Below are 123,400 nucleotides of genomic sequence, written 5' to 3' on the forward strand. Positions count from 1 at the left end.
ACAACACAATCTACACATTAAAATGAATCTAGCATTAATAGGAAAGATCACACAAAAACAAGAATTTTCACAACCATATAATGCTACTATAGTATCATGTCAGCAAGCATCATGGTCAGTATCATGTCATTATGTGGCCATATGAAATCTATGAAAACATTGATGTATAAGACAATTTGATACAGTATACAATGCACGTCCTTGCTTCATCTGTCTCTCCTAAAGGGTCCTTGGCCTGAAAACGCTGACGACACCTGGACAAAAGTGTGTGGGGTTCTTAGTTACCAGAGTAAGGCTCCACTGAGGAATCCTCTTCTATGGCTGCTGTGGATTACCAACATCCATCAGTGGTCTGTGATGAATAGGTTCATCATGTCTTCTTCTTTTCCTCTCAAATCTGTTGAGAAGAGAGCTAACACTTATGTTTCTCATCTACATAATCCAAAAATGAAAAGTTAAAATTGCTCTGCTGTAGCTTAATCCATTGAGATAATTTAAGGAGTGCAAGAAAACCAAGCTCAAATAATGGTAAATGAACATGTAAATTACATAATGGTCTGTTTACCTCTCAAGTTTGGCTTTTCATTTGTTAGGGTCTTTCCTTGAGTGAGGGAAGATTGAAGGCACCAAGTCCATAGATACTGCTCCTATAAAATAAAAACGTTTGCTTTACAGACTGACTGTATGGTTTGTACAAAACATTAAGTAGAACAGTTACATTTGTTTATAACTATAAATATATCCGTGACAGACAATTAAATATAGACCAATGATTAGACTAAAGTATTCTAATCTAACAACATTTCTCACATTTCCGGGGACCCCCAGCCATTCAGCCAAACAATAGTTAGGATCCAAATGGACGTTTATGGGTATGGTACTGTAATTTTGAGAGGGTACAAACGAGGGGACCAAATAGGTTTGGTACCATTTATCCATTCTCATGAGTTAAATTAACATTGATTTTACAATATAGGCTACATTGGGGTCTGAGAGCTAGAAACATCATTAAATGGAGGTCCGATAATGAAAGTCAAATTGGGAGTCCTTGAAATTATAATGGTTGGGATTGTATTCGCAAAAATCTTCTCATAGTTATGGGGGTCCCTGCCTGGCATATCTTTTCAAATGGAGGTCTGTGGGCTAATAAGTGGCAATTTGGGGGTCCTTGACATGAACAAGTTTTAGAACCACTGGCTTAATTCATTTACCTGATATGAAATGGGCACTGCTTAGTCGTGCATTGTTGATGAGATCTTTCCATTTGGTTCTTCAGATGGCTTGCAGCCAAAGCCCTCTGAGTTTCCTATTGAATGCAGTGTTATTCATTGGTATCCGGTAAAAGGCATGATTTTGATTATGACTGTGTCAGTTCTGACAACCAACGTACTGCGCGACACAACTGATATCTCCCAAACACAGTCCAAACATGAGTCTATTGTTGTGAGCTGAGCTGCATGATTGTTGTGAGTCCCTCACTTCCGCACGGTTTACTGCTGCCGGAAACACCGGGGTGGGCGCCTATGGTGCGCACCCAGCAGATATGGGATTTATGGGTCTTTGAAGTGAGCCGGATTTCTGGGATCCGTTCCTTTCAAAAAGCCGTTCAAAAGACTAGCTGATTGTAGTTATACTAGTTACTTTGTAGATTTTGATTATAATTACAAATTCACTTCAACCCTATACATTTCAGCCATAGGCTATATAGGCTACATATCCGCCATTTGAAAATAGCCGATCTACAAGCTCACAATGTGTTGCATTTGAGATGCATTGTGAGCTTGTAGATTTGCTATTTTCAAATCATTTTTCTACATTAACAACTGTAAAATGGGACATTTTGCATAATTTGTATTTTAAGTGTATTTTGATACCAATACTTTACTTTTGCACTTTACTCAAGTACATTTTAATTCCAAACTTCTACTTGTGGCAGAGTATTTCCACGTTGCAGTACCAGTATTGAGTTGACACGTTTACATAAGTAAGGAATGTTTTGTACAGTACTTATTCCACAATTGTTAATTTACTAAATGAACGGCTCCCTACTGTGAACCGGATCCCATCGTTCATTTCAAAGAGGCGTTCAAAAGAATCGATTCGTTCGCGAACGTCCCACCTCCAGCGCGCATCCACACTGTTTTTATACAGATAATTCCTCAAAACAACAATAAACCATGGTTTTAGTATTATAACATAGGAACATTGGTATGTTAAAACACAATGGGTGGCGAGGATTATAGTTGCCATGGAAACCCGTAATTTTAGGTTGTTTGGTAAAGTAATCCAAGTAAATGTAATCCGAGTATGTCATGTTATTTCCACGATATAATTTTCTTTCATAGAATTTAGACAATTGCGTGCCTTATAGCTTTTGTACGGCAGGTAGAGAAGGCCGCGTTTTAAACATGAAGGTGATTTAAAGGTTAGATTATACTATAATTTTGCGAATGTCTGTCTGTCTGTCTGTCTGTCTGTCTGTCTGTCTGTCTGTCTGTCCCAGCGTTTCTCCTCAGTGGCTGGAGCAATTGATCTGAAATCGCATCACCATTAGCATATGATCACACCTGACATATCTGTGAAGCCCGTTTGTCACTTTCACAAATCATATGCTGTATATTAGCATTTTTATGGTGTAACTACTATCTATTCTGCATCTAGCATGAGGCATATCTATTCTGCATCTAGCATGGGGCAACATGGGGTTTAAATAGCTCTGTGTGTGTGTGTGTGTGTGTGTGTGTGTGTGTGTGTGTGTGTGCGTGCGTGCGTGCGTGCGTGCGTGTGGGTGGGGGGGGGGTGTTGGCTGGCCCTCTTTCAGATGTTGTCATGTAGATCGGTACACAGTATCTCTGTAGCCTTTAAACGAAACGGGTATTTCTTACATTGATGCTCCTACATATTATCATGCAAGCACCAAGTTACTTTCCATCCCTCATATACTGTGTGCACAGTGCACACCCCATAACCCACACACTGCACATCATTTCGGAGCTCATATCTTTGAACGGGTTTAACTTAAGGACTAGTATATATAAACTGTAACATCATGACTCTGTACTTTTTTCAATGCAAACTTCTATTAAAGTCTTTAATCAATCAATCATTCAATCAATCATGTATCAAATAAAAATTACCTTATGACCACAAATCCGCGAAATATAAAGATTTTCAAAAACATCCTTTTAGTTTTCCCCATGTTTTATTTTAGGCTTTGTTGATATCAATAAAACCTACATACCTACATTTCAAATTATTAATCCGTCCATCCCACAGACAGACATCATATTTATTCAAGTTTGTGCATCTGTTTGATATAAACGATCATAGTGTATCATAATCACATATTATGTATTAAGCATTAATCAGATGTTTCATTGGTTACAATAGTCTTCTTTTATATTGTCTAATTGTCTGAATAACTCCGAGATGGAAATTATTTAACATGCTGAAGTACACATCTGCATTCAAAAATCAAAATGTTAACCTGTTAATCAAAATGTTCAACCAGATGTTTCCTTACCATTGTGGTCCATTGAACACATTATCCTTCCTGTTCAGTAGCCTAGTTGACCCAGTCCGCTCCACAAGGGAACAGAATGTTATAGATCTCAAAGGACATTCTATAAAGTTTGTTCTGAACTTAGAGTAATTGTCTTATCTGTAATTTGCAAGTTATATAAGCAAATGTATATTAAGAAAAGACACAGGGTTATGTTTCCCCCAATAATGTGTATACTATTTTACTCCTCTGCACCTTTTTTGCACTACCTGCTAATATATTAAACTCTATGTATTTTTCTCGGCAATATCTCACATTATAACACAGTAAAGGTGGTGGTGTCCTAACCTGACATTGCCAGATGGTGGAAGCATTGCGTGTGCAATGCATACGCAATGCTGCAACCATGTGGTGGAGTCATGTTAGTCAATATCCCAATGAAAAATGATTGTTCAGCAGACATTGTGACAGCTAATATTGTGACAGATTTTACATCACCAGACAGGAGTGATGTAATTATGTTGTTTGCTTCACCATCTTCCACAAAGTACAGGGATTGAAGTCCATTCCATCCGGCAGGCAGTGATTGGTCACAAAGAACAATGTCAAATACAAGCTTTGATTGTTGCAAGGATCAAACTGATGTGTGGATAAATAAATTAAACACACATTGTTGATAGTCAATAAATACAGGCAGATAAACAACTTTATTGTGTTATTGCGACCGTAAGGTCGCAGTTTAGTATCAAAACCTCCACCGTCCGTCCGTCCGTCTGTCCGTCCGTCGGTCACACGTCACACGTCACACCTTTGCCCTGCTCATATCTCCGCATCAGTATGACATCACACTGCTGACATCAGTATGACATCGGCAGCCATAGTTACACCTGGAATGTTGAATCTCCATATATGGAGATAACCTACGCATCACACATTGTCTGACCTCACCAGCCCATACTTGGGCATGGACGACTTATATCTCCATATACGGAGATGGCCATATATGGAGATATGATGACATCACAGAGTCCACAGCTGATGATGTGGCGTGATGTCATACAATACACAAACAAGCCCTATATAAAGGGGCAATTCTCACCGAAGAAGAGAGCATTCCCCACTAGCTGAGTATCTTAAGATGGTTGGATGTGATGATAAGCTATAAGCTTAGTTGATCCTGGCGATAAGGTCTGAGTCGAGGAATGCTCTCTTCCCTGGTGAGAATTGCCCCTTTATATAGGGCTTGTTTGTGTATTGTATGACATCACGCCACATCATCAGCTGTGGACTCTGTGATATCTCCATATATGGCCATCTCCGTATATGGAGATATAAGTCGTCCATGCCCAAGTATGGGCTGGTGAGGTCAGACTTTGTGTGATGCGTAGGTTATCTCCATATATGGAGATTCAACATTCCAGGTGTAACTATGGCTGCCCATATGACGTGAGAGGTGGACGTTGTGATATTTGTGAGCTTATCTCCAGATTAGGGAGTCTTACTGGTATTAATATAGGGTATGTGTATGGGCTTGTCCATAAGCAGTTACATTTATTCCAAAGTTTAAGTTTAACTGGTTAAGCATAAGTGGTGAAGAACCATTCTGATTGTCGATAGTAAGTACCAAAACATAAGTGTTTTTCTTGTAAATGTTTGAGTACCAATTTTACTACCAGACATTCTTTTCAGGAAAATGCTTTATCGTGTGCAGTAGCTCAGAGTGGAACAGATGTTTCTAGATATCAAAATACATTTTTCTTAAAGCAACTATGTGAGTCTTATTCTTGTGACTTGATATTGTGTGAAGTTGTAAATATTTTGCATAGAGCAGAAGTCAGCATGTTTTTGAAATTAAGTACCTTGTTTCTATTTTGTAGATCAGGGGTACATAATTTGCATATAACTCAACATTTATTCAATTCAACTCAAAATATTTCGAAATGTTTGATGGCAACATAAAAATATCTAGACATGGCACATTGACTGACCATTTTCATAAGGTTGCTGAACCTTGTCAATATAGGGATATGCTTTCCCCACACTTGTATTCATTTCTGTCCAATTATGAGATTCAGCACCTTTTATTTTCCTGGGCTGAGAATAGATATAAAATACCCTGTATTGCACTTGGGAACGTTTCACCTTATAATACAAGTGGAGCCAAGGTTGAAACATGTCAAAGAGTTTAGTGGCTGTGTTGAAGCCATACCATTTGTATGCTGTATGATCGATACTGCTCAGCATGTCAGGCACATTATTGAATGGTGTCAAAATGACAATGCAAAACTATTGTTCAGGCTACTTTGTGACAAACTTTATCAGAGAGGTTGGATCCTTGTTGATTGCTTCACCATCTTGCACACAGTACATGGATTGAAGTCCATCCAGCAGGGATCCAGAGAGCATGGATTAGTCAGGACACCATCAATACAAGTTTTGACTCTTGCAAGGATCAAACAGTTATGTGGAACCATGTAAAAAACATTATAACACCAGATTGTAGAGGCAAGAATAATTGGATGTTAACAAACCTTTAAACTGAATGTTCATGGGCTTGTGTATGGAGGTGTATAATGGATTTATTCAAAAGAATCACTTTTTGTTCAAGTGGTGAATAACAATTCTGTTTGTCGATAGTAATTCAAAAACATAAAACACATCTGTATTCATAGTAAATGTCAGACTAAATAGATTACCAAACATATAAATTAACTTTCAAAACAGATTCACCTTTCAAACACATGGTAAAAAGAATAAGAGACACAAACACAGTAGCAGATATAGTTTAAAATGTTTATTAACAAACTGTTATTAATACCGTTACTTTATGCAACACCATAAATATCTGTGCTATTATAATCAATGGTTAGTGGTTATGATTTTACTTTATGCAACACCATAAATATCTGTGCTATTATAGTCAATGGTTAGTGGTTATGATTATATTTAACAATGTTATGGTTCAATTGTAAGATTTGTATGTTATGCTCAAGTTAACAGTTTTACTATTGACAGATATTTTACTATGGTTTATATTGATGTCAGATTGTTATTATTCGTACTATTATTGTCAAAACTAAAGTGGTGGAAAGTCTTACAAAATATGTAAGTGCTTGGCTTTAAACCTCAGCTATACTGGATATGTTCAAAAGTTTTTCTTTTTTATTTTATTTTACTTTTACTCCACTACATCTTATCAAACATTATATTTTACTTTACAAATGTTGATTACTGACATAATACATTAACCACTACATTTACAATTACATTTTGACTATTTGCTATTTACAAATTGTGATTATTAACATAATACATTAACCACTACATTTTAATTACATTTTGACTATTTGCTATTTGAAAATGGCTGATCGACAATACTTTTAACAGTTTTTCTACACATTTATGCAAGCTAAACATTTGTAGTAGTTACCAAAACTGCAAAAAATATATATTTTAACCCTTCATTACCTATTTTAGATTTTCCAGGGTGAAGCGAAAAACCCCTGCCTCCTAATTTCAGAGTGCAGGGGGAAAAATGGTTCACCGACCCCTCAACGGCGATCAAGCAAGCTCCTGAAAAATGTATTTAAATAATAACTAACATTCTGCAACTGATGAACAAATTTAGGTATTGTTTAGTTACTATTTTCTTTTCAAATATTAACACAAAACATTACTTCATTCCTAATTAAATGTTGACTATTTGAAATTAGCTGTTCTACAATCTCAGGAAACATTGCAAAGCTATGTGTTGTGAGCTGGTAGATCTGCCATTTAGCTGTTTGCATTTGAAACCTGTGAAGTGTTATATTTTGCATGTATATTTTAGACGTTTGCTATTTTCTGTACATTATGATGCCAATACTTTTGTATGTTTAATCAAATAAATTTGGAATACTGAACATTTACTTGTAGAAGACTATATCTATCTATCTACTTTTAAGGCAAACATTTGAGTACTTTTACCACCACTGTAAATATTTATTTCTAACTTTTGAGTAAATTTAAGATATTGAACTAGTAACTAACATTCTGTTATTGATTAACTAATTTAGTCTAAATAGGTGTTGCAGGCCTAAAAACAAACAGTGGGTTAAGAAATGATCAATATGCACATGCAAATATAAGATGGGTCATGAACAGGCAGTATAAAATCCAAAGTGGCATTTGGTTAGAGATAGTTAGTCCATGTTTTTGTTATCCAATTTAGGGATTAGCTCAATTCTATGTGAGCTTATATAAATTCAGTACCACATGTCCATGAGCCAGAGCAAAAATGTAATTAACAAAGAAATATTATTTTCAAAGAACATTCCTGAAAAGTAGAAAAGGGTTAAAGGCAGAACAATTCAAACATCTGTTAGCACTGTAGAATCACTCAACGGCATCTGAAAAACAGGGAAAAAAGTGTTAGTATTTTGTAAATATGCAGACGGTTCACAATCAACATGAAAGACAGAAATTGAAGAAACAACAAATGAAGAAACAGAAATTACCCCTGTAGAGCAGAAAAGTGTTAAAGACATAAGTGTATAACAAGTCCACAATAAGAAATGTACGCGCAACTCAAACATTTATTGATAAAGCACATGTAACGTTACAATGGTCAAAGTTGTACATTGATTAAACAAACATTACATAATGTAGATTAGTACACAACATTACAATGTCAAAGATGTACATTGATTAAACAAACATTACATAATGTAGATTAGTACACAACATTACAATGTCAAAGATGTACATTGATTAAACAAATATTACATAATGTAGATTAGTACACAACAATCACAGAAAGCAATGGGTTGGTTGGTTATTTGGTTGGTGTTTAGGTGAGTAGGTCAAATCAGATTTGAGTTTTGGGGAATCGATTTCCATTATTTGAGGGCTATGTGTCCCAGTAAGTGCTGCATCTTGTGCAGAAATGTATTACAGGGCTGATTTGACCTATGTGGCGCCACAGCCTGTTATGGCGTGATTATGAACAGAGCTCATTCTTTCTCATTAACATCTGTGACGTCCACTGTTGGGCAGCTTTATGTGTTATCGTTTGATGTCAAGTGTATTTAGTGGAGTGTATTTATATTGTGCACATTTAAAACCAACTCAAAGCGTTTCCATGAAACAAAATTCGCAATGAAGTAACTCTAACCCTAGCTATGAACATTTTACTGACATCAGAGGCCCGACACGATGCTTTTATTGTGAAGCCAAGCGTTCCTGAACTTCGTTACTCCTGGAGGTTTCTGCATCAGGAATATAGCCGATCTGCAAGCCCGCGACGCGTTGAGCTTGTAGAAAAGTAGGTCTGCGTGCTGCCAGTGTTTGCAAGCACGTCCTGCAGTCTATGCACTAGTCATCTTCGGTGGACAATACGCAATACACAGGATTGTGATAGCTGTAGTATGTACGTAGCACTCCAGACTGTAGACATTGCTGTGGTCTTGAGATGTACATGTGATCCAACAGCGTGTTCTTTTCTGTGGTGGCCTCCTTGATGAGTTGTGCATATCCTCTGGACTCTAGAAGCCTTGTTATGGGCCCAGGAAAACCGTTCAGTAGGTCTTCGTTGAAGTCTCCACAGACTACGATGGGCTGGTGATCCATAACTTCCAAGGAGTCCAGAAGCGCCTTCAGGTTCTCCATAAATGGGTTACCATAATGTGGTGGTCTGTACACCGCAGCGATCAGAAGCTTGACAGGGGACTCGATCTTTACTGCCACAAACTCAAGGTTTGTCACATTGTGAAGGTAACGCTTTTCACTAGCCTGGAAATGGTCCCTCACATACACAGCGACGCCACCGCCGTTCTGTTCTGCACGTTCAGGTAGCTTTGCATATGACACGTGTCTGTTGCGGCTGAACATGGTGTAGCCGTCCAATTGCAGACTGTCAGCCACAAAGGAGCCAGTGAGATGAGTTTCTGTCAAGCACAGGACATCTGAAAGTGTCAGCTCGTGGTGTCGTTTGAGGTCCTGAATGTGAGCCGGTAAACTCTGAGTGTTGTGGTGGACAATCGTCAAAGTTTGGGCTTGGGCTGTCGTCTCTCGAAACTTCAACAGCGGCATGACACCGTCCAGAGACGCAGTCTTCATGGATTCCAGGGCAGCTGTGATTTTAGGATCAGCCCAGATTTTCTTCTCATCAAAGTCAATGATGTGCAATCCTTGCAGTGTCGTTGTCCTACTGAGGGCAACGTAGGACATGCCTTCTAAGAAGACCCCTTTCAAGGAAACCACTGCAGATTGTGTAGTCATCCCTTGGACTTTGTGAGCCGTGCAAGCATATGCCAGCTTGATGGGAAATTGCCTGCGAATCACTTTGTGGTTACTCAGGTTTTCCTCCATCCTCTCGACGTACACCTGTGTGGCGCCAGGCGTAGTTCTCCGGTACTTCAGTCCTGCTTCAGGCTTGTCTAGCACCAGCCAAAGCTTGGTTACTGTAGTTCCGTCCCTGTCGACCCGCATGTCAACACCATCAATCTTGCCAAATGTGCCGTTTACAAGGCCATCCTCCACGTCTATGTTCCTGGTGATCATGACAGGGGCGCCTTCTGCAATTTGCAAGTTGTCCTCAAGATCCTTGTACGGTTTACCTTTCTGGGGTTCTGAGCGGCGAGCCATGCGGTGACTAATTTCGTCTCTCTCGTAGTCTTCTGCGGGTATGTCAACGATGTCAGAGTGGAGCCGAGTCAAAGCGACCTTGTTGTGTTTGTCAACCTGATCGTTGGTTGCAAAGATGTGCAAAACATCCTTAGGACAATGTTGACTGTCAGTCAGTCTCTCACCAAGGAGTGCTCTGTCTGCATCGCTCAGTCGTTCTCTCTTGTTCTTGACTCTCAACCTATTCAGAAGTTGTGCATAGGGCACGTCATCCTTCTGTCGCATGATTTCTGTCAACGTGACCATCTCAAAGTGTTCACACAGAAGATCCGGTTTGCCTTCTTCTGACACGCAAAGTGGTTTCCCGCTTGCCGTTGGAGGGAGCTGGTAAAAGTCACCTACTGCAAGTACCGACATGCCACCGAATGGTTTCTTACTGCCTTTGATCTCTTGCAGTCTCCAGTGAACGTAGGTAAACAATTGCTTTGAAACCATCGAGATCTCATCGATGATGATGATTTCCGCATTTCCCAGCTTTGCTCTCACATCATCCAAACTGTTTCCCAGCCCTTTGTAGGGTGGGTTCAGGCTTCTGGGCAACTTTAACAGGGAGTGCAGTGTGTTCCCCCCGATGTTGTACGCTGCAGTTCCTGTGAATGCCGACAGCAGCACCATGGGCATGGATGCGTCTCTGTCTTCATAAAGTCTGGGGAGTCGACGGAGAATCCTTGTTGCCTCATGGAAGATGCACTTTATCAGGTGTGATTTGCCCGTGCCAGCACCTCCAGTGACAAAGAAAAGGAACGGTTCGGGGTTCTGCTCAAGTACGCTCTGTAAGCACCAGTCCCGTACAGAGTGAAACACTGAGGCTTGTTTCTGGTTTAGGTTTCGACACATTGCACGCAGAAAATCTAGGCTCAATTGTGGGGCCACTACACTATGTGCAGGAATTGTACCCACCTCACGAGTGCTGAACTCTGGCGCATTGTCTCGTTCTTCCTCTTCCAGCAGATCCTCGTCTTGTTCGGCAAGACATTCCATGCGATCTAGCTCGTTTTCTGGGGCAATGTTGGCCCACGCGTTTTCAGCGGGGCCATTTTTCCAGAACTCCTCCACGGCTTCTTCCACCGCTTGACTGTACTTTTCGAACCTCTTCCTGTTCTCAGCAACAATCATTTTCGCGGGATAAATCATGCCTGTTCCAGGCAATTCCACGCACGCAGACTCGTAGAATTCCTTGTACGTGGGGAACGCTTCTGTTTTGAGGGTCGATTGATAGCGATGAGGCAGGTAGACTTTAAGCAAGTTGCCATAGAATTTCTCTGGCTCCTTCTGTTCCGAGAATTTTGCATATCTGACAACTGCATCTTTGCCCTCGCGCTTCTTAATGGTTCCCATGTTGTCAGACAACTTCAAGCGACCTTCGCCTTTTGCTTGTTGGCCGTACACAACCCTGTACTTGGACGCAAAGTCTGCCAAACACATGTTGTCAAACTCGGGTGTTTTGGGCCTGGCGTTGTACTTGTCCAGATATCCCTTCATCCACACTTGGTCTGAGTCGTCTGGTTTGTTCCGCAGCGCGCTGAGGGGGAGACTCATCTTCATTGCATTGTCATCTGTCGGGAGGAAGATAACATCACGGGAGCATTTCTTCAACGGCATGCTGCAAGTCCTGGCCACTGCCTCCTGAGCGCTAACCTGCCTGTTTTTCACATAGGTGTGAACAAGTTGGTTCATCGCATCCCTCTCGGTGACCTGCGTCGGATCGATGCCAACCACTACCTGTTTGAGAAGTTCGCCCATCTCATGTTCTGCCTTTGAAATGTAGGAGAGCATGTATGTGATCGCAATATGGTGATCCAGAACAAACTGGATATCCATGTTAGCATTCCAGGCCTTCAGGAAAACTGGGTTGTAGTTGTTCACAAGGCAGTCCTTCACTCCGCGCTTCATGAGGAGGACGCGGTTCTTCCTCATGTCTTCAAGACAGCTGTCGTACTCTTCGCTGGTCATATTGCACTTTGCCAGCAAGTCCGACAGGTCTGTCACTCCTGACGCAGAGTCCATCAGCATGTCGAAAATTGGTTTGAGTTTCTCCATAGCAGCTTGTGCTCTTGCTGTCTGTTTTTTGCCAAGGCCTTCGGCACGCTTTGCCTTTGTTTTGGTTGCGCTTTGGTTTGCGCCTTCATCCATGTCTTTGTTTGCTTCACTTTCATCTTCTGTGCCACTGTCATTTGCAGTTGGATCAACCGCCTTTGGGTTTAGTATGCACGTTTTGTCCACTGGTGGCTTTGGAAATCCAAACCTGCATGTCTTCCTACCTTTCCTACAGGACTTTGTATGGTTTCGGCTGTGCATCTGAACCTGTAGGACAATTTGGTAAAGCACAGGATCTTCGTCTGGATCAGGCAGCTGGCACGAAATGTAGCGGTCTGCAAACTCGCAGATCTTCTCATCCGAGTCAACGCCAAGGACGGGGGCGCCGTCGATCCACATCAACGCGTGAAAATGTGGGCTTCCCCTGGCTTGGAACTCGATACGATGGAACCAGTCGATGACGCGTCCGAAAGGTAGAGCTTCTGAATGTACCAGTTTTTTGTAAGCGGATTTAACTCGCTTGTCAAACATTCGCATGGTTGTGACTGCGTTGCTTCTGAGAATGTCGCATTTCCCATTCCAGTCCAACTTTTCCCAATCCACAATCTGGCCTTGCTGTGCTTTTATTGCGATGATGACTTCTGGCCATCTGAACTCAGCAGCACTTGCGGTCACAAAGAAGGTTGGTGGTCCTAACTGACGGACCATGGCAAACAAGTCCAACATCGTCTTGTGCCAGTAAGCTGGAGTCCCTCTAATTGGTGACATGAATCGTGTTGCGTCTTTGCTTCTGACCAGTCTCTCGACTTCACGCTTGTCTTTCAACATCTTGTTGGTGATCCTGCGACCATCATTGGTTAAAGGTTTTCCCTTCTTTAACTGAAAGGAGATGCTGTTTTTTGCAATATGTGTCTCTGAGACAAAGTGTGCAAAGAAGCAAAAGCTTTGGTCTCTAGCGAAACGACCGTCAACATTGAAAAGTCTTGCGTTGAAGTAACGGCTCGGGGACAGACGGACCCTTCTCTTCACATCCAACGTGTTTGCTCCAGTTGGAAACAAAGTAGGGAAGGCCTGCGCTTCGAGGTTAGGGACAGTGCTGTAGCTGACAGGCCTGTTGCCTTCGGCGGGGGCAATGCTAAATATGCCATCACCATAGGTCATCATTTCTTGTGCTATGTCATCTGCCTCCAAGCAACTGTCTAGGCCATGTCCAGGTCTCAGCGCATCTTGCTCATCTTCAACACTGGGGGGATCTTGATCCACTGCCTGCGATGCGTCGAGAGCTTCAGCAGAATCCGCTACTTCCATCATTTCAGCCTCATCACAACTGTCCATGATTTCGTCGGCGGGCAGATTTTCAACCTGGCCCTCCACATTGTCGTCATCATCGATTGTGACCGCTGTGTAGCCTGGGTGAGTCACTTTGAGTGTCCTCGCGCCCCGTACAACCTTCCTCATATTAACAATGTGAGACAAATGATGGCCTTTGAACCGCAGACGTCGTTTTAGCTTCATTCGGTACAGTCCGGATGAGCCGAGCCTTCTCGGTAAGGCGTTTATTGTGGTTTGCACCCGTGATGGCACACACACCACAGCACCAAGTACAGCTCCCTGTTTGCCTTTAGGAAGTGTGAGAATCTTGGCAAACGGTATGGCCAAAGCTAAGAGTTGCCTTTCCAGCACATTCAGATCACTGAGTTCTGGGGGAATGGGTGCTAGCTCTAAATTGTTTGCGACAGCCAAGGCTGGCATTCTTCCAGCCCGTAGGGTGTCGTGACAATTCTTGCATATCCACTCGTGACGCCTTTCTTCGGGTACAGTGCAGGCTTGCGGGCCTCCACATTGATCGTCACACGAATGGACGTATTTGCCTGTCAAGCAGGCAGCAACCAGCTTTCGCTTCTGTGTGAACTTGGAACGACGGCAACGGTACACAGATTCCGAGAAAAGTGCCCGATGGCACGTTGTGCACACATAAGTAGGGCCATATTTGATGTCTTCCTGGAAATCTGCTATAGCGATTTCTTCCAGGCTACGCTGTTTCGCAGCTTCAGCTTTCATTGCTTCTTCAGAAGTAGCTTCAGCCTCCCTAGACGCTTTTTCAGCTTCCCTCTTCTTCTCATCATGTCTCAGTCTGAGCAGGACTTGACATAACGCCTTGTACCTGCGTTTTATTTTATACGCAGCACGGATGTCACGGCGCAACTTAAAGTATTTGTCCGTTTCGCATTTGTGGGACATGTACAACCTCATATGTTGGGTGTGTTTTGCCCTGAACTCCGGGTCGTCTTGGAACCTCTTGTTGACATATGTCCTGGCATACGTCTTGTGCTTCTCTCTGAACACCAGGTCTTCATGGAACCTCTTGTTGACATACGTCTTGTGCTTCTCTCTGAACACCAGGTCTTCATGGAACCTCTTGTTGACATACGTCTTGTGCTTCTCTCTGAACACCAGGTCTTCATGGAACCTCTTGTTGACATACGTCTTGTGCTTCTCTCTGAACACCAGGTCTTCATGGAACCTCTTGTTGACATATGTCCTGGTATATGTATTGTGCTTCTCTCTGAACTCCTGGTCTTCACATTTCCGCTTGTTGACATATGTCTTGCACATCTCTCTGAAAGAAACATCTTCGATATATCTTCTTCGGAAGTATGTACTCTTTTGTAGTTTTTGCTTAGCCTTGAATGCTACATCGTAACTGCATCTCCTAGCCCTATACTTCTTCATGTATTCATTTTTCCTGGCCCTAAAATCTGTATTAATTTTGCTTTGTTTTGCCTCAGGAGTTTGCTGTGAAGCTTCCTTCCTCTTCTGTTTTCTTCGTCTCTCTTTATTCAATTTGGATGATACAATGCCTGACTGCAAAGGAGACTTGGAGCTTGAATGTTTAGAGCTCGATGGTCCAGTGTCACTTTCATCCTCGCTATTCAATTTGGATGATACAATGCCTGACTGCAAAGGAGACTTGGAGCTTGAATGTTTAGAGCTCGATGGTCCAGTGTCACTTTCATCCTCGCTAGTCAGATGGGGTGACGGAGAATTTGTCGGTTCAAATGTTACCGGCATGAAATCGAACTGCATTCTGTCAATCGCTATGGAATGCAAGGATTGATTTAGCTGTTCAATCTTAGCAATCAGATCATCCAAGTGAGTGAAAGTCATCATGACACATTTTCCTCCTCTCCATCGAGGCAAAGGTAGGCCATCAGCACTTCTGGCATGGGAGTCAAACAGTCCATATCTTCCAGACCTGTCTCTAAAGACAGCAATGGTGTATGGTGATACAGTCAGCAGTGCATAATTGACATCTACAGACAGGCACTGAAGTCTATTCTGTAGATTCAGCCACCAATTGCGTCGGTGAGTTTCTCCGTCATCTCTCATGTAGCCCATCTCTACATTATATTTAGTCACGGAGTACTTCTTGCGTTGTGTTTGAACAGTCAGGGGTATTTCTTCCATACTCAAAAAGTTGGAGTTGAACCGTTTGTCTTTCTTTAGTTTTGTTATGGTCCTTTTGTACAGCTTGTCTCCCTTGTCCAATATCTTGTCGAGATCATTACGCTTAATGTCACGACCTTCATGTTGGTGTGCCAAAAATGTCAGGGCCATGCATGTGCACTGCTTATTCCTTGACATATAGGAAAAGGAAAGATCATTCTGGCTTTTGGATGCCCGCACAGATATCACAGAGGGTGCTGGGATGTCACTCTGTTGTACAGGGTCATCGTTGGAAAGGTCCATGGCTTCTACAACAGATATCAGCGAGGGTCCTGGGATGTCGGTCTGTTGTACAGGGTCATCTTTGGAAAGGTCCATGGCTTCCACAACAGATATCACCGAGGGTGCTGGGATGTCGGTCTGTTGTACAGGGTCATTGTTGGAAAGGTCCATGGCTTCCAAACTGCTGTGCGGTTCCTCAACTTCACACTGTGCATGTTGTTGAGACGTTTGTGCCAAATTGTCCATGACCGGGCTAAATATTTGTTTCCCTTCATCAACTTCCATGCAGTTGTATTCTGGGGATTTTGAATGTTTGGTGGCCCATCTATTCTTTGCAGCAATAGATCTCTTCTTCCGCTGAGGCATGATGTCGCAATGCAATGTGATATCTAGCTATGAACTTGTTTATGATTTATTCCAAACCTATCCACGCGATTCCACGCGAATGTGCTGTAGAATTATGTATGGGACACTTCCGGAGAACACGTTGCGTCGCAGATGCAACCGTTGTGAGCTTGTAGATGTGGCAGTGGAACTGCCGCACACCTTCTGCGCAATGGGACGTTGGATATATAAACAATATAACTGACTTCACTCTAAACAAATCAACTTACCGTTAAATATGAAGACACTAATGGAGCTCTTCAGATCTGATGAACACTAGTACAAAATAAAGAAATAAATAAACATACCTTGGCTTGCAGTAGTCGCAGACTGGGTAGTCGGTCAGTCAACCACCGCCGTGTCGACGAATAGAGCAGGATAAGTCCGCGCCAGTGCACCCACAGCTGAAAATAATTTTTAAAATACAGTATTTTAGACACATAAGTTAAACTGAAGACACATTATTGCTGCACATCAGGGTTTTCCAATGGCCAAATTATGTGAAGAATACCAAGCCTCAACATTGCACAACCTGTGAACAGATTGGGGCTTGGGGGCAACGTTCCTGCTACTGCAATGACAGATGTGCAGATACTAGTGTTGTTACTTCTTAGTTAGAACAAAATCTGTTGGGTAATACAAGCAAAAATGTTTTGCAGAGATCCGTCTTAGGGATGGCCAACCAGTAACCACCATCAGCTAATGATATATATTTATGGGTCAATTTAGAACCCCTAAAAACTTAGGTGAGGATTTTGCAAGGTATTTTTAGAATCTACGTCAGTCCTAAATGGGTGAAGCAACATACGATATACTGTTATGTTTTTGTAATTGCTCCTTAAACACTGAGAATAGATGGACCTCAAGACAATGTCCATTTGACAACATTAATACAGGGATTGACGCCAACAATTGCCCGACTGCCCAGGGTAGGTAAATAAAATGGTTGGCCAGTTGAAGTTTGCTACCAGGTTGTCCGACCGGGTAGGTGCCCATTTTAAGTAACATAATGTGAGATTGTTTCTTTCGCCTACTTATTCTTATTCTGTATATTTTTAATCTAATAAATCATTAAAACCGCTGTGTTGCAAGCCTTGAGGTTTGAGAAATAATAGTCACCTATTGGCTGTGAGAGTGTTTTACTGTGCATTCCGATTAGACTAGACACTCAGTAGTATATCCGGGAGGAAATGTATGAGCAGACTTAAACATTCGTAATGCGTCATGGATAGACGTGTTGTGAGCTTGTAGATCTGCTATTTTTGAGGCAACACCACACTCAGTAGTATATCCGGGAGGAAATGTATGAGCAGACTTAAACATTCGTAATGCGTCATGGATAGACGTGTTGTGAGCTTGTAGATCTGCTATTTTTGAGGCAACACCGTTTTATGGCTGAACTGAGCATATCATTATGTTGGTTGAAGTAGAGTCCGAGTGAACCTTGTATCTTTCCATAAGCGAGTCAACTCAATATTTTAGTTCATTTAACTTCCTTGCATCCTTTATTCGTTAAAAAGCAGTGTTGTATTGGTGATTGTTTGGGGGTCGTTGTGTTAATGTTTGACACGCATCTCGCTAAAACTGGAGTTAGCAGACCATTATGCACTGAGACTCATTCCAATGTTAACTCATTTAGTGCCACCCCTTTCACCACTAGAGGGCGCCCAGTGGCCAGAGAAAATCCCATAGAGATATGCTGGTATATGCAGAAGCCCTGCAGCCATGACTTGCCTGAACACTTTCCTTTGTGCATGACTGCATGTACAGGAAGAGGATGAAGTTAGCTTGAAGTTAGCTATTGGCTACCAAGCATTTTAGAAGCCTTATTTTCGTCAACTTAGCCATGATTAAACCTTGCACACCTCATGCATGGGAAAAAAACAGAGAAGAATGAGCTCTGAAAAATCCAATGCAATCCAGAGTGGATTTGTGCAGTTTGTTCACAGCTTTCAAACAAAAAAATCCGATTGGAAATCTGTTCAGGCATTCTTGAGATAATCGCCCTTATGTTTTACATGTAATGTAAACAAAAATGGCTGCCCTGTATGTTAGATGGGGTTGTATGGGGGTGGAACATGCAAAATCGCGATTGAAATCATGTTCACCAGATTTGATGGGGTTTTTTTTTTTTTTTTTTTTTTTATATCCCGAACTTGTTCGGGATAGGCACCCTGTGATACGATCATATATCTCGAACTAATTCGGGATAGGCACTCAATGAGTTAATGCAGGCTGGTGTGAAGTGACTCGACCCCAATACAACTACAGGCTAAGATGCGTTATGACCAGTAAGACTCCCTAATCGGGAGATAAGCGACCGTAGGTGGCTTATCTCCACAAATAGGGCAAAAATGTGTTTTTCCCAAATCTTCTTGATCCATGTTGATGACATGAGTGTAGACATGCTGTGTAGTGATATTCGTGATTTTAGGGCAAAAACTGTAGGAGCAGTGTCCAAAAATGTGTTTGAAAAATCGGTCTGAAGGTGGCGCTAGAATAGGGCCATGTGAGAAATGAGGGATGGGGTCTCCGCGTTGCCTTGGCGGACGAATAGGTACCGGCCCTGGCTCTCCCGGACGCTCCTAGCCCGAGTTACGGTATTTTATGTGCGCTGCAGTGGCAGGGGGTCCTCCACTGGGGGCGCCACCACTTTTGCATCCGTTCTGGAGCAGCAGGAGTCGGTGGTCCCCGGGAATTCCCCGTGAGCAGCCCCGTTGGGGTGGTCATTTGGTCATTTTTGCACATTTGGTAATTTTTTACATCTGGGGGTCCCCCAGGGACCTGGGGGTCCCTGGGGCTCCGGGGGTCCTTGGAGGTTGTAGTTTGGCAGTCAAGGAGTGTGTGTGCAAAATGTGGCATGGATGGGGGCAACGGTTGTGGAGATATGAGCAGGGCAAAAGTGTGACGGACTGACTGACGGACAGACAGCCCGTGGAGGTTTTGGTAGTAAATGCGACCTACGGTCGCAATTACATGTTATAATGTAAAGGCTTCATCAGATTATCTCTAAACATGTGGCATAGCTTGCGACCATATAATGCTGAATGCTTGTACATTTATTGGATAAGCATATTAAAGACAAAGTTGAATTGTGAAGCATGACATCACCGCAAGAGCTTCTGTCCAGAATGTCCTTCTAAACTGTGGATGTAAAACTGTTGTAAAACCCGCGGCTGCTACCCTGGACCCAATCTAAGTTGTTAAACTACAGTAATAAACCCAGCAATAGTAAGTAAAGTACTTACACACTGTTGTGACTGACTGACTGACTGACTGACTGACTGACTGATGACACACACACACACACACACACACACACACACACACACACACACACACACACACACACACACACACACACACACACACACACACACACACACACACACACACACACACACACACACACACACACACACACACACACACACCTCAGTGTGAAGGAATGGTGCCCTCTGCTGGACAAAATATGTCATTGCCACTTCCATTCACCAGTCCACAGAGGCCAGGTTTTTATTTATTTATTTTTATATTGGCGGGAAATTTCACCGATACCGATATAAACCGATATGCCCAAATAAGGCCATATCGGTCGCTCACTAATTCATACTGCAGGTCAAATGTCGGAAATAACAGATCTACAAGCTCAAAAAGCATTGCATTAGCCCAGAATTGTCAGACAACATTTCCATGATAAATTAAAGGGAAACCATGCTCTACATAGTAAAACACAGGCCACATGTACAAAATAGCAGATCTACAAGCTCAAAAAGCATTGCATTAGCCCATAGTTGTCAGCCAACCTTTCCATGGTAAATTATACGCCCATACAGTATATAGGCATATATGGAGATCAGGTTATAAACAGAGCATATGGGACTAATCGACATCAAAATCAGCAGTGGCCAATAGATATGGACATGCCAAAAGATGGATGGGTACAACAGGTAATTTAACAAAGCCCCTGACATTATGACTCAGACATATGGGTTGGATCGGCTGTGAGACGTGTGAAACAAACCTCTAGTACATGAAGTTAGTCCTCTGCATCTACATATCCTAGCTGGCGGATTGCACTCTGGGAGCAGTTCAAGTTGGCCAACCGGTAACCACTATCAGCTTATGGTGATATACATGTATGATTCAATTTAGATCCCCTGAAAACTCAAGTCGGGATTTACAAGGCGATTTTAGAATCAACCTTAAGCCTAAATGGGTGAAGTGACATAGAATATACTGTATGTATTGGTAATGGCTGCTTAAACATTGACACCGAAATGGACCACGAGACAATTTCCATTTGCCACATTTACATAGTTACTGTACATCTGAAATTGGTTATTTTGAACCAGAATATTCTGGGCCATGGCTTTTGGCCTGGCAGAGACAACCATTTGCTAGTGTGTGTGTGTGTGTGTGTGTGTGTGTGTGTGTGTGTGTGTGTGTGTGTGTGTGTGTGTGTGTGTGTGTGTGTGTGTGTGTGTGTGTGTGTGTGTACAGTAATAGTGCAACTCATAATAATTCAAGAATCAATGATTTACCATTTCATTATAAAGTCCATTATAAAGTCTGTTTGAATGCAATGCTGACTTATGACAGCAGCCAGTTGTTGTCTACATACAAGCTCAATTCATACTACAGGTCACATGTCCAAAATAGCAGATCTACAAGCTCAAAAAGCGTTCCATTAGGCCAGAGTTGTCAGCCAACTTTTCCATGGTAAATTAAAGGGAAACCATGTTCTACATCTGTGCTACTCAACCCGCAGGCCGCATGTGTCCCTTTCCGCATACTACAGGTCACATGTCCAAAATAGCAGATCTACAAGCTCAAAAAGCGTTCCATTAGGCCGGAGTTGTCAGCCAACTTTTCCATGGTAAATCTTCTACATCTGTGCTACTCAACCCGCGGGCCGCATGCGTCCCTTTCCGCATGTCTGTGCGGCCCGTCATGATCATCAAAATATGATTTTTCTAAGCCTGTCAAAGTTAAGGCGCGATTAATGCGGTGATGTTTGAGCCTCGGTGCACTCTGTAGGTTAAGGATACAAATCAGGAAGTGAATGCAGTCAATGCACAAAGCACAGCAGTGACAGCAGGGCGAGATGCGGCTACACTTGACTAGAGCTAAGCTAAACACGACAGTCAGACAGACAAATCTGCAGAGATTTTGCAGCAGACAACCACAGTCGGGCTCACTGGAGACTGGACGCATCGTGCGATAATGAACGGTCGCGTCCGTCATGTTTCAGGCTAATGAAGACGTAGCCCTTGTCTGTGCTTGTCTCTGCCTCCATGGCTCCGCCGTTATTGAAAAAATAAAGTCTACAGATTGCAGCAGCCAGGGAACTATGTTTATTGTACCACAATCTCCTACAACAAGGTGTTGTGTTTTACAAAGCTCAAAGCATCAAACTGTTTACAAGTGTACAGTACAACAGAGGCTGACTTGAGTTATTTTTCCATACAACTCTCTTCACTCAAAATAGCCGATCCACAAGTTATTTTTCCATACAACTACTCTCTTCATCAAAAATAGCCGATCTACAAGCTCACAACACAGACAATAGTACCATTACTGACATTGCTGAATATAAAAATGTTTTATATTGCTAATAAGCAAAGTAAAAGGGAATCTTTTGGAAACTTTATGGGTTTGTAACTCAGTAAATAAATGGAACCAAATGGACCTGTTCCATTTGTACTCTAGTATATTACCATTTAACATAAATTGGGGTCCCAGTGATATAAATATAATTAAATGGGTGTCTGTAGCCTAGTGTATTTAGAAATCATGGCTCACATTAGCCAAATTGCAAAATAAATATAAGATAAGGCTAACATTTTGAAAATAGCCGATCTACAAGCTCACAGCGCGCAAACAAATTTTATTGAGGACTCAAACCTTTTCTGGGACCCATTTGAATGACCACCTGTGGGTCCCGGGACCCATTACATTGAAAACCTAGTAACATCACTGGACCCTCCAGAAAAACTTGATTTTGTGATCACAGAGACTTGGGTGTCAAACAACGACCTCTAGATTAAATGTGCATCTCTGCATCTGCACATCCTAGCTAACGGAGTGCACTTAATAGTTTGGGATTGTGTATGTTGTTCAGCAACCCCTCAACACCTAAGACCACAGGCAGGGTATAAACTGGGGACCTAAAACTCACATCAGTCTATATAATGCTTTTAAAATTGAACTAATAATTGTGATGGAAGGTCGCAGTATGACCATGAGAATTGTTGCACCTTGTGTCAGTCAGTCAGTACGTTTTTTTTTTTCACAATCTATGGTTCTATGGGTTTGTGTGTGGTTCTATGTGTTTGTTGCTCTGACATCACGCTCTGGCTTGATATCCCTTTTATGCCCATATAGTTGACAATGTGCTGTCATGCCCATATATGGGCATTCACACTTGCAATTAGACCACTTGTTAGACCAGCTGTCCACAAACACATGGATGGAGATGGTGAAAACATATTCTGGGCCATGGCTTTTGGCCTGGCGGAGCCAACCATTTGCTCAAATGTCTGCTTGAACAGTAAGTAGGCTAATGCAGATGTATTTGCCAGCGGTACAAATTCAAAATAAGTCCGGAATCAACCATTTACTTTCAAAATGTGTTTGTAATCGACTGCCTGAACAGTAATGCTTTGTCTGCTTGAATATTTACATTTACAAGCTCGATTCATGTGCGATTTGCATGTCCAAAATGGCAGATCTACAAGCTCAAAAAGTGCCGCATTAGCCCAGAGTTGTCAGCCAATAAAATAGCCGATCTACAAGCGTATAACGCCTCGCGCTGCGAGGCTTTGTAAGCTTGTAGATCGGCTATTTTTGGCTAATGTTGTACTTGAATAGGGATGCTAGGGGGTTCAAGTGGTTAACGCAAAACACATGATCCTATCACACAAAGATTTGGTGGCCCCCTGTAGTAACTCTGAGGACCCCTAGGGGTCCCAGGCCTCCTGTTGAAGACTCCTGCTCTAGTACATGAAATCAGTTCTCTGCTTTACGGTTAATAGTGTGGGGGTCAGCAGCAATGACTGCCTGTCTACAATTCTTGCTGCCTAAGCTGAGCATTTTTTTATTAAGAACAACTTAATGACTCGCTGTCGAAAAAAGAAAACCAAGGCAAATAGGCAGATCTGCAAGCTCACAACAAGGCTTTCAAATTTCCATCTGCTTTAACCCCATGACAGTATGACAGCGCTAGTACAGGGTCTTCAACGTTTTCAGGCCAGGGACCCCTTAGCTGAGAGAGAGATGAAGCAAGTACCACAACTACATATTGTATAAAATTGTGTTGCAGAATAAAACTGTTCACAGATTTCTTAGACAGCTCAGACTTGTTTGACAGCACTGTCATCCTATTGTATATTTTCAGGCATTTAACCACTTGAACCGTCAAATACTTTAATCTGCTCTTTTTTCCCACTACAAACCTTGCCAAAAATAGCCGATCTACAAGCGTATAACGCCTCGCGCTGCGAGGCTTTGTAAGCTTGTAGATCGGCTATTTTTGGCTAATGTTGTACTTGAATAGGGATGCTAGGGGGTTCAAGTGGTTAACGCAAAACACATGATCCTATCACACAAAGATTTGGTGGCCCCCTGTAGTAACTCTGAGGACCCCTAGGGGTCCCAGGCCTCCTGTTGAAGACTCCTGCTCTAGTACATGAAATCAGTTCTCTGCTTTACGGTTAATAGTGTGGGGGTCAGCAGCAATGACTGCCTGTCTACAATTCTTGCTGCCTAAGCTGAGCATTTTTTTTATTAAGAACAACTTAATGACTCGCTGTCGAAAAAAGAAATACGTCTATGTTCAGTTTTGTGTCTGTCTAACTGTTGTTCTAACAACAGCCGTTTCTCATTCTAGTGTTGTATTGAACATAAGACTATACTCAATACTCACTCTTGTGCCTCAATAGATGGACCCCAAGATAATTTCCATTTGCCATATGACATAGTTAAGATTTGAAATGGTCAAGTTTGAACATGTGTGAAATTGGTTATTTTATCATACCTTGCAGAAGTCAGGTAACCCTCTGGTCAGGAGTCAACCAATGGAACAGGATCGGTCACCCACAGCTGAAAAATGATTTAGAAAACACTGTATTTTAGACACATCAAATTGAAACCAAAGACACTTTGATGTACATACTAACATACACTGTTAGTACCATTAACCAAGAGGTTGTTCTTCTGCCTCGTGGGATTGTGCATGTTTGCACAAGATCAGTAGGAGTTATGTCAAAAGAAGTGATATGAAGAAACCAGCCTTCTGGTGGTGCTCTAAGGCGGTGGTTCTCAACCTTTTCAGGCCGTGACCCCCAAAATAATCATAATTAACTGGGGACCCCCCACCCTGACAAGCACTTTGTATATTGTGAAAATAGCCAATCTACATGCTGTGAGCATGTAGATCAGCTATTTTCACAATTTCTGTCTCTAATATTTGACAATTTGGCCAACGTTTAATTTGACATTTTAGGAGTATTAAAAAGTCATTAAATTGTCACTTTAGAAATGTGCAGATACCCTCTATTCCCTTAAACTTTGGTTTGTTTACTGTTGAGTGAGAAAACAATGCTGCACATTCAGTTAATCAGCTAGAGACCCCCCAAAATAATTTGGGGATCCCCCTGGGGGTCCCGGCACACAGGTTGAGAACCACGGGCCTATGTGAAACATTTGGGGCAGTGGGAAACAGTCATGTATCATGTTGTGGTTCTGTTATGGCATCTATGGAGTGTGTGCACGGTTTCATGTTGATCGGTACCAGAGATTAGCAGTCCACAGACACATGGATGGACAGGGTGCAAAAAATATTCTCTGCCATGCCTTTGGCCTGGCAGAGACAACATTTGCTCAAATATTTGATTGTGACAGTCAGTTAAAACAGTAAGCTAATGCAAATGGATTTGCCAGTGGTACAACTGAAAGTCAAAAGAGGTCAATAATTTACAAAATTTGTTTGTAAGGGCCTTTGCACACAGGAGCATAGCATTTGTTTCCGTTAGCCAATGAGTTTTTACCGCAATGCAGATTTATGACAGCAGCCAGTTGTTGTCTACATAAAAGCTCAATTCGTACAGTGGTTCGCATTTTCAAAATAGCAGATCTACAAGCTCAAAATGCCTTGTATGAACCTGGAGTTGTCAGCGCGGCGTTGTGTGCTTGTAGATCGGCTGTTTTCACTAGTTTTGTGCGACAGAGGTTACTGCCTGCAGTAATGATATTGTAGTGATTATGTGGTGAGGAAAACGTTGAGATAATAGCCATTTTGGTTAGAAATGACTGAAAATAACTTTGTACTAAATATTTTAAGTGTCCAAATATTATCAAATGATCTTGCGGCACCCCTGGACTGCCGTTGCGGTGCCTCGTCACCCACTTTGAAAACCCCTGCTCTACACACTAAAATCCACTGTTGTGCATGCTGGGATGCTGACAGAACCCTCGCTAAAAGCCCCCGGACAAAAATCCACTCGTCCTAGACAGTTTGCCCTCCTGGCCCCCAAACTGTGGAATAAACTCCCTGTCGCACTTAGAACTACAGACTCACTCCCTAGCTTCCGCTGTGGACTGAAGACTCACCTCTTCAGGCTCCACCTAAATCCCATAGCACTACTGTAACACTCCCCTTCCCTCAATGACCAATGACCATACATGAAGCTAGATAGCATTTATTTTAGGTTTTACAAGTTTTTAATTTAATTAGGTGCGTGGTCTAACTATGTTATTGTTTTTTAGCATGTATTATATTGCTGTATTGTTGTTAATGTACTGACATATTATCTTGTACTTATTATAGTGATGTGTATTACCTGCGTATTGTAAGTCGCTTTGGATTAAAAGGGTCTGCTAAATGCCTAAACTGTAAAGCGTAAACTAAACTGTGCATGCACATTTCTCATGGATGAGTTGATCTGCAGAGACAGGGAGATCGCGGTTACATCTGAACAGTTTGATTTGCATCAGGTTGGTCCAGTTAAACACACCTTGCAGTGTCCGTCTGGGATGGTCCACCCGTCAACAACAGCTGTGTCCAGTAGTCCACCAAAAGAACAGAACACCGGTCACAGCTGAAAATAATTTCAAACATACTGATTGTTAGAAACAAAGTTAAACTATAGATACTTATGTTATTGATTTACATACTGACATTTATTGTTATGCACATGTGTCAGATATGATGATAGAAATGTACAATTAACAAGGTAATGACATACTGTTTATAGAATGCTGAGACAGCCTAGTGCATGATCACAGGCAAACTACCTAGCAAAACCTAGCATCAATCTAAACCAGGGGTCTTCAACGTTGTCAGGCCAAGGACCCCTTAGTTGAGAGAGAGATGAAACAGGGACCCCCACAACCTTATCATAGATTCCATATAGTGTCATTGTTTGACAACACGATTGTCAGTGTATTTTGGATTCATGTCAAGTTGTGTTTACAGATATTTAACCACTTGATCCGTCAATACTTAATAAACTTGACCTTTCTCTCTGCACTTAGCCTGCTCTTTTTCCCCTCTACACCAAACCTCTTTGCTAAAAAATAGCTGATCTACAAGCTCACAACGCCTCGCAGCGCGAGGCATTGTGGAGCTTGTATATCTGCTATTTTTTGGGTAAAGTTCTCAGAATATGGACATTAGGGTTCAAGTGGTTAAGATTCTATCACACAAAGATTTGGAGGACCCCCTGTTGTAACTCTGAGGAACCCCTAGGGGTCCCGGACCCCCTGTTGAAGACCCCTGATCTAAACAATATAATATAGTTTCATACTGGAGTAATGTTTGCATGCTTTAAAAAGGCATTGTGGAGCTTGTATATCTGCTATTTTTTGGGTAAAGTTCTCAGAATATGGACATTAGGGTTCAAGTGGTTAAGATTCTATCACACAAAGATTTGGAGGACCCCCTGTAGTAACTCTGAGGAACCCCTAGGGGTCCTGGACCCCCTGTTGAAGACCCCTGATCTAAACCATATAATATAGTTTCATACTGGAGTAATGTTTGCATGCTTTAAAAATAACAAAGCATTATAATATGCATGCCATTTTAAAATGTGTATAATGCATTGTGCTGTAGTGTGCCCTTAGACATTAAGTGGTTAAATGACGCACGCACGCACACGCACACACACACACACACACACACACACACACACACACACACACAACGTGCATACACAGGGATACGCACGTGGTTTTTGTTTGCATTGTCAAATTATTTTAATTTGAAAATTGAACGGGATGTTCAATGTTTTTGTGAGTTAAGCCAACTAACCAACAATGGTCGTGTTAAGTTACACAGGTTTGTTCTGGGCGGAAACGGTGCTGTCTTTCACAATAAAACACCACCAGCCTTCAGTTAGCTCGTTAGCTCGTAGCCTTCAAATTATAAAAGTAGCCTACTTTTTCAGCCAATTTCAATGGCAAACGCGGGTACTAGAAAGCTAACCTAACGTTAGCATCGATCATACGACAACAAAGCCATTTTGCTTTCAACATGGCCGGTAGCTAACGATAGCTTAAACACGACGTCGTAGAAAACAAAGGATCGTGTTACGTAAAGTTAATTACCTGAGTGTTGCGAGGTCCTGCAGGGGGGAAAAAGATGAGATAAAAAGTGTAACAATGTCAAAATAAATCAATGGAATCGCTGGAAAATAGCAGCTACAGCTCTCGAGTAACAACCAGTCACCAGCGTGTCGTAAAGCAGACTGAGGGGGCGTACACAGGCGTGCTATTGGACATGCCCAGGACATGCCCTGACAAGCCCCCTAAAGCCAGAGCTGTAATTGGACAGAACACCAGAAGCCGCTTCCTGGAAAACACACACACACACACATGTGCACTGTTTAAAACATGAAAAAGTATTTGTATTTTACTTGTCCAATTTCCAATACTTTTACTTCTAATAACTCCACTACTTCTCGGATCCAAATATTGTACTTTTACTCCACTACACTTATTTGAAAACTTTAGTTACTAGTTACTTTGCTGCATAAAATAAACCATAATATTATAAAACATACATGAACCACTTAAGCCCTATTTGAGCTTGTACTTTTACTTTTGGTACTTTGTACTTTTAATTTTTATGCCAACACTTTCATACTTTTACTCAAGTACATTTTGAATTCTGGACTTTTACTTGTAACGGAGTGCTTCTACATTGCTAAAGTGGGCGGAGTTAAGGCCCGATTTTACTGCGTTGTCATAACCGACAAGATCAATTGATACTTTTACTCAAGTAAAAAGATTTGAGTACGTTTTCAACCATCAACGTTTATCTATCAACAAAAACAACAACAACAACAACAACAACAACAACAACATTAGTATTCACGCAATTTGTGTGCACCCCAAAGAAACTATTAACCACGTTATCGTTTGTAATGACTTGATTTTATAGGTGGGACGTTCGCGAACGAATCGAATCTTTTGAACGGCTCTTTGAAGTGAACGATGGGATCCGGTTGGCGCAATAGGTGGGACGTTCGCGAACGAATCGAATCTTTTGAACGGCTCTTTGAAGTGAACGATGGGATCCGGTTGGCGCAATCGGTGGGACGTTCGCGAACGAATCGAATCTTTTGAACGGCTCTTTGAAGTGAACGATGGGATCCGGTTGGCGCAATCGGTGGGACGTTCGCGAACGAATCGAATCTTTTGAACGGCTCTTTGAAGTGAACGATGGGATCCGGTTGGCGCAATAGGTGGGACGTTCGCGAACGAATCGAATCTTTTGAACGGCTCTTTGAAGTGAACGATGGATCCGGTTGGCGCAGTAGAGAGCCGTTCATTTGGGGAAGAGACGCCCCCCCCCCCCCCCCCCCCCCCCCCCAAATTCAACATCTCCTTGTACTCCACTGAGTAGCCTACTGACTGAGTAGGCCTACAGTGATTGAGTGAGAGAGGAGCCAAATGAGCCAGTCTTTTGAACGTCTGAGCCATAAATCCCACCTCTACTTGATTTGATCTGGAAGGGATTTAATCATAGAGTTATTTAATAGATAGGCTACAACTGAGCCCGTGGACTTCGGGTCTGTGATTGGCTAACCAATAAATAGCCATTGAATTATAAAAAAAAAAAAAGAAAAAAAAAAGCTTTTTTTATTTATGATTAAACAGACTTTTTATTTTATTTTGTCACTTTCACAAATCGTATGCTGTATATTAGCATTTTTATGGTGTATCTATTCTGCATGTAGCATGAAGGCATATCTATTCTGCATCTAGCATGAGGCCACATTTGTAACCAAAATCTTCGCTGGCCCGGGGGTCCCCAGAAGAAAAAAATCAGATTGAGATGGGGTCTGCGGCCAAACACATATCTTTTTGGGGGTCCTTGACATGACACAGTTGGAACCACTGATTTATAGCATATGTTTTTCAGAAAACTGTGAGTGAGTGTGTGTGTGTGTGTGTGTGTGTGTGTGTGTGTGTGTGTGTGTGTGTGTGTGTGTGTGTGTGTGTGTGTGCGTGCGCGTGTGTGTGTGTGTGCGTGCGTGTGTGTGTGTACTTTCAACACATTTTCATATTGTTTTTATTATATTACAAATTGATGCTTTTTACATTTTGCTGGATTCTCCAACATTTCTTCTGTTATTCTTACATTTCCACATGCAAGCACCACTAATCCCTCACATAGCCTATTGTACACACCACATCACCTATACTCTGCACATAATTTGAAGCACATATCTTTGAACGGGGTAGGACTATTTACATATATTCATGAATTGAATCCATAGGATCACAATGGAAACAAGCCACAGCTGGCTTTTTTGTGTTTTCCTAATAATGTACAGGGGGCACAGTGGTGCAGTCAGTAGCGCTGTCCCTCACAGCTATAAATGGTTCTGGGTTTGATTCCCGCTGTGTTCTCCCTGTGCCCCCTACGGAAGGTACCCTCACAAAAATATGCAGAAATCCTGTTCTCTATAATGCCTGCCCCTGGCCATATGGAGGGGAAAGGAACTTATTGGAATAACGTGTTCCATCCATGCGCTCAGTCCAACTGTTCAAGGGCAATATATGCGCTCCGTCCAACTGTTTGGGGGCGGTGGGATGTGCGATTTAAAACGGTGCTCATTGAATGGGGCCGTGCGACGCGCGATTAGAAAAGGTGCCGTTGGGATCCTGCGTTCGTGATGTAAGGATATGGTTTCTTGTTTTTAAGAAATGGGCTCCTCCCACAGTTTTTAAGAAATGGGCTCCTCCCACAAATTTTGCAAGGCGATTTTACGTTGTCACGTCGCTCCCGAGATCATTTGTGTTTCGTTTTGAGAGGGTTGTTCCCCCTGAAAAACGCGTTTTGGCCTGAAACGGTTACGTTTTGTGCGTTTGTGGCGCCCCCTAAGGGTCGAAGTGGAAATGCTTTTGGGGATTTGTTGAATATCCCACCCGCAACTTGTGATTAAAATAATTTGGTGTTGACTGGATGTTTCGTTTTTGATTTATGGCTATTTTTGGCAAAACGGGCCCCTCTCGCTAACTTCGGAAGCGTGTTCCGGACGAACGGCATGGACTATCGAAATATCGCTTGAATATGTTTATCGCGTGGGTTCAGAGATCTTGTGTACCGATTTTTGTGACATTTGGAGAAAATATGTGGGAAAAGGAGCAAAAAGTGTGTTTTGAAGAAAATTCAAAATGGCGGAAAATCTATCCTGACGCAAATGGGCGTGGCCTATATAGGGAGATGCGTCATGACCCAAGGAATCCAGGGAAAAAATAATTTTAATTTTCCGACCTACGGTTCAAGAGTTACAGGCCGAAACGTAAAGTGGGCTGTTATAGCGCCACCATGAGGCTGACTGACAATATTATTTTTTATTTATTCCTTGAACTCATTATGCATCTCCTCACCAAGTGTTGAAACTGTAGCCCCTATGGTTTGCAAGAGAAAAAATAATTGAATGTGAGTTTTTGCTATTCCCATTATAAGTCAATGGGTTTGGCCTGAAACGGTTACGTTTTGCGCATTTGTGGCGCCCCCTAAGGGTTGAAGTGGAAATGCTTCTGGGGATTTGTTGAATATCCCACCCGCAACTTGTGGTTAAAATTTGGTGTTGACTGGATGTTTCGTTTCTGATTTATGACTATTTTTGGCGAAACGGGCCCCTCTTGCTAACTTCGTAAGCCTGTTCCGGACGAACGGTATGGACTATCGAAATATCGCTTGAATATGTTTATTGCATGGGTCCAGAGATCCTGTGTACCAATTTTTGTGACATTTGGAGAAAATATGTAGGAAAAGGAGCAAAAAGTGTGTTTTGAAGAAAATTCAAAATGGCGGAAAATCTATCCTGACGCAAATGGGCGTGGCCTATATGGGGAGATGCGTCATGACCCAAGGAATCCAGGGAAAAAATAATTTAAATTTTCCGACCTACGGTTCAAGAGTTACAGGCCAAAACGTAAAGTGGGCTGTTATAGCGCCACCATGTGGCCGACTGATGTAATTTTTTTTAAATTAATTCTTACAATTATTATGAATCTCCTCTCCAAGTTTTGAAACTGTAGACCCTATGGTTTGCGAGGGAAAAATAATTGAATGTGAGTTTTTTCGATTCCCATTATAAGTCAATGGGGAAAATTAATTCACTAATAAATTAATATCAATTAAACTATAAAACTTTTCTCTTAGAAAAGTAATAGCACACTATTCCCGATCAAGCCGGTCGATTTGACATATGGCTCGAGTGTGTGGCGCAAAAACTGTGGGAGGAGATTCGCGCCGAAAAAAAGGTTACACTAGAAGTCAAGAATAATAATAAATAAAGTTTCCCTAGAACTATAGTGTGTTGCCCTGTTGGGCAACCACACTAACTAGAAAATGTGCAATTTGGGAAATTGCGAGTGTGGTTGCCTGCCCTGCCGCCCCCTATGGGTCGAAGTGGAAATGCTTTTGGGGATTTGTTGAGTATACCACCCCCGACTAGTGGTTAAAATTTGGTGTTGACTGGATGTTTCGTTTCTGATTTATGGCTACTTCTTACAAAACGGGCTCCTCCCGCTAACTTTGGAACCCTGTTACGGAAGAACGGTATGGACTATCGAAATATCCTTTGAATATGGTTATCGCATGAGTCCATAGATCATGTGTACCGATTTTTGTGACAATTGGAGAAAATATGTAGGAAAAGGAGCAAAAAGTGTGTTTTGAAGAAAATTCAAAATGGCGGAAAATCTATCCTGACGCAAATGGGCGTGGCCTATATGAGGAGATGCGTCATGACCCAAGGAATCCAGGGAAAAAGGAATTTTAATTTTCCGACCTACGGTTCAAGAGTTACAGGCCGAAACGTAAAGTGGGGTGTTATAGCGCCACCATGTGGCCGACTGATGTAATTTTTTTTAAATTAATTCTTACAATTATTATGAATCTCCTCTCCAAGTTTTGAAACTGTAGACCCTATGGTTTGCGAGGGAAAAATAATTGAATGTGAGTTTTTTCGATTCCCATTATAAGTGAATGGGGAAAATTAATTCACTAATAAATTAATATCAATTAAACGATACAACTTTTCTCTTAGAAAAGTAATAGCACACTATTCCCGATCAAGCCGGTCGATTTGACATATGGCGCGAGTGTGTGGCGCAAAAACTGTGGGAGGAGATTCGCGCCGAAAAAAAGGTTACTCCAGTAAGTAAAGAATAATAATAATAATAAAGTTTCCCTAGAACTATAGTGTGGTTGCCCTGTAAGGGCAACCACACTAACTAGAAAATGTGCAATTTGGGAAATTGCGAGTGTGGTTGCCTTCCCTGCCCCGGCGCGAGTCGCTGGGATGCGCCGCCGGGACCCTGAACAAAACGCAGGGGTCCGAGGGAGACGACGTCGGGACGGATAGCGTCGGGGCCGTGCGACGCGCGATTGGAAAAGGTGCCGGTCGGATCCTGCGTTCCTGAAGTAAGGATGTGGTTTCTTGTTTTTAAGAAATAGGCTCCTCCCACGAGTTCCGCAAGGCGATTACGTTGTCGCGTCTCTCCCGAGATCGTTTGTTTCGTTTTGAGAGGGTCGTTCCCCCTGAAAAACACGTTTTGGCATGAAACGGTTACGTTTTGCGCGTTTGTGGCGCCCCCTAAGGGTCGAAGTGGAAATGCTTTTGGGGATTTGTTGAATATCCCACCCGCGACTTGTGGTTAAAATTTGGTGTTGACTGGATGTTTCGTTTGTGATTTATGGCTATTTTTGGCGAAACGGGCCCCTCTCGCTAACTTCGTAAGCCTGTTCCGGACGAACGGTATGGACTATCGAAATATCGCTTGAATATGTTTATCGCATGGGTCCATAGATCATGTGTACCGATTTTTATGACATTTGGAGAAAATATGTGGGAAAAGGAGCAAAAAGTGTGTTTTGAAGAAAATTCAAAATGGCGGAAAATCTATCCTGACGCAAATGGGCGTGGCCTATATGGGGAGATGCGTCATGACCCAAGGAATCCAGGGAAAAAATAATTTTAATTTTCCGACCTACGGTTCAAGAGTTATAAGCCAAAACGTAAAGTGAGCTGGTATAGCGCCACCATGAGGCCGACTGATGTAATTATTTTTTAATAAATCCTTGTAGTTATTATGAACCTTCCCTCCAAGTGTTGTAACTGTAGGCCTTACCATTTCTGAGAGAAAAATACTGGAATGGGAGAATATTAGAGAATAATTTTTTCCCATTGACTTATAATGGGATACTAATAAATTAATATCAATTAAACTATACAACCTATCTCTTAGAAAAGTAATAGCACACTATTCCCGATGAAGCCGGTCGATTTGACATATGGTGCGAGTGTGTGGTGCAAAAACTGTGGGCGGTGAAGCGCGCCGAATGTGTTTAATCGCCTGGAGCGATTAAACACTAGAAAATGTGCAATTTGGGAAATTGCGAGTGTGGTTGCCTGCCCTGCCGCCCCCTATGGGTCGAACTGGAAATGCTTTTGGGGATTTGTTGAATATCCCACCCGCGACTTGTGGTTAAAATTTGGTGTTGACTGGATGTTTCGTTTGTGATTTAAGGCTATTTTTGGCGAAACTGGCCCCTCTCGCTAACTTCGTAAGCCTGTTACGGACGAACGGTATGGACTATCGAAATATCGCTTGAATATGTTTATCGCATGGGTCCAGAGATCATGTGTACCGATTTTTGTGTCATTTGGAGAAAATATGTAGGAAAAGGAGCAAAAAGTGTGTTTTGAAGAAAATTCAAAATGGCGGAAAATCTATCCTGACGCAAATGGGCGTGGCCTATATAGGGAGATGCGTCATGACCCAAGGAATCCAGGGAAAAAATAATTTTAATTTTCCAACCTACGGTTCAAGAGTTACAGGCCAAAACGTAAAGTGGGCTGTTATAGCGCCACCATGTGGCCGACTGATGTAATTTTTTTTAAATTAATTCTTACAATTATTATGAATCTCCTCTCCAAGTTTTGAAACTGTAGACCCTATGGTTTGCGAGGGAAAAATAATTGAATGTGAGTTTTTTCGATTCCCATTATAAGTGAATGGGGAAAATTAATTCACTAATAAATTAATATCAATTAAACGATACAACTTTTCTCTTAGAAAAGTAATAGCACACTATTCCCGATCAAGCCGGTCGATTTGACATATGGCGCGAGTGTGTGGCGCAAAAACTGTGGGAGGAGATTCGCGCCGAAAAAAAGGTTACACTAGAAGCAAGAATAATAATAATAAAGTTTCCCTAGAACTATAGTGTGTTGCCCTGTAAGGGCAACCACACTAACTAGAAAATGTGCAATTTGGGAAATTGCGAGTGTGGTTGCCTTCCCTGCCCCGGCGCGAGTCGTGGGGATGCGCCGCCGGGACCCTGAGCAAAACGCAGGGGTCCGAGGGAGACGACGTTGGGACGGATAGCGGCGGGCCCGTGCGACGCGCGATTCGAAAAGGCGCCGTTGGGATCCTGCGTTCTTGATGTAAGGATATGGTTTTTTGTTTTTAAGAAATAGGCTCCTCCCACGAGTTTGGCCAGGCGATTGCGTTGTCACGTCGCATCCGAGATCGCTTGTGTTTCGTTTTGAGAGGGTCGTTCCCCCTGAAAAACGCGTTTTGGCACGAAACGATTACGTTTTGCGCGTCTGTGGCGCCCCCTAAGGGTCGAAGTGGAAATGCTTTTGGGGATTTGTTGAATATCCCACCCGCAATTTGTGGTTAAAATTTGGTGTTGACTGGATGTTTCGTTTGTGATTTATGGCTATTTTTGGCGAAACGGGCCCCTCTCGCTAACTTCGTAAGCCTGTTCCGGACGAACGGTATGGACTATCGAAATATCGCTTGAATATGTTCATCGCATGGGTCCAGAGATCGTGTGTACTGATTTTTGTGACATTTGGAGAAAATATGTGGGAAAAGGAGCAAAAAGTGTGTTTTGAAGAAAATTCAAAATGGCGGAAAATCTATCCTGACGCAAATGGGCGTGGCCTATATGGGGAGATGCGTCATGACCCAAGGAATCCAGGGAAAAAATAATTTAAATTTTCCGACCTACGGTTCAAGAGTTACAGGCCGAAACGTAAAGTGGGCTGTTATAGCGCCACCATGAGGCCGAGTAATGTATTTATAATTTGATTAATTCTTGCAATAATTATGAATCTCCTCTCCAAGTTTTGAAACTGTAGCTCCTATTGTTTGCGAGAGAAAAATAATCTAATGTGAGTTTTTGCAATTCCCATTATAAGTCAATGGGGAAAATTAATTCACTAATAAATTAATATCAATTAAACGATACAACTTTTCTCTTAGAAAAGTAATAGCACACGATTCCCGATTAAGCCGGTCGATTTGACATATGGCGCGAGTGTGTGGCGCAAAAACTGTGGGAGGAGATTCGCGCCAAACTTTTGGTTACACTAGTCAAGAATAATAATAAAGTTACCCTAGAACTATAGTGTGGTTGCCCTTAGGCAACCACACTAACTAGAAAATGTGCAATTTGGGAAATTGCGAGTGTGGTTGCCCGTCCCGCCCCAGTTTCACAAGGCGATTATGTTGTCACGTCGCTCCCGAGATCATTTGTGTTTCGTTTTGAGAGGGTTGTTCCCCCTGAAAAACGCGTTTTGGCCTGAAACGGTTATGTTTTGCGCATTTGTGGCGCCCCCTAAGGGTCGAAGTGGAAATGCTTCTGGGGATTTGTTGAATATCCCACCTGCGACTTGTGTTTAAAATTTGGTGTTGACTGGATGTTTCGTTTGTTATTTATGGCTATTTTTGGCGAAACTGGCCCCTCCCGCTAACTTTGGAACCCTGTTACGGACGAACGGTATGGACTATCGAAATATCGCTTGAATATGTTCATCGCATGGGTCCAGAGATCATGTGTACTGATTTTTGTGATATTTGGAGTAAATATGTAGGAAAAGGAGCAAAAAGTGTGTTTTGAAGAAAATTCAAAATGGCGGAAAATCTATCCTGACGCAAATGGGCGTGGCCTATATGAGGAGATGCGTCATGACCCAAGGAATCCAGGGAAAAAGGAATTTTAATTTTCCGACCTACGGTTCAAGAGTTATAGGGCAAAAGGTAAAGTGGGGTGTTATAGCGCCACCATGTGGCCGACTGATGTAATTATTTTTTTATTAATTCTTACCCTTATTATGAATCTCCTCTCCAAGTTTTGAAACTGTAGCCCCTATGGTTTGCGAGAGAAAAATTATTGAATTTGAGTTTTTGCGATTCCCATTATAAGTCAATGGGGAAAATTAATTCACTAATAAATTCATATCAATTAAGCGATACAACCTTTCTCTTAGAAAAGTAATAGCACACGATTCCCGATTAAGCCGGTCGATTTGACATATGGCGCGAGTGTGTGGCGCAAAAACTGTGGGAGGAGATTCGCGCCAAACTTTTGGTTACACTATAAATAAAGAAAAAATAAAGTTTCCCTAGAACTATAGTGTGTTGCCCTGTAAGGGCAACCACACTAACTAGAAAATGTGCAATTTGGGAAATTGCGAGTGTGGTTGCCAGCCCCGCCCCGGCGCGAGCGGCGGGGATGCGCCTCCGGGACCCCGAGGAAAACGCCGGGGCCCGAGGGAGAGGACGTCGGGACGGATACCGTCAGGGCCTATTCTAAAAGGTGCTGTTCGGATCCTGCGTTTGTGATGTAAGGATACGGCGTCTTGTTTTTAAGAAATAGGCTCCTCCCACATGTTTCGCCAAGCAATTACGTTGTCCTGTCGCTCCCGAGATCCTTTGTGTTTCGTTTTGAGAGGGACGTTCCCCCTGAAAAACGCGTTTTGGACCGAAACGGTTACGTTTTGCATGGTTGTGGCGCCCCCTATGGGTCGAAGTGGAAATGTTTTTGGGGATTCGTTCAGTATACCACCCGGCACTTGTGGTTAAAATTTGGCGTTGACTGTATGTTTCGTTTGTGATTTATGGCTATTTATTGCAAAACGGGCCCCTCCCGCTAAATTTGGAACCCTGTTACGGACAAACGGTACGGACTATCAACATATCGCTTGGTTTTGTTTATCGCATGGGTCCAGAGATCATGTGTACCGATTTTTGTGACATTTGGAGAAAATATGTAGGAAAAGGAGCAAAAAGTGTGTTTTGAAGAAAATTCAAAATTGCGGAAAAATCAATCCTGGCGCAAATGGGCGGGGCCTATATGAGGAGATGCGTCATGACCCAAGGAATCCAGGGAAAAAGGAATTTTAATTTTTTGACCTACGGTTCAAGAGTTATAAGCCAAAACGTAAAGTGAGCTGGTATAGCGCCACCATGAGGCCGAATGATGTAATTATTTTTTAATAAATCCTTGTAGTTATTATGAACCTTCCCTCCAAGTGTTGTAACTGTAGGCCTTACCATTTCTGAGAGAAAAATACTGGAATGGGAGAATATTAGAGAATTAATTTTTCCCATTGACTTATAATGGGATACTAATAAATTAATATCAATTAAACTATACAACCTATCTCTTAGAAAAGTAATAGCACACTATTCCCGATGAAGCCGGTCGATTTGACATATGGTGCGAGTGTGTGGTGCAAAAAGTGTGGGTGGTGAAGCGCGCCGAATGTGTTTAATCGCCTGGAGCGATTAAACACTAGAAAATGTGCAATTTGGGAAATTGCGAGTGTGGTTGCCTGCCCTGCCCCGGCGCGAGTCGTGGGGATGCGCCGCCGGGACCCCGAGCAAAACGCAGGGGTCAGAGGGAGACGACGTCGGGACGGATAGCGTCGGGGCCGTGCGACGCGCGATTAGAAAAGGTGCCGGTCGGATCCTGCGTTCCTGAAGTAAGGATATGGTTTCTTGTTTTTAAGAAATAGGCTCCTCCCACGAGTTCCGCAAGGCGATTACGTTGTCACGTCGCTCCCGAGATCGTTCGTGTTTCGTTTTGAGAGGGTCGTTCCCCCTGAAAAACACGTTTTGGCATGAAACGGTTACGTTTTGCGCGTTTGTGACGCCCCCTATGAGTCGAAGTGGAAATGCTTTTGGGTATATGTTCAGTATAGCGCCCGCCACCTGTGGTTAAAATGTGGTGTTGACTGGATGTTTCGTTTGTGATTTATGGCTACTTCTTACAAAACGGTCTCCTCCCGCTAACTTTGGAACCCTGTTACGGAAGAACGGTATGGACTATCGAAATATCGTTTGAATATGTTTATCGCATGAGTCCCTAGATCATGTGTATCGATTTTTGTGACATTTGGAGAAAATATGTAGGAAAAGGAGCAAAAAGTGTGTTTGGAAGAAAATTCAAAATTGCGGAAAAATCAATCCTGGCGCAAATGGGCGTGGCCTATACAGGGAGATGCGTCATGACCCAAGGAATCCAGGGAAAGAGGAATTTTAATTTTTTGACCTACGGTTCAAGAGTTATAAGCCAAAACGTAAAGTGAGCTGGTATAGCGCCACCATGAGGCCGACTGATGTAATTATTTTTTAATAAATCCCTGTAGTTATTATGAACCTTCCCTCCAAGTGTTGTAACTGTAGGCCTTACCATTTCTGAGAGAAAAATACTGGAATGGGAGAATATTAGTGAATTAATTTTCCCCATCGACTTATAATGGGATACTAATAAATTAATATCAATTAAACTATACAACCTATCTCTTAGAAAAGTAATAGCACACTAATCCCGATGAAGCCGGTCGATTTGACATATGGTGCGATTGTGTGGTGCAAAAACTGTGGGCGGTGAAGCGTGCCGAATGTGTTTAATCGCCTGGAGCGATTAAACACTAGAAAATGTGCAATTTGGGAAATTGCGAGTGTGGTTGCCGCCCCGCCCCGGCGCGAGCGGCGGGTGACGCGCCTCCCTGAGAACGTTTGTGTTTCGTTTTGAGAGGGCCGTCCACCCTGAAAAACGTGTTTTGGACCGAAACGGTTACGTTTTGCATGGTTGTGGCGCCCTCTATGGGTCGAAGTGGAAATGTTTTTGGGTATTCGTTCAGTATACCACCCGGCACTTGTGGTTAAAATTTGGCGTTGACTGTATGTTTCGTTTGTGATTTATCGCTATTTATTGCAAAACGGGCCCCTCCCGCTAACTTTGGAACCCTGTTACGGGCAAACGGTACGGACTATCAACATATCGCTTGACTTTGTTTATCGCATGGGTCCAGAGATCATGTGTACCGATTTTTGTGACATTTGGAGAAAATATGTAGGAAAAGGAGCAAAAAGTGTGTTTTGAAGAAAATTCAAAATGGCGGAAAATCTATCCTGACGCAAATGGGCGGGGCCTATATGGGGAGATGCGTCATGACCCAAGGAATCCAGGGAAAAGGGAATTTTAATTTTTTGACCTACGGTTCAAGAGTTATAAGCCAAAACGTAAAGTGAGCTGGTATAGCGCCACCATGAGGCCGACTGATGTAATTATTTTTTAATAAATCCTTGTAGTTATTATGAACCTTCCCTCCAAGTGTTGTAACTGTAGGCCTTACCATTTCTGAGAGAAAAATACTGGAATGGGAGAATATTAGTGAATTAATTTTCCCCATTGACTTATAATGGGATACTAATAAATTAATATCAATTAAACTATACAACCTATCTCTTAGAAAAGTAATAGCACACTATTCCCGATGAAGCCGGTCGATTTGACATATGGTGCGAGTGTGTGGTGCAAAAACTGTGGGCGGTGAAGCGCGCCGAATGTGTTTAATCGCCTGTAGCGATTAAACACTAGAAAATGTGCAATTTGGGAAATTGCGAGTGTGGTTGCCCGCTCCACCCCGGCGCGAGCGGCGGGGATGCGCTCCCGAGATCGATGTAAGGATATGGTTTCTTGTTTTTTAAGAAATGGGCTCCTCCCACAAATTTTGCAAGGCGATTTTACGTTGTCACGTCGCTCCCGAGATCATTTGTGTTTCGTTTTGAGAGGGTTGTTCCCCCTGAAAAACGCGTTTTGGCCTGAAACGGTTACGTTTTGTGCGTTTGTGGCGCCCCCTAAGGGTCGAAGTGGAAATGCTTTTGGGAATTTGTTGAATATCCCACCCGCAACTTGTGGTTAAAATTTGGTGTTGACTGGATGTTTCGTTTTTGATTTATGGCTATTTTTGGCAAAACGGGCCCCTCTCGCTAACTTCGGAAGCGTGTTCCGGACGAACGGTATGGACTATCGAAATATCGCTTGAATATGTTTATCGCGTGGGTTCAGAGATCTTGTGTACCGATTTTTGTGACATTTGGAGAAAATATGTGGGAAAAGGAGCAAAAAGTGTGTTTTGAAGAAAATTCAAAATGGCGGAAAATCTATCCTGACGCAAATGGGCGTGGCCTATATAGGGAGATGCGTCATGACCCAAGGAATCCAGGGAAAAAATAATTTTAATTTTCCGACCTACGGTTCAAGAGTTACAGGCCGAAACGTAAAGTGGGCTGTTATAGCGCCACCATGAGGCTGACTGACAATATTATTTTTTATTTATTCCTTGAACTCATTATGCATCTCCTCACCAAGTGTTGAAACTGTAGCCCCTATGGTTTGCAAGAGAAAAAATAATTGAATGTGAGTTTTTGCTATTCCCATTATAAGTCAATGGGTTTGGCCTGAAACGGTTACGTTTTGCGCATTTGTGGCGCCCCCTAAGGGTTGAAGTGGAAATGCTTCTGGGGATTTGTTGAATATCCCACCCGCAACTTGTGGTTAAAATTTGGTGTTGACTGGATGTTTCGTTTCTGATTTATGACTATTTTTGGCGAAACGGGCCCCTCTTGCTAACTTCGTAAGCCTGTTCCGGACGAACGGTATGGACTATCGAAATATCGCTTGAATATGTTTATTGCATGGGTCCAGAGATCCTGTGTACCAATTTTTGTGACATTTGGAGAAAATATGTAGGAAAAAGAGCAAAAAGTGTGTTTTGAAGAAAATTCAAAATGGCGGAAAATCTATCCTGACGCAAATGAGCGTGGCCTATATGGGGAGATGCGTCATGACCCAAGGAATCCAGGGAAAAAATAATTTTAATTTTCCGACCTACGGTTCAAGAGTTACAGGCCAAAACGTAAAGTGGGCTGTTATAGCGCCACCATGTGGCCGACTGATGTAATTTTTTTTAAATTAATTCTTACAATTATTATGAATCTCCTCTCCAAGTTTTGAAACTGTAGACCCTATGGTTTGCGAGGGAAAAATAATTGAATGTGAGTTTTTTCGATTCCCATTATAAGTCAATGGGGAAAATTAATTCACTAATAAATTAATATCAATTAAACTATACAACTTTTCTCTTAGAAAAGTAATAGCACACTATTCCCGATCAAGCCGGTCGATTTGACATATGGCGCGAGTGTGTGGCGCAAAAACTGTGGGAGGAGATTCGCGCCGAAAAAAAGGTTACACTAGAAGTCAAGAATAATAATAAATAAAGTTTCCCTAGAACTATAGTGTGTTGCCCTGTAAGGGCAACCACACTAACTAGAAAATTTGCAATTTGTGAAATTGCGAGTGTGGTTGCCTGACTCACCTGGACGCGAGTTGTGGGGTGTGCTGGCGGGACCCCAGGAAAATGGTTTATCTTGTGCAGTATTTCAGTGGAACAGTTGGTTTAATAGATATCAAAATTCATACAAAGCAACCTTTCTGAACCTTAATCTTTTGAGATTAGCACAATATGATTTGATATTGTGTGATGTTGAAAATACTTTGTATAGAGTACATAATCTGCATAAAATTCTACATGCATTAAAACTCTGAACTCTGATTGGGGGGCTTTGGTAAAGAGGTGGATTAATGTAGTCTAATCATCGTCCTAACAATGTCCTGCAAATCAAAATATGAATGTTTGATGGCATGTCATTAAAATCTATCTTGACATGGCACACTGACTGACCATTACAAAAAGGTGGCGGTAGCCTGTCAATATAGGGCTATGCTTTCCCCACACTTGTATTATATTATGTCTAATTATGACTAAGATTCAGCACCTTTTATTTTCCTGGGCTGAGAATAGATATAAAATACCCTGTATTGCACTTGGGAACGTCTCACCTTATAATACAAGTGGAGCCAATGTTGAAACATGTCAAAGAGTTTAGTGGCTGTGTTGAAGCCATACCATTTGTATGCTGTATGATCGATACTGCTCAGCATGTCAGGCACATTATTGAATGGTGTCAAAATGACAATGCAAAACTATTGTTCAGGCTACTTTGTGACAAACTTTATCAGAGAGGTTGGATCCTTGTTGATCGCTTCACCATCTTGCACACAGTACACGGATTGAAGTCCATCCAGCAGGGATTGAAGTCCATCCAGAGAGCATGGATTAGTCAGGACACCATCAATACAAGTTTTGACTCTTGCAAGGATCAAACAGTTATGTGGAACCATGTGAAATACATTATAACACCAGATTGTAGAGGCAAGAATAATTGGAAGTTAACAAATCTTTAAACTGAATGTTCATGGGCTTGTGTATAATGGATTTATTCAAAAGAATCACTTTTTGTTCAAGTGGTGAATAACAATTCTGATTGTGGATAGTAATTCAAAAACCCCAAACACATCTGTATTCATAGTAAATGTCAGACTAAATAGATTACCAAACATATAAATTAACTTTCAAAACAGATTCACTTTTCAAACACATGGTAAAAAGAATAAGAGACACAAACACAGTAGCAGATATAGTTTAAAATGTTTATTAACAAACTGTTATTAGTACCTTTACTTTATGCAACACCATAAATATCTGTGCTATTATAATCAATGGTTAGTGGTTATTATTTTACCTTATGCAACATCATAAATATCTGTGCTATTATAATCAATGGTTAGTGGCTATGATTATATTTAACAATGTTATGGTTCAATTGTAAGATTTGTATGTTATGCTAAAGTTAACAGTTTTATTATTGACAGATATTTTACTATGGCTTATATTGATGTCAGATTGTTATTATTAGTACTATTATTGTCAAAACTAAAGTGGTGGAAAGTCTTACAAAATATGTAAGTGCTTGGCTTTAAACCTCAGCTATACTGGATATGTGCAAATGTTTTTATTTTATTTTTTTATTTTTTTACTTTTACTCCACTACATCTTATCAAACATTATATTTTACTTTACAAATGTTGATTACTAACATAATACATTAACCACTACATTTACAATTACTTCATTACCTATTTTAGATTTTCCAGGGTGAAGCGAAAAACCCCTGCCTCTTAATTTGAGAGTGCAGGGGGAAAAATGGTTCACCGACCCCTCAACGGCGATCAAGCAAGCTCCTGGAAAATGTATTTAAATAATAACTAACATTATGCAACTGATGAACAAATGTAGATATTGTTTAGTTACTATTTTTGTAAATATTAACACAATACATTACTTCATTGCTAATTAAATGTTGACTATTGAAACCTGTGAAGTGTTACATTTTGCATGCATATTTTTAGACGTGTGCTATTTTCTGTACATTTTGATGCCAATACTTTTGTATGTTTAATCAAATAAATTTGGAATACTGAACATTACATTTACTTACTAGAAGACTATTTCTATCTACTTTTAAGTCAAACATTTGAGTACTTTTACCACCACTGTAAATATTTATTTCTAACTTTTGAGTCAATTAAAGATGTTGAACTGTTAACTAACATTCTGTAATTGATTAACTAATTTAGTCTAACCAGGTGTTGCAGGCCTAAAAACAAACAGTGGGTTAAGAAATGATCAATATGCACATGCAAATATAAGATGGGTCATGAACAGGCAGTATAAAATCAAAGTGGCATTTGGTTAAAGATGGTTAGTCCATGTTTTTGTAATCCAATTTAGGGATGGCCAATAATGTCATTCTATGTGAGCTTATATAAATTCAGTACCACATGTCCATGAGCCAGAGCAAAAATTAAATGAACAAAGACATATTATTTTCAAAGAACATTCCTGAAAAGTAGAAAAAGGTTAAAGGCAGAACAATTCAAACATCTGTTAGCACTGTAGAATCACTCAACGGCATCTGAAAAACAGGGAAAAAAGTGTTAGTATATTTAACCAATGCAGACGGTTCACAATCAACATGACATGACTGAAATAAAGTATTCAAATGAAGAAACAGAAATTAGAATTTACCCCTGTAAAGCAGAAAAGTGTTAAAGACATAACAAGTGTATAACAAGGCCACAATAAGAAATGTACTCGCAACTCAACCTTTTATTGATATAGTACATGTAACATTACAATGGTCAAGGTTGTACATTGATTAAACAAACATTACATAATGTAGATCAACATGACATGACTGAAATAAAGTTATCAAATGAAGAAACAGAAATTAGAATTGACCCCTGTAAAGCAGAAAAGTGTTAAAGACATAACACGTGTATAACAAGGCCACAATAAGAAATGTACTCGCAACTCAAGATTTTATTGATATAGCACATGCAACATTACAATGGTCAAAGTTGTACATTGATTAAACAAACAATACATAATGTAGATTAGTACACAACAATCACATAATGTAGATTAGTACACAATCACAGAAAGCAATGGGTTGGTTGGTTGGTGTTTAGGTGAGTAGGTCAAATCAGATTTGAGTTTTGGGAAATCGATTTCCATTATTTGAGGGCTATGTGTACCAGTAAGTGCTGCATCTTGTGCATTGTAATGTATTACTGGTCTGATTTGACCTTTGTGGGACTAGAGCCTGCCAGAGTGTGTTGATGAACAAAGTTCATCCATATCCCCCATAGCATCTCTGGTGTCCACCTTTGGGCAGATATCACCGTAAGTTCAAGTGTCATTGTGCGATTTTAAGTGGAGTTATATATATTTTACATTTAAAATGTAGTTATATATATTTTACATTTAAAACCAACCCAAAGCGTTTCCATGAGAAGAAAACCTATAGAACAGTCTATTCACAAAGGATTGGCCCTAACCCTAGTTATGAACATTTTAGTGACATCAGAGGCCCGACACGATGCTTTTATTGTGAAGCCAAGCGTTCCTGAACTTCTTTACTCCTGGAGGTTTCTGCATCAGGAATATAGCCGATCTGCAAGCCCGCGACGCGTTGAGCTTGTAGAAAAGTAGGTCTGCGTGCTGCCAGTGTTTGCAAGCACGTCCTGCAGTCTATGCACTAGTCATCTTCGGTGGACAATACGCAATACACAGGATTGTGATAGCTGTAGTATGTACGTAGCACTCCAGACTGTAGACATTGCTGTGGTCTTGAGATGTACATGTGATCCAACAGCGTGTTCTTTTCTGTGGTGGCCTCCTTGATGAGTTGTGCATATCCTCTGGACTCTAGAAGCCTTGTTATGGGCCCAGGAAAACCGTTCAGTAGGTCTTCGTTGAAGTCTCCACAGACTACGATGGGCTGGTGATCCATAACTTCCAAGGAGTCCAGAAGCGCCTTCAGGTTCTCCATAAATGGGTTACCATAATGTGGTGGTCTGTACACCGCAGCGATCAGAAGCTTGACAGGGGACTCGATCTTTACTGCCACAAACTCAAGGTTTGTCACATTGTGAAGGTAACGCTTTTCACTAGCCTGGAAATGGTCCCTCACATACACAGCGACGCCACCGCCGTTCTGTTCTGCACGTTCAGGTAGCTTTGCATATGACACGTGTCTGTTGCGGCTGAACATGGTGTAGCCGTCCAATTGCAGACTGTCAGCCACAAAGGAGCCAGTGAGATGAGTTTCTGTCAAGCACAGGACATCTGAAAGTGTCAGCTCGTGGTGTCGTTTGAGGTCCTGAATGTGAGCCGGTAAACTCTGAGTGTTGTGGTGGACAATCGTCAAAGTTTGGGCTTGGGCTGTCGTCTCTCGAAACTTCAACAGCGGCATGACACCGTCCAGAGACGCAGTCTTCATGGATTCCAGGGCAGCTGTGATTTTAGGATCAGCCCAGATTTTCTTCTCATCAAAGTCAATGATGTGCAATCCTTGCAGTGTCGTTGTCCTACTGAGGGCAACGTAGGACATGCCTTCTAAGAAGACCCCTTTCAAGGAAACCACTGCAGATTGTGTAGTCATCCCTTGGACTTTGTGAGCCGTGCAAGCATATGCCAGCTTGATGGGAAATTGCCTGCGAATCACTTTGTGGTTACTCAGGTTTTCCTCCATCCTCTCGACGTACACCTGTGTGGCGCCAGGCGTAGTTCTCCGGTACTTCAGTCCTGCTTCAGGCTTGTCTAGCACCAGCCAAAGCTTGGTTACTGTAGTTCCGTCCCTGTCGACCCGCATGTCAACACCATCAATCTTGCCAAATGTGCCGTTTACAAGGCCATCCTCCACGTCTATGTTCCTGGTGATCATGACAGGGGCGCCTTCTGCAATTTGCAAGTTGTCCTCAAGATCCTTGTACGGTTTACCTTTCTGGGGTTCTGAGCGGCGAGCCATGCGGTGACTAATTTCGTCTCTCTCGTAGTCTTCTGCGGGTATGTCAACGATGTCAGAGTGGAGCCGAGTCAAAGCGACCTTGTTGTGTTTGTCAACCTGATCGTTGGTTGCAAAGATGTGCAAAACATCCTTAGGACAATGTTGACTGTCAGTCAGTCTCTCACCAAGGAGTGCTCTGTCTGCATCGCTCAGTCGTTCTCTCTTGTTCTTGACTCTCAACCTATTCAGAAGTTGTGCATAGGGCACGTCATCCTTCTGTCGCATGATTTCTGTCAACGTGACCATCTCAAAGTGTTCACACAGAAGATCCGGTTTGCCTTCTTCTGACACGCAAAGTGGTTTCCCGCTTGCCGTTGGAGGGAGCTGGTAAAAGTCACCTACTGCAAGTACCGACATGCCACCGAATGGTTTCTTACTGCCTTTGATCTCTTGCAGTCTCCAGTGAACGTAGGTAAACAATTGCTTTGAAACCATCGAGATCTCATCGATGATGATGATTTCCGCATTTCCCAGCTTTGCTCTCACATCATCCAAACTGTTTCCCAGCCCTTTGTAGGGTGGGTTCAGGCTTCTGGGCAACTTTAACAGGGAGTGCAGTGTGTTCCCCCCGATGTTGTACGCTGCAGTTCCTGTGAATGCCGACAGCAGCACCATGGGCATGGATGCGTCTCTGTCTTCATAAAGTCTGGGGAGTCGACGGAGAATCCTTGTTGCCTCATGGAAGATGCACTTTATCAGGTGTGATTTGCCCGTGCCAGCACCTCCAGTGACAAAGAAAAGGAACGGTTCGGGGTTCTGCTCAAGTACGCTCTGTAAGCACCAGTCCCGTACAGAGTGAAACACTGAGGCTTGTGTCTGGTTTAGGTTTCGACACATTGCACGCAGAAAATCTAGGCTCAATTGTGGGGCCACTACACTATGTGCAGGAATTGTACCCACCTCACGAGTGCTGAACTCTGGCGCATTGTCTCGTTCTTCCTCTTCCAGCAGATCCTCGTCTTGTTCGGCAAGACATTCCATGCGATCTAGCTCGTTTTCTGGGGCAATGTTGGCCCACGCGTTTTCAGCGGGGCCATTTTTCCAGAACTCCTCCACGGCCTCTTCCACCGCTTGACTGTACTTTTCGAACCTCTTCCTGTTCTCAGCAACAATCATTTTCGCGGGATAAATCATGCCTGTTCCAGGCAATTCCACACACGCAGACTCGTAGAATTCCTTGTACGTGGGGAACGCTTCTGTTTTGAGGGTCGATTGATAGCGATGAGGCAGGTAGACTTTAAGCAAGTTGCCATAGAATTTCTCTGGCTCCTTCTGTTCCGAGAATTTCGCATATCTGACAACTGCATCTCTGCCCTCGCGCTTCTTAATGGTTCCCATGTTGTCAGACAACTTCAAGCGACCTTCGCCTTTTGCTTGTTGGCCGTACACAACCCTGTACTTGGACGCAAAGTCTGCCAAACACATGTTGTCAAACTCGGGTGTTTTGGGCCTGGCGTTGTACTTGTCCAGATATCCCTTCATCCACACTTGGTCTGAGTCGTCTGGTTTGTTCCGCAGTGCGCTGAGGGGGAGACTCATCTTCATTGCATTGTCATCTGTCGGGAGGAAGATAACATCACGGGAGCATTTCTTCAACGGCATGCTGCAAGTCCTGGCCACTGCCTCCTGAGCGCTAACCTGCCTGTTTTTCACATAGGTGTGAACAAGTTGGTTCATCGCATCCCTCTCGGTGACCTGCGTCGGATCGATGCCAACCACTACCTGTTTGAGAAGTTCGCCCATCTCATGTTCTGCCTTTGAAATGTAGGAGAGCATGTATGTGATCGCAATATGGTGATCCAGAACAAACTGGATATCCATGTTAGCATTCCAGGCCTTCAGGAAAACTGGGTTGTAGTTGTTCACAAGGCAGTCCTTCACTCCGCGCTTCATGAGGAGGACGCGGTTCTTCCTCATGTCTTCAAGACAGCTGTCGTACTCTTCGCTGGTCATATTGCACTTTGCCAGCAAGTCCGACAGGTCTGTCACTCCTGACGCAGAGTCCATCAGCATGTCGAAAATTGGTTTGAGTTTCTCCATAGCAGCTTGTGCTCTTGCTGTCTGTTTTTTGCCAAGGCCTTCGGCACGCTTTGCCTTTGTTTTGGTTGCGCTTTGGTTTGCGCCTTCATCCATGTCTTTGTTTGCTTCACTTTCATCTTCTGTGCCACTGTCATTTGCAGTTGGATCAACCGCCTTTGGGTTTAGTATGCACGTTTTGTCCACTGGTGGCTTTGGAAATCCAAACCTGCATGTCTTCCTACCTTTCCTACAGGACTTTGTATGGTTTCGGCTGTGCATCTGAACCTGTAGGACAATTTGGTAAAGCACAGGATCTTCGTCTGGATCAGGCAGCTGGCACGAAATGTAGCGGTCTGCAAACTCGCAGATCTTCTCATCCGAGTCAACGCCAAGGACGGGGGCGCCGTCGATCCACATCAATGCGTGAAAATGTGGGCTTCCCCTGGCTTGGAACTCGATACGATGGAACCAGTCGATGACGCGTCCGAAAGGTAGAGCTTCTGAATGTACCAGTTTTTTGTAAGCGGATTTAACTCGCTTGTCAAACATTCGCATGGTTGTGACTGCGTTGCTTCTGAGAATGTCGCATTTCCCATTCCAGTCCAACTTTTCCCAATCCACAATCTGGCCTTGCTGTGCTTTTATTGCGATGATGACTTCTGGCCATCTGAACTCAGCAGCACTTGCGGTCACAAAGAAGGTTGGTGGTCCTAACTGACGGACCATGGCAAACAAGTCCAACATCGTCTTGTGCCAGTAAGCTGGAGTCCCTCTAATTGGTGACATGAATCGTGTTGCGTCTTTGCTTCTGACCAGTCTCTCGACTTCACGCTTGTCTTTCAACATCTTGTTGGTGATCCTGCGACCATCATTGGTTAAAGGTTTTCCCTTCTTTAACTGAAAGGAGATGCTGTTTTTTGCAATATGTGTCTCTGAGACAAAGTGTGCAAAGAAGCAAAAGCTTTGGTCTCTAGCGAAACGACCGTCAACATTGAAAAGTCTTGCGTTGAAGTAACGGCTCGGGGACAGACGGACCCTTCTCTTCACATCCAACGTGTTTGCTCCAGTTGGAAACAAAGTAGGGAAGGCCTGCGCTTCGAGGTTAGGGACAGTGCTGTAGCTGACAGGCCTGTTGCCTTCGGCGGGGGCAATGCTAAATATGCCATCACCATAGGTCATCATTTCTTGTGCTATGTCATCTGCCTCCAAGCAACTGTCTAGGCCATGTCCAGGTCTCAGCGCATCTTGCTCATCTTCAACACTGGGGGGATCTTGATCCACTGCCTGCGATGCGTCGAGAGCTTCAGCAGAATCCGCTACTTCCATCATTTCAGCCTCATCACAACTGTCCATGACTTCGTCGGCGGGCAGATTTTCAACCTGGCCCTCCACATCGTCGTCATCATCGATTGTGACCGCTGTGTAGCCTGGGTGAGTCACTTTGAGTGTCCTCGCGCCCCGTACAACCTTCCTCATATTAACAATGTGAGACAAATGATGGCCTTTGAACCGCAGACGTCGCTTTAGCTTCATTCGGTACAGTCCGGATGAGCCGAGCCTTCTCGGTAAGGCGTTTATTGTGGTTTGCACCCGTGATGGCACACACACCACAGCACCAAGTACAGCTCCCTGTTTGCCTTTAGGAAGTGTGAGAATCTTGGCAAACGGTATGGCCAAAGCTAAGAGTTGCCTTTCCAGCACATTCAGATCGCTGAGTTCTGGGGGAATGGGTGCTAGCTCTAAATTGTTTGCGACAGCCAAGGCTGGCATTCTTCCAGCCTGTAGGGTGTCGTGACAATTCTTGCATATCCACTCGAGACGCCTTTCTTCGGGTACAGTGCAGGCTTGCGGGCCTCCACATTGATCGTCACACAAATGGACGTATTTGCCTGTCAAGCAGGCATCAACCAGCTTTCGCTTCCGTGTGAACTTGGAACGACGGCAACGGTACACAGATTCCGAGAAAAGTGCCCGATGGCACGTTGTGCACACATAAGTAGGGCCATATTTGATGTCTTCCTGGAAATCTGCTATAGCGATTTCTTCCAGGCTACGCTGTTTCGCAGCTTCAGCTTTCATTGCTTCTTCAGAAGTAGCTTCAGCCTCCCTAGACGCTTTTTCAGCTTCCCTCTTCTTCTCATCATGTCTCAGTCTGAGCAGGACTTGACATAACGCCTTGTACCTGCGTTTTATTTTATATGCAGCACGGATGTCACGGCGCAACTTAAAGTATTTGTCCGTTTCGCATTTGTGGGACATGTACAACCTCATATGTTGGGTGTGTTTTGCCCTGAACTCCGGGTCGTCTTGGAACCTCTTGTTGACATATGTCCTGGCATACGTCTTGTGCTTCTCTTTGAACACCAGGTCTTCTTGGAACCTCTTGTTGACATATGTCTTGTGCTTCTCTTTGAACACCACGTCTTCTTGGAACCTCTTGTTGACATACGTCATGTGCTTCTCTCTGAACACCGGGTCTTCTTGGAACCTCTTGTTGACATATGTCTTGTGCTTCTCTCTGAACACCAGGTCTTCACAGAACCTCTTGTTGACATATGTCTTTACATGTGTCTTGACCTTCTCTCTGAAAGAAACATCTTCGATATATCTTCTTCGGAAGTATGTGCTGTTATGTAGTTTTTGCTTAGCCTTGAATGCTACATCGAAACTGCATCTCCTAGCCCTATACTTCTTCATGTATTCATTTTTCCTGGCCCTAAAATCTGTATTAATTTTGCTTTGTTTTGCCTCAGGAGTTTGCTGTGAAGCTTCCTTCCTCTTCTGTTTTCTTCGTCTCTCTTTATTCAATTTGGATGATACAATGCCTGACTGCAAAGGAGACTTGGAACTTGAATGTTTGGAGCTCGATGGTCCAGTGTCACTTTCATCCTCGCTATTCAATTTGGATGATACAATGCCTGACTGCAAAGGAGACTTGGAGCTTGAATGTTTAGAGCTCGATGGTCCAGTGTCACTTTCATCCTCGCTAGTCAGATGGGGTGACGGAGAATTTGTCTGTTCAAATGTTACAGGCATGAAATCGAACTGGATTCTGTCAATCGCTATGGAATGCAAGGATTGATTTAGCTGTTCAATCTTAGCAATCAAATCATCCAAGTGAGTGAAAGTCATCATGACACATTTTCCTCCTCTCCATCGAGGCAAAGGTAGGCCATCAGCACTTCTGGCATGGGAGTCAAACAGTCCATATCTTCCAGACCTGTCTCTAAAGACAGCAATGGTGTATGGTGATACTGTCAGCAGTGCATAATTGACATCTACCGACAGGCACTGAAGTCTATTCTGTAGATTCAGCCACCAATTGCGTCGGTGAGTTTCTCCGTCATCTCTCATGTAGCCCATCTCTACATTATATTTAGTCACGGAGTACTTCTTGCGTTGTGTTTGAACAGTCAGGGGTATTTCTTCCATACTCAAAAAGTTGGAGTTGAACAGTTTGTCTTTCTTTAGTTTTGTTATGGTCCTTTTGTACAGCCGGTCTCCCTTGTCCAATATCTTGTCGAGATCATTACGCTTAATGTCACGACCTTCATGTTGGTGTGCCAAAAATGTCAGGGCCATGCATGTGCACTGCTTATTCCTTGACATATTGGAAAAGGAAAGATCATTCTGGCTTTTGGATGCCCGCACAGATATCACAGAGGGTGCTGGGATGTCACTCTGTTGTACAGGGTCATCGTTGGAAAGGTCCATGGCTTCTACAACAGATATCAGCAAGGGTGCTGGGATGTCGGTCTGTTGTACAAGGTCATCTTTGGAAAGGTCCATGGCTTCCACAACAGATATCACCGAGGGTGCTGGGATGTCGGTCTGTTGTACAGGGTCATTGTTGGAAAGGTCCATGGCTTCCACACTGCTGTGCGGTTCCTCAACTTCACACTGTGCATGTTGTTGAGACGTTTGTGCCAAATTGTCCATGACCGGGCTAAATATTTTTTTCCCTTCATCAACTTCCATGCAGTTGTATTCTGGGGATTTTGAATGTTTGGTGGCCCATCTATTCTTTGCAGCAATAGATCTCTTCTTCCGCTGAGGCATGATGTCGCAATGCAATGTGATATCTAGCTATGAACTTGTTTACGATTTATTCCAAACCTATCCACGCGAATGTGCTGTAGAATTATGTATGGGACACTTCCGGAGAACACGTTGCGTCGCAGATGCAACCGTTGTGAGCTTGTAGATGTGGCAGTGGAACTGCCGCACACCTTCTGCGCAATGGGACGTTGGATATATAAACAATATAACTGACTTCACTCTAAACAAATCAACTTACCGTTAAATATGAAGACACTAATGGAGCTCTTCAGATCTGATGAACACTAGTACAAAATAAAGAAATAAATAAACATACCTTGGCTTGCAGTAGTCGCAGACTGGGTAGTCGGTCAGTCAACCACCGCCGTGTCGACGAATAGAGCAGGATAGGTCCGCGCCAGTGCACCCACAGCTGAAAATAATTTTTAAAATACAGTATTTTAGACACATAAGTTAAACTGAAGACACATTATTGCTGCACATCAGGGTTTTCCAATGGCCAAATTATGTGAAGAATACCAAGCCTCAACATTGCACAACCTGTGAACAGATTGGGGCTTGGGGGCAACGTTCCTGCTACTGCAATGACAGATGTGCAGATACTAGTGTTGTTACTCCTTAGTTAGAACAAAATCTGTTGGGTAATACAAGCAAAAATGTTTTGCAGAGATCCGTCTTAGGGATGGCCAACCAGTAACCACCATCAGCTAATGATATATATTTATGGGTCAATTTAGAACCCCTAAAAACTTAGGTTAGGATTTTGCAAGGTATTTTTAGAATCTACGTCAGTCCTAAATGGGTGAAGCAACATACGATATACTGTTATGTTTTTGTAATTGCTCCTTAAACACTGAGAATAGATGAACCCCAAGACAATGTCCATTTGACAACATTAATACAGGGATTGACGCCAACAATTGCCCGGCCAACAATTGCCCGACTGCCCAGGGTAGGTAAATAAAATGGTCGGGCAGTTGAAGTTTGCTACCAGGTTGTCCGACCGGGTAGGTGCCCATTTTGAGTAACATAATGTGAGATTGTTTCTTTCGCCTACTTGTTATTCTTATTCTGTATATTTTTAATCTAATAAATCATTAAAACCGCTGTGTTGCAAGCCTTGAGGTTTGAGAAATAATAGTCACCTATTGGCTGTGAGAGTGTTTTACTGTGCATTCTGATTGGACTAGACACTCAGTAGTATATCCGGGAGGAAATGTATGAGCAGACTTAAACATTCGTAATGCGTCATGGATAGACGTGTTGTGAGCTTGTAGATCTGCTATTTTTGAGGCAACACCACACTCAGTAGTATATCCGGGAGGAAATGTATGAGCAGACTTAAACATTCGTAATGCGTCATGGATAGACGTGTTGTGAGCTTGTAGATCTGCTATTTTTGAGGCAACACCGTTTTATGGCTGAACTGAGCATATCATTATGTTGGTTGAAGTAGAGTCCGAGTGAACCTTGTATCTTTCCATAAGCGAGTCAACTCAATAATTTAGTTCATTTAACTTCCTTGCATCCTTTATTCGTTAAAAAGCAGTGTTGTATTGGTGATTGTTTGGGGGTCGTTATGTTAATGTTTGACACGCATCTCGCTAAAACTGGAGTTAGCAGACCATTATGCACTGAGACTCATTCCAATGTTAATGCAGGCTGGTGTGAAGTGACTCGACCCCAATACAACTACAGGCTAAGATGCATTATGATTACATGTTATAATGTAAAAGGCTTCATCAGATTATCTCTAAACATGTGGCATAACTTGCGACCATATAATGCTGAATGCTTGTACATTTATTGGATAAGTATATTAAAGACAAAGTTGAATTGTGAAGCATGACATCACCGCAAGAGCTTCTGTCCAGAATGTCCTTCTAAACTGGATGTAAAACTGTTGTAAAACCCGCGGCTGCTACCCTGGACCCAATCTAAGTTGTTAAACTACAGTAATAAACCCAGCAATAGTAAGTAAAGTATTTACACACTGTTGTGACTGACACACACACACACACACACACACACACACACACACACACACACACACACACACACACACACACACACACACACACACACACACACACACACACACACACACACACACACACACCTCAGTGTGAAGGAATGGTGCCATCTGCTGGACAAAATATGTCATTGCCACTTCCATTCACCAGTCCACAGAGGCCAGGTTTTTATTTATTTATTTTTATATTGGCGGGAAATTTCACCGATACCGATATAAACCGATATGCCCAAATAAGGCCATATCGGTCGCTCACTAATTCATACTACAGGTCAAATGTCGGAAATAACAGATCTACAAGCTCAAAAAGCATTGCATTAGCCCAGAATTGTCAGACAACATTTCCATGATAAATTAAAGGGAAACCATGCTCTACATAGTAAAACACAGGCCACATGTACAAAATAGCAGATCTACAAGCTCAAAAAGCATTGCATTAGCCCAGAGTTGGCAGCCAACCTTTCCATGGTAAATTATACGCCCATACAGTATATAGGCATATATGGAGATCAGGTTATAAACAGAGCATATGGGACTAATCGACATCAAAATCAGCAGTGGCCAATAGATATGGACATGCCAAAAGATGGCCATATAATAAAAGGAACATGGATGGGTACAACAGGTAATTTAACAAAGCCCCTGACATTATGACTCAGACATATGGGTTGGATTGGCTGTGAGACGTGTGAAACAAACCTCTAGTACATGAAGTTAGTCCTCTGCATCTACATATCCTAGCTGGTGGACTGCACTCTGGGAGCAGTTCAAGTTGGCCAACCGGTAACCACTATCAGCTTATGGTGATATACATGTATGATTCAATTTAGATCCCCTGAAAACTCAAGTCGGGATTTACAAGGCAATTTTAGAATCAACCTTAAGCCTAAATGGGTGAAGTGACATAGAATATACTGTATGTATTGGTAATGGCTGCTTAAACATTGACACCGAAATGGACCACGAGACAATTTCCATTTGCCACATTTACATAGTTACTGTACATCTGAAATTGGTTATTTTGAACCAGAATATTCTGGGCCATGGCTTTTGGCCTGGCAGAGACAACCATTTGCTAGTGTGTGTGTGTGTGTGTGTGTGTGTGTGTGTGTGTGTGTGTGTGTGTGTGTGTGTGTGTGTGTGTGTGTGTGTGTGTACAGTAATAGTGCAATCATAATAATTCAAGAACCAATGAAGTCACTTCGCATACACAAACTTTAGAAGGCAGTCGTATCCAATCAGGAGGGAATATGGGGATTTGGGACAGATCCATGTTGATGACCTGACTTTAGAAATACTGACTGACATCCGGTGGAGGTTTTGATAGTAACTGCTACCTAACGGCAATTAATGGTTTACATACTAAAATCCATTATGCACTTGTCATGGATATGAGATGGGGAAAAGTGTGACGTGCCGGACAGACTGACTGACAGGCGGTGGAGGTTTTGATAGTTAACTGCACCTGACGTCGCAATTAATGGTTTACATACTAAAATCCATTATGCGCATGGAAAGTTTTTCCGTCACATTTGGGCTTAATTACAATTGTGTCATTTTACAACAACTATAGAAATCAAAAGTTCAATAATTTCCGAAACAAATATTTTCATCATATGGCAAGAGATATCACGTAGCAATTTTTTTTGTATCTTGTAGAAAGCTGTTTTTGCTACTTGACATGAAGCAGGTCATTCATTTACATTCAGGTTAAAAAATAAGTTTCTGGCCGACAGCATGCAATGTGGCCGTCTGGAGTGAGTGGAGAAATATTGCCATCATTGAAGTTGGCCACTACTGATATAGAGGTACCGTGTAACGATATGCGTGATGTTTGGAAAGGATAGCACTATGCCAGGCATATGTGAAAAATGTGGGGGAGAGGTTCTGCCCTGTCATCCAGGGAGTGTGTGTGTGGTCAGTTTCGCTGCTCACAGACAGAATCAGACAGAAACAAGGTGCAAATCATATTCTCAGACATGCCTTTGGCCTGGGGGAGACAATAAAGTGTGCGCTAAAATAATATAGAAAATGTGTCTTCAGAATTGTAATGGCATCGAGGACATACATTCTGGTGTCAACCCCAATTATTATTCATTTAGTAGACCCTCCAGAAAAACTTCTGTAATCACTTAGGTGTCAAACAACAAACCTCAACAAACCAAATGTGTATCTCTGCATCTACACATCCTAGCTAACGGAGTGCACTCAGCAGTTTGGGAATGTGTTCGTTCAGCGACCCCTCAACACCTAAGACCACAGGCAGGGTATAGACTGGGGACCTAAAACTATGACATCAGTCTATATAAAGGTATTACAATTGAACTGTAGCTTTCAACTTTTTCAAGCCACGTCCCCCCAGACTAATCATATTTGAAATGGGGACCCCACAAGCTGACAAGCCTAAGTGCTAGTCAATTTAGTTTGACCCTGCACCACAGATAAATATGGTGAAATAGCTGATTTGAAAAATCACTACACCTCTCATTGAACTGGGGAGACCCCACCCCTAAAAGCATTTGGAATTACAGACATGACATTTCGTTTTGACTCTTAGGGATGAGCACCATGAGAACCACTATCAGCTAATAGTGATATACAGTACTGTATATATGTATGGGTCAATTTAGATCCCCTGAAAACTTGGGTCAGGATTTACACAGTATTTTTAGAATCAACCTCAGTCCTAAATGGGTGAAGTATACTACTAAGTAGGCTAATGCAGATGTATTTGCCAGTGGTACAAACTCAAAATAAGTATGGAATCATCTTTCAAAATGTGTTTGTAAATGTCTGCTTGAACAGTACTGCTGAGTCTGCTTAGCTAGTAGATCTGCTATTTTTGGCTAATGTTCTACTATGATAGGGATGCTAGGGTTTAAGTGGTTAATCCTATCACACAAAGATTTGGCGGCCCCCCTGTAGTAACTCTGAGGACCCCCTAGGGGTCCCGGCCGGACCCCCTGTTGAAGACTCCTGCTCTAGTACATTAAATTAGTCCTCTGCATCTACTTGGGATGTCATTAATGGTTAATTTACCAGCTGGTTAGCCATCAAGTGTGGGGGTCAGCAGCAATGACTGCATGTTTACAGTTCTAGCTTTTTTTATTCATACAGCGTGTCCCATGTCCAAAATAGCAGATCTACAAGGTCAAAATGTGTTGCATGAGCCTGCAGTTGTCAGCAAATACAAAAATCCACTGCCATGCACATTTCTCATGGATGTTATAGTTGATCTTCAGAGACATGAATGGAGATCACTGTTACATCTGAAACTATTTGATTTGCGTGTGTCAGTTAAAACAAACCTTGCAGTGTCAGTCAGTCTGGGAAGGTCGGTCCGTCAACAACAGCCGTGTCCACCAAAAGAACAGAAGAATCTGTCGTCGGGTCACAGCTGAAAATAATTCCAAAAATACTGTATTTTAGACCCAACTGAAGATACATGCATTATTGATTTACACACTGAAATCCATTGTGCACATGTGTACTTAAATATTTTAAATAGTTATTAACAATTCACCCTTTGTTAGCCTTCTGGTTGGTCCCGACTGACCAACCAGCAGGCTCTATGTGCCTTGTTCTGCCTTTTTAAAAATAAAATAAAAAATAACCGATTTACAAGCTCACAACGCCTCGCAGTGCGAGACGTTGTGAGGTCTGCTATTTTTGGTTAAAGTTGAATATGGACGCTAGGGTTAAAGTGGTTAATATAGAAATGGGGGAAAAAAGCAGGCTCTATGTGCCTTGTCCCACCCTGGTTCTGCCTTTTTATGTTGAATTTGCTAAAACATAATTTTTGAAGAAAAATAAAAACATAAAAACATGCTGAGTCACTATACTGCCACTGAGCAGCTCCATTTTACTGAAACTAAGTTTGAAATTAGAATTGAACACACATAATAACAATACGAGCAACTGAATTAAAATGTCCACTACCAGTGGATGGAGTGTCCCACCAAGACACAGCAACAAATGGGTGTGAGCGGACTTACAAATTAGGCCAGGGGTCTTCAACAGGGTGTCTGGGACCCCTAGGGGGTCCTCAGAGTTACAACAGGGGGTCCTCCAAATCTTTGTGTGAGATCTAACAATTTTTTTTTAACCCTAACGTCCATATTCTGAGAACTTTAGCCAAAAATAGCTCACAACGCCTCGCAGCGCGAGGCGTCCCAGGTTTTTGGCAACAACACAGATGCAGATAATTGGTGCACTGTGGAACACTGGAAAGAAATAATGCAACTGGGTTTGATATAAACTGATTCAAGGTGTGGATTATAGTCTCATACCACAGCAATTTAAGCATTTAAAGGGAAACCTTGAAACTATCCATTTTAGAATGGTTATTTTATCATACCTTGCAGTAGGGTGTCTGGTCAGTGAGTCAACCACAGCTGTGTCCAATGGATCAGGATCGTCTACACCCACAGCTGCAAAATGATTTAGAAAACAATATTTTAGACAAATCAATTTAAACCAAAGGCACATTTATTTTTCTACATACCAACATACACTGTTAGTAACATTAACCAAGAGGTTTTTCTTCTGCCTCATGGGAGTACGTATGCAAGGTCACCTTGAGGCTGATTTGAAGGGGGAAATAATGTGTGTCATTCCTTTGTTTACCTAGTGGGAATGTGCGTGCAAGATTTCACAGAAATGACATGACATGCTGTGTCCATAATTTGAGGCATTTTCTTCAAAACCGAGAACTTCTTTAAACTTTGGAAGACAATCTTTGCCAATCAGGGTGGAATAAGACAAATCTGAAATAGGCCTACACATTGGTTTAATGACTATAGAAAAACAAACAATTTTTGCACAAGATCAGTAGGAGTTATGTAAAACAACATGATATTCTGGTGGTGCTCTAAGGCAGTGGTTCTCAACCTGTGGGCCGGGACCCCCAGGGGGTCCCCAAATGATTTTGGGGGGTCCCCAGATGATATGAGGCAGACACCTCTAATATGTACTGTCATGAAACTGTACCTTTTCCTATGCAAACTTCTAATAAAGTCTTCAATCAATCAATCAGACATTGTGAAAATAGCCGATCTACATGCTCACATTATCAAATATTATCTAATATTAAGGCAGAAATTGTGAAAATAGCCGATCTACATGCTCACATTATCAAATATTATCTAATATTAAGGCAGAAATTGTGAAAATAGCAGATCTACAAGCTCACAAAACGCGAAGCGTAGCCGATCTACATGCTCACATTATCAAATATTATCTAATATTAAGGCAGAAATTGTGAAAATAGCAGATCTACATGCTCACAAAACGCGAAACGTTGTGAGCATGTAGATCTGCTAGATCTGCTATTTTCACATACATGTGTTATACAAAATGCCTCAACTCTTAGTTCTCGTCATGGTGGGGGGGTCCCCAGTTAAAATATGAATATTTTGGGGGTCACAGCCTGAAAAGGTTGAGAACCAATGCTCTAAGGGGCCCATGTGAAACAGTTGGGGCAGTGGTTCTACTGTAGCATCCATGGAGTGTGTGTGCACTGTTTCATCATTGATCAGTGACAGAGATTATCTGTCCACACACACTGATGGACAGGGTGCCAAACATATTCTCGACCATGCCTTTTGGCCTGGCAGAGACAGCCATTTGCTCAAATATTTGGTTATGACAGTTAGCTACAGTACAACAGTAGGGTATAGACCTAAATACAATTTAGGCATTTAGCAGATAGGCTTAATAGAAATGTACAATTAGCAAGGTAAACACTTGCTGTTTAAAGAATGCTGAGTGACAGAGTAGTGCATCAAGAAACTGATCCCAGGCAAACAAAGCAAAACATATTGTTGAGTACTGGAGTAATTTTTCCAAGTGTATGCTTTAAAATTACACAAGTATGATATAGGCTACATAGAAATATTTTCCAAATATTTGTAGCTGCCATAAAATGTGTACAATGCATTTTTATCACATGGCTGCAGTGTGCCAGATATTTTGGAAATAGCAGATCTACAAGCTCACATTAAGTGGTTAAACTTAAACGTTGAACCAGGGTTCTTGATGCCAAATACCAGCAAATAATAATACATTTTATTTATATCACACTTTACATTTGAAGCAAATCTCAAAGTGCTACATTAAAAGGCAAAATGGAAGAATATTAAGAAAATAGACTAAAGGCCCATTCCCACTGGTCCAGATAAAAAAAAACTCTTTCTCCAGATATTTTTCCATTCAAAGTGGATGGTAGATACAGATACAAAAAATATGTACCACAGATATTTGTCACAGATACTTTGATCTTTTGTCACAGATACTTTGATATTTTTTTAATCTGTATCTACCATCCACTTTGAATGGAAAAATATCTGGAGATAGAGATTTTTTTTATCTGTTATCTGGCCCAGTGGGAATGGGCCTTAAGAAATAAAAACAAGAAACAGAGAAATGAATAAGTTCAGAACGTTGTTCACCTATACAAAGCTAAGAAAAGGTTTAAAACACATGGGGCATCTAACAGACTTTCTAGGCAAACGCCTTGTTAAATTAAAATGTCTTTAATCCCCGCAACAAACACACACGCGCGATGAGAACACGCATAGATAGCGATATATACCAACTCTGACATACGCACGTGTTTTTGTTTGCATGGTCAGATCATTTTAATTTGAAAGTTGAACGGGATGTTCAATGTGTTTTTGTGTGTTAAGAAAACTGTATAGCACGCCGTGTCCTATGGCTGTGTTAAGTTACACAGGTTTGTTTGGGCGGAAACGGTGCTGTCTTCCACAATAAAGGCACACCAGCGTTTAATTCAGTTAACCCGTAGCCGTCAAAAAGTACCTTTTCAGCCGTTTTCAACGCTAAACGCGGGTATGCAGCCCGGTGCATGACTCAACTTCGTAACAAACAAGAAAACTAAGCTAACGTTAGCATCGATCATACGACAACAAAGCCATTTTGACAACAAAGCCATTTTGCTTTCAACCGGTAGCTATGGCCGGTAGCTAACGATAGCTTAAACACGACAGCGTCGTAGAAAACAAAGGATCGTGTTACGTAAAGTTAATTACCTGAGTGTTGCGAGGTCCTGCAGGGGGGAAAAAGATGAGATAAAAAGTGTAACAATGTCTAAATAAATCAATGGAATCGCTGGAAAATAGCAGCTACAGCTCTCGAGTTCTGTTGTCTCAGCTCACAAGGCAAGCGTAAACAACCAGTCACCAGCGTGCCATAAAGCAGACTGAGGGGGCGTACACAGGCGTGCTATTGGACATGCCCAGGACATGCCCCCTAAAGCCAGAGCTGTAATTGGACAGAACACCAGAAGCCGCCTACTGTTTCCGAAAACACACACACACGTGCACTGTTTAAAACTTGAAAAAGTATTTGTACTTTACTTGTCCAATTTCCAATACTTTTACTTCTACTAACTCCACTACTTCTCGGATCCAAATATTGTACTTTTACTCCACTACAATTATTTGAAAACTTTAGTTACTAGTTACTTTGCTGCATAAAATAAACCATAATATTATAAAACATACATGAACCACTTAAGCCCTATTTGAGCTTGTACTTTTACTTTTGGCACTTTGTACTTTTAATTTTTATGCCAACACTTTCATACTTTTACTCAAGTACATTTTGAATTCTGGACTTTTACTTGTAACGGAGTGCTTCTACATTGCTAAAGTGGGCGGAGTTAAGCCCCGATTTTACTGTGTTGTCATAACCGACAAGATCAATTGATACTTTTACTCAAGTAAAAAGATTTGAGTACGTTTTCAACCAATGCAAACAATTACAACATCAACGTTTATCTATCAACAAAAACAACAACAACAACAACAACAACAACATTAGTATTCACGCAATTTGTGTGCACCCCAAAGAAACTATTAACCACGTTATCGTTTGTAATGACTTGATTTTATAGGTGGGACGTTCGCGAACGAATCGAATCCTTTGAACGGCTCTTTGAAGTGAACGATGGGATCCGGTTGGCGCAATAGGTGGGACGTTCGCGAACGAATCGAATCTTTTGAACGGCTCTTTGAAGTGAACGATGGATCCGGTTGGCGCAGTAGAGAGCCGTTCATTTGGGGAAGAGACGCCCCCCCCCCCAAATTCAACATCTCCTTGTACTCCACTGAGTAGCCTACTGACTGAGTAGGCCTACAGTGATTGAGTGAGAGAGGAGCCAAATGAGCCAGTATTTTGAACGTCTGAGCCATAAATCCCACCTCTACTTGATTTGATCTGGAAGGGATTTAATCATAGAGTTATTTAATAGATAGGCTACAGCTGAGCCCGTGGACTTCGGGTCTGTGATTGGCTAACCAATAAATAGCCATTGAATTATAAAAAAAAAAAAAACGTTTTTTTTATTTATGATTTAAACAGACTTTTTATTTTATTTTGTCACTTTCACAAATCGTATGCTGTATATTAGCATTTTTATGGTGTATCTATTCTGCATCTAGCATGAAGGCATATCTATTCTGCATCTAGCATGAGGCCACATTTGTAACCAAAATCTTCGCTGGCCCGGGGGTCCCCAGAAGAAAAAAATCAGATAGAGATTATGATTAAACAGACTTTTTATTTTATTTTGTAACTTTCACAAATCGTATGCTGTATATTAGCATTTTTATGGTGTATCTATTGTGCATCTAGCATGAAGGCATATCTATTCTGCATCTAGCATGAGGCCACATTTGTAACCAAAATCTTCGCTGGCCCGGGGGTCCCCAGAAGAAAAAAATCAGATTGAGATGGGGTCTGCGGCCAAACACATATCTTTTTGGGGGTCCTTGACATGACACAGTTGGAACCACTGATTTATAGCATATGTTTTTCAGAAAACTGTGAGTGTGTGTGTGTGTGTGTGTGTGTGTGTGTGTGTGTGTGTGTGTGTGTGTGTGTGTGTGTGTGTGTGAAATTGTGAGTGTGTGTGTGTGTGTGTGTGACGCGCGATTAGAAAAGGTGTCGTTGGGATCCTGCGTTCGTGATGTAAGGATATGGTTTCTTGTTTTTAAGAAATGGGCTCCTCCCACAGTTTTAAAGAAATGGGCTCCTCCCACAAATTTGGCTGATTTATAGCATATGTTTTTCAGAAAACTGTGAGTGTGTGTGTGTGTGTGTGTGTGTGTGTGTGTGTGTGTGTGTGTGTGTGTGTGTGTGTGTGTGTGTGAAATTGTGAGTGTGTGTGTGTGACGCGCGATTAGAAAAGGTGTCGTTGGGATCCTGCGTTCGTGATGTAAGGATATGGTTTCTTGTTTTTAAGAAATGGGCTCCTCCCACAGTTTTTAAGAAATGGGCTCCTCCCACAAATTTGGCAAGGCGATTTTACGTTGTCGCGTCGCTCCCGAGATCGTTTGTGTTTCGTTTTGAGAGGGTCGTTCCCCCTGAAAAACACGTTTTGGCATGAAACGGTTACGTTTTGCGCGTTTGTGGCGCCCCCTATGAGTCGAAATGGAAATGCTTTTGGGGATTTGTTGAGTATACCACCCCCGACTAGTGGTTAAAATGTGGTGTTGACTGGATGTTTCGTTCCGGATTTATGGCTATTTTTTGCGAAACGGGCCCCTCCCGCTAAATTTGGAAGCTTGTTACGGACGAACGGTATGGACTATCGAAATATCGCTTGAATATGTTCATCGCATGGGTCCAGAGATCATGTGTACTGATTTTTGTGACATTTGGAGAAAATATGTAGGAAAAAGAGCAAAAAGTGTGTTTTGAAGAAAATTCAAAATGGCGGAAAATCTATCCTGACGCAAATGGGCGGGGGCTATATGGGGAGATGCGTCATGCCCCAAGGAATCCAGGGAAAAAGGAATTTTAAATTTCCGACCTACGGTTCAAGAGTTACAGGCCGAAACGTAAAGTGGGCTGTTATAGCGCCACCATGAGGCCAACTGACGAAATTATTTTTTCTTTAATTCTTGATATCATTATAAATCTCCTCTCCAAGTTTTGAAACTGTAGCCCCTATGGTTTGCGAGAAAGAAAATATTGAATGTGAGTTTTTGCGATTCCCATTATAAGTCAATGGGGAAAATTAATTCACTAATAAATTAATATCAATTAAACGATACAACTTTTTTCTTAGAAAAGTAATAGCACACTATTCCCGATCAAGCCGGTCGATTTGACATATGGCGCGAGTGTGTGGCGCAAAAACTGTGGGCTGTGAAGCGCGCCAAACTTTTGGTTACATTGAAAGAATAATAATAAATAAAGTTTCCCTAGAACTATAGTGTGTTGCCCTGTAAGGGCAACCACACTAACTAGAAAATTTGCAATTTGTGAAATTGCGAGTGTGGTTGCCTGACTCACCTGGACGCGAGTTGTGGGGTGTGCTGGCGGGACCCCAGGAAAATGGTTTATCTTGTGCAGTATTTCAGTGGAACAGTTGGTTTAATAGATATCAAAATTCATACAAAGCAACCTTTCTGAACCTTAATCTTTTGAGATTAGCACAATATGATTTGATATTGTGTGATGTTGAAAATACTTTGTATAGAGTACATAATCTGCATAAAATTCTACATGCATTAAAACTCTGAACTCTGATTGGGGGGCTTTGGTAAAGAGGTGGATTAATGTAGTCTAATCATCGTCCTAACAATGTCCTGCAAATCAAAATATGAATGTTTGATGGCATGTCATTAAAATCTATCTTGACATGGCACACTGACTGACCATTACAAAAAGGTGGCGGTAGCCTGTCAATATAGGGCTATGCTTTCCCCACACTTGTATTATATTATGTCTAATTATGACTAAGATTCAGCACCTTTTATTTTCCTGGGCTGAGAATAGATATAAAATACCCTGTATTGCACTTGGGAACGTCTCACCTTATAATACAAGTGGAGCCAATGTTGAAACATGTCAAAGAGTTTAGTGGCTGTGTTGAAGCCATACCATTTGTATGCTGTATGATCGATACTGCTCAGCATGTCAGGCACATTATTGAATGGCGTCAAAATGACAATGCAAAACTATTGTTCAGGCTACTTTGTGACAAACTTTATCAGAGAGGTTGGATCCTTGTTGATCGCTTCACCATCTTGCACACAGTACACGGATTGAAGTCCATCCAGCAGGGATTGAAGTCCATCCAGAGAGCATGGATTAGTCAGGACACCATCAATACAAGTTTTGACTCTTGCAAGGATCAAACAGTTATGTGGAACCATGTGAAATACATTATAACACCAGATTGTAGAGGCAAGAATAATTGGAAGTTAACAAACCTTTAAACTGAATGTTCATGGGCTTGTGTATAATGGATTTATTCAAAAGAATCACTTTTTGTTCAAGTGGTGAATAACAATTCTGATTGTGGATAGTAATTCAAAAACCCCAAACACATCTGTATTCATAGTAAATGTCAGACTAAATAGATTACCAAACATATAAATTAACTTTCAAAACAGATTCACTTTTCAAACACATGGTAAAAAGAATAAGAGACACAAACACAGTAGCAGATATAGTTTAAAATGTTTATTAACAAACTGTTATTAGTACCTTTACTTTATGCAACACCATAAATATCTGTGCTATTATAATCAATGGTTAGTGGTTATTATTTTACCTTATGCAACATCATAAATATCTGTGCTATTATAATCAATGGTTAGTGGCTATGATTATATTTAACAATGTTATGGTTCAATTGTAAGATTTGTATGTTATGCTAAAGTTAACAGTTTTATTATTGACAGATATTTTACTATGGTTTATATTGATGTCAGATTGTTATTATTAGTACTATTATTGTCAAAACTAAAGTGGTGGAAAGTCTTACAAAATATGTAAGTGCTTGGCTTTAAACCTCAGCTATACTGGATATGTGCAAATGTTTTTATTTTATTTTTTTATTTTTTTACTTTTACTCCACTACATCTTATCAAACATTATATTTTACTTTACAAATGTTGATTACTAACATAATACATTAACCACTACATTTACAATTACTTCATTACCTATTTTAGATTTTCCAGGGTGAAGCGAAAAACCCCTGCCTCTTAATTTGAGAGTGCAGGGGGAAAAATGGTTCACCGACCCCTCAACGGCGATCAAGCAAGCTCCTGGAAAATGTATTTAAATAATAACTAACATTATGCAACTGATGAACAAATGTAGATATTGTTTAGTTACTATTTTTGTAAATATTAACACAATACATTACTTCATTGCTAATTAAATGTTGACTATTGAAACCTGTGAAGTGTTACATTTTGCATGCATATTTTTAGACGTGTGCTATTTTCTGTACATTTTGATGCCAATACTTTTGTATGTTTAATCAAATAAATTTGGAATACTGAACATTACATTTACTTACTAGAAGACTATTTCTATCTACTTTTAAGTCAAACATTTGAGTACTTTTACCACCACTGTAAATATTTATTTCTAACTTTTGAGTCAATTAAAGATGTTGAACTGTTAACTAACATTCTGTAATTGATTAACTAATTTAGTCTAACCAGGTGTTGCAGGCCTAAAAACAAACAGTGGGTTAAGAAATGATCAATATGCACATGCAAATATAAGATGGGTCATGAACAGGCAGTATAAAATCAAAGTGGCATTTGGTTAAAGATGGTTAGTCCATGTTTTTGTAATCCAATTTAGGGATGGCCAATAATGTCATTCTATGTGAGCTTATATAAATTCAGTACCACATGTCCATGAGCCAGAGCAAAAATTAAATGAACAAAGACATATTATTTTCAAAGAACATTCCTGAAAAGTAGAAAAAGGTTAAAGGCAGAACAATTCAAACATCTGTTAGCACTGTAGAATCACTCAACGGCATCTGAAAAACAGGGAAAAAAGTGTTAGTATATTTAACCAATGCAGACGGTTCACAATCAACATGACATGACTGAAATAAAGTATTCAAATGAAGAAACAGAAATTAGAATTTACCCCTGTAAAGCAGAAAAGTGTTAAAGACATAACAAGTGTATAACAAGGCCACAATAAGAAATGTACTCGCAACTCAACCTTTTATTGATATAGTACATGTAACATTACAATGGTCAAGGTTGTACATTGATTAAACAAACATTACATAATGTAGATCAACATGACATGACTGAAATAAAGTTATCAAATGAAGAAACAGAAATTAGAATTGACCCCTGTAAAGCAGAAAAGTGTTAAAGACATAACACGTGTATAACAAGGCCACAATAAGAAATGTACTCGCAACTCAAGATTTTATTGATATAGCACATGCAACATTACAATGGTCAAAGTTGTACATTGATTAAACAAACAATACATAATGTAGATTAGTACACAACAATCACATAATGTAGATTAGTACACAATCACAGAAAGCAATGGGTTGGTTGGTTGGTGTTTAGGTGAGTAGGTCAAATCAGATTTGAGTTTTGGGAAATCGATTTCCATTATTTGAGGGCTATGTGTACCAGTAAGTGCTGCATCTTGTGCATTGTAATGTATTACTGGTCTGATTTGACCTTTGTGGGACTAGAGCCTGCCAGAGTGTGTTGATGAACAAAGTTCATCCATATCCCCCATAGCATCTCTGGTGTCCACCTTTGGGCAGATATCACCGTAAGTTCAAGTGTCATTGTGCGATTTTAAGTGGAGTTATATATATTTTACATTTAAAATGTAGTTATATATATTTTACATTTAAAACCAACCCAAAGCGTTTCCATGAGAAGAAAACCTATAGAACAGTCTATTCACAAAGGATTGGCCCTAACCCTAGTTATGAACATTTTAGTGACATCAGAGGCCCGACACGATGCTTTTATTGTGAAGCCAAGCGTTCCTGAACTTCTTTACTCCTGGAGGTTTCTGCATCAGGAATATAGCCGATCTGCAAGCCCGCGACGCGTTGAGCTTGTAGAAAAGTAGGTCTGCGTGCTGCCAGTGTTTGCAAGCACGTCCTGCAGTCTATGCACTAGTCATCTTCGGTGGACAATACGCAATACACAGGATTGTGATAGCTGTAGTATGTACGTAGCACTCCAGACTGTAGACATTGCTGTGGTCTTGAGATGTACATGTGATCCAACAGCGTGTTCTTTTCTGTGGTGGCCTCCTTGATGAGTTGTGCATATCCTCTGGACTCTAGAAGCCTTGTTATGGGCCCAGGAAAACCGTTCAGTAGGTCTTCGTTGAAGTCTCCACAGACTACGATGGGCTGGTGATCCATAACTTCCAAGGAGTCCAGAAGCGCCTTCAGGTTCTCCATAAATGGGTTACCATAATGTGGTGGTCTGTACACCGCAGCGATCAGAAGCTTGACAGGGGACTCGATCTTTACTGCCACAAACTCAAGGTTTGTCACATTGTGAAGGTAACGCTTTTCACTAGCCTGGAAATGGTCCCTCACATACACAGCGACGCCACCGCCGTTCTGTTCTGCACGTTCAGGTAGCTTTGCATATGACACGTGTCTGTTGCGGCTGAACATGGTGTAGCCGTCCAATTGCAGACTGTCAGCCACAAAGGAGCCAGTGAGATGCGTTTCTGTCAAGCACAGGACATCTGAAAGTGTCAGTTCGTGGTGTCGTTTGAGGTCCTGAATGTGAGCCGGTAGACTTTGAGTGTTGTGGTGGACAATCGTCAAAGTTTGGGCTTGGGCCGTCGTCTCTCGAAACTTCAACAGTGGCATGACACTGTCCAGAGACGCAGTCTTCATGGACTCCAGGGCAGCTGTGATTTCAGGATCAGCCCAGATTTTCTTCTCATCAAAGTCAATGATGTGCAATCCTTGCAGTGTCGTTGTCCTACTGAGGGCAACGTAGGCCATGCCTGGTAGGAAGACCGCTTTCAAGGAAACCACTGCGGATTGTGTAGTCTTCCCTTGGACTTTGTGAGACGTGCAAGCATATGCCAGCTTGATGGGAAATTGCCTGCAAATCACTTTGTGGTTACTCAGGTTTTCCTCCATCCTCTCGACGTACACCTGTGTGGCGCCAGGCGTAGTTCTCCGGTACTTCAGTCCTGCTTCAGGCTTGTCTAGCACCAGCCAAAGCTTGGTTACTGTAGTTCCGTCCCTGTCGACCCGCATGTCAACACCATCAATCTTGCCAAATGTGCCGTTTACAAGGCCATCCTCCACGTCTATGTTCCTAGTGATCATGACAGGGGCGCCTTCTGCAATTTGCAAGTTGTCCTCAAGATCCTTGTACTCTTTACCTTTCTTGGGTTTTGAGCGTCGAGTCATGCGGTGACTAATGTCGTCTCTCTCGTAGTCTTCTGCGGGTATGTCAACGATGTGAGTGTGTAGCAGAGACAAAGTGTCCGTGTTGTGTTTTTCAACCTGAGGGTTGGTTGCGAAGATGTGCAAAACATCCTTAGGACAATGTTGATCGTCAGTCAGTCTCTCACCAAGGAGTGCTCTGTCTGCATCGCTCAGCCGTTCCCTCTTGTCCTTGACTCTCAACCTATTCAGAAGTTGTGCATAGGGCACGTCATCCTTCTGTCGCATGATTTCTGTCAACGTGACCATCTCAAAGTGTTCACGCAGAAGATCCGGTTTGCCTTCTTCTGGCACGCATAGCGGTTTTCCGCTTGCCGTTGGAGGGAGCTGGTAAAAGTCACCTACTGCAAGTACCGACATGCCACCGAAGGGTTTCTTACTGCCTTTGATCTCTTGCAGTCTCCAGTGAACGTAGGTAAACAATTGCTTTGAAACCATCGAGATCTCATCGATGACGATGATCTCCGCATTTCCCAGCTTTGCCCTCACATCATCCAAACTGTTTCCCAGCCCTTTGTAGGGTGGGTTGAGGCTTCTGGGCAACTTCAACAGGGAGTGCAGTGTGTTACCCCCGATGTTGTACGCTGCAGTTCCTGTAAACGCAGACAGCAACACCATGGGCATGGATGCATCTGCGTCTTCATACAGTCTGGGGAGTCGACGGAGAATCCTTGTTGCCTCACCGAAGATGCACCTTATCAGGTGTGATTTGCCAGTTCCAGCACCCCCAGTGACAAAGAAGAGGAACGGTTCGGGGTTCTGCTCAAGTATGCTCTGAAAGCACCAGTCACGTACAGAGTGAAACACGGAAGCTTGTGTCTGGTTGAGGTTTTGACACATTGTACGCAGATAATCCAGGCTCATTTGCGGGGCTACTACTCTATGTGCAGGAATTGTACCCACCTCACGATTGCTGAACTCTGGCACATCATCTCGTTCTTCCACGTCCAGCGGATCCTCGTCTTGTTCGGCAAGACATTCCATGCGATCCAGCTCGTTTTCTGGAGCAATGTTGGCCCAGGCATTTTCAACTGGGCCATTTTTCCAGAACTCCTCCACGGCCTCTTCCACCGCTTGACTGTACTTTTCGAACCTCTTCTTGTTCTCAGCAACAATCGTTTTCGCGGGCCAAATCTCGTCTGTTCCGGGCAATCTCACACACGCGGACTCGTAGAATTCCTGGTATGTGGGGAACGTTTCGGTTTTGAGGGTCGATTGATAGCGATGAGGCAGGTAGACTTTAAGCAAGTTGCCATAGAATTTCTCTGGCTCCTTCTTTTCCGAGAATTTTGCATATCTGACAACTGCATCCTTGCCCTGGCGCTTCTTAATGGTTCCCATGTTGTCAGACAACTTCACGCAACTTTCGGGTTTTGCTTGTTGGCCGTACACCACCCTGTACTTGGATGCAAAGTCTGCTAGACACATGTTGTCAAACTCTGGTGTTTTGGGCCTGGCGTTGTACTTGTCCAGATATCCCTTCATCCACACTTGGTCCGAGTCGTCTGGTCTTTTCTTCAGCGCAGCGAGGGGGAGACTCATTTTCATTGCATCGTCATCCGTCGGGAGGAAGATGACATCACGGGAGCATTTCTTCAACGGCATGCTGCAAGTCCTGGCCACTGCCTCCTGAGAGCTAACCTGCCTGTTTTTCACATAGGTTTGAACGAGTTGGTTCATGGCATCCCTCTCGGTGACTTTCGTCGGATCGATGCCAACTACTACCTGTTTCAGAAGTTCCCCCATCTCATGTTCTGCCTTGGATATGTAGGAGAGCATGTATGTGATTGCGATATGGTGATCCAGAACAAACTGGATATCCATGTTAGCATTCCAGGCCTTCAGGAAAACTGGGTTGTAGTTGTTCACAAAGCAGTCCTTCACCCCGCGCTTCATGAGGAGCACGCGGTTCTTCCTCATGTCTTCAAGACAGCTGTCGTACTCTTCGCTGGTCATATTGCACTTTGCCAGCAAGTCCGGCAGATCTGTCACTCCTGACGCAGAGTCCAGCAGCAGGTCGAAAATTGGTTTGAGTTTCGCCATAGCAGCTTCTGCTCTTGCCGTCTGTTTTTTGCCAATGCCTTCGGCACGCTTTGCCTTTGGTGCGCTTTGGTTTGCGCCTTCATCCATGTCTTTGTTTGCTTCGCTTTCATCTTCTGTGCCACAGTCATTTCCAGTTGGATCAACCGCCTTTGGGTTTATTATGCAGGTTTTGTCCACTGGTGGCTTTGGAAATCCAAACCTGCATGTCCTCCTACCTTTCCTACAGGACTTTGTATGGTTTCGGCTGTGCATCTGAACCTGTAGGACAATTTGGTAAAGCACAGGATCTTCGTCCGGATCAGGCAGCTGGCACGAAATGTAGCGGTCTGCAAACTCGCAGATCTTCTCCTCTGAGTCAACGCCAAGGACGGGGGCGCCGTCGACCCACATTAATCCATGGAGGTGCGGGGACCCTCTGGCCTGAAACTCTATACGATGGAAGCAGTCGATGACGCGTCCTAATGGTAGAGCTTCTGAACGCACCAAGTTTGTGTAAGCGGAACGAACTCGCTTGTCAAACATTCGCATAGTTGTGACTGCGTTGCTTCTGAGAATGTCGCATTTCTCATTCCAGTCCAACTTTTCAAAATCCACGATCTGACCTTGCTGTGCTTTTATTGCCCTGATGACCTCTGGCCATCTGAACTCAGCCGCACTTATGGTCAAAAAGAAGGTGGGTGGGCCTAACTGACGGACCATGGCAAACAAGTCCAACAATGTCTTGTGCCAGTAAGCTGGAGTCCCTCTAATTGGTGACATGAATCGTGTTGCGTCTTTGTTTCTGACCAGTCTCTCGACTTCAGCCTTGTCTTGCAACATCTTGTTGGTGATCCTGCGACCATCCTTGGTTAAAGGTTTTCCTTTCTTTAACTGAAATGAGATGGTGTTTTTCGCAATGTGTGTCTCTGAGACACAATGTGCAAAGAAGAGAAAGCTTTGGTCTTTAGCGAACCGACCGTCAACACTGAAAAGTCTTGTGTTAAAGTAACGGCTTGGGGACAGTGGGATCCTTCTCTTCACGTCCAACGTGTTTGCTCCAGTTGGAAACAAAGTAGGGAAGGCCTTTGCTTCGAGGTTAGGGACAGTGCTGTAGCTGACAGGCCTGTTGCCTTCGGCGGGGGCAATGCTAAATATGCCATCTCCATAGGTCATCAATTCTTGTCCTATGTCATCTGCCTCCAAGCAACTGTCTAGGCCATGTCCAGGTCTCAGCGCATCTTGCTCATCTTCAGCACTGGGGGGATCTTGATCCACTGCCCGCGATGCGTCGAGAGCTTCAGTAGACTCCGCTACTTCCATCATTTCGGCCTCATCACAACTGTCCATGACTTCGTCTGTGGGCAGGTTTTCAACCTGGCCCTCCACATCGTCATCATCGTCTCTGATTGGGATGTCTCTGTAGTTTGGGTTAATCTGGTTGAGTGTCCTCGCGCCCAGTATAACATTCCTCATATTGACAGTGTGAAACAAATAATGGCCTTTGTGCCGCAAACTCCGCTTTAGCTTCATTCGGTACAATCCGGATGAGCCGAGCCTTCTCGGTAAGGCGTTTATGGTGGTTTGCATCTGTGATGGCACACACACCACAGCACCATGTACAGCCCCCTGTTTGCCTTTAGGGAGTGTGAGAATCTTGGCAAACGGTATGTGCAAAGCTAGGATTTGCCTTTCCAGAACATTCAGGTTGCTGAGCTCTGGGGGAATGGGTGCTAGCTCTAAATTGTTTGCGACAGCCAAAGCTGGCATTCTTCCAGCTTTCAGGGTGTCCCGACAGCACTTGCATATCCACTCGTGACGCCTTTCTTCGGGGACAGTGCAGTCTTGCGGGCCTCCACATTGATCGTCACACGAATGGACGTATTTGCCTGTCAAGCAGGCAGCAACCAGGTCTCGGTTTTGTGTGAAGTCGGACCGATGGCAACGATAAACTTGTTCCGAGAAAAGCGCCCGATGGCACGTTGTGCACACATAAGTCGGGCCATCTTCTATGTCTTTCTGGAAAGTGGCTATGGCGATTTCTTCTAACCTTTTCTGTTTTGCAGCAGCTCTAGCAGCAGCTCTAGCAGCAGCTTCAGCTTCCCTTTCCTTTTCGTCATGTCTCAGTCTGAGCTGGACTTGACACAACACATTGTACCTACGTTTAACTTTCAATGCAGCGCGGACACGGCGGCGCAACTTGAAATACATGTCCGTTTTGCATTTGTGGTCCATGTAAAACTTCATGTGTTTCCTGACCTTTTCCCTGTACTCAACATCTTCATTGAACCTTCTGTTGCGATCTGCCTTCTTCTTCCCTCTAAACACCTCATCTTCCCTGTACTTCTTGTTGCAATATCCCTTCATCTTGACCTGATGCTGCTCTCTGAATTCCTCATCTTCCCTGTACCTCTTGTTGCCATATGCTTTCTTGAATTTTTTTTGCTGTTCCCTGAATGTTCTCTCTCTTATGCTTCTCATGGCCATGTATTTCTGCATATAGGCCTTCCTCTGAGACCTAGGTTTTGGCTGAGCCTCTCTTTCCCTTCTCATCATTCTCCGTCTACGTTCTTTATTCACTTTTCTGGCCCTATCAGGTGTTGTGTTTGACATCACTATTGGGGATGGTTCATAGCCTACCTGCAAAGAATGTTTGGTGGTTGGATGACCAGTGTCAGATTCATCCTTGATAGTCAGATCAACAGGCTCTTTTTGATGCAGGTTGACAGGATGCATGTGCATAGTTGACGGACGTGGTGACAGAGCACTTGTGTGTTCAAATGTCACTGGCATGAAGTCAAACTGCATGTGGTCAATGCGTGACGAATGCAAGAAGTCATTTAGCGTGTCAATCTGAGCAATGAGATCTTCTAAGCGAGTGAAGGTCAACATTACAGCTTTTCCTCCCTTCCATTGAGGCAAAGGTAGGCCATCAACACTTCTGTCATGAGAGTCAAACAGTCCATATCTTCCAGAACCGTCTCTAAACACAGCAATGGTGTACGGTGATACTGTAAGGAGAGCAAATTTGACATTTTGTGACAGACACTGAAGTCTTTCCTTAAGATTCAACCACCAATGTTGTCGGTGAGGCTCTCCCTGATCTCTCATATAGCCCATTTCGATGTTCTGTCTTTGGACAGAGTACCTATTGTGTTGGGTTTCCACAGTGAGTGGCGTTTCCTCCATAGATAAATGTTCGCTCCTAAATTGTCCTTGCCGTTTTATTTTTTCTATTGTTCTTTTATACAGACCGTCACCCTTGTCCAATATCTTGTCAAGATCATCCGTCTTCAGGTCCAGACCTTCATTTAGGTGAGCCATAAATGTCAGAGCCATGCATGTACACTGACGATTCTGTGACATTAAGGAAAATGAACGATGATTCTGGCTTTTGGATGCTTGCACAGATATCACAGAGGGTGGCGCGATGCATGGTTGTTGTACAGGGTAATTGTCGGGGTCATTGTCGGAGAGTTCCATGTCCTCGCATGGTTGTTGTACAGGGTCATCATGAGAAAGTTCCATGTCCTCGTCAATGTTGCCTTTTTCTTCAACATCAGACTGTGCCTGTAGCTGAGGCTCCAAGGCTGGACTAATCGTTTCTCGCTTATCTTCATCCTCCTCAGCGCAACCATTTGGTGATGTTTTACATTTCCTATCAGCCCACACTTTACTCATATGGATCGATCTTTGTTTTTTTCTCGGCATGATGTCAACGTTCTAGGTCTTGACTTGAATGTAAAATGTTCACTCTTTAGCAAAAGAAAAACCTTCAAATATGTAGACTAATCACAATATACTAAGCATCACTAATCAACTTACTGTGTGTGTGTGTGTGTGTGTGTGTGTGTGTGTGTGTGTGTGTGTGTGTGTGTGTGTTAAACTAACCTTGTAGTAGTGTCACTCTGGGAAGGTCGGTTGGTCAATTGCAGCCGTGTCCAGATGTCCAGCCGCAGAATGGAAGAGCCCACAAGCCACAGCTGTAAATAATTTAAAAATACAATATTTTAGATACAGAGTTAAACTGAACATACATGTACCAACAAGTCTCCCTAATCGGGAGAAAAGCGACCGTAACGTAGCATACACAAACTTGATAATGAAAGCTGCAAGCAGCAGTGACCGGGCCTTTACAGGTCTATTACATCACAAGGGGCAGCAGTTACACTATTATAGTTATTACACTATTACCCTATTAAACCATTACACTTATTGAGCTATTTCACTATTACCATTATTACACATATTACACATATTGCACTACAATACTTATTGCGCTATTACACATATTACACTATTACACTTATTATGCTATTACACTATTACACTTATTACACTTATTGTGCTATTACGCTATTTCACTTATTACACTATTAGGCAGGTCTAAGCCTACAATCTTTCGATAAAAGGGTTTACCAAACTTTACTCAGTCGATTCCTATGTATTTTCTCCTGTAGAATCCATTTCTGCCATGTACATTTTTGTATTGTGCATAATTAATGAGATAATTAGCATATTTGACACAAGGGCGGAAATAACAGGGCAAACCCGATAACAATTTGATAAAAGGGTTTAACAAACTTTTCTCAGTTGATCCTTATGTATTTTTCCCTGTAGAATCCATTTCTGCCATGTACATTTTTGTAGTGTGCATATTTAATGAGCTAATTAGCATATTTGACACATCGGTGGAAATATTTGTATAATAATCTTATCCTGTGTTTCTTAAACTGGCAATAGGCAGACATAATTATGTATTTAGGCCACAGAATATTTACATTTGATCAAAATAAACCTATTTTTAAATAAAAATGATATAAAGGTTATCTTAGCAAATGATAACAAATGCTAATGCTAACAAATGCTAATGCTAACACATGCTAATACTAACATATGCTAATACTAACATATGCTAATGTTAACAAATGTTAATGCTAATAAATGCTAATGCTAACAAATGCTAACAAATGCTAATGCTTACAAATGCGAATGCTATCAAATGTTAACAAATGTTAACTCAGTTACTGCCAATTTAATATTCATTCCTTCGGTTCTCCCTGCCAGCCCTCTCCATAGACTTCCATGTAATTTATAGTGCACAGATCATGCACGCCCATGCACAGATCATGCACAGATCATGCACCATGTTTGTGCAGGCTGTTCACAGCTTTCAAACAAAAAAAAGATTTGAAATCCGTTCAGGCATTCTTGAGATAATAGCCATTATGTTTTACATGTTATGTAAACAAAGATTGCTGCCCTGTATAAAGATGGGGTTGTATGGGGGTGGAACATGCAAAATCGTGATTGAAATCATGTTTACTAGATTTAATGGGGTCCAAAAAATATATATATTTTCTAAGTCAAAGTCGATTTAAGTCGTCTGGCAGGGAGGTCCAGAGTGAGAAAGTTGATCTAAAAGTCGTTTGGCACTGTATGAGTTAATGCTAATGCTAACAAATGGTAATGCTAACAAATGCTAATGCCAATACATGCTAATGCTAGTACATGCTAATGCTAACAAAAGTTAATGCAAAAAAAATGTTTGCACACATTTAGCGAGCTGCAGGAACACTTAAAACTTCTTAGAAAATGTATTTTCTAGTTATACAAATATTTCCACCGATGTGTCAAATATGCTAATTATCTTATTAAATATGCACAATACAAAAATATACATGGCAGAAATGGATTCTACAAGAAAAAATACCTAAGGATCAACTGAGAAAAGTTTGGTAAACCGTTTAATTAAATTGTTATAGGGTTTGCCGTGTTATTTCCGCCCATGTGTCAAATATGCTAATTATCTCATTAATTATGCACAATACAAAAATGTACATGACAGAAATGGATTCTACAGGAAAGAATACATAAGAATCAATTGAGAAGAGTTTGGTAAACTCTTATCATTTTTTAAATAGGGTTTGTCCTGTCATTGCCACCCATGTTACAAATAATTTGACACATGGGCAGAAAGAACTGGGAAAAAAAAATCATAGAAAATTAAATAAAAGGGTTTACCAAACTTTTCTCAGTTGATTCTAATGTTTTTTTCCTGTCGAATCCATTTCTGCCATGTACATTTTTGTATCATGCATAGTTAATGAGATAATTAGCATATTTGAGTCAAAATGCTAATTATCTCGTTAATTATGCACAATACAAAATGTACATGGCAGAAATGGATTCTACAGGGGAAAATACATTAGTATCAACTGAGAAAAGTTTGGTACACCCTTTTATCGAAAGATTGTAGGCTTAGACCTGCCTATATTACACTATTTCACTTATTACACTATTACACTTATTGCGCTATTACACTTATCACAAACCATTGAAATATATAGCAAATAGGAACTATCAACTGTCGACCAATCAGAAGAGGGGGCGGGGCTAAGTTACCCTAAATAAGGACAATTAAGTCAAATGGCATCACCCATAAGTTTGTACGACAAACCCTTGACAATCAAGTTTCAACCTATCAGAAGAGGGGACGGGGCCAAGTTAAACCACTTAAAGGTGAAGAATTCTGAAACTAGTCAAATGACACGACCCACAAGTTAGTACGACAAATGGTTGATGAGTTATAGCCAAATGGAAAAATCAAGTTTCAACCAATCAGAAGAAGTGGTGTGGCAAGTTAAACCAATTAAGAACAGGGACTTTTTATCATGTGACACCACCCACAGGTTTGTAAGACAAAAAAGGAATAATCAAGTATCGACCAATCAGAAGAGGGGGCGGAGCTAAATGACACCAATTAAGGACAAGGACATTGAAACAAGTCAAATGACACCACAAGTTTGTACGACGAACGGTTGATGAGATATAGAGGCACTTCCTGTTTGGTGAGGGGCACTTCCTGTTTGGCGAAAAAAGAACCAGTTAAGGTTAAGGACTCTTAATCATGTGATATGACGCCACCCACGCGTCTGTACGACAAACGGTTCATGAGATATAGAGGCACTTCCTGTTTGGCGGGGGGCCCTTCCTGTTTGGCGAAGGAAGCACCAATTAAGGTTAAGGACTCTTAATCATGTCATATAACGCCACCCACGCCTCTGTACGACAAACGGTTCATGAGATATAGAGGCACTTCCTGTTTGGTGAGGGGCACTTCCTGTTTGGCGAAGAAAGAACCAGTTAAGGTTAAGGACTCTTAATCATGTGATATGACGCCACCCACGCGTCTGTACGACAAACTGTTCATAAGATATAGAGGTATTTCCTGTTTGGTGAAGGGCACTTCCTGTTTGGGGAAGGAAGCACCAATTAAGGTTAAGGACTCTTAATCAAGTCATATGATGCCATCCACGCGTCTGTATGACAAACGGTTCATGAGATATAGAGGCACTTCCTGTTTGGCAAAGGGCACTTCCTGTTTGGCGAAGGAAGCACCAATTAATGTTATTAAGGACTCTTAATCAAGTCATATGACGCTACACGCGTGTCTATACGACAAACGATTCATGATATATAGAGGCACTTCCTGTTTGGCGAGGGGCACTTCCTGTTTGGCAAAGGAAGCACCAATTAAGGTTAAGGACTCTTAATCAAGTCATATGACACCAGCCACACGTCTGTACGACAAACGGTTCATAAGATAGAGGCACTTCCTGTTTGGCGAAGGGCACTTCCTGTTTGGCGAAGGAAGTTTGATCCTTCGCCACGGGCACGCTGTTTTACGAAAACTCACGATTCGAGCAACTTTTCATCGTTAAGGTGTCTTGAGTATGCCGAGCGAATGTGAAGTTGATCCGATTAACCCCATAGGAGGAGTTCGTTAAAGTGCGACCCGTGAAAACGGCCAAAAATGCGCCAAAACGCCACTAATTAGTCAAAATGGCTTACTTCCTGTTTGGTTTCGGACATGGCGCCAAGAGACTTTTTTGTGAGTCCAGACATGACACAGGTGTGTACCGATTTTTGTAGTTGTGGGTGAAACCGTATAGTAGGGCTGTTGCGTTGACATTTTGTACTTTTAGTATTGTTTTGTGATTTTAGGGCAAAATTTGTGGGAGCAGTGTCCAAAAATGTTTTTTTTTTTTTTTTTAATTGGCCAGATGGTGGCGCTAGATGGAACAGATGTATTTTAATGACATGATTGTAGAGATACTGTGTACCGCTTTGCGTGATTTTAGGGCAAAATCTTTAGGAGCAGTGTCCAAAAATGTGTCTTACAAGTCGGCCTCATGGTGGCGCTAGAAGAGGGGCATGTGAGAAATGAGGGGTTGTGGTTTGGCAGCCAAGGAGTGTGTGTGCAAAGTTTGGCATGGATGGGGGCAATGGTGGTGGAGATATGAGTAGGGCAAAAGTGTGACATCACGTGACGTGACTGCCTGACAGCCGGTGGAGGTTTTGATGGTAACTGCTAACTGACAGTCGCAATTAATGGTTAAATTTAGTCCCCGTCACCATGGAACGGTGGCAGAGAAATGAGTAGGGGAAAAGTGTAACAGGACGGACAGACTGACTGACAGGCAGTGGTGGTTTTCATACTAACTGCGACCTGACGGTGCAATTAATGGTTTACATACTAAAATCCATTATGCACATGTGGAAAGTTTGTCCGTCACATTTGGGATTAATTAAAATGTTCAACTATAGAAATCAAAAGTTCAATAATTTCCCAAATATTTTCATCATAAGGCAAGAGATATCACGTGTGGCATTTTTTTTTTTTTTTTTGGAAAATAGCAAGGCAGGCAGGGAGACATGTTTAGAGCTTGTAGATCGTCTGTTTTTGCTTCTTGACATGAAGCAGGTTCATTTACAAAGTTAAAATCCAGAGATAAGAGGTTTCATGCCGACAGTATATGCAATGTGGCCTTCAGGAGTGAGTGGTGAAAAATTGCGGCCTTCTCCAATAACAAAGTTGGCCTCTCCTACTATAGAGGTACTGTGTAACGATATGCGTGATGTTTGGACAACATCTGTAGGAGTACTGTAAAAAGCACCTCCTGGTAGCACTATGCCAGATAAGCAACTGTCACTTCGCATACACAAACTTTAGAAGGCAGTCGTAGCCAATCAGGAGGGAATACGGGGATTTGGGACAGATCCATGTTGATGACATGACTTTAGAAATACTGACTGACAGCCGGTGGAGGTTTTGATAGTAACTGCGACCTAACGGCAATTAATGGTTTACATACTAAAATCCATTATGCGCATGGAAAGTTTTTACGTCACATTTGGGGTTAATTACAATTTTGTCATTTTACAACAACTATAGAAATCAAAAGTTCAATAATTTCCCAAACAAATATTTTCATCATATGGCAAGAGATCACGTAACAATTCTTTTTTTAGCTTTTAGATAGCTATTTTTGCTACTTGACGTGAAGCAGGTCATTCATTTACATTCAAGTTAAAAAATACGTTTCTGGCCGACAGCATATGCAATGTGGCCGTCTGGAGTGAGTGGAGAAATATTGCCATCATCGAAGTTGGCCACTAGTGATATAGAGGTACTGTGTAACGATATGCGTGATGTTTGGACATGGTAGCACTATACCAGGCATATGTGAAAGATGTGGGGGAGAGGTTCTGCCCTGTCATCCAGGGAGTGTGTGTGTGGTCAGTTTCGCTGCTCACAGACAGAAACAGACAGAAACAAGGTGCAAATCATATTCTCAGACATGCCTTTGGCCTGGTGGAGACAATAAAGTGTGTGCTAAAATAATATAGAAAATGTATCTTCAGAATTGTAATGGCATCGAGGACATACATTCTGGTGTCAACCCCAATTGTTATTCATTTAGTAGACCCTCCAGAAAAACTTGATTCTGTAATCACTTAGGTGTCAAACAACAAACCTCAACAAACCAAATGTGTATCTCTGCATCTACACATCCTAGCTAACGGAGTGCACTCAGCAGTTTGGGAATGTGTTCGTTCAGCGACCCCTCAACACAGCGACCACAGGCAGGGTATAGACTGGGGACCTAAAACTATGACATCAGTCTATATAAAGGTATTACAATTGAACTGTAGCTTTCAAATTTTTCAAGCCACGTCCCCCCAGACTAATCATATTTGAAATGGGGACCCCACATGCTGACAAGCCTAAGTGCTAGTCAATTCAGTTTGACCCTGCACCACAGATAAATATGGTGAAATAGCTGTTTTGAAAAATCACTACACCTCTCATTGAACTGGGGAGACCCCACCCCTAAAAGCATTTGGAATTACAGACATGACATTTCGTTTTGACTCTTAGGGATGAGCACCATGAGAACCACTATCAGCCAATAGTGATATACAGTACTGTATATATGTATGGGTCAATTTAGATCCCCTGAAAACTTGGGTCAGGATTTACACAGTATTTTTAGAATCAACCTCAGTCCTAAATGGGTGAAGTATACTACTAAGTAGGCTAATGTAGATGTATTTGCCAGTGGTACAAACTCAAAATAAGTATGGAATCATCCATTTACTTTCAAAATGTGTTTGTAAATGTCTGCTTGAACAGTACTGTTGAGTCTGCTTAGCTAGTAGATCTGCTATTTTTGGCTAATGTTCTACTATAATAGGGATGCTAGGGTTTAAGTGGTTAATCCTATCACACAAAGATTTGGCGGCCCCCCTGTAGTAACTCTGAGGACCCCCTAGGGGTCCCGGCCGGACCCCCTGTTGAAGACTCCTGCTCTAGTACATTAAATTAGTCCTCTGCATCTACTTGGGATGTCATTAACGGTTAATTTACCAGCTGGTTAGCCATCAAGTGTGGGGGTCAGCAGCAATGACTGCATGTTTACAGTTCTAGCTTTTTTTATTCATACAGCGGGTCCCATGTCCAAAATAGCAGATCTACAAGATCAAAATGTGTTGCATGAGCCTGCAGTTGTCAGCAAATACAAAAATCCACTGCCATGCACATTTCTCATGGATGTTATAGTTGATCTTCAGAGACATGAATGGAGATCACTGTTACATCTGAAACTATTTGATTTGCGTGTGTCAGTTAAAACAAACCTTGCAGTGTCAGTCAGTCTGGGAAGGTCGGTCCGTCAACAACAGCCGTGTCCACCAAAAGAACAGAAGAATCTGTCGTCGGGTTACAGCTGAAAATAATTCAAAAAAGACTGTATTTTAGACCCAACTGAAGATACATGCATTATTGATTTACACACTGAAATCCATTGTGCACATGTGTACTTAAATATTTTAAATAGTTATTAACAATTCACCCTTTGTTAGCCTTCTGGTTGGTCCCGACTGACCAACCAGCAGGCTCTATGTATCTTGTTCTGCCTTTTTAAAAATAAAATAAAAAATAACCAATCTACAAGCTCACAACGCCTCGCAGTGCGAGACGTTGTGAGGTCTGCTATTTTTGGCTAAAGTTCTCAGAATATGGACGCTAGGGTTAAAGTGGTTTATATAGAAAAGGAGAAAAAAAGCAGGCTCTATGTGCCTTGTCCCACCCTGGTTCTGCCTTTTTATGTTGAATTTGCTAAAACATAATTTTTGAAGAAGAATAAAAACATAAAAACATGCCGAGTCACTATACTGCCACTGAGCAGCTCCATTTTACTGAAACTAAGTTTGAAATTAGAATTGAACACACATAATAACAATACGAGCAACTGAATTAAAATGTCCACTACCAGTGGATGGAGTGTCCCACCAAGACACAGCAACAAATGGGTGTGAGGAGGGGCGGACTCGGAGAGACTTGAGGTACGGTTGAATTACAAATTAGGCCAGGGGTCTTCAACAGGGGGTCCGGGACCCCTAGGGGGTCCTCAGAGTTACAACAGGGGGTCCTCCAAATCTTTGTGTGAGATCTAACACTTTTTTTTTAACCCTAGAGTCCATATTCTGAGAACTTTAGCCAAAAATAGCTCAGAATGCCTCGCAGCGCGAGGCGTTGTGAGGTTGTAGATCGGCTATTTCCAGCAAAGAGGTTTGGTGTAGAGGGGACAAAGAGCAGACGTACAGACTAGTAAAAAGTCATCAAGTATTGACAGTTCAAGTGGTTAAATATTTGAAAACAAATTGACATGAATCCAAAATACACTTTGTTTCATTGTGCTGTCAAACAATGAAACTATATGGAATCTATGAACAGGTTGTGGGGGGTTCCTGCTTCATCACTCTTTCAACTAGGAGGACCTTGGCCTGAAAACGTTGAAGACCCCTGATTTAGGCATTAAGCAGATTCATGTACAATTAGCAAGGTAAACACATGCTGTTTAAAGAATGCTGAGTGACAGTAGTGCTTCTAAAAACTATGATCCCAGGCAAACAACAAATAAAAAATATAGACTTTAAAAATTACACTAGTATTATATAATATACAAATATTGACCAAATATCTGTACCTGCCATTTTAAAATGAGTAGGTATAATGCGTTTTTATCACATGGCTGCAGTCTGCCAGATATTTGGGAAATAGCAGATCTACAAGCTCACATTAAGTGGTTACACTTAAACCTTGAACCAGTGTTCCTCATGCCAAATACCAGCATCTCTCTCTCTCACTCACACAATCACATGGCTGCAGTCTGCCAGATATTTGGGAAATAGCAGATCTACAAGCTCACATTAAGTGGTTACACACACACACACACACACACACACACACACACACACACACACACACACACACACACACACACACACACACACACACACACACACACACACACACACACACACACACACACACACACACACACACACACACACACACACACACACACACACACACACACACACACACACACACACGTGAAGGAATGGTGCCCTCTGCTGGACAAAATATGTCATTGCCACTTCCATTCACCAGTCCACAGAGGCCAGGTTTTTATTTATTTATTTTTATATTGGCGGGAAATTTCACAGATACCGATATAAACCGATATGCCCAAATAAGGCCACATCGGTCGCTCACTAATTCATACTACAGGTCAAATGTCGGAAATAACAGATCTACAAGCTCAAAAAGCCTTGCATTAGCCCAGAATTGTCAGACAACATTTCCATGATCAATTAAAGGGAAACCATGCTCTACATACTATCAGCTTATGGTGATATACATGTATGATTCAATTTAGATCCCCTGAAAACTCAAGTCGGGATTTACAAGGCGATTTTAGAATCAACCTTAAGCCTAAATGGGTGAAGTGACATAGAATATACTGTATGTATTGGTAATGGCTGCTTAAACATTGACACCGAAATGGACCACGAGACAATTTCCATTTGCCACATTTACATAGTTACTGTACATCTGAAATTGGTTATTTTGAACCAGAATATTCTGGGCCATGGCTTTTGGCCTGGCAGAGACAACCATTTGCTAGTGTGTGTGTGTGTGTGTGTGTGTGTGTGTGTGTGTGTGTGTGTGTGTGTGTGTGTGTGTGTGTGTGTGTGTGTGTACAGTAATAGTGCAACTCATAATAATGCAAGAACCAATGATTTACCATTTCATTATAAAGTCCATTATAAAGTCTGTTTGAATTGCAATGCTGACTTATGACAGCAGCCAGTTGTTGTCTACATACAAGCTCAATTCATACTACAGGTCACATGTCCAAAATAGCAGATCTACAAGCTCAAAAAGCGTTCCATTAGGCCGGAGTTGGGAAACCATGTTCTACATCTGTGCTACTCAACCCGCGGGCCGCATGCGTCCCTTTCCGCATGTCTGTGCGGCCCGTCATGATCATCAAAATATGATTTTTCTAAGCCTGTCAAAGTTAAGGTGCGATTAATGCGGTGATGTTTGAGCCTCGGTGCACTCTGTAGGTTAAGGATACAAATCAGGAAGCGAATGCAGTCAATGCACAAAGCACAGCAGTGACAGCAGGGCGAGATGCGGCTACACTTGACTAGAGCTAAGCTAGTACAACACGACAGCCAGACAAATCTGCAGAGATTTTGCAGCAGACAACCACAGTCGGGATCACTGGAGACTGGACGCATCGTGCGATATGAACGGTCGCGTCCGTCATGTTTCAGGCTAATGAAGACGTAGCCCTTGTCTGTGCTTGTCTCTGCCTCCTAGGCTCCGCCGTTATTGAAAAATAAAGTCTACAGATTGCAGCAACCAGGGAACTATGCTTATTGTACCACAATCTCCTCCAACAAGGTGTTGTGTTTTACAAAGCTCAAAGCATCAAACTGTTTACAAGTGTACAGTGCAACAGAGGCTGACTTGAGTTATCTTTCCATACAACAACTCTCTTCACCCAAAATAGCCGATCCACAAGTTATTTTTCCATACAACTACTCTCTTCACCAAAAATAGCCGATCTACAAGCTCGCAACGCAGACAATATTACCATTACTGACATTGCTGAATATAAAAATGTTTTATATTGCTAATAGGCAAAGTAAAAGGGAATCTTTTGGAAACGTTATGGGTTTGTAACTCAGTAAATGAAGGGAACCAAATGAACCTGTTCCATTTGTACTCTAGTATATTAACATTTAACATAAATTGGGGTCCCAGTGATATAAATATAATTAAATGGGTGTCTGTAGCCTAGTGTATTTAGAAATCCTAGTTCTAAGTTCAAACATTAGCCATTGCAAAATAAATATGAGATAAGATAAACATTTTGAAAATAGCTGATCTACAAGCTCACAGCGCTCAAACACATTTTTTTGAGGACTCAAACCTTTTCTGGGACCCATTTGAATGACCACCTGTGGCTCCCGGGACACATTACATTGAATACCTAGTAACATCACTGGACCCTCCAGAAAAACTTGATTCTGTGATCACAGAGACTTGGGTGTCAAACAACAACCTCTACACTTAACAGTTTGGGATTGTGTATGTTGTTCAACAACCCCTCAACACTTAAGACCACAGGCAGGGTATAAACTGGGGACCTAAAACTATGATCACATCAGTCTATATAATGAGTTTAAAATTGAACTAATAATTGCGATCGAAGGTCGCAGTATGACCATGAGAATTGTTGCACCTTGTGTCAGTCAGTAATTTTTTTTTTTACAATCTATGGTTCTATGGGTTTGTGTGTGGTTCTATGTGTTTGTTGCTCTGACATCACGCTCTGGCGTGATATCCCTTTTATGCCCATAGATAGTCGACAATGTGCTGTCGTGCCCATATATGGGCTCGATCACGCTTGCAATTTACAAACTTACAAACACATGGATGGAGATGGTGAAAACATATTCTGGGCCATGGCTTTAGGCCTGGCGGAGACCACCATTTGCTCAAATGTCTGCTTGAACAGTAAGTAGGCTAATGCAGATGTATTTGCCAGCGGTACAAATTCAAAATAATTCCGGAATCAACCATTTACTTTCAAAATGTGTTTTTAAGCGACTGCTTGAACAGTAATGCTTTGTCTGCTTGAATATTTACAAGCTCGATTCATGTGCAATTTGCATGTCCAAAATAGCAGATCTACAAGCTCAAAAAGTGCCGCATGAGGCCAACCCTTCCATGGTAAAGTTAAGGGAAACCATACTCTTAGTCTAAATACTAAAACACACAGTTATGCACATTTGTCATGGATGTTATAGTTCATCTGCAGAGACAGGGAGATTGCTGTTACTGTGATTTGCGTGTGTCAGGTTGGTCAAGTTACAAACCTCGCAGTGTCAGTCTGGGATGGTCCGGCCGTCAACAACAGCTGTGTCCAGGCCACCAAAGGAATGGAACACCAGGCACAGCTGAAAATAATTAAAAAGTATGAAAAAAAACTGAATTTCAGAAACAAAGTTAAACTATAATACATATATTATTGATTTACATATGGACACATCCATTCTTATGCACATGTGTCATAGTGTCAAGTTCCTCAGTTACATTTGAAGTAGTTATTTAGAATAACAATTTGGGCATTTAGCAGATATGCTTGATAGAAATGTACAATTAAAAAGGTAATGACATACTGTTTATAGAATGCTGAGACAGCCTAGTGCATCAAGAAACTCATGATCCCACTGCCAGGCAAACTACCTAGCATCAATCTAAACCAGGGGTCTTCAACGTTTTCAGGCCAAGGACCCCTTAGTTGAGAGAGAGATGAAGCAGGGACCCCCACAACCTTATCATAGATTCCATATATTATAGTGTCATCGTTTGACAGCACGGATGTCAGTGTATTTTGGATTCATGTCAATTTGTGTTTTCAGATATTCAACCACTTGATCCGTCAATACTTAATAAACTTGACCTTTCTCTCTGTACTTAGCCTGCTCTTTTTCCCCTCTAAACCAAACCTCTTTGCTAAAATAGCTGATCTACAAGCTCACAATTGTGGAGCTTGTAGATCTGCTATTTATTTGCTAAAGTTCTCAGAATATGGACATTAGGGTTCAAGTGGTTAATATAAAAAAGGAGAAAAAAAGATTCTATCACACAAAGATTTGGAGGTCCCCCTGTAGTAACTCTGAGGACCCCCTAGGGGTCCCGGACCCCCTGTTGAAGACCCCTGATCTAAACAATATAATGTAGTTGCATACTGGAGTAATGTTTGCATGCTTTAAAAATATCAAAGCATTATGCAACAAATATGGGGACTGCCCATAAGTCAGAAATGTCATTAGTCAGAATTGAGTTAGGGTTAGGTTTTAGGGTTAGGTTTAGGCCTAGTTACTGAGGTTAGGGTTAGAGTTTGGGTTAGATTTAGGCATAGTTTTACTGAGGTTTGGGTTCGGTTTAGGCATAGTTTTACTGAGGTTATGGTTTGGGTTAGGTTTATGCATGGTTTTACTGAGGTTAGGTTTAGGCATAGTATTTTCCACCAGGTTAACATCACCAGATTCTGACTAATGAGCTTTCTGACTAATGAGCCTTCTGACCAATGCCATGGCACCACAAATATTCTTCAAATATTTGTAAATGCCATTTTAAAATGTGTATAATGCATTGTGCTGCAGTGTGCCCGTTTTTTAGACTTAGACATTAGGTGGTTAAATCACACACACACACACACACACACACACACACACACACACACACACACTTGATTCGTCAATACTTAATAAACTTGACCTTTCTGTCTGTACTTAGCCTGCTCTTTTTCCCCTCTACAAGTTAACAACTTTCCATACAGCCATGGGCGAGAACGCGCATATACAGCGATATAGTACCAACTATTAGTAAGCTGAGCTAACGCTAGCTTCGTTAGCACGTCCACAAAGCCATTGCGAGTTAGCTCACATTGCCGTTAGCTTTGCAGCTAACGTTAGCTTAAACACACAACAGTGTCGTATAAACAAACAAAGGATCAGGTTACGGAAAGTAAAACTTACCTGAGTGTTAGGTCCTGCGGGGGAAAAGATGCAAAAAAAGTGTGACAATGTCAATGTAAACCAAATGGAGTCGTTAGCAAGTAGCAGCAATTGCTTTCTGTGTTCCGTTAGCAGTACTCTCTCAAGCGCTTCAGGATGAAGAAAGCAGGAAGAGGGGGCGGTGTCCCCCAGTCTTATAGCAGCCGTGCGATTGGTCAAGCCGGTCAAGCCCCCTAAATCCCCGTGGAGTTCCGGTCTGTGATTGGCTTGAGACGATGACGTAGAGGCAAAGATTAGATGTTTGTCTATTCTGCATCTAGCTTAAGGTCACAGACATATTGCGATTTTATGGCTTATTTTGTAACATTACTGTAATGTTTAAAATTGAATGTATAAACAATGGGATATTACCAAGGTTACTCTTATATAGAAATTCAATGTAATGTTTAAGAATTAATACATATCCATGAAATAATAAAAGGCATAGCTTTATAAAAAAAAAATAATAATAATAATAATAATAATAATAATTCATTATTAAAATATAGGCTACCTTTGTTTGTTTGTTTGTTTGTTTGATTGATTGATTGAATACTTTAATAAAAGTTTGCATAAGAAAAGGTACAGTTTCATGACAGTACAGTTGACTGGTACAAGGTTAACTAAAAGGAGATCCTAGTAAGCTTTTAGGCATATTTACACAACCTTTATGTATCTCATATAATATTGAATGACATACGGATCGAACAGAGTACTATGCAGTAGATATAGTCAGAAAAAAAGGTCTATTCTGCATCTAGCTTAAGGCCACAGACCCACATCTAGCGTTAGGCCACAGACCCTTCCAAAATAGATGATTGATTGATTGATGGATTGATTGAATACAATAATATAATATAACATTGAATGACAGACGGATGGAACAGAGTACTATGCAGTAGATATAGTCAGAAAAAAAAGGTCTATTCTGCATCTAGCTTAAGGCCACAGACCCGTTGGGAAATGAGTTTGGGTCGACTTCGAAGTGTATCCTTCCAAAATAGATGATCTACAAGCTCACGACAGGATAAGTGTTATTAACAGTACTGTCCTGTTTAAGAATTTAAGAAGAAACACTAGCATAACAAAGGATAGGTCTACTCTTATATAGAAATACATTGTAACATTTAGACCTAACTATCAATAAATATTCATTAATTGTTATAGTGTTGGAGATGTATTGAGTATTATTGAATGTCATCCATCCATAGCATCACAATGGAAACAAGGCCCAGGCTTTTTCATATTTTCCTATTAACAGGGGGCACAGTACTGCATTCAGTAGCGCTGTCGCCTCACAGCTATATGGTCCTGGGTTCGATTCCCAATGTGGACGCTGTGGGCGTGGTCTTTCCTCTGCATCATGGGGTTCTCAACCTGTGGGTCGGGACCCACCAAATTATTTTGGGGGGTCCCCAGATGATTAACTTAATGTGAAACATTACTCACTGAACAGTAAACAACTCAACTGTAAACAAACCAACCTAAAGTCTAAGTGTAGCCTATAGACAATAGGGTATCTGCACATTTCTAAATTGACAATGTAAGGACTTTTGAATGGCTAACATGACAAATTAAACATTGGTCACATTTTCAAATATTAGAAGCAGAAATTGTGAAAATAGACGATCTACATGCTGGCAACGCCTTGCAACGCGATGCGTTGTGACTTGTGAGCATGTAGATCGGCTTTTTTCACAATAGAACCGTGTTATACAAAATGTAATGCCTCAACTCTTAGTGCTCATCAGGGTGGGGGGGGGGGGGTCCCCAGTTAAAATATGATTATTTTGGGGGTTGCGGCCTGAAAAGGTTGAGGACCACTGCTCTAGGTGCCAGTGTTGGCAAAAGGGCCTTTCTATGTGAAGTTTGCATGTTCTCTCTGTGGCCCCTAGGTTAGGTACCCTTAAAAAATATGCAGTAATCCTGTTATCTATAATGCCTGCCCCTGGCATATGGAGGGGAAAGGAACTGGTTGGAATAACGTGTTCCTTCCATGCGCTCCGTCCAACCGGTCGGAGGCCAGAAGACGTGCGATTCAAAACAGTGCTCATCGGATCCTGCGTTTGTGATAAATGGATAAGGTTTATTGTGTTTAATATATAGGCTCCTCCCACAAATCTCGTAAGCTCCTCCAACAAGTTTTGCAAGTCGATTACGTTGTCACATCACTCCCGAGATCATTTGTGTTTTGTTTTTAGAGGGTCATTCCCCCAGAAAAAAACGCAATTTGGCACGAAACAGTTAATTTTTGCACGAAACGGTTATGTTTTGCACATTTGTGGCGCCCCCTATTGGTTGAAGTGGAAATCCTTTGGGTGATTTGTTGGGTATACCAGCCGCAACTTGTGGTTAAAATTTGGTGTTGACTGGATGTTTCGTTTATGATTTATGGCTATTTCTTGCGAAACGGGCCCCTCTCGCTAACTTCGGAAGCGTGTTCCGGACGAACGCTAGGGAGTATCTAAATATTGCTTGAATATGTTTATCGCATGGGTTCAGAGATCTTGTGTACCGATTTTTGTGACGTTTGGAGAAAATATGTGGGAAAAGAGGCAAAAAGTGTGTTTTGAAGAAAATTCAAAATGGCGGAAAATCTATCCTGACGCAAATGGGCGTGGCCTATATGGGGAGATGCGTCATGACCCAAGGAATCCAGGGAAAAAATAATTTTAATTTTCCGACCTACGGTTCAAGAGTTAGAGGGCAAAACGTAAAGTGGGGTGTTATAGCGCCACCATCTGGCCGAATGATGTAATTATTTGTTAATTAATTCTTAAAATTATTATGAATCTCCTCTCCAAGTTTTGAAACTTTAGACCCTATGGTTTAAGAGAGAGAAAATAATTGAATGTGAGTTTTTGCTATTCCCATTATAAGTCAATGGGGGAAATTAATTCACTAATAAATTCATATCAATTAAACGATACAACTTTTCTCTTATCGCAATAATAGCACTCGATTCCCGATGAAGCCGGTCGATTTGACATATGGCGCGAGTGTGTGGCGCAAAAACTGCGGGCCGTGAAACGCGCCGAAAAATAGTTTATCTATAAAGAATAAAGTTTCCCTAGGACTATAGTGTGTTGCCCTGTAAGGGCAACCACACTAACTAGAAAATGTGCAATTTGGGAAATTGCGAGTGTGGTTGCCCGCCCCGCCCCAGTTTCACAAGGCGATTATGTTGTCACGTCGCTCCCGAGATCATTTGTGTTTCGTTTTGAGAGGGTTGTTCCCCCTGAAAAACGCGTTTTGGCCTGAAACGGTTACGTTTTGCGCATTTGTGGCGCCCCCTAAGGGTCGAAGTGGAAATGCTTCTGGGGATTTGTTGAATATCCCACCCGCGACTTGTGTTTAAAATTTGGTGTTGACTGGATGTTTCGTTTGTTATTTATGGCTATTTTTGGCGAAACTGGCCCCTCCCACTAACTTTGGAACCCTGTTACGGACGAACGGTATGGACTATCGAAATATCGCTTGAATATGTTCATCGCATGGGTCCAGAGATCATGTGTACTGATTTTTGTGACATTTGGAGTAAATATGTAGGAAAAGGAGCAAAAAGTGTGTTTTGAAGAAAATTCAAAATGGCGGAAAATCTATCCTGACGCAAATGGGCGTGGCCTATATGAGGAGATGCGTCATGACTCAAGGAATCCAGGGAAAAAGGAATTTTAATTTTCCGACCTACGGTTCAAGAGTTATAGGGCAAAAGGTAAAGTGGGGTGTTATAGCGCCACCATGTGGCCGACTGATGTAATTATTTTTTTATTAATTCTTACCCTTATTATGAATCTCCTCTCCAAGTTTTGAAACTGTAGCCCCTATGGTTTGCGAGAGAAAAATTATTGAATTTGAGTTTTTGCGATTCCCATTATAAGTCAATGGGGAAAATTAATTCACTAATAAATTCATATCAATTAAACGATACAACCTTTCTCTTAGAAAAGTAATAGCACACGATTCCCGATTAAGCCGGTCGATTTGACATATGGCGCGAGTGTGTGGTGCAAAAACTGTGGGCGGAGATTCGCGCCAAACTTTTGGTTACACTAGTCAAGAATAATAATAAAGTTACCCTAGAACTATAGTGTGTTGCCCTGTTAGGGCAACCACACTAACTAGAAAATGTGCAATTTGGGAAATTGCGAGTGTGGTTGCCTGCCCTGCCCCGGCGCGAGTCGTGGGGATGCGCCGCCGGGACCCCGAGCAAAACGCAGGGGTCAGAGGGAGACGACGTCGGGACGGATAGCGTCGGGGCCGTGCGACGCGCGATTAGAAAAGGTGCCGGTCGGATCCTGCGTTCCTGAAGTAAGGATATGGTTTCTTGTTTTTAAGAAATAGGCTCCTCCCACGAGTTCCGCAAGGCGATTACGTTGTCACGTCGCTCCCGAGATCGTTCGTGTTTCGTTTTGAGAGGGTCGTTCCCCCTGAAAAACACGTTTTGGCATGAAACGGTTACGTTTTGCGCGTTTGTGACGCCCCCTATGAGTCGAAGTGGAAATGCTTTTGGGTATATGTTCAGTATAGCGCCCGCCACCTGTGGTTAAAATGTGGTGTTGACTGGATGTTTCGTTTGTGATTTATGGCTACTTCTTACAAAACGGTCTCCTCCCGCTAACTTTGGAACCCTGTTACGGAAGAACGGTATGGACTATCGAAATATCGTTTGAATATGTTTATCGCATGAGTCCCTAGATCATGTGTATCGATTTTTGTGACATTTGGAGAAAATATGTAGGAAAAGGAGCAAAAAGTGTGTTTGGAAGAAAATTCAAAATTGCGGAAAAATCAATCCTGGCGCAAATGGGCGTGGCCTATACAGGGAGATGCGTCATGACCCAAGGAATCCAGGGAAAGAGGAATTTTAATTTTTTGACCTACGGTTCAAGAGTTATAAGCCAAAACGTAAAGTGAGCTGGTATAGCGCCACCATGAGGCCGACTGATGTAATTATTTTTTAATAAATCCCTGTAGTTATTATGAACCTTCCCTCCAAGTGTTGTAACTGTAGGCCTTACCATTTCTGAGAGAAAAATACTGGAATGGGAGAATATTAGTGAATTAATTTTCCCCATCGACTTATAATGGGATACTAATAAATTAATATCAATTAAACTATACAACCTATCTCTTAGAAAAGTAATAGCACACTAATCCCGATGAAGCCGGTCGATTTGACATATGGTGCGATTGTGTGGTGCAAAAACTGTGGGCGGTGAAGCGTGCCGAATGTGTTTAATCGCCTGGAGCGATTAAACACTAGAAAATGTGCAATTTGGGAAATTGCGAGTGTGGTTGCCGCCCCGCCCCGGCGCGAGCGGCGGGTGACGCGCCTCCCTGAGAACGTTTGTGTTTCGTTTTGAGAGGGCCGTCCACCCTGAAAAACGTGTTTTGGACCGAAACGGTTACGTTTTGCATGGTTGTGGCGCCCTCTATGGGTCGAAGTGGAAATGTTTTTGGGTATTCGTTCAGTATACCACCCGGCACTTGTGGTTAAAATTTGGCGTTGACTGTATGTTTCGTTTGTGATTTATCGCTATTTATTGCAAAACGGGCCCCTCCCGCTAACTTTGGAACCCTGTTACGGGCAAACGGTACGGACTATCAACATATCGCTTGACTTTGTTTATCGCATGGGTCCAGAGATCATGTGTACCGATTTTTGTGACATTTGGAGAAAATATGTAGGAAAAGGAGCAAAAAGTGTGTTTTGAAGAAAATTCAAAATGGCGGAAAATCTATCCTGACGCAAATGGGCGGGGCCTATATGGGGAGATGCGTCATGACCCAAGGAATCCAGGGAAAAGGGAATTTTAATTTTTTGACCTACGGTTCAAGAGTTATAAGCCAAAACGTAAAGTGAGCTGGTATAGCGCCACCATGAGGCCGACTGATGTAATTATTTTTTAATAAATCCTTGTAGTTATTATGAACCTTCCCTCCAAGTGTTGTAACTGTAGGCCTTACCATTTCTGAGAGAAAAATACTGGAATGGGAGAATATTAGTGAATTAATTTTCCCCATTGACTTATAATGGGATACTAATAAATTAATATCAATTAAACTATACAACCTATCTCTTAGAAAAGTAATAGCACACTATTCCCGATGAAGCCGGTCGATTTGACATATGGTGCGAGTGTGTGGTGCAAAAACTGTGGGCGGTGAAGCGCGCCGAATGTGTTTAATCGCCTGTAGCGATTAAACACTAGAAAATTTGCAATTTGTGAAATTGCGAGTGTGGTTGCCTGACTCACCTGGACGCGAGTTGTGGGGTGTGCTGGCGGGACCCCAGGAAAATGGTTTATCTTGTGCAGTATTTCAGTGGAACAGTTGGTTTAATAGATATCAAAATTCATACAAAGCAACCTTTCTGAACCTTAATCTTTTGAGATTAGCACAATATGATTTGATATTGTGTGATGTTGAAAATACTTTGTATAGAGTACATAATCTGCATAAAATTCTACATGCATTAAAACTCTGAACTCTGATTGGGGGGCTTTGGTAAAGAGGTGGATTAATGTAGTCTAATCATCGTCCTAACAATGTCCTGCAAATCAAAATATGAATGTTTGATGGCATGTCATTAAAATCTATCTTGACATGGCACACTGACTGACCATTACAAAAAGGTGGCGGTAGCCTGTCAATATAGGGCTATGCTTTCCCCACACTTGTATTATATTATGTCTAATTATGACTAAGATTCAGCACCTTTTATTTTCCTGGGCTGAGAATAGATATAAAATACCCTGTATTGCACTTGGGAACGTCTCACCTTATAATACAAGTGGAGCCAATGTTGAAACATGTCAAAGAGTTTAGTGGCTGTGTTGAAGCCATACCATTTGTATGCTGTATGATCGATACTGCTCAGCATGTCAGGCACATTATTGAATGGTGTCAAAATGACAATGCAAAACTATTGTTCAGGCTACTTTGTGACAAACTTTATCAGAGAGGTTGGATCCTTGTTGATCGCTTCACCATCTTGCACACAGTACACGGATTGAAGTCCATCCAGCAGGGATTGAAGTCCATCCAGAGAGCATGGATTAGTCAGGACACCATCAATACAAGTTTTGACTCTTGCAAGGATCAAACAGTTATGTGGAACCATGTGAAATACATTATAACACCAGATTGTAGAGGCAAGAATAATTGGAAGTTAACAAATCTTTAAACTGAATGTTCATGGGCTTGTGTATAATGGATTTATTCAAAAGAATCACTTTTTGTTCAAGTGGTGAATAACAATTCTGATTGTGGATAGTAATTCAAAAACCCCAAACACATCTGTATTCATAGTAAATGTCAGACTAAATAGATTACCAAACATATAAATTAACTTTCAAAACAGATTCACTTTTCAAACACATGGTAAAAAGAATAAGAGACACAAACACAGTAGCAGATATAGTTTAAAATGTTTATTAACAAACTGTTATTAGTACCTTTACTTTATGCAACACCATAAATATCTGTGCTATTATAATCAATGGTTAGTGGTTATTATTTTACCTTATGCAACATCATAAATATCTGTGCTATTATAATCAATGGTTAGTGGCTATGATTATATTTAACAATGTTATGGTTCAATTGTAAGATTTGTATGTTATGCTAAAGTTAACAGTTTTATTATTGACAGATATTTTACTATGGCTTATATTGATGTCAGATTGTTATTATTAGTACTATTATTGTCAAAACTAAAGTGGTGGAAAGTCTTACAAAATATGTAAGTGCTTGGCTTTAAACCTCAGCTATACTGGATATGTGCAAATGTTTTTATTTTATTTTTTTATTTTTTTACTTTTACTCCACTACATCTTATCAAACATTATATTTTACTTTACAAATGTTGATTACTAACATAATACATTAACCACTACATTTACAATTACTTCATTACCTATTTTAGATTTTCCAGGGTGAAGCGAAAAACCCCTGCCTCTTAATTTGAGAGTGCAGGGGGAAAAATGGTTCACCGACCCCTCAACGGCGATCAAGCAAGCTCCTGGAAAATGTATTTAAATAATAACTAACATTATGCAACTGATGAACAAATGTAGATATTGTTTAGTTACTATTTTTGTAAATATTAACACAATACATTACTTCATTGCTAATTAAATGTTGACTATTGAAACCTGTGAAGTGTTACATTTTGCATGCATATTTTTAGACGTGTGCTATTTTCTGTACATTTTGATGCCAATACTTTTGTATGTTTAATCAAATAAATTTGGAATACTGAACATTACATTTACTTACTAGAAGACTATTTCTATCTACTTTTAAGTCAAACATTTGAGTACTTTTACCACCACTGTAAATATTTATTTCTAACTTTTGAGTCAATTAAAGATGTTGAACTGTTAACTAACATTCTGTAATTGATTAACTAATTTAGTCTAACCAGGTGTTGCAGGCCTAAAAACAAACAGTGGGTTAAGAAATGATCAATATGCACATGCAAATATAAGATGGGTCATGAACAGGCAGTATAAAATCAAAGTGGCATTTGGTTAAAGATGGTTAGTCCATGTTTTTGTAATCCAATTTAGGGATGGCCAATAATGTCATTCTATGTGAGCTTATATAAATTCAGTACCACATGTCCATGAGCCAGAGCAAAAATTAAATGAACAAAGACATATTATTTTCAAAGAACATTCCTGAAAAGTAGAAAAAGGTTAAAGGCAGAACAATTCAAACATCTGTTAGCACTGTAGAATCACTCAACGGCATCTGAAAAACAGGGAAAAAAGTGTTAGTATATTTAACCAATGCAGACGGTTCACAATCAACATGACATGACTGAAATAAAGTATTCAAATGAAGAAACAGAAATTAGAATTTACCCCTGTAAAGCAGAAAAGTGTTAAAGACATAACAAGTGTATAACAAGGCCACAATAAGAAATGTACTCGCAACTCAACCTTTTATTGATATAGTACATGTAACATTACAATGGTCAAGGTTGTACATTGATTAAACAAACATTACATAATGTAGATCAACATGACATGACTGAAATAAAGTTATCAAATGAAGAAACAGAAATTAGAATTGACCCCTGTAAAGCAGAAAAGTGTTAAAGACATAACACGTGTATAACAAGGCCACAATAAGAAATGTACTCGCAACTCAAGATTTTATTGATATAGCACATGCAACATTACAATGGTCAAAGTTGTACATTGATTAAACAAACAATACATAATGTAGATTAGTACACAACAATCACATAATGTAGATTAGTACACAATCACAGAAAGCAATGGGTTGGTTGGTTGGTGTTTAGGTGAGTAGGTCAAATCAGATTTGAGTTTTGGGAAATCGATTTCCATTATTTGAGGGCTATGTGTACCAGTAAGTGCTGCATCTTGTGCATTGTAATGTATTACTGGTCTGATTTGACCTTTGTGGGACTAGAGCCTGCCAGAGTGTGTTGATGAACAAAGTTCATCCATATCCCCCATAGCATCTCTGGTGTCCACCTTTGGGCAGATATCACCGTAAGTTCAAGTGTCATTGTGCGATTTTAAGTGGAGTTATATATATTTTACATTTAAAATGTAGTTATATATATTTTACATTTAAAACCAACCCAAAGCGTTTCCATGAGAAGAAAACCTATAGAACAGTCTATTCACAAAGGATTGGCCCTAACCCTAGTTATGAACATTTTAGTGACATCAGAGGCCCGACACGATGCTTTTATTGTGAAGCCAAGCGTTCCTGAACTTCTTTACTCCTGGAGGTTTCTGCATCAGGAATATAGCCGATCTGCAAGCCCGCGACGCGTTGAGCTTGTAGAAAAGTAGGTCTGCGTGCTGCCAGTGTTTGCAAGCACGTCCTGCAGTCTATGCACTAGTCATCTTCGGTGGACAATACGCAATACACAGGATTGTGATAGCTGTAGTATGTACGTAGCACTCCAGACTGTAGACATTGCTGTGGTCTTGAGATGTACATGTGATCCAACAGCGTGTTCTTTTCTGTGGTGGCCTCCTTGATGAGTTGTGCATATCCTCTGGACTCTAGAAGCCTTGTTATGGGCCCAGGAAAACCGTTCAGTAGGTCTTCGTTGAAGTCTCCACAGACTACGATGGGCTGGTGATCCATAACTTCCAAGGAGTCCAGAAGCGCCTTCAGGTTCTCCATAAATGGGTTACCATAATGTGGTGGTCTGTACACCGCAGCGATCAGAAGCTTGACAGGGGACTCGATCTTTACTGCCACAAACTCAAGGTTTGTCACATTGTGAAGGTAACGCTTTTCACTAGCCTGGAAATGGTCCCTCACATACACAGCGACGCCACCGCCGTTCTGTTCTGCACGTTCAGGTAGCTTTGCATATGACACGTGTCTGTTGCGGCTGAACATGGTGTAGCCGTCCAATTGCAGACTGTCAGCCACAAAGGAGCCAGTGAGATGAGTTTCTGTCAAGCACAGGACATCTGAAAGTGTCAGCTCGTGGTGTCGTTTGAGGTCCTGAATGTGAGCCGGTAAACTCTGAGTGTTGTGGTGGACAATCGTCAAAGTTTGGGCTTGGGCTGTCGTCTCTCGAAACTTCAACAGCGGCATGACACCGTCCAGAGACGCAGTCTTCATGGATTCCAGGGCAGCTGTGATTTTAGGATCAGCCCAGATTTTCTTCTCATCAAAGTCAATGATGTGCAATCCTTGCAGTGTCGTTGTCCTACTGAGGGCAACGTAGGACATGCCTTCTAAGAAGACCCCTTTCAAGGAAACCACTGCAGATTGTGTAGTCATCCCTTGGACTTTGTGAGCCGTGCAAGCATATGCCAGCTTGATGGGAAATTGCCTGCGAATCACTTTGTGGTTACTCAGGTTTTCCTCCATCCTCTCGACGTACACCTGTGTGGCGCCAGGCGTAGTTCTCCGGTACTTCAGTCCTGCTTCAGGCTTGTCTAGCACCAGCCAAAGCTTGGTTACTGTAGTTCCGTCCCTGTCGACCCGCATGTCAACACCATCAATCTTGCCAAATGTGCCGTTTACAAGGCCATCCTCCACGTCTATGTTCCTGGTGATCATGACAGGGGCGCCTTCTGCAATTTGCAAGTTGTCCTCAAGATCCTTGTACGGTTTACCTTTCTGGGGTTCTGAGCGGCGAGCCATGCGGTGACTAATTTCGTCTCTCTCGTAGTCTTCTGCGGGTATGTCAACGATGTCAGAGTGGAGCCGAGTCAAAGCGACCTTGTTGTGTTTGTCAACCTGATCGTTGGTTGCAAAGATGTGCAAAACATCCTTAGGACAATGTTGACTGTCAGTCAGTCTCTCACCAAGGAGTGCTCTGTCTGCATCGCTCAGTCGTTCTCTCTTGTTCTTGACTCTCAACCTATTCAGAAGTTGTGCATAGGGCACGTCATCCTTCTGTCGCATGATTTCTGTCAACGTGACCATCTCAAAGTGTTCACACAGAAGATCCGGTTTGCCTTCTTCTGACACGCAAAGTGGTTTCCCGCTTGCCGTTGGAGGGAGCTGGTAAAAGTCACCTACTGCAAGTACCGACATGCCACCGAATGGTTTCTTACTGCCTTTGATCTCTTGCAGTCTCCAGTGAACGTAGGTAAACAATTGCTTTGAAACCATCGAGATCTCATCGATGATGATGATTTCCGCATTTCCCAGCTTTGCTCTCACATCATCCAAACTGTTTCCCAGCCCTTTGTAGGGTGGGTTCAGGCTTCTGGGCAACTTTAACAGGGAGTGCAGTGTGTTCCCCCCGATGTTGTACGCTGCAGTTCCTGTGAATGCCGACAGCAGCACCATGGGCATGGATGCGTCTCTGTCTTCATAAAGTCTGGGGAGTCGACGGAGAATCCTTGTTGCCTCATGGAAGATGCACTTTATCAGGTGTGATTTGCCCGTGCCAGCACCTCCAGTGACAAAGAAAAGGAACGGTTCGGGGTTCTGCTCAAGTACGCTCTGTAAGCACCAGTCCCGTACAGAGTGAAACACTGAGGCTTGTGTCTGGTTTAGGTTTCGACACATTGCACGCAGAAAATCTAGGCTCAATTGTGGGGCCACTACACTATGTGCAGGAATTGTACCCACCTCACGAGTGCTGAACTCTGGCGCATTGTCTCGTTCTTCCTCTTCCAGCAGATCCTCGTCTTGTTCGGCAAGACATTCCATGCGATCTAGCTCGTTTTCTGGGGCAATGTTGGCCCACGCGTTTTCAGCGGGGCCATTTTTCCAGAACTCCTCCACGGCCTCTTCCACCGCTTGACTGTACTTTTCGAACCTCTTCCTGTTCTCAGCAACAATCATTTTCGCGGGATAAATCATGCCTGTTCCAGGCAATTCCACACACGCAGACTCGTAGAATTCCTTGTACGTGGGGAACGCTTCTGTTTTGAGGGTCGATTGATAGCGATGAGGCAGGTAGACTTTAAGCAAGTTGCCATAGAATTTCTCTGGCTCCTTCTGTTCCGAGAATTTCGCATATCTGACAACTGCATCTCTGCCCTCGCGCTTCTTAATGGTTCCCATGTTGTCAGACAACTTCAAGCGACCTTCGCCTTTTGCTTGTTGGCCGTACACAACCCTGTACTTGGACGCAAAGTCTGCCAAACACATGTTGTCAAACTCGGGTGTTTTGGGCCTGGCGTTGTACTTGTCCAGATATCCCTTCATCCACACTTGGTCTGAGTCGTCTGGTTTGTTCCGCAGTGCGCTGAGGGGGAGACTCATCTTCATTGCATTGTCATCTGTCGGGAGGAAGATAACATCACGGGAGCATTTCTTCAACGGCATGCTGCAAGTCCTGGCCACTGCCTCCTGAGCGCTAACCTGCCTGTTTTTCACATAGGTGTGAACAAGTTGGTTCATCGCATCCCTCTCGGTGACCTGCGTCGGATCGATGCCAACCACTACCTGTTTGAGAAGTTCGCCCATCTCATGTTCTGCCTTTGAAATGTAGGAGAGCATGTATGTGATCGCAATATGGTGATCCAGAACAAACTGGATATCCATGTTAGCATTCCAGGCCTTCAGGAAAACTGGGTTGTAGTTGTTCACAAGGCAGTCCTTCACTCCGCGCTTCATGAGGAGGACGCGGTTCTTCCTCATGTCTTCAAGACAGCTGTCGTACTCTTCGCTGGTCATATTGCACTTTGCCAGCAAGTCCGACAGGTCTGTCACTCCTGACGCAGAGTCCATCAGCATGTCGAAAATTGGTTTGAGTTTCTCCATAGCAGCTTGTGCTCTTGCTGTCTGTTTTTTGCCAAGGCCTTCGGCACGCTTTGCCTTTGTTTTGGTTGCGCTTTGGTTTGCGCCTTCATCCATGTCTTTGTTTGCTTCACTTTCATCTTCTGTGCCACTGTCATTTGCAGTTGGATCAACCGCCTTTGGGTTTAGTATGCACGTTTTGTCCACTGGTGGCTTTGGAAATCCAAACCTGCATGTCTTCCTACCTTTCCTACAGGACTTTGTATGGTTTCGGCTGTGCATCTGAACCTGTAGGACAATTTGGTAAAGCACAGGATCTTCGTCTGGATCAGGCAGCTGGCACGAAATGTAGCGGTCTGCAAACTCGCAGATCTTCTCATCCGAGTCAACGCCAAGGACGGGGGCGCCGTCGATCCACATCAATGCGTGAAAATGTGGGCTTCCCCTGGCTTGGAACTCGATACGATGGAACCAGTCGATGACGCGTCCGAAAGGTAGAGCTTCTGAATGTACCAGTTTTTTGTAAGCGGATTTAACTCGCTTGTCAAACATTCGCATGGTTGTGACTGCGTTGCTTCTGAGAATGTCGCATTTCCCATTCCAGTCCAACTTTTCCCAATCCACAATCTGGCCTTGCTGTGCTTTTATTGCGATGATGACTTCTGGCCATCTGAACTCAGCAGCACTTGCGGTCACAAAGAAGGTTGGTGGTCCTAACTGACGGACCATGGCAAACAAGTCCAACATCGTCTTGTGCCAGTAAGCTGGAGTCCCTCTAATTGGTGACATGAATCGTGTTGCGTCTTTGCTTCTGACCAGTCTCTCGACTTCACGCTTGTCTTTCAACATCTTGTTGGTGATCCTGCGACCATCATTGGTTAAAGGTTTTCCCTTCTTTAACTGAAAGGAGATGCTGTTTTTTGCAATATGTGTCTCTGAGACAAAGTGTGCAAAGAAGCAAAAGCTTTGGTCTCTAGCGAAACGACCGTCAACATTGAAAAGTCTTGCGTTGAAGTAACGGCTCGGGGACAGACGGACCCTTCTCTTCACATCCAACGTGTTTGCTCCAGTTGGAAACAAAGTAGGGAAGGCCTGCGCTTCGAGGTTAGGGACAGTGCTGTAGCTGACAGGCCTGTTGCCTTCGGCGGGGGCAATGCTAAATATGCCATCACCATAGGTCATCATTTCTTGTGCTATGTCATCTGCCTCCAAGCAACTGTCTAGGCCATGTCCAGGTCTCAGCGCATCTTGCTCATCTTCAACACTGGGGGGATCTTGATCCACTGCCTGCGATGCGTCGAGAGCTTCAGCAGAATCCGCTACTTCCATCATTTCAGCCTCATCACAACTGTCCATGACTTCGTCGGCGGGCAGATTTTCAACCTGGCCCTCCACATCGTCGTCATCATCGATTGTGACCGCTGTGTAGCCTGGGTGAGTCACTTTGAGTGTCCTCGCGCCCCGTACAACCTTCCTCATATTAACAATGTGAGACAAATGATGGCCTTTGAACCGCAGACGTCGCTTTAGCTTCATTCGGTACAGTCCGGATGAGCCGAGCCTTCTCGGTAAGGCGTTTATTGTGGTTTGCACCCGTGATGGCACACACACCACAGCACCAAGTACAGCTCCCTGTTTGCCTTTAGGAAGTGTGAGAATCTTGGCAAACGGTATGGCCAAAGCTAAGAGTTGCCTTTCCAGCACATTCAGATCGCTGAGTTCTGGGGGAATGGGTGCTAGCTCTAAATTGTTTGCGACAGCCAAGGCTGGCATTCTTCCAGCCTGTAGGGTGTCGTGACAATTCTTGCATATCCACTCGAGACGCCTTTCTTCGGGTACAGTGCAGGCTTGCGGGCCTCCACATTGATCGTCACACAAATGGACGTATTTGCCTGTCAAGCAGGCATCAACCAGCTTTCGCTTCCGTGTGAACTTGGAACGACGGCAACGGTACACAGATTCCGAGAAAAGTGCCCGATGGCACGTTGTGCACACATAAGTAGGGCCATATTTGATGTCTTCCTGGAAATCTGCTATAGCGATTTCTTCCAGGCTACGCTGTTTCGCAGCTTCAGCTTTCATTGCTTCTTCAGAAGTAGCTTCAGCCTCCCTAGACGCTTTTTCAGCTTCCCTCTTCTTCTCATCATGTCTCAGTCTGAGCAGGACTTGACATAACGCCTTGTACCTGCGTTTTATTTTATATGCAGCACGGATGTCACGGCGCAACTTAAAGTATTTGTCCGTTTCGCATTTGTGGGACATGTACAACCTCATATGTTGGGTGTGTTTTGCCCTGAACTCCGGGTCGTCTTGGAACCTCTTGTTGACATATGTCCTGGCATACGTCTTGTGCTTCTCTTTGAACACCAGGTCTTCTTGGAACCTCTTGTTGACATATGTCTTGTGCTTCTCTTTGAACACCACGTCTTCTTGGAACCTCTTGTTGACATACGTCATGTGCTTCTCTCTGAACACCGGGTCTTCTTGGAACCTCTTGTTGACATATGTCTTGTGCTTCTCTCTGAACACCAGGTCTTCACAGAACCTCTTGTTGACATATGTCTTTACATGTGTCTTGACCTTCTCTCTGAAAGAAACATCTTCGATATATCTTCTTCGGAAGTATGTGCTGTTATGTAGTTTTTGCTTAGCCTTGAATGCTACATCGAAACTGCATCTCCTAGCCCTATACTTCTTCATGTATTCATTTTTCCTGGCCCTAAAATCTGTATTAATTTTGCTTTGTTTTGCCTCAGGAGTTTGCTGTGAAGCTTCCTTCCTCTTCTGTTTTCTTCGTCTCTCTTTATTCAATTTGGATGATACAATGCCTGACTGCAAAGGAGACTTGGAACTTGAATGTTTGGAGCTCGATGGTCCAGTGTCACTTTCATCCTCGCTATTCAATTTGGATGATACAATGCCTGACTGCAAAGGAGACTTGGAGCTTGAATGTTTAGAGCTCGATGGTCCAGTGTCACTTTCATCCTCGCTAGTCAGATGGGGTGACGGAGAATTTGTCTGTTCAAATGTTACAGGCATGAAATCGAACTGGATTCTGTCAATCGCTATGGAATGCAAGGATTGATTTAGCTGTTCAATCTTAGCAATCAAATCATCCAAGTGAGTGAAAGTCATCATGACACATTTTCCTCCTCTCCATCGAGGCAAAGGTAGGCCATCAGCACTTCTGGCATGGGAGTCAAACAGTCCATATCTTCCAGACCTGTCTCTAAAGACAGCAATGGTGTATGGTGATACTGTCAGCAGTGCATAATTGACATCTACCGACAGGCACTGAAGTCTATTCTGTAGATTCAGCCACCAATTGCGTCGGTGAGTTTCTCCGTCATCTCTCATGTAGCCCATCTCTACATTATATTTAGTCACGGAGTACTTCTTGCGTTGTGTTTGAACAGTCAGGGGTATTTCTTCCATACTCAAAAAGTTGGAGTTGAACAGTTTGTCTTTCTTTAGTTTTGTTATGGTCCTTTTGTACAGCCGGTCTCCCTTGTCCAATATCTTGTCGAGATCATTACGCTTAATGTCACGACCTTCATGTTGGTGTGCCAAAAATGTCAGGGCCATGCATGTGCACTGCTTATTCCTTGACATATTGGAAAAGGAAAGATCATTCTGGCTTTTGGATGCCCGCACAGATATCACAGAGGGTGCTGGGATGTCACTCTGTTGTACAGGGTCATCGTTGGAAAGGTCCATGGCTTCTACAACAGATATCAGCAAGGGTGCTGGGATGTCGGTCTGTTGTACAAGGTCATCTTTGGAAAGGTCCATGGCTTCCACAACAGATATCACCGAGGGTGCTGGGATGTCGGTCTGTTGTACAGGGTCATTGTTGGAAAGGTCCATGGCTTCCACACTGCTGTGCGGTTCCTCAACTTCACACTGTGCATGTTGTTGAGACGTTTGTGCCAAATTGTCCATGACCGGGCTAAATATTTTTTTCCCTTCATCAACTTCCATGCAGTTGTATTCTGGGGATTTTGAATGTTTGGTGGCCCATCTATTCTTTGCAGCAATAGATCTCTTCTTCCGCTGAGGCATGATGTCGCAATGCAATGTGATATCTAGCTATGAACTTGTTTACGATTTATTCCAAACCTATCCACGCGAATGTGCTGTAGAATTATGTATGGGACACTTCCGGAGAACACGTTGCGTCGCAGATGCAACCGTTGTGAGCTTGTAGATGTGGCAGTGGAACTGCCGCACACCTTCTGCGCAATGGGACGTTGGATATATAAACAATATAACTGACTTCACTCTAAACAAATCAACTTACCGTTAAATATGAAGACACTAATGGAGCTCTTCAGATCTGATGAACACTAGTACAAAATAAAGAAATAAATAAACATACCTTGGCTTGCAGTAGTCGCAGACTGGGTAGTCGGTCAGTCAACCACCGCCGTGTCGACGAATAGAGCAGGATAGGTCCGCGCCAGTGCACCCACAGCTGAAAATAATTTTTAAAATACAGTATTTTAGACACATAAGTTAAACTGAAGACACATTATTGCTGCACATCAGGGTTTTCCAATGGCCAAATTATGTGAAGAATACCAAGCCTCAACATTGCACAACCTGTGAACAGATTGGGGCTTGGGGGCAACGTTCCTGCTACTGCAATGACAGATGTGCAGATACTAGTGTTGTTACTCCTTAGTTAGAACAAAATCTGTTGGGTAATACAAGCAAAAATGTTTTGCAGAGATCCGTCTTAGGGATGGCCAACCAGTAACCACCATCAGCTAATGATATATATTTATGGGTCAATTTAGAACCCCTAAAAACTTAGGTTAGGATTTTGCAAGGTATTTTTAGAATCTACGTCAGTCCTAAATGGGTGAAGCAACATACGATATACTGTTATGTTTTTGTAATTGCTCCTTAAACACTGAGAATAGATGAACCCCAAGACAATGTCCATTTGACAACATTAATACAGGGATTGACGCCAACAATTGCCCGGCCAACAATTGCCCGACTGCCCAGGGTAGGTAAATAAAATGGTCGGGCAGTTGAAGTTTGCTACCAGGTTGTCCGACCGGGTAGGTGCCCATTTTGAGTAACATAATGTGAGATTGTTTCTTTCGCCTACTTGTTATTCTTATTCTGTATATTTTTAATCTAATAAATCATTAAAACCGCTGTGTTGCAAGCCTTGAGGTTTGAGAAATAATAGTCACCTATTGGCTGTGAGAGTGTTTTACTGTGCATTCTGATTGGACTAGACACTCAGTAGTATATCCGGGAGGAAATGTATGAGCAGACTTAAACATTCGTAATGCGTCATGGATAGACGTGTTGTGAGCTTGTAGATCTGCTATTTTTGAGGCAACACCACACTCAGTAGTATATCCGGGAGGAAATGTATGAGCAGACTTAAACATTCGTAATGCGTCATGGATAGACGTGTTGTGAGCTTGTAGATCTGCTATTTTTGAGGCAACACCGTTTTATGGCTGAACTGAGCATATCATTATGTTGGTTGAAGTAGAGTCCGAGTGAACCTTGTATCTTTCCATAAGCGAGTCAACTCAATAATTTAGTTCATTTAACTTCCTTGCATCCTTTATTCGTTAAAAAGCAGTGTTGTATTGGTGATTGTTTGGGGGTCGTTATGTTAATGTTTGACACGCATCTCGCTAAAACTGGAGTTAGCAGACCATTATGCACTGAGACTCATTCCAATGTTAATGCAGGCTGGTGTGAAGTGACTCGACCCCAATACAACTACAGGCTAAGATGCATTATGATTACATGTTATAATGTAAAAGGCTTCATCAGATTATCTCTAAACATGTGGCATAACTTGCGACCATATAATGCTGAATGCTTGTACATTTATTGGATAAGTATATTAAAGACAAAGTTGAATTGTGAAGCATGACATCACCGCAAGAGCTTCTGTCCAGAATGTCCTTCTAAACTGGATGTAAAACTGTTGTAAAACCCGCGGCTGCTACCCTGGACCCAATCTAAGTTGTTAAACTACAGTAATAAACCCAGCAATAGTAAGTAAAGTATTTACACACTGTTGTGACTGACACACACACACACACACACACACACACACACACACACACACACACACACACACACACACACACACACACACACACACACACACACACACACACACACACACACACACACACACCTCAGTGTGAAGGAATGGTGCCATCTGCTGGACAAAATATGTCATTGCCACTTCCATTCACCAGTCCACAGAGGCCAGGTTTTTATTTATTTATTTTTATATTGGCGGGAAATTTCACCGATACCGATATAAACCGATATGCCCAAATAAGGCCATATCGGTCGCTCACTAATTCATACTACAGGTCAAATGTCGGAAATAACAGATCTACAAGCTCAAAAAGCATTGCATTAGCCCAGAATTGTCAGACAACATTTCCATGATAAATTAAAGGGAAACCATGCTCTACATAGTAAAACACAGGCCACATGTACAAAATAGCAGATCTACAAGCTCAAAAAGCATTGCATTAGCCCAGAGTTGGCAGCCAACCTTTCCATGGTAAATTATACGCCCATACAGTATATAGGCATATATGGAGATCAGGTTATAAACAGAGCATATGGGACTAATCGACATCAAAATCAGCAGTGGCCAATAGATATGGACATGCCAAAAGATGGCCATATAATAAAAGGAACATGGATGGGTACAACAGGTAATTTAACAAAGCCCCTGACATTATGACTCAGACATATGGGTTGGATTGGCTGTGAGACGTGTGAAACAAACCTCTAGTACATGAAGTTAGTCCTCTGCATCTACATATCCTAGCTGGTGGACTGCACTCTGGGAGCAGTTCAAGTTGGCCAACCGGTAACCACTATCAGCTTATGGTGATATACATGTATGATTCAATTTAGATCCCCTGAAAACTCAAGTCGGGATTTACAAGGCAATTTTAGAATCAACCTTAAGCCTAAATGGGTGAAGTGACATAGAATATACTGTATGTATTGGTAATGGCTGCTTAAACATTGACACCGAAATGGACCACGAGACAATTTCCATTTGCCACATTTACATAGTTACTGTACATCTGAAATTGGTTATTTTGAACCAGAATATTCTGGGCCATGGCTTTTGGCCTGGCAGAGACAACCATTTGCTAGTGTGTGTGTGTGTGTGTGTGTGTGTGTGTGTGTGTGTGTGTGTGTGTGTGTGTGTGTGTGTGTGTGTGTGTGTGTGTACAGTAATAGTGCAATCATAATAATTCAAGAACCAATGAAGTCACTTCGCATACACAAACTTTAGAAGGCAGTCGTATCCAATCAGGAGGGAATATGGGGATTTGGGACAGATCCATGTTGATGACCTGACTTTAGAAATACTGACTGACATCCGGTGGAGGTTTTGATAGTAACTGCTACCTAACGGCAATTAATGGTTTACATACTAAAATCCATTATGCACTTGTCATGGATATGAGATGGGGAAAAGTGTGACGTGCCGGACAGACTGACTGACAGGCGGTGGAGGTTTTGATAGTTAACTGCACCTGACGTCGCAATTAATGGTTTACATACTAAAATCCATTATGCGCATGGAAAGTTTTTCCGTCACATTTGGGCTTAATTACAATTGTGTCATTTTACAACAACTATAGAAATCAAAAGTTCAATAATTTCCGAAACAAATATTTTCATCATATGGCAAGAGATATCACGTAGCAATTTTTTTTGTATCTTGTAGAAAGCTGTTTTTGCTACTTGACATGAAGCAGGTCATTCATTTACATTCAGGTTAAAAAATAAGTTTCTGGCCGACAGCATGCAATGTGGCCGTCTGGAGTGAGTGGAGAAATATTGCCATCATTGAAGTTGGCCACTACTGATATAGAGGTACCGTGTAACGATATGCGTGATGTTTGGAAAGGATAGCACTATGCCAGGCATATGTGAAAAATGTGGGGGAGAGGTTCTGCCCTGTCATCCAGGGAGTGTGTGTGTGGTCAGTTTCGCTGCTCACAGACAGAATCAGACAGAAACAAGGTGCAAATCATATTCTCAGACATGCCTTTGGCCTGGGGGAGACAATAAAGTGTGCGCTAAAATAATATAGAAAATGTGTCTTCAGAATTGTAATGGCATCGAGGACATACATTCTGGTGTCAACCCCAATTATTATTCATTTAGTAGACCCTCCAGAAAAACTTCTGTAATCACTTAGGTGTCAAACAACAAACCTCAACAAACCAAATGTGTATCTCTGCATCTACACATCCTAGCTAACGGAGTGCACTCAGCAGTTTGGGAATGTGTTCGTTCAGCGACCCCTCAACACCTAAGACCACAGGCAGGGTATAGACTGGGGACCTAAAACTATGACATCAGTCTATATAAAGGTATTACAATTGAACTGTAGCTTTCAACTTTTTCAAGCCACGTCCCCCCAGACTAATCATATTTGAAATGGGGACCCCACAAGCTGACAAGCCTAAGTGCTAGTCAATTTAGTTTGACCCTGCACCACAGATAAATATGGTGAAATAGCTGATTTGAAAAATCACTACACCTCTCATTGAACTGGGGAGACCCCACCCCTAAAAGCATTTGGAATTACAGACATGACATTTCGTTTTGACTCTTAGGGATGAGCACCATGAGAACCACTATCAGCTAATAGTGATATACAGTACTGTATATATGTATGGGTCAATTTAGATCCCCTGAAAACTTGGGTCAGGATTTACACAGTATTTTTAGAATCAACCTCAGTCCTAAATGGGTGAAGTATACTACTAAGTAGGCTAATGCAGATGTATTTGCCAGTGGTACAAACTCAAAATAAGTATGGAATCATCTTTCAAAATGTGTTTGTAAATGTCTGCTTGAACAGTACTGCTGAGTCTGCTTAGCTAGTAGATCTGCTATTTTTGGCTAATGTTCTACTATGATAGGGATGCTAGGGTTTAAGTGGTTAATCCTATCACACAAAGATTTGGCGGCCCCCCTGTAGTAACTCTGAGGACCCCCTAGGGGTCCCGGCCGGACCCCCTGTTGAAGACTCCTGCTCTAGTACATTAAATTAGTCCTCTGCATCTACTTGGGATGTCATTAATGGTTAATTTACCAGCTGGTTAGCCATCAAGTGTGGGGGTCAGCAGCAATGACTGCATGTTTACAGTTCTAGCTTTTTTTATTCATACAGCGTGTCCCATGTCCAAAATAGCAGATCTACAAGGTCAAAATGTGTTGCATGAGCCTGCAGTTGTCAGCAAATACAAAAATCCACTGCCATGCACATTTCTCATGGATGTTATAGTTGATCTTCAGAGACATGAATGGAGATCACTGTTACATCTGAAACTATTTGATTTGCGTGTGTCAGTTAAAACAAACCTTGCAGTGTCAGTCAGTCTGGGAAGGTCGGTCCGTCAACAACAGCCGTGTCCACCAAAAGAACAGAAGAATCTGTCGTCGGGTCACAGCTGAAAATAATTCCAAAAATACTGTATTTTAGACCCAACTGAAGATACATGCATTATTGATTTACACACTGAAATCCATTGTGCACATGTGTACTTAAATATTTTAAATAGTTATTAACAATTCACCCTTTGTTAGCCTTCTGGTTGGTCCCGACTGACCAACCAGCAGGCTCTATGTGCCTTGTTCTGCCTTTTTAAAAATAAAATAAAAAATAACCGATTTACAAGCTCACAACGCCTCGCAGTGCGAGACGTTGTGAGGTCTGCTATTTTTGGTTAAAGTTGAATATGGACGCTAGGGTTAAAGTGGTTAATATAGAAATGGGGGAAAAAAGCAGGCTCTATGTGCCTTGTCCCACCCTGGTTCTGCCTTTTTATGTTGAATTTGCTAAAACATAATTTTTGAAGAAAAATAAAAACATAAAAACATGCTGAGTCACTATACTGCCACTGAGCAGCTCCATTTTACTGAAACTAAGTTTGAAATTAGAATTGAACACACATAATAACAATACGAGCAACTGAATTAAAATGTCCACTACCAGTGGATGGAGTGTCCCACCAAGACACAGCAACAAATGGGTGTGAGCGGACTTACAAATTAGGCCAGGGGTCTTCAACAGGGTGTCTGGGACCCCTAGGGGGTCCTCAGAGTTACAACAGGGGGTCCTCCAAATCTTTGTGTGAGATCTAACAATTTTTTTTTAACCCTAACGTCCATATTCTGAGAACTTTAGCCAAAAATAGCTCACAACGCCTCGCAGCGCGAGGCGTCCCAGGTTTTTGGCAACAACACAGATGCAGATAATTGGTGCACTGTGGAACACTGGAAAGAAATAATGCAACTGGGTTTGATATAAACTGATTCAAGGTGTGGATTATAGTCTCATACCACAGCAATTTAAGCATTTAAAGGGAAACCTTGAAACTATCCATTTTAGAATGGTTATTTTATCATACCTTGCAGTAGGGTGTCTGGTCAGTGAGTCAACCACAGCTGTGTCCAATGGATCAGGATCGTCTACACCCACAGCTGCAAAATGATTTAGAAAACAATATTTTAGACAAATCAATTTAAACCAAAGGCACATTTATTTTTCTACATACCAACATACACTGTTAGTAACATTAACCAAGAGGTTTTTCTTCTGCCTCATGGGAGTACGTATGCAAGGTCACCTTGAGGCTGATTTGAAGGGGGAAATAATGTGTGTCATTCCTTTGTTTACCTAGTGGGAATGTGCGTGCAAGATTTCACAGAAATGACATGACATGCTGTGTCCATAATTTGAGGCATTTTCTTCAAAACCGAGAACTTCTTTAAACTTTGGAAGACAATCTTTGCCAATCAGGGTGGAATAAGACAAATCTGAAATAGGCCTACACATTGGTTTAATGACTATAGAAAAACAAACAATTTTTGCACAAGATCAGTAGGAGTTATGTAAAACAACATGATATTCTGGTGGTGCTCTAAGGCAGTGGTTCTCAACCTGTGGGCCGGGACCCCCAGGGGGTCCCCAAATGATTTTGGGGGGTCCCCAGATGATATGAGGCAGACACCTCTAATATGTACTGTCATGAAACTGTACCTTTTCCTATGCAAACTTCTAATAAAGTCTTCAATCAATCAATCAGACATTGTGAAAATAGCCGATCTACATGCTCACATTATCAAATATTATCTAATATTAAGGCAGAAATTGTGAAAATAGCCGATCTACATGCTCACATTATCAAATATTATCTAATATTAAGGCAGAAATTGTGAAAATAGCAGATCTACAAGCTCACAAAACGCGAAGCGTAGCCGATCTACATGCTCACATTATCAAATATTATCTAATATTAAGGCAGAAATTGTGAAAATAGCAGATCTACATGCTCACAAAACGCGAAACGTTGTGAGCATGTAGATCTGCTAGATCTGCTATTTTCACATACATGTGTTATACAAAATGCCTCAACTCTTAGTTCTCGTCATGGTGGGGGGGTCCCCAGTTAAAATATGAATATTTTGGGGGTCACAGCCTGAAAAGGTTGAGAACCAATGCTCTAAGGGGCCCATGTGAAACAGTTGGGGCAGTGGTTCTACTGTAGCATCCATGGAGTGTGTGTGCACTGTTTCATCATTGATCAGTGACAGAGATTATCTGTCCACACACACTGATGGACAGGGTGCCAAACATATTCTCGACCATGCCTTTTGGCCTGGCAGAGACAGCCATTTGCTCAAATATTTGGTTATGACAGTTAGCTACAGTACAACAGTAGGGTATAGACCTAAATACAATTTAGGCATTTAGCAGATAGGCTTAATAGAAATGTACAATTAGCAAGGTAAACACTTGCTGTTTAAAGAATGCTGAGTGACAGAGTAGTGCATCAAGAAACTGATCCCAGGCAAACAAAGCAAAACATATTGTTGAGTACTGGAGTAATTTTTCCAAGTGTATGCTTTAAAATTACACAAGTATGATATAGGCTACATAGAAATATTTTCCAAATATTTGTAGCTGCCATAAAATGTGTACAATGCATTTTTATCACATGGCTGCAGTGTGCCAGATATTTTGGAAATAGCAGATCTACAAGCTCACATTAAGTGGTTAAACTTAAACGTTGAACCAGGGTTCTTGATGCCAAATACCAGCAAATAATAATACATTTTATTTATATCACACTTTACATTTGAAGCAAATCTCAAAGTGCTACATTAAAAGGCAAAATGGAAGAATATTAAGAAAATAGACTAAAGGCCCATTCCCACTGGTCCAGATAAAAAAAAACTCTTTCTCCAGATATTTTTCCATTCAAAGTGGATGGTAGATACAGATACAAAAAATATGTACCACAGATATTTGTCACAGATACTTTGATCTTTTGTCACAGATACTTTGATATTTTTTTAATCTGTATCTACCATCCACTTTGAATGGAAAAATATCTGGAGATAGAGATTTTTTTTATCTGTTATCTGGCCCAGTGGGAATGGGCCTTAAGAAATAAAAACAAGAAACAGAGAAATGAATAAGTTCAGAACGTTGTTCACCTATACAAAGCTAAGAAAAGGTTTAAAACACATGGGGCATCTAACAGACTTTCTAGGCAAACGCCTTGTTAAATTAAAATGTCTTTAATCCCCGCAACAAACACACACGCGCGATGAGAACACGCATAGATAGCGATATATACCAACTCTGACATACGCACGTGTTTTTGTTTGCATGGTCAGATCATTTTAATTTGAAAGTTGAACGGGATGTTCAATGTGTTTTTGTGTGTTAAGAAAACTGTATAGCACGCCGTGTCCTATGGCTGTGTTAAGTTACACAGGTTTGTTTGGGCGGAAACGGTGCTGTCTTCCACAATAAAGGCACACCAGCGTTTAATTCAGTTAACCCGTAGCCGTCAAAAAGTACCTTTTCAGCCGTTTTCAACGCTAAACGCGGGTATGCAGCCCGGTGCATGACTCAACTTCGTAACAAACAAGAAAACTAAGCTAACGTTAGCATCGATCATACGACAACAAAGCCATTTTGACAACAAAGCCATTTTGCTTTCAACCGGTAGCTATGGCCGGTAGCTAACGATAGCTTAAACACGACAGCGTCGTAGAAAACAAAGGATCGTGTTACGTAAAGTTAATTACCTGAGTGTTGCGAGGTCCTGCAGGGGGGAAAAAGATGAGATAAAAAGTGTAACAATGTCTAAATAAATCAATGGAATCGCTGGAAAATAGCAGCTACAGCTCTCGAGTTCTGTTGTCTCAGCTCACAAGGCAAGCGTAAACAACCAGTCACCAGCGTGCCATAAAGCAGACTGAGGGGGCGTACACAGGCGTGCTATTGGACATGCCCAGGACATGCCCCCTAAAGCCAGAGCTGTAATTGGACAGAACACCAGAAGCCGCCTACTGTTTCCGAAAACACACACACACGTGCACTGTTTAAAACTTGAAAAAGTATTTGTACTTTACTTGTCCAATTTCCAATACTTTTACTTCTACTAACTCCACTACTTCTCGGATCCAAATATTGTACTTTTACTCCACTACAATTATTTGAAAACTTTAGTTACTAGTTACTTTGCTGCATAAAATAAACCATAATATTATAAAACATACATGAACCACTTAAGCCCTATTTGAGCTTGTACTTTTACTTTTGGCACTTTGTACTTTTAATTTTTATGCCAACACTTTCATACTTTTACTCAAGTACATTTTGAATTCTGGACTTTTACTTGTAACGGAGTGCTTCTACATTGCTAAAGTGGGCGGAGTTAAGCCCCGATTTTACTGTGTTGTCATAACCGACAAGATCAATTGATACTTTTACTCAAGTAAAAAGATTTGAGTACGTTTTCAACCAATGCAAACAATTACAACATCAACGTTTATCTATCAACAAAAACAACAACAACAACAACAACAACAACATTAGTATTCACGCAATTTGTGTGCACCCCAAAGAAACTATTAACCACGTTATCGTTTGTAATGACTTGATTTTATAGGTGGGACGTTCGCGAACGAATCGAATCCTTTGAACGGCTCTTTGAAGTGAACGATGGGATCCGGTTGGCGCAATAGGTGGGACGTTCGCGAACGAATCGAATCTTTTGAACGGCTCTTTGAAGTGAACGATGGATCCGGTTGGCGCAGTAGAGAGCCGTTCATTTGGGGAAGAGACGCCCCCCCCCCCAAATTCAACATCTCCTTGTACTCCACTGAGTAGCCTACTGACTGAGTAGGCCTACAGTGATTGAGTGAGAGAGGAGCCAAATGAGCCAGTATTTTGAACGTCTGAGCCATAAATCCCACCTCTACTTGATTTGATCTGGAAGGGATTTAATCATAGAGTTATTTAATAGATAGGCTACAGCTGAGCCCGTGGACTTCGGGTCTGTGATTGGCTAACCAATAAATAGCCATTGAATTATAAAAAAAAAAAAAACGTTTTTTTTATTTATGATTTAAACAGACTTTTTATTTTATTTTGTCACTTTCACAAATCGTATGCTGTATATTAGCATTTTTATGGTGTATCTATTCTGCATCTAGCATGAAGGCATATCTATTCTGCATCTAGCATGAGGCCACATTTGTAACCAAAATCTTCGCTGGCCCGGGGGTCCCCAGAAGAAAAAAATCAGATAGAGATTATGATTAAACAGACTTTTTATTTTATTTTGTAACTTTCACAAATCGTATGCTGTATATTAGCATTTTTATGGTGTATCTATTGTGCATCTAGCATGAAGGCATATCTATTCTGCATCTAGCATGAGGCCACATTTGTAACCAAAATCTTCGCTGGCCCGGGGGTCCCCAGAAGAAAAAAATCAGATTGAGATGGGGTCTGCGGCCAAACACATATCTTTTTGGGGGTCCTTGACATGACACAGTTGGAACCACTGATTTATAGCATATGTTTTTCAGAAAACTGTGAGTGTGTGTGTGTGTGTGTGTGTGTGTGTGTGTGTGTGTGTGTGTGTGTGTGTGTGTGTGTGTGTGTGAAATTGTGAGTGTGTGTGTGTGTGTGTGTGACGCGCGATTAGAAAAGGTGTCGTTGGGATCCTGCGTTCGTGATGTAAGGATATGGTTTCTTGTTTTTAAGAAATGGGCTCCTCCCACAGTTTTAAAGAAATGGGCTCCTCCCACAAATTTGGCTGATTTATAGCATATGTTTTTCAGAAAACTGTGAGTGTGTGTGTGTGTGTGTGTGTGTGTGTGTGTGTGTGTGTGTGTGTGTGTGTGTGTGTGTGTGTGTGAAATTGTGAGTGTGTGTGTGTGACGCGCGATTAGAAAAGGTGTCGTTGGGATCCTGCGTTCGTGATGTAAGGATATGGTTTCTTGTTTTTAAGAAATGGGCTCCTCCCACAGTTTTTAAGAAATGGGCTCCTCCCACAAATTTGGCAAGGCGATTTTACGTTGTCGCGTCGCTCCCGAGATCGTTTGTGTTTCGTTTTGAGAGGGTCGTTCCCCCTGAAAAACACGTTTTGGCATGAAACGGTTACGTTTTGCGCGTTTGTGGCGCCCCCTATGAGTCGAAATGGAAATGCTTTTGGGGATTTGTTGAGTATACCACCCCCGACTAGTGGTTAAAATGTGGTGTTGACTGGATGTTTCGTTCCGGATTTATGGCTATTTTTTGCGAAACGGGCCCCTCCCGCTAAATTTGGAAGCTTGTTACGGACGAACGGTATGGACTATCGAAATATCGCTTGAATATGTTCATCGCATGGGTCCAGAGATCATGTGTACTGATTTTTGTGACATTTGGAGAAAATATGTAGGAAAAAGAGCAAAAAGTGTGTTTTGAAGAAAATTCAAAATGGCGGAAAATCTATCCTGACGCAAATGGGCGGGGGCTATATGGGGAGATGCGTCATGCCCCAAGGAATCCAGGGAAAAAGGAATTTTAAATTTCCGACCTACGGTTCAAGAGTTACAGGCCGAAACGTAAAGTGGGCTGTTATAGCGCCACCATGAGGCCAACTGACGAAATTATTTTTTCTTTAATTCTTGATATCATTATAAATCTCCTCTCCAAGTTTTGAAACTGTAGCCCCTATGGTTTGCGAGAAAGAAAATATTGAATGTGAGTTTTTGCGATTCCCATTATAAGTCAATGGGGAAAATTAATTCACTAATAAATTAATATCAATTAAACGATACAACTTTTTTCTTAGAAAAGTAATAGCACACTATTCCCGATCAAGCCGGTCGATTTGACATATGGCGCGAGTGTGTGGCGCAAAAACTGTGGGCTGTGAAGCGCGCCAAACTTTTGGTTACATTGAAAGAATAATAATAAATAAAGTTTCCCTAGAACTATAGTGTGTTGCCCTGTAAGGGCAACCACACTAACTAGAAAATGTGCAATTTGGGAAATTGCGAGTGTGGTTGCCTGCCCTGCCGCCCCCTATGGGTCGAACTGGAAATGCTTTTGGGGATTTGTTGAATATCCCACCCGTGACTTGTGGTTAAAATTTGGTGTTGACTGGATGTTTCGTTTCTGATTTATGGCTACTTATTACGAAACGGGCTCCTCCCGCTAACTTTGGAACCCTGTTACGGAAGAACGGTATGGACTATCGAAATATCCTTTGAATATGTTTATCGCATGGGTCCATAGATCATGTGTACCGATTTTTGTGACATTTGGAGAAAATATGTAGGAAAAGGAGCAAAAAGTGTGTTTTGAAGAAAATTCAAAATGGCGGAAAATCTATCCTGACGCAAATGGGCGTGGCCTATATGAGGAGATGCGTCATGACCCAAGGAATCCAGGGAAAAAGGAATTTTAATTTTCCGACCTACGGTTCAAGAGTTACAGGCCGAAACGTAAAGTGGACTGTTATAGCGCCACCATGAGGCCAACTGACGAAATTATTTTTTATTTAATCCTTGATATCATTATGAATCTCCTCTCCAAGTTTTGAAACTTTAGACCCTATGGTTTAAGAGAGAGAAAATAATTGAATGTGAGTTTTTGCTATTCCCATTATAAGTCAATGGGGGAAATTAATTCACTAATAAATTCATATCAATTAAACGATACAACTTTTCTCTTAGAAAAGTAATAGCACACTATTCCCGATCAAGCCGGTCGATTTGACATATGGCGCGAGTGTGTGGCGCAAAAACTGTGGGAGGAGATTCGCGCCGAAAAAAAGGTTACTCCAGTAAGTAAAGAATAATAATAATAATAAAGTTTCCCTAGAACTATAGTGTGGTTGCCCTGTAAGGGCAACCACACTAACTAGAAAATGTGCAATTTGGGAAATTGCGAGTGTGGTTGCCTGCCCCGCCCCGGCGCGAGTCGCGGGGATGCGCCGCCGGGATCCCGAGCAAAACGCGGGGGTCCGAGGGAGACGACGTCGGGACGGATAGCGTTGGGGCCGCGCGACGCGCGATTAGAAAAGGTGCCGGTCGGATCCTGCGTTCCTGAAGTAAGGATATGGTTTCTTGTTTTTAAGAAATAGGCTCCTCCCACGAGTTCCGCAAGGCGATTACGTTGTCGCGTCGCTCCCGAGATCGTTTGTGTTTCGTTTTGAGAGGGTCGTTCCCCCTGAAAAACGCGTTTTGGCATGAAACGGTTACGTTTTGCGCGTTTGTGGCGCCCCCTATGGGTCGAAGTGGAAATGCTTTCGGGGATTTGTTGAATATCCCACCCGCGACTTGTGGTTAATATTTTGTGTTGACTGGATGTTTCGTTTGTGATTTATGGCTGATTTTTGCGAAACGGGCCCCTCCCGCTAAATTTGGAAGCCTGTTACGGACGAACGGTATGGACTAGCGAAATATCGCTTGAATATGTTTATCGCATGGGTCCAGAGATCAACTGTACCGATTTTTGTGACATTTGGAGAAAATATGTGGGAAAAGGAGCAAAAAGTGTGTTTTGAAGAAAATTCAAAATGGCGGAAAATCTATCCTGACGCAAATGGGCGTGGCCTATATGCGGAGATGCGTCATGACCCAAGGAATCCAGGGAAAAAAATATTTTAATTTTCCGACCTACGGTTCAAGAGTTACAGGCCGAAACGTAAAGTGGACTGTTATAGCGCCACCATGAGGCCGGCTGATGTAATTATTTTTTAATAAATCCTTGTAGTTATTATGAACCTTCCCTCCAAGTGTTGTAACTGTAGGCCTTACCATTTCTGAGAGAAAAATACTGGAATGGGAGAATATTAGTGAATTAATTTTCCCCATTGACTTATAATGGGATACTAATAAATTAATATCAATTAAACTATACAACCTATCTCTTAGAAAAGTAATAGCACACTATTCCCGATGAAGCCGGTCGATTTGACATATGGTGCGAGTGTGTGGTGCAAAAACTGTGGGCGGTGAAGCGCGCCGAATGTGTTTAATCGCCTGGAGCGATTAAACACTAGAAAATGTGCAATTTGGGAAATTGCGAGTGTGGTTGCCTGCCCCGCCCCGGCGCGAGTCGTGGGGATGCGCCGCCGGGACCCTGAGCAAAACGCGGGGGTCCGAGGGAGACGACGTCGGGACGGATATCGCGGGGGCCGTGCGACGCGCGATTAGAAAAGGTGCCGGTCGGATCCTGCGTTCCTGAAGTAAGGATATGGTTTATTGTTTTTAAGAAATAGGCTCCTCCCACGAGTTCCGCAAGGCGATTACGTTGTCGCGTCGCTCTCGAGATCGTTTGTGTTTCGTTTTGAGAGGGTCGTTCCCCCTGAAAAACGCGTTTTGGCATGAAACGGTTACGTTTAGCGCGTTTGTGGCGCCCCCTAAGGGTCGAAGTGGAAATGCTTTTGGGGATTTGTTGAATATCCCACCCGCGACTTGTGGTTAAAATTTTGTGTTGACTGGATGTTTCGTTTGTGATTTATGGCTGATTTTTGCGAAACGGGCCCCTCCCGCTAACTTCGTAAGCCTGTTCCGGACGAACGGTATGGACTATCGAAATATCGCTTGAATATGTTTATCGCATGGGTCCAGAGATCATCTGTACCGATTTGTGTGACATTTGGAGAAAATATGTGGGAAAAGGAGCAAAAAGTGTGTTTTGAAGAAAATTCAAAATGGCGGAAAATCTATCCTGACGCAAATGGGCGTGGCCTATATAGGGAGATGCGTCATGACCCAAGGAATCCAGGGAAAAAATAATTTTAATTTTCCGACCTACGGTTCAAGAGTTACAGGCCAAAACGTAAAGTGGGCTGTTATAGCGCCACCATGAGGCTGACTGACAATATTATTTTTTATTTATTCCTTGAACTCATTATGCATCTCCTCACCAAGTGTTGAAACTGTAGCCCCTATGGTTTGCAAGAGAAAAAATAATTGAATGTGAGTTTTTGCTATTCCCATTATAAGTCAATGGGTTTGGCCTGAAACGGTTACGTTTTGCGCATTTGTGGCGCCCCCTAAGGGTCGAAGTGGAAATGCTTCTGGGGATTTGTTGAATATCCCACCCGCAACTTGTGGTTAAAATTTGGTGTTGACTGGATGTTTCGTTTGTTATTTATGGCTATTTTTGGCGAAACTGGCCCCTCCCGCTAACTTTGGAACCCTGTTACGGACGAACGGTATGGACTATCGAAATATCGCTTGAATATGTTCATCGCATGGGTCCAGAGATCATGTGTACTGATTTTTGTGACATTTGGAGTAAATATGTAGGAAAAGGAGCAAAAAGTGTGTTTTGAAGAAAATTCAAAATGGCGGAAAATCTATCCTGACGCAAATGGGCGTGGCCTATATGAGGAGATGCGTCATGACCCAAGGAATCCAGGGAAAAAGGAATTTTAATTTTCCGACCTACGGTTCAAGAGTTATAGGGCAAAAGGTAAAGTGGGGTGTTATAGCGCCACCATGTGGCCGACTGATGTAATTATTTTTTTATTAATTCTTACCCTTATTATGAATCTCCTCTCCAAGTTTTGAAACTGTAGCCCCTATGGTTTGCGAGAGAAAAATTATTGAATTTGAGTTTTTGCGATTCCCATTATAAGTCAATGGGGAAAATTAATTCACTAATAAATTCATATCAATTAAACGATACAACCTTTCTCTTAGAAAAGTAATAGCACACGATTCCCGATTAAGCCGGTCGATTTGACATATGGCGCGAGTGTGTGGCGCAAAAACTGTGGGCGGAGATTCGCGCCAAACTTTTGGTTACACTAGTCAAGAATAATAATAAAGTTACCCTAGAACTATAGTGTGTTGCCCTGTTAGGGCAACCACACTAACTAGAAAATGTGCAATTTGGGAAATTGCGAGTGTGGTTGCCTGCCCTGCCGCCCCCTAT

General features: G+C 42.0%; 2 protein-coding genes and 1 long non-coding RNA gene across 3 annotated transcripts; all 3 read right to left on the reverse strand.

Moving 5' to 3' along the window:
* Positions 1–43,532: 43,532 nt before the first annotated feature.
* Positions 43,533–62,528, reverse strand: LOC308298493 (uncharacterized protein). The gene is made up of 4 exons (XM_080742108.1): positions 62,402–62,528; positions 59,710–59,782; positions 58,661–58,749; positions 43,533–53,732 (listed from the first exon to the last, which is right to left on the reverse strand). The coding sequence occupies exon 4, from the start codon at positions 53,318–53,320 to the stop codon at positions 45,932–45,934; it is 7,389 nt and encodes a 2,462-aa protein (XP_080598234.1). The 5' UTR covers positions 53,321–53,732; positions 58,661–58,749; positions 59,710–59,782; positions 62,402–62,528; the 3' UTR covers positions 43,533–45,931.
* Positions 62,529–66,879: 4,351 nt separating this feature from the next.
* On the reverse strand, positions 66,880–90,018 carry LOC308298233. Its single transcript, XR_013962688.1, has 5 exons — positions 89,881–90,018; positions 88,213–88,293; positions 83,608–83,696; positions 76,516–76,607; positions 66,880–68,172 (listed from the first exon to the last, which is right to left on the reverse strand). It is a non-coding gene; the product is annotated as an uncharacterized lncRNA (long non-coding RNA).
* Positions 90,019–97,384: 7,366 nt separating this feature from the next.
* Positions 97,385–116,380, reverse strand: LOC308298384 (uncharacterized protein). The gene is made up of 4 exons (XM_080741974.1): positions 116,254–116,380; positions 113,562–113,634; positions 112,513–112,601; positions 97,385–107,584 (listed from the first exon to the last, which is right to left on the reverse strand). The coding sequence occupies exon 4, from the start codon at positions 107,170–107,172 to the stop codon at positions 99,784–99,786; it is 7,389 nt and encodes a 2,462-aa protein (XP_080598100.1). The 5' UTR covers positions 107,173–107,584; positions 112,513–112,601; positions 113,562–113,634; positions 116,254–116,380; the 3' UTR covers positions 97,385–99,783.
* Between the last annotated feature and the right edge of the window lie 7,020 nt (positions 116,381–123,400).

Source organism: Nannobrachium achirus, assembly GCF_963921795.1.
Source record: "Nannobrachium achirus genome assembly, chromosome: 14".
NCBI classification, from domain to species: Eukaryota; Metazoa; Chordata; class Actinopteri; order Myctophiformes; family Myctophidae; genus Nannobrachium; species Nannobrachium achirus.

What these genes read in the sequence shown, in the direction of transcription:
- LOC308298384 (XM_080741974.1), bottom strand. Translation starts at nt 107,172, where the DNA reads ATGCCTCAGCGGAAGAAGAGATCTATTGCTGCAAAGAATAGATGGGCC.
- LOC308298493 (XM_080742108.1), bottom strand. Translation starts at nt 53,320, where the DNA reads ATGCCTCAGCGGAAGAAGAGATCTATTGCTGCAAAGAATAGATGGGCC.